At 28.7% G+C, this 144,179-nt stretch overlaps 12 protein-coding genes and 1 long non-coding RNA gene across 22 annotated transcripts in view; 6 read left to right on the top strand and 7 right to left on the bottom strand.

Moving 5' to 3' along the window:
* Positions 1–23,089: 23,089 nt before the first annotated feature.
* Positions 23,090–24,874, bottom strand: LOC119602908 (opsin Rh2). The gene is made up of 4 exons (XM_037954707.1): positions 24,561–24,874; positions 24,008–24,498; positions 23,454–23,879; positions 23,090–23,391 (listed from the first exon to the last, which is right to left on the bottom strand). The coding sequence occupies exons 1-4, from the start codon at positions 24,624–24,626 to the stop codon at positions 23,268–23,270; spliced, it is 1,107 nt and encodes a 368-aa protein (XP_037810635.1). The 5' UTR covers positions 24,627–24,874; the 3' UTR covers positions 23,090–23,267.
* Positions 24,875–44,698: 19,824 nt separating this feature from the next.
* LOC119602927 lies at positions 44,699–45,334 on the bottom strand. Its single transcript, XM_037954735.1, has 2 exons — positions 45,207–45,334; positions 44,699–45,146 (listed from the first exon to the last, which is right to left on the bottom strand). The coding sequence occupies exons 1-2, from the start codon at positions 45,243–45,245 to the stop codon at positions 44,790–44,792; spliced, it is 396 nt and encodes a 131-aa protein (XP_037810663.1). The 5' UTR covers positions 45,246–45,334; the 3' UTR covers positions 44,699–44,789.
* Positions 45,335–55,732: 10,398 nt separating this feature from the next.
* On the bottom strand, positions 55,733–56,649 carry LOC119602924. The gene is made up of 2 exons (XM_037954731.1): positions 56,520–56,649; positions 55,733–56,218 (listed from the first exon to the last, which is right to left on the bottom strand). Exons 1-2 carry the CDS (start codon positions 56,565–56,567, stop codon positions 55,868–55,870), a joined length of 399 nt encoding a protein of 132 aa, XP_037810659.1. The 5' UTR covers positions 56,568–56,649; the 3' UTR covers positions 55,733–55,867.
* A 3,895-nt stretch (positions 56,650–60,544) lies between these two features.
* LOC119602909 (endophilin-A) lies at positions 60,545–65,579 on the top strand. 5 transcript variants are annotated; one of them, XM_037954712.1, is made up of 3 exons: positions 60,545–60,794; positions 60,904–62,251; positions 64,625–65,579. In XM_037954712.1, exon 2 carries the CDS (start codon positions 60,939–60,941, stop codon positions 62,052–62,054), a length of 1,116 nt encoding a protein of 371 aa, XP_037810640.1. In that variant the 5' UTR covers positions 60,545–60,794; positions 60,904–60,938; the 3' UTR covers positions 62,055–62,251; positions 64,625–65,579. The 5 variants fall into 5 exon arrangements, with proteins under 5 accessions (XP_037810640.1, XP_037810637.1, XP_037810636.1 ...); XM_037954709.1 differs by having other exon boundaries at positions 60,545–60,825; positions 60,904–62,266; XM_037954708.1 differs by having other exon boundaries at positions 60,545–60,825; positions 64,625–65,221.
* A 4,752-nt stretch (positions 65,580–70,331) lies between these two features.
* On the top strand, positions 70,332–90,543 carry LOC119602910 (EH domain-containing protein 3). Its single transcript, XM_037954713.1, has 3 exons — positions 70,332–72,019; positions 89,327–89,500; positions 89,583–90,543. Exons 1-3 carry the CDS (start codon positions 70,795–70,797, stop codon positions 89,783–89,785), a joined length of 1,602 nt encoding a protein of 533 aa, XP_037810641.1. The 5' UTR covers positions 70,332–70,794; the 3' UTR covers positions 89,786–90,543.
* A 1,717-nt stretch (positions 90,544–92,260) lies between these two features.
* LOC119602929 (rhodanese domain-containing protein CG4456) lies at positions 92,261–93,029 on the top strand. The gene is made up of 3 exons (XM_037954737.1): positions 92,261–92,545; positions 92,610–92,769; positions 92,831–93,029. The coding sequence occupies exons 1-3, from the start codon at positions 92,425–92,427 to the stop codon at positions 92,883–92,885; spliced, it is 336 nt and encodes a 111-aa protein (XP_037810665.1). The 5' UTR covers positions 92,261–92,424; the 3' UTR covers positions 92,886–93,029.
* A 2,209-nt stretch (positions 93,030–95,238) lies between these two features.
* Positions 95,239–107,426, bottom strand: LOC119602913 (DNA polymerase theta). 3 transcript variants are annotated; one of them, XM_037954716.1, is made up of 15 exons: positions 106,192–107,425; positions 104,153–105,023; positions 103,953–104,099; positions 103,786–103,898; positions 103,614–103,727; positions 103,268–103,541; positions 102,915–103,203; positions 100,174–102,859; positions 100,004–100,113; positions 99,837–99,934; positions 99,597–99,778; positions 99,382–99,545; positions 98,869–99,324; positions 98,685–98,797; positions 95,239–96,073 (listed from the first exon to the last, which is right to left on the bottom strand). In XM_037954716.1, exons 1-15 carry the CDS (start codon positions 107,263–107,265, stop codon positions 95,763–95,765), a joined length of 7,002 nt encoding a protein of 2,333 aa, XP_037810644.1. In that variant the 5' UTR covers positions 107,266–107,425; the 3' UTR covers positions 95,239–95,762. The 3 variants fall into 3 exon arrangements, 2 of the variants coding, with proteins under 2 accessions (XP_037810644.1, XP_037810645.1); XM_037954717.1 differs by lacking the exon at positions 95,239–96,073 and adding an exon at positions 98,480–98,627; XR_005231381.1 differs by lacking the exons at positions 95,239–96,073; positions 98,685–98,797 and having other exon boundaries at positions 99,221–99,324; positions 100,009–100,113; positions 106,192–107,426.
* Positions 107,427–107,485: 59 nt separating this feature from the next.
* Positions 107,486–110,200, top strand: LOC119602916 (kanadaptin). The gene is made up of 3 exons (XM_037954720.1): positions 107,486–108,796; positions 108,943–109,128; positions 109,189–110,200. The coding sequence occupies exons 1-3, from the start codon at positions 107,594–107,596 to the stop codon at positions 109,942–109,944; spliced, it is 2,145 nt and encodes a 714-aa protein (XP_037810648.1). The 5' UTR covers positions 107,486–107,593; the 3' UTR covers positions 109,945–110,200.
* Positions 110,165–111,272, bottom strand: LOC119602919 (probable U3 small nucleolar RNA-associated protein 11). The gene is made up of 2 exons (XM_037954726.1): positions 110,525–111,272; positions 110,165–110,469 (listed from the first exon to the last, which is right to left on the bottom strand). The coding sequence occupies exons 1-2, from the start codon at positions 111,119–111,121 to the stop codon at positions 110,260–110,262; spliced, it is 807 nt and encodes a 268-aa protein (XP_037810654.1). The 5' UTR covers positions 111,122–111,272; the 3' UTR covers positions 110,165–110,259.
* Positions 111,273–112,016: 744 nt separating this feature from the next.
* On the top strand, positions 112,017–115,769 carry LOC119602914 (RNA cytidine acetyltransferase). Its single transcript, XM_037954718.1, has 7 exons — positions 112,017–112,359; positions 112,415–112,862; positions 112,982–113,145; positions 113,255–113,744; positions 113,812–114,336; positions 114,402–115,474; positions 115,546–115,769. Exons 1-7 carry the CDS (start codon positions 112,157–112,159, stop codon positions 115,655–115,657), a joined length of 3,015 nt encoding a protein of 1,004 aa, XP_037810646.1. The 5' UTR covers positions 112,017–112,156; the 3' UTR covers positions 115,658–115,769.
* A 15-nt stretch (positions 115,770–115,784) lies between these two features.
* LOC119602920 lies at positions 115,785–129,786 on the bottom strand. The gene is made up of 3 exons (XR_005231382.1): positions 129,650–129,786; positions 116,441–116,462; positions 115,785–116,380 (listed from the first exon to the last, which is right to left on the bottom strand). It is a non-coding gene; the product is annotated as an uncharacterized LOC119602920 (long non-coding RNA).
* Positions 116,373–131,195, top strand: LOC119602918 (high-affinity choline transporter 1). Of its 4 annotated transcripts, none has more exons than XM_037954724.1 (10): positions 116,373–116,657; positions 117,431–117,539; positions 124,410–125,319; positions 128,004–128,111; positions 128,219–128,673; positions 128,735–128,864; positions 128,943–129,264; positions 129,327–129,599; positions 129,664–129,775; positions 130,236–130,559. In XM_037954724.1, the coding sequence occupies exons 3-10, from the start codon at positions 125,154–125,156 to the stop codon at positions 130,557–130,559; spliced, it is 1,890 nt and encodes a 629-aa protein (XP_037810652.1). In that variant the 5' UTR covers positions 116,373–116,657; positions 117,431–117,539; positions 124,410–125,153. The 4 variants fall into 4 exon arrangements, with proteins under 4 accessions (XP_037810652.1, XP_037810650.1, XP_037810649.1 ...); XM_037954722.1 differs by having other exon boundaries at positions 117,316–117,539; XM_037954721.1 differs by having other exon boundaries at positions 116,885–117,539.
* A 12,194-nt stretch (positions 131,196–143,389) lies between these two features.
* The window catches only part of LOC119602915 (pro-resilin), a 10,922-nt gene continuing 10,132 nt past the window's right edge, over positions 143,390–144,179 (bottom strand). The window contains exon 3 of the mRNA XM_037954719.1: positions 143,390–144,179. This exon is cut by the window's right edge and continues 2,090 nt beyond it. Within this exon, the coding sequence (XP_037810647.1) occupies positions 143,738–144,179 (442 nt within the window). The 3' untranslated portion in view covers positions 143,390–143,737.

The following is a 144,179-nucleotide window of genomic DNA, read 5'->3' as shown; positions in this document are numbered from 1 at the left end:
AGTGGAATTTTTTATAAAAATTATCTTTTCTCAGAAGTCCTTTTTAGAATTTCAGATAATCTAGATATATCAGTTTGGAAAAGTTTCAGTATAGAGATGCAATTTTACACAAATGACCCAAATTGCCACAAGAGGTCCTCTTCCCAAAATCCGTCTGAAGCTCATTTTAATATCGATTCGGCATTGCGGACTATAACACTCTTACTTGTTATTAATTGACTGGCAAAAACATTTTAAATGCACATCTATATATATATTTTCTAGCTTATTTTTAATTTTACAAGTTTAAAATTCTATTATTTTATATACTTGTATGTGGGTGTAAAGAATATTTATGTCATAAATCTATAATTCATTTAAGTATAACACATTTTGACATTTATACTTTTTTTTACTGGTTTGTTTAAACTCTTCATAGAAACTATAAAAATAAAGAAGACTATAGTAGGTATGTACATTAGGGTGGTCCCGTTTTTATGGAGGAAAATAAGGTGTCAATGTTCCCAACTAAAATTAAAGTTTAATTGATTCTAGTATACCATCTCAAAATTTGGTCCTGGCGTCAATATTTATGAGCTGGATCAAAGGATAAAAAGGTCATTTTTTAAGGTTTTTATGATTTTTTCATATTTCTTCCAAAGGAAAGATATAAAATATTAGTATCATTAGAAAGGTCCTTGAGAGAGCTTCATAACAGAAAGAACCATTTCGGTGAAATTATATGAGGTTTAGAATGAAATAATTTTAATTAATTACATTAAATAATGTTATGTAAAAATTTGAAAAACTTAAACATTTTCTAAAAAAATACAACATTTGTATTTATTTTGGAGTTGTATGTCATTGAAATCGCCTCCCAAAGACCTTTCATATGATACTAAATTTGCATATGGTTTATTTGCAAGAAATATAATAAAAAATCCTTTGATCCAGCTCACCAAATATTGATGTCAGGACAACATTTTTGAGAAATGGTATCTTAGAATGAACTAAATTTTCATTTTCGGTGGGAACATCAGCAAGTTCCATTTTGGGGCCACCCTAATGTACATATGTACATACATTTGTATGTATTATGTTCATGTACACACATCACCTTAATTGTCACCTGTGGGTTGTAGTTATTCAAGTTGTTTGAATCAATTGATTTCTGAGTTGGCACTGTGATCCAGATGAAAAATTTTTATGGTTTTATTATTTATTATTGTGTCAATATGTATTTTTTTAAAATTTACCATAGAAATAATTCATCACAAAGAGTTTGTTTTTACAAATCATACGATCAGGAAGGCAACCTAAGGCTACTGTTAAAGTCATAATTCCTAAAAATGCATTACTATACACAACCATACATATATTGATATAATATCAGTCATGTTTATGTGTGTAAAGAGAATAATATATTTAATTTTTTTTATCATCATTCTCATCTACCATTGATTATAAAATGTAAAAATTCATACTACCGGTATGAAAAATATCCTGCTGTGTAACAGAGATGTAAATCTCAGTGCATAGAAATAATGTCTGCAGATCTACGAAAATATTCCTATTAATTTTGCCAGTTAAACTAATTTTCCTGCTGAAACCGTATTGAAAACTAGTTTTTCAAAAATTTATTTCTTTTAAACTATTTGAAAAGCGTTTTCTCTTTAGTATAAATTGGTTACATATAGTATAAATCATTGATTTCTTTCCTTTGCATTTTCCATACCTGATGTAAGCTAGCAACGGTGATAATATTCCATAAAAGGTATTTATTTGACTTTTATTTTAATCTTTTAATTGATTTTCATAAATGAAAATAAGGATTTATGAATGTTACGTTTAAAAAAAAGGAATAACAAAGTAATACAATAGGATTTTAGTTTATTATTCTGATAAGAAAAAAATAAAAATAAAATGTGGACTGTATTTGCTATTTGTCAATTTGTTAAACGAGTGTTTATCTGCATAATATTTTATTCGATATTATGACACAAAAAAATTAAATAAAAATTAATTTTAAAGTTTCTTTAATTTTAAAATATTCATAGAATTGAATATGAATTTCATTCATTCAACAAAAATTACTCATTAATTTTTACTCCACCAGCACTATAAAGCTGGTGGAGTAATCCATTCAGGTAATCCCAAAACTACTCCTCTGTAAATATCATTGGGGTACATGATCCATTTACTAATATAGGAATGGATCATGTTTATTTTTTAATAACAGCATGGTCCATAGCCTGCATTTCATAAGACCATGTTGCGGATCATTTATTCTTTACTAATTTTAGCAAGGGAGTAGTTTGGGATTACTTTCATGTAATGAATGGGTGGATTACGTGGTCCTCAACTAGGACACTTCAATATTAAATGGAATATGTATTTTCCACATATTTGGATTAGTTTTGGACCAGTCCTAGTCCTTTGAGAAGTACTCTTTACACGCTTATGAGGATCAGTCGCAATTTTTTTCCACTATCAAAAATAAGTATATTGATTTTGTCATTCTGTTTGTAACACATTGAAATGTAGATCGTAGAAACGCGAAATTGTTATTAGATCCCAGTTACACTTACAAAAAATCAATGTATTGTGAATAAATCTTTCATTATTTTGTTATTAAAACTTAACTCACTCGAATTCTAAAGAGATCGGCCTATAGTCGACCCAAGCCTACATAAGATTCCCTCTTTATTGTTTTTAAATATATTCAAAATTATCTGGGATATTAAAATTTTCTCTTTTTATAGAAAATTTTAGAAAAATTATAATTTTTATATACAATTTTCGATAAATTCTCTGTTTTATAGAAACTGTTAGAAAAATTTACTTTTTCATAAAAAATATTCGAAAAATTCTTTTTTTAAAGAAAATATTCGTAAAATTCTATTTTTTTTTTATTATTTTAGAAATTTTATAAAAAATTTTCCATAAATTCTCCACTTTATAGGAACAGTTCGAAAAATGTCCCTTATCATAAAAAGTTTTCGAAAAATTCTCCATTAAAAAGAATCCATCTTATAGTAAATTTTTAAAAAATTCTCGAAAAATTCTCCTTTTAATAGAAATTTTTCGAAAAATTCTCCTTTTTATAGAAAATGTTCGAACAATTTTACTTTTCGTAGAGAATTTTCGAAAAATTCTACTTTTCGTAGAGAAGTTTTCGAAAAATTGTACTTTTTGTAGAAGAAAATTTTTTTGAAAAATGCTCCTTTTTGTAGAAGAAAATTTTCGAAAAATTCTCCTTTTTTATAGATAATATTCGAAAAATTCTACTTTCTAAATAAAATTCTCCTTTTTATAGCAAGTTTTCGAAAAATTATTTTTTATAAAAAATGTTCGAAAATTCTTTTTGAATAAAAAAAATATTTAAAAAATCCTTTTTTTCAAATTTTATCGTTTTTGCTCAATGATTTCATGAAGATCAGTTCTTATTTACTGTCAATAAGTCGTTGAAAATTGTAGTATTAAGATGAACAATAACATTCTACTCTTCCCATTGCTATATCTTTGTATACAATTCATACGGATATATACAAACGAGTAATAAAAAAATTAAATCCAAAAACCTATAAAAAAATCAAACATATGAAATTGCGTAAAATCAATGAACCATCCGAACATCAATTAGTTGTTGAAGCGTAAAAACAGGATGTGTTTTAAGTGTTTTTCCTTGTATGCAGCTAATTTTATTTTTCATTTATTTTCTTTACTTTATTTTCCTCACAAATTCAGTGGAATTCATTAACAATTCAGGACGATGAATAATATTTACCAACAATTGTTTGTTATTTGTCTTGTCGATTATTATGGAAGTATTGTCGATATTAAGTGTATCTGTAGTAAACGTTTGAATGGAGAAAAGAAATAAATCACATACAGTGAAATTAATGTTACATTAAGTTTAATACAACGAAACCCACAAAGCGACTTACATCGCCAATAAATATAAATATGGTATTTATATTAGCAAAAATTATAAATTTCTTTATAAAATGGTAATAAATTGATACTATCCAACAAAAATCAACACATATTCTTTAGAGAATTATGTAAAACACTCAATTTCAATTTCTTAGACTTATTTTAAGATCCTTAATCAATTCTCAGACGCTTTAGTTATTTCCGTCCATCTGTCCGTTTATTGAAAACACAATACATCACATCGAAAAATATACATATATTAGAAATTACTACTGGTTTAATTACAAGACGGACAAACATACACCGTTCAATTTACTCCGAAAGTGACTGTGGTTAAACTTTATAGTGAGTGTATAATTAATACTTTTGTAGTTTACAACGGCAGTGTGTTTTCTTTTCGTTTCTCTTGCTTTTGTATAACAATCAGTATTAACAAGTGAGAAAGTATAGTCGGGCGTGACCGACCATATGATACTCTACACCTTATTTAATCAAAAAATTTATGTTTCTGTGTTCAATATTATAGACAATTCAAAAAATATAATTTGATGAATGAAAAAGTACCAAAAGTCCCATTCAGTTCCGGTTAACCATTATAGAGAAACCAAAAGGTACCATTTGAAGAATGGAAAAGTACCAAACAATACCCACTTACAGAATATTATTCAGTCAAGACCATGTATGTTAAAATTTATGCTTCTAGGTTGAATATTTTAGAAAATTCAAAAAGTAACATTTATGAGATGAAAAGTAGTAAAAAGTTCTCTCTTAAAGAATCTTATTCAATCTTATGTTTAATAATCATGTGTTTTGAATTCATATTATAAAACATACAGAGTATCATTTGAAGAAAGAAAAAGTACCAAAAGTGGAATAAATTCTACATTTGTGGAAAGTAATAATAAAAATTATACAATTTTTCCCCTTTTTGCTTAGAAGTATACTTTTTTTGAGAATTAAGTTTACAAAATGTTCCGTATTTAAATCTATATATCACAGATAAAACTCAAACGATTCAAATTTGCATTCATTTGTTGTGCTTTCAAAAAGGTACCAAACAATTTATTCGAATTTGCTCCTATATAGGGCTTAGTAGTACTAAGTTAGTACTCGAATTCCAAAATAATATACCAATAGCTTATTTTATGTGAGTAAATAAACTACTTTTTAAAAATTTAAAAAAATTGGCTCAATGAGTTTGAATAAAATTAAATTTTCCGTTTTTCCCCTTTTTGGTACTTTTTTCCCCAGTGAAATAGCAAACATTTTGTTTCAATAAATATTACAGAGTTAGTCCGTAATTTAATGGGAATACTTCAATAAAACAAAAATGTTTTCTTAATGTGTTAAAAAAAGTACCAAAAATACAGTTTTCTCCCTTTTACACCCAAAAAGCGCTGAATTTAAAAAAAGTACGAAACAGGAGTCTCCTAATTTTTGGAGATATATTCAAAATATTTACAAAAATGTTATTTTATTTATTAGTTAAAAAGTTATAAAGGGCCAAAAAAGGTTACATATTTTCACACCTTAAAAGTACGAATTTCAAAAAAGTACCAGACACCCATCTGCTTATTTTAATAGTAGATACATGTGCATTTAAAATGTTTCTTGTATCACTAATATTAGGTATGATAATTAAGAAAACCTGTTTTACCCGTTTTTCCCCCTTTATACCCCTAAATATACAAATTTCCAAAAATCTCTCCTTAGTGGATGTATATAACCAAAAACACATCTACTGTCAAAATTTCATGATTCAGACGGACGGATAAAGCTTAAACGACTCAGAAAACGATACTAAGACACCCACGTGGTGTAGGGTATAAAAATACTTTTATTTATTATCCCAGCAAAAACTTGTACTTACACAACAACTTTTCAACAACTACTAAAGTAATTAAGCAATTTTGAACAAGATCTCCATGTTCTTATCATGTGTGACCAATTTTTTATTTTTGCGTAAACAAAAAAATTTTAACTCTCTATTTGTAAGTACAACTTATTTAAGTAGTTATGTGTAAGCGAGTAACGGGTTACAATTTTGACATAAAATACTAATGAATAAGTAGTTTAAGGCGATTGTTTTATCCTTTTAACGCATTAGTTTTCAATGTAAGTTTTTGCTGGGATTGTTTATATTTCTGTTGTAGTTGAACAATTTGGAAAACAATTTTTATATAAAAAAACTTTTTCTCTCGTTTCCAATTCTATTTTTATTTCGCTGAATTGTTTATTTTTAAGTGTATATATTTTTGTGTGTGATACCTACCAAAATTTCATTATTTATTTCATTTTTCGATTGTTTTCATTCATTTGTTTCATTTCCTGTTTTTTTAATAGTGCGTTTAACAGTACCCTACACCACATGGCAGGGCATTTTGAATTTGTACTGATGATTACAACCAGAGTAAGTAATTTTTGCACTCGTGAATATTATCTTATTTATTTCTCTCGTTATACAGCTCATTTTCACGAGAATTATTTTTAAACTCGCGAGAAGTATTTTTATTTCAATTCTTAATATTTTATGTTTACTTCATGAGCAATATCTATGTATTTTGATTTTTTAATGCATCTCATGAGAGATATCAAATTGAATAGAATTTGAGTAAAACTCACATACAAAAAATGTGTGCGGCAAAACTGGTTTTATGGCGATGTAAAAAACAAACAATTTATGAAAAAAATGTGGATGTGTGTGAGGTCGTAAAAAACAAAAAAGATGAGCGTAAAACTCCCGATAAATTCTTTTCTACTCGTTTCATAAGAGTAATGTATTTTCCGCTCTATAAATTAGAGAGAAATCAATTTGAACGCTCTCCTTACTCTGATTACAACGCACGAAAATAATGATTTTATTTTCGATTCAGAACCTTTTCTGAGACATTACTTAAATTACTGGACACAATTTTAAAATAATTTTAAAGATTTTTAATTGAGTTCGATCCATAAATTCATCTTGAACTTATACAAATGTCCAGCTGGAATATCAAGCAATCATGATCAAATTTAGCAAAAATCATCATGGAAATAAAAATTAAATCATTTCGATATTAATATAAGACTCAGGGCGATTTTCGATACTTCGGATAATTGAGAACCGAACTCTTTAGCATCCAAGAGAGTCACTAATTTCTTGATTTTTACTAAGAGGAGTTTTATAGGATTGGGTCAATTATTGACCGATCTTTAGGAAATTTGGTATAGAGATTTTTGTTGCTTTGTATTTTAACCCCTTATTAACCTTAAAGTCATATTCCGAAATGGACCTTAGCAGCCCTTTATTCTGTTTACAACGTACAGATGAACATGGATATAGAATCTAATAATAATAGTTAATATCGATGGTGGGTATAAAAATTTATAAATCGTGACAGTTGATCCGTTTTTTCTTACAAATCCTTTTTAGATTACAATAATATTTAGATTACAAATAATAATAAAATAATAACTAAGTATGTACTTAAGTAGGGAGTCACTAAATGAACCAATTATTTTATTTTGTTATCAAAAAAAAGGAAAGTATTGCAATGATGGCTGGCAATAGACAAATAAACAACAAAAGCAATATAACGTATAAAATAATCAAACAGAAAGCATTAGAAATCAGCAAAAAATACCATAACAATGCCAAAAACAATAAAAAGTTTAAACAAATATGCATACACGAGTACAGTAATAAAACAACACAAACAATATAGAACAAACAAATACAATGAAAAAACAAAACTTAACAATTATTTCGAGAGGCCAACACTTTTTTGTATTTTATTTGCACAGCAGTAACAAAAAAATATGTAAACAAATTTGTTAAGACAGAGGTTCTTAATGTTTTTTTTAGATCATAGTTAGGTCTAAGAACGTTAATCTGAAATTTCATTTGTTAAAGGAAGAACACAAAATCATAGACACCATACATACAGGTTTAAACAAGTTTTCACTTAAACCTCAAAAACATATTGAATAAATTTCCCAATTTGTGAAACTCTGCTACCCACCCACTTTTCTTACTAACTTAATACTTACTTCTTAGATACAAATATTGTTTCATTTGCTACTTAATCTTCAAACCATTTCATTTAAATTCACAGTTTTCCTCTTTTTCTCAAGAATTCATTAAACAAAAAAAAAAAGAAGAAAAAAAAACATTAAAAAAGAAACTTTTTAATTTAACTGACATTAAAAATTCTTTAAATGACTTTTCACTTGTTACGCCTATTTAAATATAACGCTCACAATTACTGGAACAGAAGGAGGAAACCAGTACAAAAATCTTTTTTTTTTTAACATTTTCAAAACTTTTTTTATATACTTTTCTTTTGCAAAAAGTGAAAAGTTTCCACACATTTTCAGTTGAATAAAATGCGAAAAAAAAAACTTACAGGATTTTAATAATAAAATATTATTATGCCCCCAACTTTATTTCATTGCAGCTAAAACCGATGATTTGAAAACAAAGAAAAAGATAAAAACAGGGTTAAGTCAAAAATGTCTTATTATGAAATTCTTTGTTAAATATTGTAGCATAAATTAATAAATTCATTTAGTTTTGCAGCAATAAAAAAAGGGCGAAAATTACATTATTCAACTACAAAAATCAAGGAATTTCATTTCAAATTTCTGTTGATTCGAAAAAAAATAAAGAAAAATAAAGAAAAAACCTAATAATTTGCAATTTATGAATCAGCAATCAGTGTAAATTTTTGCTTACATTCTCTTTGCATACTACGCTAGTGCCAGAATTGTGTCTTCTCATTTCACTCAATACTTTATTGTCAGTGCTAGAAATCTAATATTTTGTTAATTTATTAGTCAAAAGACAAGTGTGTATCATGTCATCACTTTGTAGTTTTTCCTTCCTTTCTTTCCTTTTGTCATTTCTGCATGCATGATGAGCTTGTGCGTGTTTTTCCATTTTGTAGTTTCCTTTTGAATCTCCATTCAAATCCTAAATACATCAATTGTACTTGTGCAAAAAGTACATTAATTTTCCCAACAAAACACTTGGCAAGTGTCAATTGTTAAACGAACAAAAACCCACAAAAATTGCAGTGTTTTTTTTTTCAGCTTATATTAAAAGTACAGTGTGTTCGAAAGTTGTTACATTGGTTTACAAATTTGTGAATTATAAAACATAGAAATTTTTGAAAAAGTTTATATTTGAATCCCTTAATGCCCGCCATCAGAGCATCTGCAATAAATTTTTAACCATATCTATGGACTAAGGTCTTTATGAATCGATTCTTTTGTTATTTAGTACCGTGATTGTTCTGAGATTTGAGATATCGTGTCCTGAAGTTTGAAAAATGCCATTTTTTACCCCCTTTGAAATAACAGTGCAACTTTATTTGAACTTCTATCATGTCAACTTTAAAGTAATAAGTATTCTCTGGCGTTGTAACCCACTTTTTGTAATAAAATTTGATGTGGGCGTTAATAGCACGCCCATACAAAGTAAAATTAAAAATTTTGTAAGAAAAACTTTAACATTCGTAAAAAAATTTGCAAAAAGAAGGCTAACCAACAATAATGGGCGTGGGACCCCTTCGATGGAATAACTTTACGTCAATACAAATTTTTAGAAAAGACTGTCTGTCTGTCTGTCTGTCTGTCTATCTATCTATCTATCTATCTATCTATCTATCTATCTATCTATCTATCTATCTATCTATCTATCTATCTATCTATCTATCTATCTATCTATCTATCTATCTATCTATCTATCTATCTATCTATCTATCTATCTATCTATCTATCTATCTATCTCTCTATCTATCTATTATATCTATCTATCTATCTATCTATCTATCTATCTATCTATCTATCTATCTATCTATCTATCTATCTATCTATCTATCTATCTATCTATCTATCTATCTATCTATCTATCTATCTATCTATCTATCTATCTATCTATCTATCTATCTATCTATCTATCTATCTATCTATCTATCTATCTATCTATCTATCTATCTATCTATCTATCGTAAGTCTTCTTAAAATCAATTTTCTTACCTGAGACATCTTCTGGATATCAATAATTCTATAAGATATACTTTCGAGAAGTTTCCTATTTAAAATGAGCTGGTCCATAAATAACACTGATATGTAAAAAAGCAGAAATGCCCATATCAATATTAATAATATCATCCTAAGGTATCGGGCTATATACTAACAGAACACTGCAGAATTTGACTAATAGTGAGTAATTTCTTAAAAAAATTTACAATGTCCTTTAAAGACATCATTTAAACCAATGTATCACGAAACCATAACAATTCGACTGATTGTTATTGAAACTTTGTTGGTTTTGAAGCTGATACAAATGACAATGACGGCGACAGTGACAGTGACAGTGGCATTGACATCGTCATCACTGTTTGAAGATTTGAATATGTAAAAATCAGACTATGAATATTATGGACTTGATTTTAAGTTATTCCTTTTCTTATTTATAGTTCGAAAATACTTTTTATGCGGCAGCTGCACACAGAAGGTAAATGGATTAAATGCATGTGTTTGTGTGTGTGTAACTACATAGATTTCGACTGATTGGCAACATTCGTTGGATTCCTATTTGAATATGGATGCGAATACAAAATACAATTCGCATGAGAACACAAAACTACTGCTGCATATGCATATATTTCATTAGGTTAGTCTCAAATTAAATTTTTTTTAAATTCCGAAATAAAATAAAAGCTTAATAGAATCTTAGGTTTTTTTAAAATGTTTGTTAATGAGTTCAATAAGAGAGCATTTCAAATTACTTTTATGTGATATAATATTTGAAAAAGTCATAAACTTTAAACACGGATCTTTTTATTCTTAGCTCATCAAATATTCTTTTTAATTGAGAATTTCTTTTGGGATCACCCTAATTCATATGCATACAAATACCCATGAGTTATTCTTGAGCTTTAGTTATTTCTTATGATTTTGTTTCTTTTGTTCTACATAGATTTCTCTGTTATTCTATGCACTTTCTTTCTTCGTTAGAAGTAAGTATGTACGATTTAGATGCACAACCTTGTACAAATTTTGTTTAAATTTTTTGTTGTATTGTATGGTTGTGGGAAAAATTTTGCAAATCCTATAACATCTCTACAAAGAATAGTATTTTTTCCCCCCATAAAAAAGGATACAAATAACAACTTGGTATATGATTCTGTGTTGATGAGGTTGCCTATACTGCTGCTGTTGTAAGTTTATTTTATTTCATATTTCCTTTTTTTTAGAAAATTACATTTACATATTTTTGCGGAAATTTTTCGTGTTTCTGTATCTTTTACTTTTACCACTGATGTTCTCTCTATATGGCTACTACATATTACTGCTGCACAAGTAATACACCTGCAGTCTTAAAAGTAGTCTATTGACAAATCCATATACTTACTTTTTGACTATGGACTAGTCTGTAGTCTATGGACAAATCTGTTACTAGTCTATTGAGTTTGTTAGTTTATGCATAAAATCTATGGTTCTTAATTCGGTCGTTATTAAGGTAAATAGAAAATTTTTGTTTTTTTTTTATTTCTAATTATATTTTTTATTAATCAAACTGTATTTTAATGCCCAAAACATCAAGAGTTTCCGATTCCTTAATATTTACACCACTCACAAATATAGATGGATCACCATTATCTATGTGTTAAGAAACAACATTGAGTCTTGCGGTCGTTAAAATAAACTCTGTTAACTCAACCCCATTCAGAGATTTTTAACAAGTCACGATTAAGCGATTCATTCGATTCTATAATTTAATGAATAAGGGTATTGCTGTTATCGACAAAAGAGTAGATATAGTTAGAAGTTTGACATAGAAGGTCATATATGAAGATAAGAAATAGGGTAGGTGAGAGAACGGAGCCTTGCGGTATCCCAGAATTAAGCTTGAACTCGTTTAATGAGATCCCATCTTCCTCCGAAAGGAAGGCCAGAAGGTCTCCCGTAGAGCGACCTCTATAAAAGTCATTATGATATTCGTTAAGTGAATTGTTGGACTCTAAATATTTGACAAGATGGAAGTTTACCATACTTTCCATAAATTTAGAAAGTGGAAAATAAATTGCTATTGGGCGATAGTTTCCAGGATTACTAGCCTTTTTAGGAATTTTCGTTACATTAGCAACTTTCCAGCATGCAGGAAATTTGCCGGCATTGTATAGAATGCTGAAAAGATTAGCTAATGGACGAGCTAGCATCGAAGAGCACTGCTTCAAGATCAGTGCCGATATGCCATCTGGTCCAGGAGACTTATTTTTAACCGCATGCGCTCGGAAGAATATACTTAGCATAGTTACTAATACCCTCTCGAGCCTCTAGAAGCAGCCATAATCTTCGCACGAAGGCGCTGCTTGTGTAAAGCTTTTTCGCTTCTAAGTACTCTGGCACACGAAGACCTCGCTTTTTTGCGCAGCGTCTCAGTTTTTGACGTTTTTATTATTACGCCAAGTTCTAAAAGCTTCCTCTCTTGATCTCAACCTTTTTAATGTAATCAAAGTTGAATTATGGTCTTTATCATAAACTATGTATAAACTTGTAAACTACCATGGTCACCAATAGACACTTTTCTAAGCCATAGTAATGCCGATTGATACCTGTTGCCTTTTTACTTTTGTTTTCTTTCAACATAAATACGGACAGAGATAGGCAGAGAGGCGGTCAAACAGACAAACGGACGGACAGAGGAGGCTAAATCGACTCCGCTATCTATAAGGACTCTTGATATACATATAGCAAACTTATATATAAAAATATCGTTCCCAAATAGTTCACCATTACCATCCTACTCGTTCAAAAATTTCCTAGAAAAGCAAAAGAAATTGAGTGATATTTTTCATTATCATCGCTTTTTTCGGGCAACTTGCATGTAATATAGCTCTTAATAGGTTAATAAAGCAAAAATCCTTTGGATTTTTGTTTGCTTGTATTACACTCAGTGTAAATTTGTTTGTAAAATTCTGTTTAAATATTTTTCATTCAATTGCCTGGCAGCCTATATGCATTTATCTGTGTTTCTTTTTTAAGGATTTCGTTTTTTTATTTTTCAGCTGCATTTTCATTGGATTTTTTGGGAAAATGTTAATTTTTTTTATTTGATACAAGATTTTTTTTTTACAAAGTACTTGCACGCAAAAAAAAGGGAAATGTAATTATGTTCATAAGACTGCTCACAAGTATGATTAGTGAATTTTTACAATTTCCATATAATTCGGAAATGTTATATACGTATGATGAACAAAAATTTATAATAAAATCATTCATACGCCACATACTATTTAACATATCGTTAGCTTAGTACGCAAACGTAACAAGTCCACTTTTTATAGAAATTGAGATTTTGATGCAGAATGGTAGTATAACTTGAAATACACATGATATAATCAAAAAATTACCTTTTTATACTTTAAACATGTACTTTTGATTCGGTATGCAAACGTGCTAAGTCCTCAAAACAATAAAAATATACAAAGAAAAAGTGCTAAGTCCTTACAATTTGTCATCAATAATTTTGTACATCAACGTCTAGGAAATAGTGTGTAGTTTGTAAAATCTTCAATTGAGTAAGAAATCATGGAATACTTTTTTAAAATAAAGTAAAACAAGAAAATATTGACAATAAACTGATTTTCTTTAAGAGGGATGATATAGAGAACAGCGTAAGTTATGAACCGAATGTCATAGTAGTTAGTAAAGAAATTTTAATTCCTATAAAACTTGTTAACGTTGAATTGCATCGCTATACTGCTATTTTAAGCCAGTTGTGTGCTTTAAAGTCAATCAATTAAAATTCCCATAAAATGTTCTAAATAGTGTTTGGGTGCCATAAAACTTGTTTGTGTGGGATTTCATCACTATTCTAACAGTTATAAGCGTTAGAGTAATTTTTTCAAGGGTACTTTATATGGGAGCTATGGTCAAATATGGACCGATACTCATTAAAATTAGTGTAGCAATTTAAGTTCATTAAAGTTTTCTCTATATAGAATTTCAAAAAAAGAGCTTTCTGAAGGGGATCTTATATGGGGGCAAGGATCGAATAAAGTCCGATGTCCGCCATTCTTTACTATATAATTTTTCAGTACAAAAAAATAACTTGCTCCAAATTTGATCACGATTACTAGCTTCTCAACATGTTTATTTCTGTTTAATCTCTTTTTCGAGCAGCCGCTTGTATGAGGGCTATAAGAAATAGTGGACCTACACTAACAAAATTTTATACACTTCGTCCGAAGGACACAGCAAAATATTTGTATCAAATTATATCAAATTATCTTCAAAATAGAACATGTACGTAAGGAAAAAGTTGTAAGTAAATGTGCTAAGTCCAGCAAAAAATAAAAATTCAGAAAAAGAAAACGTGCTAAGTCCTAAAAAAACCGCCATAAATATTCAACAGCATTATTTTTAAATTGTTTTACTACCGGTATTTAAAAAGGTATTTAAAAAGGAGAAATCTAAGAAAAAAAACTAATTTATGAAGTTTTTTGCTTCTCCTGTAAAATTTTCAGAAGAGGACTTGTTACGTTTGCGTACTAAGCTAACGATATGAGGGATTTCAAGTAAAACGACACAATTTATAATACCAATGTCTTCCGACCGTTATGAAATTTGCACCAATCCTTTTGGAAAGTAGTTTAGACACAATTTTTCAATAAGATCGGACAAGAACTCTCTGATTTACAGTGGGTCAAAGTTTAACATTTTGCCAAACAAATTCTTAGCAAAAATTGTTCCATCATTTAGGACAAATATTAAAAAATATTTGTTTTTTAATTTTTCCCCTTTTTATTTTCTTGTGCTTGGACCATTTCCTTTAAGAGCTTTGTGGTTACTTAGTGGGATGCGATTGGGATATCTACAAAAAAATATTTTAACCCACAGTTTTTTTTAATCAAATTTTTGAGTTCAATTTTTTTTTTCACAAATACCCCTTGCATTCCACTAATTGACAAAGCTCATAAAGGAAATGTTGTAAGCTTGTTTAAAAATACTACAACAAACACGACCATTAAGAAAATTAAGTGTCAAATATTGAAAAAAAAATAGTATTCTTGAATTAAAAAATTATTTTGTTGATAGAAATTGTATAAGTAAGCTTTATTTTGAGCAAAAAAAGGGCCCTTTAAAAAAAATCCTGTTTGTTTCTGTAAACATTTTTTTTTTTTTTTTGGAAACTATGAAGAAATTGCTATCTGAACTCCTTAAGACAAATTTTGCTAGGACCAATAGGAGAAAAGTTACATTCATTTGAATAAAACTCTGTATGTCCAAAATGTGCAACTCTCTAAGTCCGACAGTTCTGGACCGATAGCGCTGAAAATTTGTGTCTGACCTAGTATCTAATAGTAGTAACCTTGGTGCTAATTTCCTCAAAATCGATTTTTTGAGTTGGGTCACTTGATATGAAATTGCCCATATACATACATACATGATTTTATATGTATGATGAATCTCAATTTATAACAAAATTACTCATACGCCTAGTTGTCCCTATATACTATTTAAAAAAAAACTCCCAAAGAAGCGAAAAAGACGTAGATTTTACTCTATGGAAGTACTGAAAAATACCTGCAGAAGTGATGATTTTAACACAGGCCTGTCATAGGATTGATGTTCTTTTTATATGCAGCGAGTTGTCCAACTTTGGTGGTGTAAATATAGCTTAATAGAATGATTTTGTTTATGGTTTTTCGACTAAAAAGTGCTATTTTAAACAAGTTATCGTGTAAATAGGAATTAGTAAGGTTATTAAAAATATATATTATGAAAGGAATATTCTCTTCTTGTGCAATATTTTAAAAATTGAACAGTTTTTTGCTCTTCTAAAAACTGAACTTTATTGTTTACCTTAGTTTTGTTTTTAAATAACATTTATTGTATAGTTTATGCTCCATGTATTCTTCTATATACATATCTTTATTGTTATTATTATTTTTATGGAATAAATTTAAATTTAAAATAAATTTAGAATATTTTCAGACTATTCATTTCGTTCATTAAATAGAAAAAGAAAAACAATAGTTTTTAAACTGCAATTATTATTTATCAATTAATTTCTAAATGCAACACATATAGACAATAAAATAATAGCAGTAACCCAACAAATCTAAAGGTCTAACTTACAATTAAATGTTAAACATTTAAATATAAAGTTAAAATATTTTAAATAATTTTAATTTATTATAATACTCTATTTTAAATATTTCATTAGAATTTTCAAATTTCATTTGATGTTAAATTTAGTCTAAGAATGATTAGATATCAGATGAAATTTTAGAATGTAGTGTTTGCTTAGATGTTTCTACATTCATTTAAACCAATAACATCAAATGCTCAACAGACCGTTTATTTTAACGTAATTTTGTGTTGTGTTTTTTTCTATCAAATAGTATTTGTATGGTTTTATATCACTCGTTTTACCAATAATATATGAACGAGTATATTTTACAAAATGAAGAAAAAAGAAAACAGATACAACAACGAAAACATAAAAACCTCTTTTGTTAAAATTAAATTGAAAAATAAATTTTTTTCTCAACATTTTAACAAAACACATGCATAAATAAATGAAGGTGAATGTATTCTACAGATACAGACAAATTCTCACAGATATAAAGTTACAATGATATATAAATTATATATGAATATTAGGGTCATACAAATTGTGTATAAGTTATATTAATTAATTTTTTCATTTCACTTTCAACATCAATTTGTGGAATTAAAATTAAAATTTTTTTTTTTTACTAGATTTTCTTTAAAATGTCAACCAATATTTTTCCTTCCTATATTAGTGGTTTATTTCAGCATTGTCCTAATATTTTCAAATCATGATACTGACGAAACAACTCAAGATTCAATTAAAATTGCAAGTCGAAATACATATACTTAGTATGTATGTATGTAAATGCTGGCAACAGAATAACAGTAACAATACAAATGAAAAAGAAATAATATAATTTCAATACAATACTATTGTTTATTTAATTAAAAGTAAACATTTCCAAATGTATCCGTAAAAAAGAGCACAACAAAAGTACAATAAATATACCACACGATTAAGCTCATACACATAGACTTTCACCGCCAACTCTTATTCATATTTTCATATGAAAAATTTCCAAGAATTGCAATAAAAATCAGAAATATCTATTGCTTAGTGTTCTCATATTCAGATTCCTGTAAAATAACAAACATTGTTTTGAAATTTATAAAGTTAGCACCAGTTTTTATCGAATAGTATAAAATGTACAGGCAAGAGTTACAAATACAAAAAGTTCGTTCAAATAAACATTGTACCGTGGTCAAAATATACAATCGGGCGTCATTAAATTGCAACTAAATTATTATTTTCAAATATCAAAGAAGTAAGGAAATGCAAATTTATTTGTATATAATCCAATGGAATAATAAAATGTTATATATCAGTGAAAAGCTAACCGAACAAAAACCCTGTAATGACTTGTACTTACACAACTACTTACTTTTGAACTACTACATACCGCATTACTTTTAAGTACTCTTATAAAGACTTTCATATAATCAGATATGTTAAGCACTTAATTTTGAGTTTTGCCGTGTTATTTGCACATTTATTCACACACAAAAATAATATTGTTTTTCTGTGGTAGTGGTGTTGTAATACTGCGAACTAATGAACAATAGCACCAGGTTCGTATTCTGTGTGAGCATTTTATTGTGAGTAAAATAAAACATCCCAGCGGTAAATGAAACAAAGTACTTAGATAATATTCGATGACATCAGTATGACGTTCTAAGCGAGCAATCTAAGTACTTAGAGTGCAATATATGCGTAATCCAACATATCATGCACTTTAATTATAACATAGATTACGATTTAAGCAGAGAGTTAGCTGCCTTTTTCATGTTGTTTTTTGTTTTTATTTCTTTAAAAAAAACTTAACTAAAGTACCGTTTTATTTTTCTTTTGTATACTACATACATGAAAAGAAGAATATTTTTGTTTCAGTTTAAAGTTGATCTTTTGTAAGTGACGTTGTGTTTTGTTAAAAAAGTTATTTTATTGTAAAAATTTAAAATAATTGTAGTGATCTAAATGGCAGAAACGGACTTAAAATTGGAGTAAATTTACTTCATATATTCTAGTTTTAATACTGACAATTTCCTCTTGATTATTTACAGGATCTCTAAAGGAAGATTACCGAAAGTTTCAAAAGAAAATTAAGATTCATTTCATTTATCTTCGTTAAAATTGTTTAATTATATTTTTATTGAATTAACTATAATACATGTTTATTATTTGATGATCATTTTTAAATAAACTTGCATAATTTTAAAATAAATATAAAAAATATATATTTTTTTATAACATAATCGGAAGACATGGTACTTTAACTTACAAATGCAAATAGGATTGTAATCTACATACATTACATTCTTATTTGCAAGCGTTTATAGGCGTCTCATTAACTTCGCTAAGAACTCCACACATAATGTAAGTGAAATTTTAATTTGTCTTAATGATATTGTGGCTTACATTATAAGCGAGAGCACATCGATGAGGCAGCCTAGGACACTTTTATGTTAAATCTAAGTGGAAGAATAAGTTAAAGCATCACCACTGACTGCCACGAAATATCACTTAGATAAGCGAGTACATAATGTGTATTTTTACCGCTGGGATCCTTTTAACTTGCTATTTGAATTGTTAATATTAATCCACGATTTCGACTATTCCCTATACAATTGAAACTAGGAACGTGATGAAATATTCTCAATGACTTATATATCAGAGGTTAAATTTTGAAGGCAACAGTCAGGACATTAAGATGACATAATAAATATGATGTAGCACAGTTATAACGTCGCGACTATAGAGATAAAGGGAATTGTTTTAAAACTTTAGAATGAAATATTTTAAAAGTCTGATGTGATGGAGAAATTCAGATTCCTATTAAGTGCTGTAATAAAATATTTCTGCTCTTTATAAATAATAAAGTTCCTAGTTATTATACCCTTCACCTTCGTAAGAATAGTATATATAAGTTTTTTATTATATATATTATGTCTGTCCGTATGTCTGTCTGTTAAAATCAATTTTCTGAAGACCCCAGATATCTTCGGGATCCAAATCTTCAAAATCCGTTAATAATTAACGGAGATATGAGCAAAACTCCAAAATAACCTCTGAAAATTTCATCAAAAAAGAATATTCTTTGCATGCTTTGACTAAAAAGCAACAACAACAACATTGCCTATTGGAAAAAAACGTATGTTGAAATGTATGTTGGTTTTATTGCTTTGGGTTTTTTTTTTGAGGTTTGGTTTCATTTGGAGTTGTTATTGCTGTTTTTTGTTTTGTTATTGCTTAAGTAATGATAGAGTCGGGAAAAATTAAATAAATTGAAATTTTATATAACTATACATATATTAATCATTTTTTAAACACACTACGGTGAAGGGTACATTAGATTCGGCAAAGGCAAATATAGACTTCTTACTTGTTTTTAATTAAAATATATAATATCATTATTATGTCACCCTGTTACAATTTTGAAAAAAGCTTTCACACATAGAAAAGTTATTATGCAATTCTGCATAGTACGTTTTTTATAATCTGCTCTTGTGTCCTTATAAAAGGACTTCAAATTTCAAAGAACTGACAATTTCAAACAAATATTTTAAATACTTATTTGTATGTGTTGTATTATGCTAATATTGGTATCAAATGAAAGCTGGGAATCTGTACATTCTATCTATATTATTTATTTGACTCAAAATCTAAAAAGAAATTAAATTTAAAAATGGTCTCATTTTCGAAACAAAAATTTGAAATCGTATGTCCTTTAAACATTTAGGTCCTTTTACAGGGACATAACAGCTGATTATGAAAAACTGAGTTAATACAAATGGCCCAGAGTTTTCTATACACATAGATTTTTTCATGTGTGAAAATAACTGTTGCATGGTGTATTAAAACCCAAAATTAGTTTAAAATTATTTACCATATTTATTAATTTTATAGCAAAATTAATTTAAAATAATTTACCATATTTACAAATTTGAATAAGTTGTAAAAGAATAACATCCTCGACTAATATAAAATGTAATTTGTATTGAAATAATAAAAAAATATAAAATTAATTATTTTTTTATTACATTTGTTTTTGTAAAACCAAACGCAAGAGTTAATGCATTGTAAATTAAATTAAAAATTTTGTTAATACTTACAATATCTTACTATTTAATACATAAATACGAACAATGATTTAAAGATGAACACGAATAAATGAACATTATTCATTAACAAAACTAATATTATGCATGTGAACATGGAATGTTTCCCTTAAAGCATTTTGCTATGCATTGTAAAATTGTTGGATACATAAATACAAGCAGAAACTACAATCTGCACTTTTATTCCTTTTGAAATAATTAATAAATACGTATAATTCTAAGATATATTACATATAGCAAATTTACACATATTTAGATGAAGATGTAAAGAAGATTTAAACCAAATCTCATAGAGGTCTGCTGGCATTATTAGAGTTTAGTTTGTAAAAAATGGATATATCTATAGTTGCCCCTCTAACCGTCATATGGTTTGTCTTCCGTTTACCTACATACATATTTATGTATTTATACAAACTACTATGTAATTTGCCACAGGTGTATTGATAGCATGACAACATGGAGTTTACGACAAATATGCATATACATACATATGTATGTATGTACCTATATGAAGTAAGCATATTAATGTGTAGAATAAATTATCAGTACTAGAAATATAACTAACATATTTTGGAATGGGTTCTAAAGATACAGAAAGGAGGACATGTTATTGCTTAAATTAAAATTATTTACTAGGTCAGGTCAATACATTCAAAAAAAAAAAACTTATAATTTCTGAGCAGATTATGTTCAGGTTAAGGAAATCTAATCATACCTATTTAAGTAGTTCATATTCTTGAAATAAAGAGACAAATTTGATCAGACTTGTAGTTTAAAGTTTTATCTCCATAAATTCAAACCTTTACATATCTTGGATTTTAATTCATCTGTAAATGACACACTTTAAGCTAAAACGTTGTTTTGGTTTTCTTGTTTTTCATTTGAAATTCATCTTGTTCATTACAGTTAAGGATAGTTAAAGTTGTTCCATCATACATGTGTTCGTATATATAAACATAAAGTAATACACGTTTCTGACAAGATAATTTATTGGTTTTGTAAAATTACATAAGTGACATATACATATATATGTATGTATAATGTACTTAATACATATCATAGGGTAAATGCAAGTTCTGCAATATAGGGAATATTTTTAAACAATGATCTCCTCCCTTTATGCACCTTAATGGGGGGAGATAAGAAGTCCAACCCCTAATACCTTAGGGGGCAAACCTTACAGTCAATGTACCAGCATTTTGCTTAAGTATTACCCATGTCTAATCTCTTGCCATAGAGGTACTGTTGTGTCGTTAACAGAATCGATAATTATGGAAAGTATTAGTTAGCTACATAGCAGCTTTTATCATTATCTCGTTATAAGCTAAAGTGAAAACAATCAACGCTTACACACACACTACTGCCTTCTAAACTTAGTCCAAAATGTTATTACTTGTTATTCATGACATCAACTCTGAGTACATTTTTCAATCAAAGTTGGACAGCTACAGAAATAAAAGAAGAGACTTAGTAACTCCTTAGAAAAAGTGTTTGAGAGTTTGTTTGTAGATTCATTATTTAAGACGTTATAAAAGCGCGAATACACCTTTATTTTTTTATCATCTGAAAGTCCGAAAACGACTTAAAAAAGGAAATAACATCCGTTATATCTACATCCTTCCTCGAGCTATATTCACCTTAATTTTGAAACAACTCTAAATACTTAAAGAATAATATTGATGTAGATGTAGCTTAAAAGATAACACAGGCCAACAAAATTTGAAAAGTCGAACCCTGAAACCAAGAACATAAAACTTTCCTAAAGGATTGAGCCGAATTTGAGCCAGATTTTGAGCCGAATTTGAGCCAGATTTTCTCTATCACATCTGAGATTTGAGATATCGTGTCCTGAAGTTTAAAAAACAAAACATTTTTGTGTATTTTTTAGACGTCATATCAGCGCCAAGACAATAACAGATATTTCAAATAAAAACGAAGATATGTCAGATATTAAGCCTTTATTTTAAAGTTGACAGAATGAACTTTCATATGGCATACAATACTTTATAAATAAAGTTATCTTGGCGCTGTTATAACGTCTCAAAAAGGGCCAAAAATTACGTTTTTTTCAAACCTTGATATCTTAAATCCCAGATGCGATGAAAAAATTCTGAAGCCAAGTTTAGAGCACAGCTCAACATATGTAAATCAAAAAAGCTAAAAGCTGGAGAAAACAAACCCTCTGAAGTTATTCTAGAAGGAGTAAACTCCCACTAAGTCGTGGCTTAGAACATAATTGAACAGAATCTTAAAGGAGCTTAGAAAGTGACACGGAATAGTTGGCAATGCATGGACATCGAACCAATACATTAATCGACTTTGACATTTGGTAAGAAAATTAAATTGATGAATGTGAAAAGAATATTTCCCGAAGGTAATGCGATAGGAGAACAAATTCCTCACTACAGTCTCTAATCGGCAAATCGAAGAATTTCTCTAATAAAACCCATTTTCCTAGTTCCTCGTAGAATATTTCTTAGCCATTTTTGCCTGGGACGTTGATATGTATGGTGTGCTCTATGTCCCACGCCCCTGTCAGAGTCCTTTGGTTATATATATTCAGCCCAATAAGTATCTTGTTGGCTTTTGTATCATATCTTTGCCTTATAACCAATCCATTTTACTGTTACAGAACAGGTTATAATGTATCAGCATTTTTCAAAGATTATAACATAATAGTGATTTTACTCTCCTATCCACATGATTTAAGTCAAAGTTCGAATCATATCTGTCCACTACCTTATTTTCCTATACATTGTAGTATCTTGGTAACCATAACAGACTTATAGCAAAATATCTCATAATATCGACTAAACAATAATACACTGATCGCAATCTTACTATTGTCATAAATTGTCACAACTGTGAAAATTCCCTCTTCCATAGTCCTAGGATCTCCGCTAGAAATATTCAAGCAATAAAAAGACAAACAAAAAATAATCATTGCTCGCACTTCTTCTTCGTTTTTATACTAATTTAAATATTTTTTTTACATTTTTGTATCTTTTAAAAGATAATTGCTTTAAACATTTTTTTTTTTGTACTTTTTGGCCATTTATGTTGACATTGCTAAATTATTACAAATCTTCCTTAACGGAAATTTATTTGCAATTAATTAAAAATTTTTAAGCTGAGGATTCAGCTTGTGATGTCGTATTGCTATCGGAATTATCGGGTTTAGGTTCCTCGGTCGAGCCAAAAACACACAAGGGACATTTTTCCTTTAAAACAATGCGATACTTGGGATGGCTGTTAAGAATATTTTCATTATTATTTTAAAATTGTAAGTTTAATTTAAAATAAAACTTTACCTTATGCCATAAACAATCGGATTATAGACGGCACTGGTTTTTGCAAATGTTGCTCCCCATATGGTGGCGGTCGGAGTTAAACCATCAATTTTAAATAGACCAAAATAGCAAATAATCAAATATGGTGTCCAGGCAATAAACCACAATGAAATTGTGGTCAATGCTACTTTAGCTAATTTAGCTTCAGCACTTTTATCACAATCTTCGGAAGATCTTAAGGATTTAACATTCATTTTTTTGGCCTGTTCACGCATTGCCTTTTCATGGGCTGCCACTGCAGCTATTATAAACCAATAAGAGTAACAAATCAAAAACAGAGGAGTATAGTAAACCAGTAGAGAGTAACAAATCAAATATGAGCGTGGATTCCATTCTCTCGTCATGGTATCAATGCTACAACCAGTTAGATTGCCTTCGGGGACGTATCTGAAAAGATAAAGCAATTTTTTTGTGAAAATGTACATAAAATTTTAGAAGTAATTAAGTTTGGTAAAGTGGATTAAAATTATTTTTTGTAAAATTTTGATATTCCCAAATTAAATTCATTTACTTACCTATTCCAACCCAACAATGGCATTATGGTCCAAAACGTAGCAAACATCCAAATAGCAGTAATTTTCATAATGGCCAACTTAACAGTCATGGGCCGGCCGGAGACTCCCTTAACAATTACATTATAACGATCCAAAGCAATCATACACATGGACCATATAGATACACAACCAAACATTGAACCACATATAGCATAAATATCACACCAAAATGGTCCCAAAATCCAGGTCTCATAGTAGAAATTTATAATCATGGCCGGACACTGGGAAGCCATCATACAAAAATCGGAAAAGGCTAAATTTAAAACCAACAAATTGGCCGGAGTTCTAAGAGATTTGGTGCCACCAAATATATAGACTACCACACCATTGCCACAAACTGAAATAATAAAAATTACAAAAGTAAAAACACCTAAAATTTGATTCATTTTAGTGTCCATGGGTGGAAAACGGCCCCAAAAGGGATTGACCAAATGCATCATATCGGGGGTGACCTTTAAGTAAAGTAAATTTCATCATTTACTAGACTTTCTTTAACTTAAATACAACAACTTACTCTATCCAATAACGAACCATTAGCCATTTGAGCTTCAAATCGGGGAGATTTGAAAAACTCATCCATTGTCCCATCCAGCACCCACTTCGTCCCTTTTGTAACTTTTATTCTCTGGTATTATTAAAGTTTACAACTTAATGTTTTGTTTTCTCTTATTTAAACTTAACATTTAAAATGTGTCCTCCATTTAGTTTCTATTTATTGCCAGCCACATCCGTATGTACATTTGTATGTAGTATAACTTTTCAACTGTGAAATTGATGGCAAAATTTCTGCTCGTTTCAAACTTATCAAAGTAGTCTATTCATTTGGCTCAACCGTCTTTTTATAGCAAAAAACAATATTGCATTTTCAATCATTTTGATTGTGGCTCTTTTAATTCGATTAGTGTTTCGTGTTGTGTGGCAGAAAAAATAGTCAAATAATGAAAAACTAAAGAAACCAAAATGTTTAAAATCTCTGTTAATAATGAATTTAAAAAGGCATAAATTGCACGCAATCATTTTAATGGCACCCTGCCACACATTTCCAACGTTCATTGAATAGGTTCTTTTAATTAATGCGACTAGACATGAGCTGCTGCTTTATTATCACGTTTCTATTTTGTATGTATGTATATTTGTATATACATACATACATATGTATAATAGAAAGTATTTATCTATAGGTTAGTCTATTTGTAACATCTTAGCTCAAGAATTTAACAGCCTCCAAAGAAGTAATTAAAAGCATAATAACATTGAATTCGTTCAAAATTAACTATTCATCCTACCGACTTGGTATTATAATTATTTCGTAAATAGGGTATTTTTGATTCAATATTACCGAATACAGTATTCTTTCTACTTCCTAAGCATTTTTTCATTAAAAAACAAGTAAAAAAGTATAGTCGGTCGTGACCAACCATATCATACCCTACACCACTTATGAATATTAAATGTGATTTATTTTTCATAATAAAACATTTATCTTCTATATTACCTTGTTGCGATACATTTAAGCAATTTATGGATGAAAAACTAATATTCTGAAAGAGGCTTTATATGGGGACTAGGGGCAAATATGGACCAAGCCCGATAACATTTTGTAAACATATTTATATTTATATAATATTTATTTGTGCTGAATTGCGATATTTGTGTTTATACGTAAATTTTGGACATTCAAGTAATTTTCTGAAGGGGACTTTGTATGGGAGCTAGGGTCAAATGAGGCCCGATCTTTATGAAATTTGGCAAGGTCATCAAGGGTTGTATAAACACTTTTTATCGATATATAGGTATATTTAACATAATTATGAGCACAAAAGGGGTATTGTTGTATGGGTGCTATGACCGATTTTAACCATTTTCAATAGGGTTCGTCTTTGGGCAAAAAAAACGTGGGGACTAGGAGCAAATATGGACCAAGCCCGATAACATTTTGTGAACATATTTATATAATATTTATTTGTGCTGAATTGCGATATTTGTGTTTATAAGTAAATTTTGGACATTCAAGTCATTTTCTGAAGGGGACTTTGTATGGAAGCTAGGGTCAAATGAGGCCCGATCTTTATGAAATTTGGCAAGGTCATCAAGGGTTGTATAAACACTTTTTATCGATATAAGGTATATTTAACATAATTATGAGCACAAAAGGGGTACTGTTGTATGGGTGCTAGGACCGATTTTAACCATTTTCAATAGGCTTCGTCTTTGGGCAAAAAAAACGTGTTGTCAAATTTCATTCAATTATCTTAAAAATTGTACTTTGTGCACAAGGTTTACATGGACATCCAGCCAGACGGACATAGCTTAATCGACTCAGAAAACGATTCTAAGCCGATTGGTATATGACGAATATTTGTGTATGTTACAAACATCAGCACAAACCCAATATACCCTCCCCACTAAAGTGGTGTAGGGTATAATTAAATGACAAGTCTTTACCTGAGGTTTGATTATAAAATCAATAAAGGTGTCAGCTCACTGTCAGTAGTTTATAAATGAAGACAATTCATTGTTGAATATGAAAAACAAATTTTGGAATACATATGTATGTATGTACATATATGAACATTGGTGATTAGATTAATTTGAACGCCAGAGTGTTTTCGAATGAGAGATTTGTTCAATTATGGACCAAGTTCCCCTGAATTTATAGAAGTAATATTTATTGAATTCTAACAAAATTCTATTATAATGCTACACTTTTGAAATAATTTATTAGTTTTAAACTGATTTTTTGTAAGAGGGTTTATATGGGGGACCCATTCTCATACAAATAGGTTTCCTAACTATAAGTTTCCGTTCCTAAAAACTTGTTTGTATCGAACCGTTGTTTGTATTGCACCGACATTTTAAAGCCAGTTATGAGCGTTAAAGTTATTTTCTGAAGAACACATCATATGGGTTTATAGTGAATTATTCTCCTCATAGAATATGGTAGACAGATTTTCGTTTTTACAAATCCTGTTTATTAAGTCAGTAAAGAGCGTTTTCTGAAGGAGAACTTTTTTATGATCGGACCAAATATCCGCTCTGCAAAATCATTTTGGATACATAAAACTAACTTTTGTCCGGACATGGTTAAATCGTCTTAGAATTTCATAAGGAGCCAGAATATACATATATACTTTTATGGGTATACAATCAATATTTCGATGTGGGTATAAAAAGTAAAAATAAGGGTCGGTAAAGCGGAAAGTCTTTTGAACTGGGTTACAAACCCATAGGGACTTAGAAAACTCCACAATGAATTGCTAGTTATCAATATTATAAATTAAAAAATATCTTTCTATTTCATTAAAATAACAAATTGGCTTAATAGTACCAAGAAATGCTAACTTATGGTATAATTAATTATTTAAATTTTAAATGTATTCATAATAACATCATTAAAGGTTTATTAAACTAAACCTAAACTTCTTTAAAATAAACTTATTTAAATTGTATATCTATTTAAAATATCATAATTGTCGTTTAATTATAAATTCTTAAATTCATTGCTTAACAACAGTATCAATTGTTATAATTATAATATTTAATTACAAGAATTAAAAGAAAAGGTATTTTAAACATTTACAACAGATTTAAATTACCAAAATTTAACGTAAATAAATTAAGTATCATTTTCATAATAATTATTAGAATATTTCTTGGAATTTTTATTTCTTTATCTATTCATCAGAAGTTGTTGTTCTCACAATCAAAAATAATAGATAAAAATAAACTTCTTTTCTTTTTATAAGAAATTCCAACAAAATTTTTGATTTTTGTATACTTACAAACTAGATATTTGAAATAAGTATTAAAACAGATTCCTCATACCTTAGAGGTGAACAATTATACAGGTCTGCAAAGAATAATTCGAATAAAAACATATAATAAAAACATACATACATACAGAAAAAGTACACTAAAAGACTCATAAATATATCGATTAAGCTGCAATCGTGGTTAAATGTTAAACAAGTTCAACACAAAACAAGTATGAAGGTATAGTCGGACATGGCCGACCATATGAATTTTGACCTTTAAGTCATTTTCTGTAGGGTAATTCAATTAGACTTTTATAAAACTAAGTTTTGCCGAATTTTTTGGAAATACTAGAACATTTAACATAATTATGTTTTGAATAGCCCTATTCGGGGGGTACGGTTATATGTGTACACAGAAAAAATTATCGGTAGTTTATTTTCAATTAACATGTTTTCTTCTTTCTTTAACTTTTATTTAAACAATTTTTAATTGTCATAATTATCTCATTGTTTTGATCCTAAGTATACAAATTTGATTAAACTTTTAATTGAATCAATTCATTTTTTAATTGGCTGAAAAAGTTTTTCCAGCCTACTTTTTTTATTTTGGTTTTTTGTTTTGATATTTTATTTAAATAATTTAATTATTTATAACGGAAAATAATTCTCAAATAGTCAATAATATTTTAGGCATAAGAAGATGAAGTTTCATAAATATTTTAAAATTTATAAACACTTTATTTGTTCAAATGTGACAATAAAGAGATATTTTTGAGAGTGCTTAACGCATTGTTAAAGGTAAAGGAATCCTTTAATGTTGAAAGCATTCAATTAATGCTTTGATTGTTTCAATCATCGACTTTATTGATTTTTAATACATTTTTAACCAAACTGTTCAATTTATTTGATTAATAAACTAATTAAAATGTAAGTTTTATTTTATTAAATATTTAATTTATCCAATTAATGAATTAACTAATTTTAAATTTTGAATTTAATTACTGATGTTAATTGTTTTGATTATTTCTTTAATTGGAAAAAAATATTTTTTTACAAATTTCATAATTGATATCATCATTTTGTTGATAGGTTCAAAACTTGCTTGATACAATCAATTTGGTAATTAAAACACATTTTCAGTTTTTTCTGTGTACGGTTGTCCTTGGGCGAGTTTTTCAAATTATCTTGAAAATTGCGTCCTATAGCGAGCGCACAAGCTTTACATGGACACACTGATAGATAGGCAGACAGAAAGACAAACGGACAGACGGACATACTTAAATCGTCCGCGAAAGTTATTCTGTGCCGATTGGTATACTTTAAGGTTGATGTAGAACCAATACTTTTAGGTGTTACAAACATCAGCATAAACGCATATTACCCTCCCCACTATAGTGGTGTAGGGTATAATTATACTTTAAAGCATGTCGAAAGTCTCGTCATATGTTATTCTAAGTAATCTACTAAATATGACTTAAACTTTCATAACCGATTAAAAAAACCATGGATTTCTAAATCTATAAGTTTTCAAATAATCAAATATGAAAGTATTTATGCCCATTTCTTTATCAATATTTATGTCAGTAAATTATTCTATTTGCACCAATGTGCAATATTGTTAAATATTTAAAAGACTAAAGATGTTTTAGCTGATGTAGTAGATAAAAATTATAATAACAATGATGATGAAATCATGATGATAGATTGTAATGGTGATGAACAACAAATAAACAAACAACTTCCTTCGTCAATCAAATGCTCGACACAAATTAACACACTAACACGCTGTGATACTCATACCAAGCCAAATGGGTGGTATTTCAGTATTGTAGAAATACCGGCAAAAAAAAACTAAAACTTTTCAAAACATTAAAAATAAGTGAATTTCTATTGTTATACTTAGTTGTTGTTTTTGAAAAGTTCATCAGCGATGGGAGAAAAACAAAAACTACTACATTTATGCATACTTGTTAAGGAAAGCAGGAGAATGTCAGGATTTTTGAAAGTATTTACTGTTTCTAAATGTTGGAAAGTGAAAGCTAGGGTTCTATAGTTGAAACGAAAAGTCGACTTTTCGACTTTTTTTCATTTAGTTAAAAGTCGACTTTTCGACGTTTCGACTTTTTGCATTTTATAAAAAGTCGATTTTTCGACATTTTTCATTTAATTAAAAGTCGACTTTTAGACTTTTCGACTATAAGTATTTTATAAATAGTCGACTTTTCGAGTTTTTTCGACTTTTTCCGACTTTTCGATTTTTTTTTTTTTTTTGACTTTTTGACTATTTTCGACTTCTTTCGAATTTTTTTCGACTATTTTTTACTTTTTTCGAGTTTTTCCGACTATTTTAGAGTTTTTGACTTTTTTTCCACTTTATTAAAAATTCCGAATATTTTTGACTTTTTTCTACAATTTTCGACTTTTTTCGACTTTTTCCGACTTTGCGACTTTTTTCGAATTTTTACGACTTTTCGACTTTTTTCAACTTTATTCGACTTTTCGACTTATCGACTTTTTTCGACTTTCAGACTTTTCGACTTTTATTAACAAAGTCGACTTTTCGACTTTTTGCACAGACGATAGTCGAGTTATTGACTTTTTTGGAACAAAATAGTCGACTTCGACTTTTCGACTTTTTTCGATTATTCGAAAGTCGATTTATAGAACCCTAGTGAAAGCTTTCTTTAGTGTACTTGTGTTAATATTGTAAAAAAATACCCATTGCTGCTATACATATTGTTTCTTTTATTGCTATAAATGTACTGTAGTAGTAATTCTAGGTACTGCAACTATTTTACTAGTCGTTAGTGTTGTTGCTATTTTATGTTGCAAGTTAGTTGTTTAGAGTAATAAGTGAGTGAAGGAGAGTGAGAGAGTTTATTGTTATTCTACATATTTATTCTTCAATACACTTGATTGCATCGTTTTCTTTATTTCAATCAACTCTTGTTGTTATTATTACAATTTTTCGTTGTTATTTCTGCTTTGTGTGTGTATATGTGTTTACATAATTTTATTTAATGCTTTTGTTGTTGATTGTGTTGTAGTTTTTGTTTCTTTTCTTCATTTAATGGGGTCAGAGTAGTGTGTAACAACAGTTGCTTTTATTCTGCAACTATTATTGTTGATGATGATTTTGATTTTGTTATTGTTGCTTTTGCTTTATGTAGTGCATTTTTTGAACTCTATTATAAATTAGCTGTGCTTGAATGAACACACCTTCTTTGTTATTGTTGCTTTGATATATACACGCCCGTATGTACAGCAGTAGTGCATTTTGTTGCTTCCTACTTAATAATAAAAATACCAACAATAAAAAGTAATTTTTTAAGTAACCTCAGCTGTATGTTGTAAACAATATATATTGGCAGTGCCAGTGTGTGCTAACAATAATCGACATTAGACACTTGACCCCGGTATGAAAACTTGAACTAGATTTTTTCAAAAAAATACCAGCCTGAGTTATTTTCAATATCAAATATTATCCATCATTCATCCCTCCCTTTATTTCCTATTACACCTGCAACAAACAGCTAGATATATGTACATAAATATATAGGATAACAAGGGATATTTCAATGTACTTCACATGCTTTTGATGATGTGCTTAAAAATGCAAACATTGCCCGACAATCTAGACACAAGTGTTTAAAATAAATAATTTCAAAATACATAATAAATAAATTTTAATAAAAGAAAATATTTGTTGTACTCTTTCATGTTTTACTACCATATATTTTCAGCGTCTTTGTAATATTTCTAAACAAAAACATAACAAGCAAATTTTGACTTGATTATTTTTCTTTAAACTACAGTTTTGTAAACAACAAAATATTAATTGAAGCACTTTCAAAAATTCTTATTTATGATTTCCTTTAAACAACTTGAATAATAAAAAAAACAGAAATTTTTAACGAAATTCACAAAATTCCAGCAAATAAGTAAAATAATAATTTCTGCAAGAAAATAACTTTTTTTTTTGATTAAGTAAAAAAGCAAACAGAATTTCTTGAATTTCAACAAATAATAATAAATATTTTAATGCTTTTATATACATATTTTTTTAATAAAAAACCTCTGGCGTATGAGTGTTGATGCAGTCATGCATTCTCGCACATTCATATTAAGTATACGCTCTCATACATACAACAAACTGTGAGGTGATGATGCATGTTGTGTGAGTAAATTAAAAGAAATACAAAGAGCTAAAGAGAGAGAGTGAGATTTCTTAAACATAATTAAAGTCATTTGGTTAACAACATTGGTTTTTTTAATACCAACAAACTGTAAAATAAATATTTAAATACAATTTTATTTCCATCATTCTTTTTCCCCATTGAAAATTGCCAACAACAACAAGAAAATATGTATTCGGTATACATTTATAAATGCAGTAGTAAACGTTTAAGTGCAAAAAAATCATCAGAAGTGTATGTAGTTCGAAAATCTTAACATACATTTTAAACACAGGGAGGCACAGTGGGACAAAGTGCAAACAAATATATATACACAAACATAAGTATATCTTCAAAAATACTAATATTAGAAGAATTTGGAATTTGTAAAAATTCTGCATTAAAAGATATCCATAAGAAATTGTGTGTATTTATATTTTATCAAACTTTATTTAGTTTCACTGTATTTTATTTACTAAAATCTTACTGCTGCTGCTGTATGCTTCCTTCATACATTTATTTTATTTCATATGTGTATATTTTTATTCGTGCAAATATATAATTTGTTTAAATATATACACATTAACAGAAGCAAAAACCAAAGAATTCAATTATTATTTTGCTTTTTATAATGAATTCATTTGTGTATGTTTTTCGTTTTTTTTTTTTTTTTAATACAACTTGCAACTTGATTTAATTTTCTCTACATTCAGTTAAAGTTTTCTTCATTTCATTTTCTCTTTTTTCAGTTTGTTTTTAATCTTTATTATTATGTTAATTTAAGGGGTTTCTTAAAGCTTTATTCTTATTTATAACTTTATTTTAATATAAAAAAATTGAAATGTTTGTAGTTGAAAATTGTATTAAAACAGTTGCAAGTTTGTTTACATTAGACTGATTCACAAAAAGAAGTATCATATAAGTTTAGTAAAGTGTATTCTATTGTTAACCATGTATACGTTAAAAATTACATACATATATATTAGGGTGATCGACTCGATTTTTCAACCGGTTTTAAAACCGGTTTTTTCTGCTTTACCAGTGTCGGTTTTTTCTTAATGTTGATTTTTCGAATATCGAATAACCCGGTTTTTTCACTTTTTAAAACCCGGTTTCGAATACTTTTATTTACTTTGTATTCAAAGATTATTTAAATGAAATTTTTAAGTAAATAATAATACAGCCCGTCTAAATTTTAAAAATATTCGAGTCGAGGAACTAGAGTATATTTTTCTACAGCTCTTTTGTTTAAACTTTTTTGATTTTCCTAATTAATTAAAAAAAATTATTTGTAAAATGGATAACTGTTTGATAAAATTTAGCAATCTTAAGATTATATTCCAATTACAATAATTAATTTACGGCTGAAATTTTATGGAAGTGTTGAAATGCCTATGCAAATTTCCTAAACAGGGCTTTTAAAATAAGCTAGGATTACATAGTACCTTATGTTTAACAGAAGTGTCCTACTTTTTTCCTAATTTTTTTATATTAAAGAAATAATGTAAATCAGACGACTAGATCTAAAGTTATAATCTTTTAAACTGTTAAAAATCATTTCGGGCCATGTTTTATTAATCAAATTTAAACATAAACATTAAGTTTTTCAAATTAAAATATATTTTTTTAATTGTAATGAAAAACCGGTTAACCGGTTTTGTCTGAATTTGAAAAATATCAACCGGTTTTTTTAAATGTCAACTATTCGAACTATTCGAAAACCGGTTTTTGGAAAATGTCGAATAATCGATCACCCTAATATATATACAATTTTCTATTTTCATTCATATATTTTTTCCATCCCAGATTTCAGTCCTTAACAGTGTCAAATTTTTGTTTAATAAAAACAACAAAAACATACACTACATGTTGTTGTTGTTTTCAGGCATTAACTTCTAGTGTATAAAGAAATAAATATCTATATGGACAATTTCGTGTCAAGTGACCCATTTCAAAAAATCGATTCGGATGAAATTTGCACCATGGTTATTAGTACTATTAGATAGTAGGTCATACACAAATTTTCATCGTTCAAGAACTGCAGGACTTAGAGCGGGTCAAGGTTCGTCTTTTTGGTCATACAGGGTTTTAGTCAAATGAATGTAACTTTTCACCTATTGGTCCTAGCAAAAATTGTTCGTAGGAGAAAAAATAGCTATCTGAACTACTTTAGAAAATTTTTGCGAGGACCAATAGTTGAAAAGTTACACTCATTTGATTAAAACCCTGTATGACCAAAATGTCCAACTTTGACCCCCTCTAGGTCCTGCAGTTCTTAATCAATAGAGCTGAAATTTTGTGTCTGGCCTACTATCCAATAGTACTCACCTTGGAGCAAATTTCATCCAAATCGGAAGACATCGATTTTAAAAGTTAGGTCACTTGACACGATATTTTCATGGTTTGTTTCCGAAATTTGCTCATATCTCTGTTATTTATGGTCCGACTTTGCTGATTTTAAATAGTAAACTTCTTGAAAGCATGTCTGGTAAAATTGTTGAAGATTTCTGGGATATTAAGAAAATTTCAGTGATCAAAGATTATATTATTATATTAGTGACCAAAGATTATATTATATCTATTATATATCTGGAATTGTTTAAATTGTCACAATAAATTTAATGAATAAAATTTATCGCCTAAGTATTTGATAGTGTAACGAGCAGTAGAAAAATTTAATTATCCAAAAATACTTTATTGACAAATAACTCAATATGTCTTCAGCAAATAAATGCTTAAAGATGCAAGCATATAACCCACTTACAGGAAAAAGGTCATAAGTCCAAAATTTTCCATATCTTCTTGCTCAGGTAATTATTTTCTTTTAACAACAATAGCAGATCTTTCTTTGGTGTGTGAGAAAATCTTTTTATAAAAAATACATTATTTCTTAAATCACGTTTTCTGCATTATTACCCTTTGAACACAAATGTGCATTTTTTTTTAAATTACATAAAAAATAAAAATAACTCGAAGTGTTTATTTAAATTAAATTGAAATTTTATCAAATCAACTTTGAAATCCATATATAAACATATATACATTTTTGCACATAAATTTTATCGTAGACATACTTCAATTTGTAAAAAATAATTAGAAAAAAATAAGAAATTAATAAAAAATGTCTATAAATAATAAAATTAAAAAATAATTTGTAAAGATTATAAATTATATACATACACACAAGCATGCATAAGTGAATTTTTTTCAAATGTATTGTCCTGGATAGAAATGATCAAGAGCAAAAAAGTGCCGACCATATTATACCCTACAACTGTGGGTATGTTAATAATAAAGCATTTAAGTTGTTTTTATCTTAATTTATATATTTTAAATATTTGTTGAGAGTGGTTTGCTTAAAAAGGGGGCAAGGGTAAATATGGTGTTATCCTTATAAATTTTGGTGGAGGAATTAACGTTTGCATTAAAACTATTAATGCAGAATTTTATCGTGGTACTAGTTTTAGTAAGTGAATTACTGACCATCAAGTAATCTTTGCATGCGAACTAGGTTCAAATAAGGCCCGATTTTTGTAGACATATTAGAACATTTAACATAATTATAAGCTTTAAACATAATTATGAGTCCTATTCGTCGTGTATGATTGTATGGATCAAGAGAGGAACATGTGCCAAATTTCATAAAATTATCTTGAAAATTGCGAAATTTAGTATACCCACAAGTTTTACATGGACACACAGACGATTCTGAGCCGATTGGTATACTTAAAGTTGGGCGTAGGACCAATACTTTTGGTCGTTACATACAACAGCACAAATGCATAATACCCTTCCCTATATAGTGGTGTAGGGTATAAAAACATTATTTACTACAGTGGACGTCCAATAGTACGTACACTCTTTATTACGAATATCCAATAATACGAATGGCAAAATTGTTGCATTGTCTACTCTATAGTACGAATAAAGTCACAATTTTTCTGTTCGATAGTACGAATAACGCATTTTTTATGGGAATTTTGGTTTTATTTACGTATGAATGAAGTTTTTATTATGTTTTTATTTTATTATTTCTGTATCATTCACCTTAAGCTCAGTAATTTTGAAGTTTTTTTTGTATTTATTACAAGTGTTTTGTATTTTTAAAAATCCTATACACACAATTTACTGCATGTATATTTACAAATCAACAATTATTTAGTGTTATTAATTTATTTTATTGGAATTTTGATGACCCAAGAGAAGAAATTAAATTGGATGATAACGCCAATGAGGAAAGTATTTTATTAGTTCCCGACAATAACTCTGCTGAGAACAATATTGAAGCCTCAAAAGCGCTGTTATTGAAAAAGCCGTAAGAATCATTTTACAATGTAATAAACATCGATGTTAAATGATGGATTTTTTAATAAGTAAAATGATATTTATATACATATGTATGTATGTATGAACTGTTAATTTTGAAAGTAGTGTGACTCCACATTCCAAACAATGGGTTTAAGGATAACTATTCTAATTTTTAAGAGAAAATTATAAATTAGAGAATTGTGGTATATTCCATTCAAGTTTCTAATAAATGTTTTATGTAATCTGAACATTTTAATACATTTTAGAACACATATGTAAATTGCAAATTGTCTTTGGCACACATCTTTTTAAAAACATTAAAATTTAATACCTTCTACATATATCTCATTTCAACCATTGGACTCACGATACTTTCAAAATTAACAATTCATATACGTAAATATGTCCCTTTTATGCCTGTTTATGTACAAGAAATTTATTTAAAATAATACACATTTATTATATTTTGTTCCGTTATGTAATTTTTCATGAAAAATAAAACAAAAATAAATAAAATCCAATATTTTATGTGTATTATTTGAATTTAAACATACAAAATGTGTTGTTCAATAATACGAATTTTTCGGTATTACGAAAGGGCCTGACACTATATAATTCGTACTAGTGGACGTCCACTGTATTTTACTTTGGGTTACTTGTCTGTAATGGAAGCAAAACAATAAATTCTTTACATGTCTTACAAATGCAGATTGTATATATGTACATACATATGTATATACCAGCAAACACATACATATACATATGTTCAATTATCCTGCAATGCTGGAACCACCAATTATCTTAACTTTTGGATCATTTATTTTACTCCGTGAGTCAATTTAAAAGCTCAACATAAACGATGTAAATCGACACCTTTTAGGAATTTCTAAACAAACCAAAACGAACATGTTCCTATTTTTATAATATTAAACAAGTAAGAAATTATAGTCGGGCGAGGCCGACCATATAATACCCTACACCTGTTACAAAATTGAAATGTGATTTAGTTAAGCCATTTATTGTTGAATAAAATTGTGGATATTTAGGTCAAATTTTGAAGGGGGCTTTGTATAGGGCCTATGGTCAAATGAGACCCTATAACTATAAAATTTTTGAGGGTCATCAAGGCTAGTATAGAACTTGGTTTTGCAGTTTTTTGTCGAGATACGAGTATATTAATCATAATTATGAACTTAAGGGCCCTATTCGGAGGATTCAGTTGTATGGGGGCTAGGTGAAATAATGGACTGATGTTAACCATTTTCAATAGGCTTCGTCCCTATGACAATAGAAGATCATGTACCAAATTTCATTGAATTATCTTCAAAATTGCGACCTGTAGTTTGATTACAAGGTTTACATGGACGGACGGACAGACGGACGGACATAGTTAAATCGACTCAGAAAATGCCGATTCTATGCCGATTGGTATACTTTAAGGTGGGTATAGGACCAATATTATTGTGCGTTACAAACATCAGCAAAAACCCAATATACCCTACCCACAAAAGTGGTGTAGGTTATAAAAACTAGTCAAAAATCAGTTTTAATTCATATTTTTTTAAACTTTTATGTTTGGATGTATGTATTAAGTGAATTGATATCGTTCATTGACTAGGAAACTTTTCCAACTATTGATTTCTAACTAAAATAGCTTTACTTTAGTGACATTAGATATGACTTTTAAAACTGCACTATATGTTAATATACTTACACATGTACATTAGGGTGGCCCCAAAATATATACATATGTAGTTCAATTTATATATTTTCGGGCCACCCTATATATACATTCAAAAGAGGACCTTTTTATCCTTCGATCCAGCTCACCAAATATTGTGAGCCCAAGACAAACATTTTAAGAAATGTTATCTTAGAATAAACCTAATTTTTCCTCCATACAAATGGGCCACTCTAATATTAAACTGGTAAATGTGCGTAAACTTTCTTGTCCTTAGCAAAATATGTATATACTAATACATAGGCAAATCTTTAATACACATTACAATCTTAACCAGCAAACATTGACAATTATCAAATTTGAAATCGAATATTTGATAAGGTTTTAAATTGGAAAATTTTATAATTCTCAAGTATTACTCAAATTTTAAAATATACCTTTCATAAATCTATTAAATGGAAAAAAACGTGTTGGAACTTTTAACTTTATGTTTGTTGGGTTGCCTGTACTATGACAATAACAATTACAGTTTCATAGTTAAATGCACTGAGGCAGATTTCAAGTGTTTGTATTACAGGAAGTTGTAGCAAAAATATTTAGAATACATAAAGTAATCTATTAAGTATACATATAAGCATACATTAGACCCATTAAATTTGTATGGATACAAATTTATTGGATCCTTAAAGATTTGAAGTAAATATCCGTCCATCTGTTTGTTGAAATCTATAAACTAAAGACAAGACCTCTGATATGTATATTCACTATATAAATCTTGGAAATAAATGTGGTATTTTTAAATAGCTGAGCCGATCGGAATAAGTTTAAATTTAAAAACAAATAAGAAATTATAGTCGGGCTAGGCCGACCATATAATACCCTACACCTTTGAAAAAAATATAATGTGATTTATTTGCCATAATAAAGCATATAAATTGAATTGTACCTTGCCTCAGATATACATACTTAAACCGTTTATTGTTGAATAAAATTGTGGACATTTAAGTGAAATTTTGATGGGGGCTTTTCATAGGGGTCATATGAGGACCTATTATTATGGAATTCGTGAGGGTCATCAAATCTTGTATAGAACTTGATTTCTGCAGCTTTTTGTCGAGATATGAGTATATTAAACATAATTATGAACTTAAAAGGCCTATTCGGCGGGTTCAGTTGTATGGGGGCTAGGTGAAATATTGGACCGATGTAAACCATTTTCAATAGGCCTCGTCTACGGTACCATAAAAGATCATGTGCCAAATTTCATTGAATTATCTCCAAAATTGCGACTTGTAATTTGATTACAAGGTTTACAAGCCCTATTGGGGGGTTCAGTTGTATGGGGGCTAGGTAAAATAATGGATCGATGTTAATCATTTTCAATAGGCTTCGTCTACGGTACCATAAAAGATCATGTGCCAAATTTCATTGAATTATCTCCAAAATTGCGACTTGTAATTTGATTACAAGGTGATTACAAGGGGGCTAGGTGAAATAATGGAACGATCTTAACCATTTTCAATAAGCTTCGTCCCTGGGACAATAGGAGATCAGGTACCAAATTTCATTGCATTATCTTCAAAATTGCGACCTGTAGTTTGATTACAAGGTTTACATGGACGGACGGACATAGCTAAATCGACTCAGAAAATGATTCTGAGCCGATTGGTAAAGGACCAACATTATTGTGCGTTACAAACATCAGCACAAACACAATATACCCTCCCCACTGAAGTGGTGTAGGGTATAATTAACCCCACAAAAACGGAGTTTGAATTGTCTCAGATACCATACAAAAATCAACTAAGTAATTGTATCATCTGTGGCAGCAATCTTAATTCCAATAACACTGGAATTCTATAAAATTTCAATAGCAAAAATAATTGCTTCATAATTTTTAAAACATGGATTACTTTCTTGCATTTTTGCAAAAAAGAAAAATTATATGAATCATGATGTAAAATGTGCCAATAAAATATCTTAACAAAATTATTTTAAACATGGAATGTATTGTAAAAAAAAAAATCCACATAAAAAATATATGCAACTTTTTTTTAGCTTGGTTGGTAAATTATCCTTGAACTCAAGAGTTTCTTTATTTTTGCACATTTTTTGTCGATAATGTTTGGTTGTTGCAAGTACGTTTTCTATGTGACTTTTTTGAATAAGAAGAAAAACATGAAATAAAATCAGTAGTTGGCAGCTGAACCACTAAAATGCCATCAACTATTTAATGTAGTTTCCGTTTCATGGTAAATTTTAACTCAGTAACAAACAGACAACTGAAAGAGTGAGTGAATGTATGAAAAATCAAGTCACAACAACATTGACTGAGGTGGTTGGTGTAATGTGAAAGCTAATCTAGTTGTTTCTGTACTGCTACTGCTTGCTACTCTTATAGTTAAACTATTCGGGGTTTATGCATCTTTATAGTGGAAGTGCCTTTGGTTTTGAGTCAAGTATGATGATGGCATTTTTTGCTTTATATTATACATACGTATATTTTTTTGTTATTTTTACATTCATTTTTTTCCCTTTATTGATGCGAGTGACTTTTACTGTTGCTGCCTGCAATTGACTCGTTGTTGAACTAGAATTTTTATTTTTCTATTATAGATTTTACAAATGCTTTTATCACAAACCTTTTAAATCCAACTAACAACAACAATGTTTCGTTTTTTTTATTTTAGTCAATTTTTCAAACAATTTTCCTCGATATACTAATATACAAACTAAATTGGTATTTTAGTACTAAACAGTGGGACATTAGACAAATTATAGAAACGAACTTGTTATTGAAAATTTCTAGCAAATGTTTTCTTAAGTACTCATCACAATTAAGCTTTCGATTTACGATTAGTTATTTTTGTTAATTTTTTAAAACATAAGTGATCGCAAACTTTTGCAAATTTCAATTTAGTCCCTCTTGTACTTTTTCCCTTACATAGGACGTGTATATTTAATTGTTTGTTTTTTTGAACAATTCTAAAATTCTTTAATAATATTTTATGAAAATGTATACAGAGGGAAAAAAATATACACGCCTGGTACCAAATTGACACCAAACTGTTTATAATTTTTCAATACCATCCGTTGTCAAAGTATATACATGCGTACGACAACAATCCGTTGCCAATAGTGAGCTTACCACGTTTGTTAACATTTAGACAACGGATGTGTATAAAATTTAGATTTCGACAACGAAGTGTTGCAATGTTGCGTTGTGTTGTCGTACGTATGTATATACTTTGACAACGGATGTTATTGAAAAATTATAAACTCTTTGGTGTCAATTTGGTACCAGGCGTGTATGTATATTTCCTTTTCCCTCTGTGTACCAAAAAGTTTCCACCAAAGTACCAAAATGTTCTCTTTTATAGATTCTGAATCAGTAAGGACAATATATGTTTAATTTCATATGTTTTGGTTCCAAATTAGAGACAATTCAATTTGTGTCATTTGTAGAACAGAAAAGTTCTAAACCAAATATTTATATGTACATATTTCTAAATATATTCATATTGTTAAAATTAAAAAAAGATTTTTCTTCTATTAACCCACTGTGCCTATAGAATTTGGTATTTTCTAATACTGTTGGCTCTTTTGCTACTAACGATGTACTATATTGACGAGAGAAATGCACCATATCAATTTTTCATAGTTTATTTCTAAGTAATCTAAAATATACAAAGTCAGTTTACGTAGGAATTTACGTCTCTAGCAAGGTACTTGTTTCTCCCCCTGCTATACTAACTTATATTAGAATCTTTCAAATATAAAAAAAAAATAATTCTATTATTGCCAAATCTGTTGAACTCTCTTTAGTATTTTTATTGTAATATTGCTTATTGTTCGTTTAAAATTTCCCTTCCTCAAATTGAACGCTTTTTGGCTATTAGCATAAATTTAGTATCATTATCATTAAATTTATTCGCTTGGTCTGTTGGTCATTTTTGTGATGCCCGCATTTCCATGAATTCGTTACAATAATTTTCATGATTCAGTTGAGATTACCAACCATAAATCGCATAGAAAAAGTTCGAATGATTGATTTGTATTTTGTTGGCTTTTTTGTTGATTTTATCCATGATTTTTATTGCATTTTACCATTATTGGCCATTTCATTTGCATAAATAAATCGTCGACAAAAGGGGAGGCACGTGCGGCTTTGGTGGCACTTTGTGTAAATAGTATTATTGATTTTTTAGAGGCGGTTTAATATAATTGTAATATTGACTTATGTATTTGTTTCTATTTTTATGAGGTTTTGCGTAATAATGTTTTATTTTGCCAAATTCTTTGTTTTTTAGATGTGCAACATAGACAAAATCTAATGTAAATTCAATTATAGATTTTAAATTAGTCGAAATTAGTTTCAATGCTTAATCATAAAATTGTTTTCATTACACTTTTCAGGAACTGGGTAGGCTTAGTCTAACTTATGTCAAAATGATAGATATTAACCTGTTCCTCGTAGAATCCTACTTTTATATGGAGACTAGCTTTTTAAGAAGTGCTACGGGCCATTTTCAAAAGTCTTTGAATGTACTAGTCCATAGGCTGGAATAGTCAGTAGACTAATAAGAAGTTAGTTAGTTAGATAGTTAGTTAGTTAGTTAGTTAGTTAGGTAGGTAGTAAGTTAGTTAGTTAGTTAGTTCGGTAGGTAGTAGTTAGTAGTTAGTTAGTTAGTTAGTTAGTTAGTTAGTTAGTTAGTTAGTTAGTTAGTTAGTTAGTTAGTTAGTTAGTTAGTAGTTAGAAGTGTAGTTAGTAGTTAGTTAGTTAGTTTAGTTAGTTAGTTAGTTAGTTAGTTAGTTAGTTAGTTAGTTAGTAGTAGTTAGTTAGTTAGTAGTTAGTTAGTTAGTAGTTAGTTAGTTAGTTAGTTAGTTAGGTAGTTAGTTAGTTAGGTTAGTTAGTTAGTTAGTTAGTTAGTTAGTTAGTTAGTTAGTAGTTAGTTAGTTAGTTAGTTAGTTAGTTAGTTAGTTAGTAGTTAGTTAGTTAGTTAGTTAGTTAGTTAGTTAGTTAGTTAGTTAGGTAGTTAGTAGTTAGTTAGTTAGTTAGTTAGTTAGTTAGTTAGTAGTTAGTTAGTTAGTTAGTTAGTAGTTAGTTAGTTAGTTAGTTAGTTAGTAGTTAGTAGTTAGTTAGTTAGTAGTAGTTAGTTAGTTAGTTAGTTAGTTAGTTAGTAGTTAGTTAGTTAGTTAGTTAGTTAGTTAGTAGTTAGTTAGTTAGTTAGTAGTTAGTTTAGTTAGTTAGTTAGTAGTAGTTAGTTAGTTAGTAGTTAGTTAGTTAGTTAGTTAGTTAGTTAGTTAGTAGTTAGTAGTTAGTTAGTTAGTTAGTTAGTAGTTAGTAGTTAGTTAGTTAGTTAGTAGTTAGTTAGTTAGTTAGTAGTTAGTTAGTTAGTTAGTTAGTTAGTTAGTTAGTAGTAGTTAGTTAGTTAGTTAGTTAGTTAGTTAGTTAGTTAGTTAGTTAGTAGTAGTTAGTTAGTTAGTTAGTTAGTTAGTTAGTTAGTTAGTTAGTTAGTTAGTTAGTTAGTTAGTTAGTTAGTTAGTTAGTTAGTTAGTTAGTTAGTTAGTTAGTTAGTTAGTTAGTTAGTTAGTTAGTTAGTTAGTTAGTTAGTTAGTTAGTAGTTAGTTAGTTAGTTAGTTAGTTAGTTAGTTAGTTAGTTAGTTAGTTAGTTAGTTAGTTAGTTAGTTAGTTAGTTAGTTAGTTAGTTAGTTAGTTAGTTAGTTAGTTAGTTAGTAGTTAGTTAGTTAGTTAGTTAGTTAGTTAGTTAGTTAGTTAGTTAGTTAGTTAGTTAGTTAGTTAGTTAGTTAGTAGTTAGTTAGTTAGTTAGTTAGTTAGTTAGTTAGTTAGTTAGTTAGTTAGTTAGTTAGTTAGTTAGTTAGTTAGTTAGTTAGTTAGTTAGTTAGTTAGTTAGTTAGTTAGTTAGTTAGTTAGTTAGTTAGTTAGTTAGTTAGTTAGTTAGTTAGTTAGTTAGTTAGTAGTTAGTTAGTTAGTTAGTTAGTTAGTTAGTTAGTTAGTTAGTTAGTTAGTTTAGTTAGTTAGTTAGTTAGTTAGTTAGTTAGTTAGTTAGTTAGTTAGTTAGTTAGTTAGTTAGTTAGTAGTTAGTTAGTTAGTTAGTTAGTAGTTAGTTAGTTAGTTAGTAGTTAGTTAGTTAGTTAGTTAGTTAGTTAGTTAGTTAGTTAGTTAGTTATTAGTAGTTAGTTAGTTAGTTAGTTAGTAACACCTATACATCCATCAGGCCTGTTAAAGCCACCTTCACTGGTGGGAAACGAACCCTCGTCCTCCGGTCTAACAGACTAGAAAACTAAATCACCGGAGGCATACAAATACTGTTCAAAACGTACGAGTGTACATTATGGATTATTTCTAATACACACTCGACTGCGTACTATATAAATTTAATAGGCTTTTCATAGACTGATCTATGTACTAGTTCTTAGATTAGTCAAGAATCTGGTCCATACACTATTCAATAGACGATTTCATAGATTTCAATCCGTCAGCATTAGACTTGTCAGTACTACATATACTAATCCATAGATAAGCCCAAATAACTAGTTCATATATGGGACAATGGGCCGGTCCATACACTTTACCCTAGACTAATCGATATACTAGTTCACATTCTAGTCTACTGTGCCCTATCATACTTTAAACAGACAGACGGACACATAGCTTGTATACCATCGAGTTATATAAAAAGTTTTTTTTTAATAAAAAAAAATAAGCACTTTTATACAAATTTTTTAACTTAAAAAGAACGAATTTTTAATAGACACTATTTCATCACGTTTTAGACAGTATTTATTATGACATATCTTAACTACCAAAATAATCCCATTCTTGATGCACCAGATGTAAATGGTCTATATTTGGCCTGCAATGCACCTAAAGCGGCCATACCATCACGCAACAGCGATGAGCTACACACTTTATATTGCCATATATCGAGAGGTGTTTGTACGAATGACTCACAATTGACGAGACCCTCTTTGACATCTTGTAAAATTTTCTCGCCTTCTAATTTAGCCTCGGACGGTAAAGCTTCACGTATATATTCTTCTATAGATGAACTAACAACATTTGAAAATTTAAAAGCTTCTTGAATTTCCGCATCGATTACGGTTGTTACATCAGTTGCAACATTAATATTTTGACTAAGAACAGAAGGCTCTAATAACTAAAAGAAAAATTACTTTTAGTTTACTTTTTAAACTTTTTTAATTTTAATTAAATTTACCGCATTTATAATTAAACAAAAAGTAATAAATTTGAACATGTTTTTATTGTAAATTATTTCACTTCCTAATTACAAGTCACTTTCTAGTTTGCAGGTTTTAAAGAAACTGATTGTTTTTTTAGTTGGCCTGATTTTTTTGTTTTGTAAAATTTATCTTTTCTTTTTTTATTTAAGATTTAATTTATTTAAGATTAGATATCTAGTGATTGTGGGCTGTTTTGTGATAAATAAAAAGTTGTCTCATTTAACACAATTTATTTTAGATTTATTTGTATTTAAATAAGAAACTATTAAAGATATACTTATGTGTCGGTCACCAGTGTATGGAGGCCTATTTATTTAAAAATTAGTGGAAACATATATGCATAATTCCACAGAAAGTGTATTAACTTCTGGCAAATAACTAAATTCTAATATATTGTTTTTATATTAAAGTTGAAATTTAAACTCTTTTCAAATAAAGTCTAATAAATCAGAAAATATAAAAAATTATTATAAGGTAGTTTTAAGTCGTTCTAAGCCAACTTGAGATATTTGATAAAATAAGCGTCACCAAAATTTTCTACCAAAAACTATATAGATATTTATTTGATCTTGCGTGACTTTTGTAAGAGTAAACAACGTCAAAAATAATGCTAGTTTAACTAAATAAATATGTTCTGCTGAAACGAAAGTGAAAAATTGTTTACTTTTTTTTTTTCGCACTATTTCGTCAAATATTTAAATTCGTCATGGAAAATAAATTCACATAATTCTAATAGATTACCCGATATTCTCTGTGAATGTAAAGTTTGTATGAATTTAATTTAAATTGTATAGATAATAAATTATATCTGGTGCACATTGTAACTAGACTTGTAATAGTTTTCTATATTTGAATAGCAAGAATATCCAACAAACAAATATCATGATGTTGCATTATTTTCAGTTTATTACTTTTACAATTGAGTGGTATAAAACCAAAAGCAGCAATCTCATTTTGATAAATGTTCTTATTTTGTAAATATTTTTTTATTTTTTAATGATGTGTATTAGAGACGTCCGAGGAACAGCATTTTTAAAAATCTCATGTGGGAATATTTCTGAATAGAAGCATATTACTGTACTGAACTCGAGAAAAATAAACAAATAATATGCTAGACTATAGACTATACTATAGACTATACTATAGACTAGACTATAGACTAGACTATAGACTAGACTATAGACTAGACTATAGACTAGACTATAGACTAGACTATAGACTAGACTATAGACTAGACTATAGACTAGACTATAGACTAGACTATACACTAGACTATCGACTTGACTATAGACTTGACTATAGACTAGACTATAGACTAGACTATATACTAGACTATAGGTTAGACCATACACTAGACTATAGACTTGACTATAGACTTGACTATAGACTAGACTATAGACTAGACTATAGACTAGACTAGACTAGACTATAGACTAGACTATAGACTAGACTATAGACTAGACTATAGACTAGACTATAGACTAGACTATAGACTTGACTATAGACTAGACTATAGACTAGACTATAGACTAGACTATAGACTAGACTATAGACTAGACTATAGACTAGACTATAGACTAGACCAACGGTTCCCAAAAGGGGGTCCGCGGACCCCTAGTGGTCCGTAGCAAAATCCTAGGGGGTCCGCGAAGACGAACGAAAAAAATCATGAATAAAAAATATTCTCTATATGTTACAAAATATTAAAAATATCTCCAAATTTTTCATAAATACTAAAATACACAATTTTTATTCAATAATCCCAGATTTGTTGGTGACTCTTTGAATTTTATTGTTTCGGTCGTTTATCAGGATGAAGCTAGGCGCTACAAATTTATTGTTTCACTTTTATAAAGTAAAGTATTACTTGATTTGTAATTTTTATAAATATATGTATATGTATCGAAATAAATGTTTTTATAGCAGACGGATAATGATTTGCCTTAGAATTAAATACTGATACTGGTATCCCGGAATATGAAGTTAGGTCACATTTCATAATATTTTTTTAAATTGTAAGCAAAAGTGTTAATCTAGTTAATTTTAAATATAAATATTCCATTCCAACGTGATACACAGATTTTAACTTCATTTTGTTGTCCAATATTATTAAATCAACATCAGAAAATTCATAGCGTTTTGCGTAAATAGTCAAAACCACGCAGTAAAATAATTCGTAGGTATTTTAAAATTCAAATTTAAGATCCAAATTCACAGTACATTCGCAAAGAGTTCAGGTCATATTTTATGTGGGTAACGCATTCCGCAACAACATCGAAGAAGTCTAACTTTCACATATTTTCCCGAAAACTTAGCTTACATACTCAGCTCACTCCTATTCAATCGCAAAAAAAATTAGAAACATGACTCTTTAAGCACATGTCGACAATACTTGTTAAAGAAACCTTTTCTCTACCTTGACGAGAAATGAACATGAAAGCTCTCACGATCATAAAATTAAACATCATGTTAGAAGTCATTCTATATTTAAAACCATGAAATTGAAAACATCTCCGAAATACTAAATGTTCTCAATGTACCGGAATATTTTATAGGGTTTATGGACCAGGACTAAGACAATTTTCGGACGAACAATTACACAGTGATACAGCAAAAAAATGCAGGGGTTCTCATATACCAATTCCATTTCGTTATAGTCCATAGAGTAGGAATTTATTTTTAATTTTTCCCGATCACTTCGTTTAGTTCCTTTTTAAGAGCAAAAGTTGTGAAAAAGAGCTATTTTTGAAGTTTTAACTTTAAAAAAAATATATGTTTGGTAGTTTGCAACCGATTTTCAAATTGGATATTTTGTTTTAAAGATACAAGTGTTGTCTTTCAACCCAAAAAAATAAATCCAAAATTTATGATTAATGTCTTGGTTACGGCCATTTAAGTAAAAAAACTCACACTTTTTTCACAATTTTTAATTTTCATACTGCTCTACGTTGGCCATGAAGCAGTAACTTTAGCTTTTATTTCATTTGAAAAAAGGCACATTAAGTTGGGTTTCCAATGATGGTCAATTTATGATAATCGATGAAAAAGGTTATGAGTTGTGCTAAGTTTTATAAAAATATAGCATATTTCTTCCATACAAAAACGTTCATGTTTCTGGTTTTCTTTGTAACAAGTTTAAAAAATGTTTATAAACAATTTAAACAAAAATTAATTTGTATGAAGAAAACCAAAAATTCGAGAAACATGCTATTAGAAAAATTGGCATAAATCATCCAGTTTTTATGAAATAACAAGTTTTAGAAACCTTCCTTTATGTGATTCTTCAGGAAAGTAATAAAAGATGAACTCACTGCCTCATGGTCAAAGTAGAGCATGATGAAAATGAAAATTTTTTTAAAAAAGTGTGAGTTTTTTTAATTAAACGACCGTAACTCAGACATTTGACCATAAATTTTGGATTTCTTTTTTTGGATTAAAAGACACTTGTATCATTAAAAAAAATATCGGATTTGAAAATCGGATGAAAACTACTAAACTTATGATTTTTCAAATTTAAAACTTCAAAAATGGCTCTTTTTCGCATCTTTTGCTCTTAAAAAGTAAGTTAACGAAGTGATAGGGGAAAACTAAAAATATATTCGTACTCTATGGACTATAACGAAATAGAATTGGTATATGAGAACGCCTGCATTTTATTTTTCTTCACTTTTGTATCACAGTGTTATTTATAACAATAAGATATCAAAATATGTATGGGGGTCCGTGAAATTAAATAAATTCCTCAAGGGGTCTGCGAAGTAAAAACGGTGGGAACCGCTGTATAAGATACTTCCGAGGAACAGCATTTTTAAGAATCTCATGTGGGAATATTTCTGAATAGAAGCATATTACTGTACTGAACTCGAGAGAAATAAAAAAATAATAGGCTAGACTATAGACTAGACTATAGACTAGACTATAGACTAGACTATAGACTAGACTATAGACTAGACTATAGACTAGACTATAGACTAGACTATAGACTAGACTATAGACTAGACTATAGACTAGACTATAGACTAGACTATAGACTAGACTATAGACTAGACTATAGACTATAGACTACTATAGACTAGACTATAGACTAGACTATAGACTAGACTATAGACTAGACTATAGACTAGACTATAGACTAGACTATAGACTAGACTATAGACTAGACTATAGACTAGACTATAGACTAGACTATAGACTAGACTATAGACTAGACTATAGACTAGACTATAGACTAGACTATAGACTAGACTATAGACTAGACTATAGACTAGACTATAGACTAGACTATAGACTAGACTATAGACTAGACTATAGACTAGACTATAGACTAGACTATAGACTAGACTATAGACTAGACTATAGACTAGACTATAGACTAGACTATAGACTAGACTATAGACTAGACTATAGACTAGACTATAGACTAGACTATAGACTAGACTATAGACTAGACTATAGACTAGACTATAGACTAGACTATAGACTAGACTATAGACTAGACTATAGACTAGACTATAGACTAGACTATAGACTAGACTATAGACTAGACTATAGACTAGACTATAGACTAGACTATAGACTAGACTATAACTAGACTATAGACTAGACTATAGACATACTATAGACTAACTATAGACTAGACTATAGCTAGACTATAGACTAGACTATAGACTAGACTATAGCAGATATAGACTAGACTATAGACTAGACTATAGACCTAGACTATGAACCTAGACTATAGACTAGACTATAGACTGACTATTACTAGACTATAGACTATACTTAACGAGACATAGACTAGACTATAGACTAACTATAGACTAGACTATAGACTAGACTATAGACTAGACATAGCTAGACTAACTAACTATAGACTAGACTATAGACTAGACTAATAGACTAGACTATAACTAACTAAGACTATAGCTATAGTCACTATTAACTTTAACATTTTATGTACTTAATTGTTTAATTTTAATTTTTGTACCAGAAATAAATAGTAAAATAGAAAAATTCTTTTTTTATAAATGTCAGTTCTGAAATTACTGAAATTTTAAATGTGAGGGTGTCAAATAACTTTAGTGAATGCCAATATATATAAATTAGCTTTAGCAAACATATATGGGAAGTATCCCAAATATAAAACTTCAATTATTATTTTTTCAAACTGCAGAGTTTTTTAAATTGATTTACTGGTTTATTTTTTTTTTTTTTTTCAAATAAGTTAAGGTGCATTTACTCCTATCAAAAAGTTTAAGAAAATTGATTTAATCCAACATATTATATCTTTGAAGTTATCACCTTAGAATGTTTTTATTATTAGTTTCGACATATTTGCAATTAAAATAATTACGCAAAATCGAAAAAACATCTAAAAAATAGTGGTTAGCATTTTTTCCTTAAATATTTGATAGGTGTGAACTTAATCTGAGTTTTGAAACGCAAATTTTAAATAAACTGTTATGTATTGATGGTGGTTAAGCTAGTTTCTATGCGTATCTCGCCGCTTGCCTGTTCATTAGGAAACCTCTCTAAAAAATTGTCTAAAAACTACAAATATCTTATGAAGGAAAATACATTGGCTACTAGTACTATACATATTGAATACATTTTGTCACTAGATATTTTACATCATAACTATTCATTTTCTATCCTTCCCCTGTAATTATATGCACTAGTATCTTACTGCCGAGAAAAAAAAAGAAGTTTAAAAGAGGATTTATTCCAGCAACCTACTTATGCATTCATACTACATACATACATTGTAATAAATGCTTTTCATATTTTATGAACAATTTCAAAAATGCAATTATAATTTTTCATAAGTTCACAGAATAATTCATTAGTTTTTTTTGTACATATCAGAAACTAAAAAAGTCACAGAAAACTTTGATAATTTTTTTTTACGTTTAGTAATTTTATTGCAATACTTATTATGACATGTTATAACTTTTCTTTTTTGATTTTTTTAAATGTGGGTGCATCAGGGTGAATCTATTCAAGGTGACAGCATAGATGAATTCAGGAAAGTTTAAGTGGATTATTTGTATGTATGAAATATGATAATCTGTTGACAAAACAGCGGAAAATCTGCTGGAGCCTTGTTCTTTTAGGTTGTCCCAAAAATTCTTGTAAATTTCTTTCAGTATTATACTCATATAAAATATGGATAGTATGTTGATTTAGTCAAGGATAGACATATGTATGTATATTGAGGGTCTTTATTCGATTCTAAGGCGATCTAGCTATAACCATCCGTTCGTCTATCAAAATCAAGTTAGTTTCCAAACTGGTCGAGTTAGAAGGTTAAAATTTTCTATAAATATTGGTTCAATGATTGCGTGGTATTAAAAATTGGCAATATTGGTACACAATTTCACCTAGCCCCCATAGAAGCTATATTTTAAAATGTCATAAATCAGTTGGTTATGCAACTAACACTAAATAAAGTGTCATACATATGTATGTTAGTCTTATGTACGCAGAACCGTAATTTATCAGATTATATTTGACACCAAATACCATATAAAGTCATATAAAATCCACCTCCAACTTTTAAATCATAACTGGCTTAAAAATACAGTCAATTCTTAACTGGCCCATTCGACCTCTTTTAAAATAATCCCCTTAAAAATATCAGTAAAAGCCGTTTTTACTGATGTTTGTAACGCCTAGAAATATAGCTTCAACATTCTACTTAAAGTATACCAACCGTCCCAGAATCAATTTCTGTGTCGATTTTTCCATGTCCGTCGTGTCCTTCCGAAGAAGAGTTTAAAGCTCATAGAACACTTAAAAAAGCAAGCATCGATAAGTTTACATAAACAAATTTTATACTAACCGAGATCTATACCAAATATTTTGACGTTCAGTACTAAATTGATCCTAATAAGCACTGTTACAGAAAACCGGTTTAAAGTAAATAAATAATTTTAAAAGTTTAGCTTATGATAGAATTCAAAAAAATAATAACTTTTATTCTGGAGAGCTTGTTCCCTAATTGATACAATCCCTTATTGAAGGAACTATTCCGAAAATTTCATCATCTAAGGCTTTTGCTTGTGTTTTCTCGCATCAAGCTTCGCTTTCTCTCTGACATGACACATAGAAAAACACAAGGAAAGGTTTGTAGCGCAAAGCTTCGCATCGCTTGTAGCGCCCACTCTGACATCAGCCTAAGTCCACCTTCCGGAAATAAACTTTATTTTTACGACATTTGATTTGATGGCGGGTATGTATATAAGATTCGGCATAGATTAGATCTTGATATATTTTTAAAAGCTTAAAAGCAGAGTAAGGAGAACGTTCTAATTGATTTCTCTCTAGAGAGATATTAATTCGAGCGAAATAAATTATTTACTTTATTGTGAATATATATTTTTTTCTCCTGAGTTTAAAAAATAAATAAATAATAAGCGGAAAATACTTTTCTCTTATGAAACGAGTACAAATGAATTTATCGGGAGTTTTATAATATTGTATATAAAGTCAAAAACATATTTCTTCGCACAAGCATGCACACACACACGCTCATCTTTTTTCTTTTTTTACAACCTCACACACATGCACTTTTTTTCATCAATTTTTTGTTTTTTACACCGCCGTAAATCCGGTTTTGCCGCACACATCTTTTGTATGTGAGTTTTGCTCAAATTCTATTCCTTTTGATATCTCTCGTGAGATGAATTAAAAAATCAAAATACATTGATATCGCTCATGAAGTAAACATAAAAAATTAAGAGTTGAAATAAAAATACTTCTCGCGAGTTTAAAAATAATTCTCGTGAAATGAGCTGTATAACGAGAGAAATAAATAAGATAATATTCACGAGTGCAAAAATTACTTACTCTGCTTAAAAGTTTGTTCTTTTATAACTCAATCTAATGATGTTTTTACTAGGAACTCATAATACTCAATTTTTTATCTTGGCATTACATTTTTAAAGCTCAAAAACGATTTAACTTAAATTAAGGTTGCTAACCTAACCTTAAACATTTAAACTTATATTTATTTATTTTATTTTTCTGTTATTTTTAATAAAAGCTCAGAGGCGTCAAGCCATTTTACCACACTTGACACTTTGCGAAAGGAAACGGAAAGAAAAAGAAATATATAATTATAAAATTTTCTTATTTCTACACACAAATAACACAAAAGAACAAAAAGTATATGTAAAGGAGTGGAAATGCACTTTTCTACTTATTTTTCCAATTTACACGTGTGCGTTATATTTTTTCAGTTCAAAAGAAATGAGCGTGAATATGTAAGTACATTTAAGTTATTATGTTTATTATATTAACTAACATTTTTGCAGTTCAAATGCATTTGTACATAGTTTTATGGACATTTTAATGTTGTCGTTGTCCTAAATAAACTTTAACGCGTGTGTTGCAATTTTTTTTTTTTTTTGGGTTTACTCTACAACATCATATTGGAGAGGATATTTTGGTTCGATGTGATGTTTGTAGCATAAAAAATTTCGTCTTTTCGTAGTATCTGAAAAGACTAATATTAATAACATTGTTGAAAAATTCGAAAAAATAAGTTTTAGCTCATCACAGGATCGTACCCCCCGAAAGCGCTTTTGAGCTCATAATTACATAATAACTTAGTTTTATGTAAGATACTGCCGATTTTCGTAATGATCCGATCTCATTTCACCCTATGTAACTTAAATGGCCTCCGTTAGGTTGATGGTTAGTGTTCTAGTCTGGTAGAACGGTGGTGTTGGGTTCGATTCTCACCTGAGAAGCGTAAATGAGCGCACAATATGAACGATAGAGGCCTAGGTGTATTTCTTCGGATTTGATGCATGTGTATGCATCCTCCTTTCAAACTAACTAAACAGAAATCATTGTACACAAATGTATAACAATAGGCCCATATTTACCCTTGTCCATATAACCAAACAAACTTAACCCCATTTCATAAAATCACTTTATTTGTCAAAAAATTCTTCAAATATTTCGGAATTAAAGTAAACAACAACTTAAATGCTTTGTTATTAAAAAATAATCCACATTTTTGACTTACTCATTGGTGTAGGGTATGATATGGTCGTCCTTGCCCGACATTTTTATACCCACCATCAAAAAAGATGTGGGGTATATTGATTTTGTCATTCCGTTTTTAACACATCGAAATATTGGTCATAGACCCACAAAAGTATATATATTCTGGGTCTTCATTAAATTCTAAGACGATCTAGCCATGTCTGTCCGTCGTCCGTCCGTCTGTCTGTCTGTCTGTTGAAAACACGATAGAGTACGAATGGAAAGAGCTAGAGGAGATTTGAAATTTCGTATAAATATTTCTTATAGGTAAGGTTTGTTTGGTATTGAAAATGGGCAATATCGGTCCACGTTTTCGGATAGCCCCCATACAAGTGGCCCCTCGAAAAGCAGCTTTAAGAGCTATAACTTGTTTAAAAATACGAATATAGCGATGAAATTCGACATAAGTAAGTTTCTTATGATCCAAAATCACTATACAAGATTTTATGAGGATCGGTCCATAATTGACCGTACCCCCCATATAAGGTCCCCTTCAGAAAATGGCTTTAACACTCATTACTGGCTTAAAAATACTAGTATATAGATGAAATTCGACATAAGTTAGTTTCATACGAGTCAAAATCTATCTAAAAAATTGTATGAGGATCGGTCCATGATTGACCCCCCATATAAGGTCCCCTTCAGAAAATGACTGCAACGCTCATTAATGGTTTAAAAATACGAGTGTAGCTATGAAATTCGATACAAATAAATTTAATACGAACCAAATTCTATCTACAAAATTTATGAGGATCGACCCATAATTGACCCTACCCCCCTATAGAAGGTCCCCTTCATAAAATTTCTTTAACGCTTATAACTGGCCTAAATATACGAGTATATAGATGAAATTCGACATAAGTAAGTTTCATGCGAGTCAAACGAGGTTTGATGGTGGGTATATAAGATTCGGCATAGCCGAATATAACACTCTTACTTGTTATTTGTTCTTTTATTATTTTATCAAATGTATTTATTAAGAGTCCAGTGTGAATTGAAAATTTCTTACTCATTATGTTAACAGTTTTCTAGTTCCTTGATTGTGGTTCTATTATTGGTGTTACAACCCCTTTTTTGAAAAAATTGCTTTAATTACTATTTCGCATGTTATTACTGCAAATGCCAGTCATTTTAAGTTCATATACATATTTTTAAATAAATAGTTGATATTTAAAGAAACATATTTTAAAGAACCTTTAGGGGATTTTTAAATTTTTAATAAAAATCTAATTGAGTTTTCCAAAAAATTTTAATTTGTTATTGTCAAAAATATGTGCAATTCCTATTAAGTTTAGATTTAGATAGACAGACAATTAAAAATGTAAGTATTCAAAGAAAAAATCTTTTTAGATTTTTTATAGACCCTATTTGCTGGGACCCAAATATGGTTATGATTGTTGAAGTATTTTCCTAATCCGTAAGAATTCTCGACTAAAAAATACTACTTCACTTTAATTTTGAAAATGTTTATTAATAAAAATTTCTTAAGTTAAAAAAATAAAATCGTTTAAAGTTTGGCGTGTTCAAAGTTCAATATAGTATATTGCGTATTTTTAAAGTGCGGAGAAAAAAAAATATTAAATTATCAAATTATTGCAGTGCCTGTCTCTACAGGAGCTGCATTTGCTGCAGCCTGAGCTCTAGCAGTTGCCTCATTTTCAATAGCTTTTAATTCATTTTTTGAACGTTGTAATTGTAAAGCGGAACAGCGTATTTGCATCCAGGGTAATGTAACGGCAGTCGAGCAATTATTAAAACCTTGTTCAGCATTGGCCATTGAATCTAAAACACGTTGTCTCAAATCATCGGGTAAATCGGGATTAACTAAAAGCTTCTCAGCTTCAGATTGTAATACAATATTTTGAAAGAATTGTCCGGGTGATAAACCAGCAAAACCAGCTTTTGGACCTAAATTTAAACCCAAATTAAGTTGAGCCTGAAATAATAATAAAAATGTTTAAAATTATTAAAGTTCAACAGAAAAATAACTGAAAATATGATTTAGGGCCGTATTCAAGAATACGTACATAATATTATTCCTAACTCCCATATTCAGTATCTAGGACTGACATTTTTTTTGAAAATTAAAAATTTTTGTGCATATTTCATAAAAATGTGAAATAAATTTTCTGTCCGAGATACTAAATATAGACCTTAATAACTCGCAAGAAAATTTATTTTTAAAATTCTTTATTAAAATTTCATTTTGATATACTGAACCAAAAAATACTCTTTACCTGAGTGAAACCCAGAGCACAAATAACTAGAAATATTGTTAATTTCATTTTTTTTTTTTAATTTGCAATAACAATTTTAAACCGATTACTGTAATTTGTCGTTTAATGTTCGTAAAATAACTAATAATTACAGTTTTAATATACATTGTTTTTATAGTTATTGCCAGATCTAGTATGTACTGTATTTTTCCATGGATCTTATCTTGTTTTGTTCAATAGTGTCTACGCACCGGTAAATAAAAAATATAAATATTTGCCCTGGTATGCATTTTTTACGATGTTGTTTCCTTTTTAGCTTAATTTGTGATATTTTATCTTGTTTTTCTATAAAACTGTTAAAGGTATTTACAGATCTAATGTAAAGTTTACGCATATATTTATTCAGATGACTAATATCATGAATCTGACGTTAAAGAATATTTGAAGTAGAAATGCCTTAAATAATTACCTAAAAATCGATGTCTTCCGATTTGGATGAAATTTGCACCAAGTTTAGTACTGTGGGATAGTAGGCCAATCGGTCAAGAACAGCCGGTGTCAGAGGGGGTCAAAGTTGGACATTTTGTTCATACAGGTTTTTATTCAAATCAGTGTAACTTTTTACCTATTGGTTCTAGCAAAAATTGTCCAAAGGAGTTCAGATAGCTATTTCTTCATTCTTTCCAATTTTTTTTAATTTTTTAAAATTTTTGTTAATTTTTTTTTTTTCAAAATGGGCGCTTTTTTCCTTTTTTTGTTTAGGTTAAAAGAAAGCTTATACAACCTCTTTGAAGGTTCAAGAATAATTTTTTTTCAATATTTTGCCCTGAATTTTCCCCTATTCTTTCATAATGGACGTTTTTGTTGTATTTTTTTTACTCAAGCTTAGAACATTTCCTTCAAGAGCTTTGTGATCTCTTAGTGGAATGCAAGGGGCATATGTGAAAAAATAATATTTTTACTCAACAACTTTGCTTTTGGAGTTAACATATTTTTTATAAATGTATGTATATATTCCACTCACATCCCACAAAGTAAAGCTTTCTTTTGAGCAAAAAAATACAACAAAAAAGTCCATTTTGAAAAAAAATAGGGGAAAATTAAGTGCCAAATATTGAAAAAAAATTATTCTTGCGTTAAATTTTTTTTTTGGAAAGAATAAAGAAATAGCTATCTGAACTCCTTTGGACAATTTTTACTAGGACCAATAGGTGAAAAGTTACACTCATTGGAATAAAACCCTGTATGACCAAAATGTCCAACTTTGACCCCCTCTAAGTCCGGCAGTTCTTGACCGATGGAGCTGAAAATTTGTGTCTGACCTACTATCTAATAGTATTAACCTTAGTGTAAATTTCCAGTGAGAAATTCAAAAAAGTGGAATAAATTATAAATTTAAAATTGGATTATAAAGCTTTAGATGTTGAGCTGCATATCCTTTAAAGTTGTAACGCAAGACGCCATAGAATGTTCTTGAAGCTGTTATTTCTTCTAAATGACGTTGCAAGTTGCAAATGAATTACGAAAACAACTTCTCTACTCTAGAAATATGAAAAGCAAAATTAGCCATAACTACTAATAAACTCGTCACATCAATTTCATCAATTATCGGAGGGAACTATACATAGGTTGCATAAGATCTGCGATTACTTTAATTTTCCATTGTAAAGAGATTTATAAGTATTTCAAAACCCTAAAATAAGCTGAAGTTTTTAAGAGCCGAATTTAGATAATAATAGAAAACTTTGATAACCCTGCAAAAACTAAGTATATCCCGTAAAATGAAAAGTATTTCGGAAGGTTCCCCTATATACATATTTTACATTCCATTGCTATACTCATATTTTAAACCCAGTAATGAGCGCTTAAGTCAATTTCGGAAAGAAACTTTATATAGGGGGTAGGTTCGTATTTTTAAGTCATTACTGGCTTAATATATTTCGGAAGGTTCCCCTATACACACACATATTTTACATTTCATCGCTATATTTTACATTTACATTTCATATTTTAAACCCAGTAATTATCGTTAAAGTCAACTTCGGAAAGAAGGGTTATATGGGGGCAGGGGGTTGATGTGGGCCTATCCTTATAAATTTTGGTTTAGGGGTTTACGTCTACATTAAAGTTATTTATGTAGAATTTTATCGTGATATTAGCGTTTATAAGTGAATTTCGACCTTCAAGTGATTTTCTGAAGGGGACTTTGTATGGGGTCAAATAAATCCCGATCATTACGAAAATTGGTAGTACCATTTGGACATAAAATTAAGTTTTGGCTATTTTAGGAGAGATATAATAACATTTAACATATTTATGAGCTCAAAAACCCTATTCGGGGGGTACGGTTGTATGGGGACTAGGCGAAATAATGGAATAATGGACAAGGTTTACGTAGACATGCAGACAGATTCTGAGAAAGTGATTCTGAGCCGATTGGTATACTTTAAGGTGTAGGACTAATATTTTTGGGTGTTACAACCATCAACACAACGCATAATGTAAAAGAAATTTAAGATACAAAATTTTTAAGTCCGAAAATAATTCAAAATTCCTTTATTGGGAAAAACTACTGATTTTAAGGGTATATATAAAATTTTAAATATGGTGTTATGAACTACACTACTAGACCAACCAACGTTTACTTTTAGGAATTTTGTCACACCGTATTATTGATACAAAAACAATAATAAGTATAAAACTAAAATTCCCTTTAATGTCCCTAATACCTTAGAAATTGTATAAACAAAATATCTAAATTCATCTGGCAATTCGTGAAACCGTTATATTACCACCCCAAAAATAAAGTGTAATGATGCCAGTACGATGTAAAAAAACCGTTAAATTTAAAAATATTTCAATATGTATTTATTATTATTATTAACTATTACTCTTCGTTTCGTGTTATAATATAGAAAAAAAATTTAGGATATGTTCAAAAATAACTTAACTAATTTTTAGAAATAAAAAGAGAACCAAATAAATACCCATAATAGACTTTTTACCGCCTAATTTAATGTTATTGATTTTTCGCAAATCACAAAAAAATTACTTAAGTGATGCCACACATTAGTTTATATATATTGTTTTGTCGATTTATTTAACTATATAAAATACTATAGCTTATTATATGTTTCTTAATTGAAGTATATCACTTTAAGCATTTTAATTAATTTGTATAAAAATATTCTATATATAATATCCCCCACTCCCATTCTCTTATGTAGTTATACACAGTATAAGCAAATGGACCAAAAGATGAAAAAGAAAACACCCCCACACAGACAGTAGTAGCCTTCAACTTGACATTTATAACGTCAAAAATCTGGCAACGTATTGTTTGCGTTTGTGCAGAAAATGTAAAAATTTAAAGAGAATACAAAGAAGAATGAAAAAATGATTGTAGAAAATTGTATAGTAAGAAGAAGCTCTATAGTAACCAGAGGCCTGTGCCGATTCGTCAAAAGACCAAAGTAACGTAGCCGCCGATAAAATTTAAGATCCGCTAATGACAGTGGTCGAAATTTTCAACTTTTTGCAATTTATTAATTTACATTTTATTTTTAACATAAACATAGAAAAAGAAGTTAAAAAGTTGATATAAAAAATATTTTAAATTAAAAATATAATATATAAAAAATATGTTATATTTCAAATATAGAAACCTAGTCGAAATACCCAAAATGACGTCATTGAATTCAAAAGTGTATGATAACAATTGGAAATGCGTAAAATTTATGACCACTTTTCTTAAATTTTCATAAAATGTTTCATAAGTAGTAATCAAGGTTGGCTGCAGTTATCACTTTTCAGCATTGAAATACCAAAGCCTACATACCGTTAACGAAATAATCCTAATTTCCGTTAACGTTACATTTTTAAAATGTGTAACTAGATAAAAAATAAATAAATAAATAAATCGTAACTTTTAATTTTACCGTTAAAATAAAGTTTATTTTTTTCAAATATAACAAGCGATTTAATGCCGCCTTCAATATTATTAGTCACAACCGCCGTTATTAATTTTGGTCGACGCAGGTCTCTAGGCACTGACTTTAGTAGAAGAAAAATATCGATTTGCCATACACGACGATAAAACGAAAAAAAGTGTTCAGGAGCTGAAAAGTTGTGCAAAAATTTGAAAACGTTAGAAAAATCAAAAGAAAAAATTTAATTATTTACCGAAAAGACTTAACAGGAAACAGTCGTAATTTGCACAATAAGAAAAATTTATAGAAAAAATTAATTGCAAAAAAATAGTCAATTTTCAAAAAAAAAAAATCTCAAGAGGAGGAGGTGATTGATTTTTTTATATTGTAATTTTCGTGTGAGTGTTTGTATTCTTTGGGTTTGTGTATTAGAGAAAGTTCACAAAGTCCAGTTTGGCTTTTACCAAAATTTTCAGAAACATCTAGAGTCATAAAGAGTTGAGAGGACAAAATGGCCTTTGCTGGATTAAAGAAACAAATTAACAAAGCCAATCAGTATGTAACAGAGAAAATGGGTGGTGCCGAGGGCACCCGGTTGGATGTCGATTTCATGGAGATGGAACGCAAGACAGATGTAACCGTCGAACTGGTGGAGGAGTTGCAGGTGAAGACGAAAGAATTTCTTCAGCCAAATCCCACGGCCAGAGCGAAGATGGCAGCCGTCAAGGGTATTTCGAAATTGTCTGGCCAAGCAAAATCGAATACGTATCCTCAGCCCGAAGGTCTTTTGGCTGATTGTATGTTGACTTACGGCAAAAAGTTGGGTGAAGACAATAGTGTTTTTGCGCAAGCGCTAGTTGAGTTTGGCGAAGCGCTGCGTCAAATGGCTGATGTTAAGTACTCGTTGGATGACAATATTAAGCAAAACTTTTTGGAGCCACTTCACCATCTGCAAATGAAAGACCTCAAGGAGGTCATGCACCATCGCAAGAAGTTGCAAGGACGACGACTCGACTTCGATTGCAAACGTCGCCAGAAGGCAAAAGATGATGAAATACGTGGGGCCGAGGAAAAGTTCGAGGAATCGTTGCATCTTGCCCAAATGGGCATGTTCAACTTGCTCGAGAATGATACCGAGCAAGTTTCGCAACTCTGCACTTTCGCCGAGGCTCTCTACGAATTCCACTCGCAATGCGCAGATGTTCTGCGTGGCCTTCAGGAGACGTTAGCTGAGAAGCGTGAAGAAGCCGAGTCGCGTCCCAAGCCGGAGTTTGTGCCCAAATCCCTACTCGATTTGAATTTGGATGGTATGGGCAATGACACGGAGAGCTCGGGCACACCAGCCCATCACAGGGTGACTGGTGCGTCTCCGCTGCCATCGCCCATGCGTTCGCCTGCTAAATCGATGGCCACTACACCGTCACGCCAGCAGATGCAGCCCTATTGCCAGGCTTTGTACGATTTCGAGCCGCAAAACCCCGGCGAGTTGGGCTTTAAAGAAAATGAAATTATCACTCTGCTGAATCGCGTCGACGACAATTGGTTTGAGGGCTCACTCAACGGTCGCACTGGCTATTTCCCACAATCGTATGTGCAGGTGGTGGTTCCACTACCCAATGGCAATTAAATTGTCAACTTTTCTTCTCTCAAAACGACATAGCTGCAACAACTACAAAAAATAACCAGGAGGCTGATTATTTTAAAGATTAAAAAATTAAACACAGATTGTTCAATCGACAGTTAGATGGTTGGATGGACAGAAGTATGATGCACGAAAGATGTAGACGATTTTTTTAAGCTAAAAGTTAACCGTTGAAAGAAAAAGTGAGTTTATTAAACGTATGTATGTAATTTTATTTTCGATGTCTATGAAACAAACATAAAACAAAATTGGCAAACAATAACTAATTTACTAATTTTAATATAAATTAAAATTAAATTTTACAATTTAAATGTTAATTACAATTTATCTACAAAACCAACAAGAAAAAAAAAACACAAATTAAATGAAAAATTAAAAACTAATAAAATTTTAAAGGAAAAGAAAACTAAACCAACAAAATTTAGTAAAAGGAAATAATTAAAAATAAAAATTTAAACTATCCAAATGAAAAATAATGCTTCAATTACAAAGGAAATTAAAAAAAGCAAAATAATGCATATATTGATATAAAATAATATAATTCTTTTACTTTATTTTTTTATAGAAATTTTCTATTTATAATAAACAAAAATGTATTATTACTTTTTTGTTAATACAAATAAAATTTTCCTAGTATTTTTTAAACATACTCTCCCTTGTCATATTTACTCTTTTTTTTATTTATTATAATTATAATTAACAGGTGTTTTTTTTTTTTTGTCTACATTTAACACTAGATTTTACTACGTATAAGTTGTCATATTGACAAATCTTTGACATTGATGCTAATTACCATAGAGTAAAAGTCCTTGATAATAAAACATTTGATGTGTGATTTTATTATCCCTGCAAAAATGCGTCACACATTTAGTTATGGTATATATATGTATTTGAAGAATTTGCTTTTCAAAGAGTTTCTTGTTTGATCAGTTGTCTAGTATATTTATAGAAAAAAGTGAATATATATATGTTTATACTTTTCAATACAAAAATTATGTATGTTTTATTAAAAGAATCTTTTATTCTCTGAAATGTTGTTATTAATTTTGGATATAAACTTGTAAATTTACAAGATTTTACATTGTTTCTTTATTCCATCTTTGATGCTTATTGTAAATGCAAAGTTTGTATGTTAATATGCAATTGCAAAATATATTTTAGCACATGCCACATAACTAAAGGTCAGCTTCAATGAAATAACAATTATAAAAATACCTCTAACCCTCCATTTAAATCTTAATTAAATGTATGACAACTTTATCCTATGTAAAAGAAAAACAAATAAAACCATTAAGAAAACGATTATTTTTTCCACTTCTTAAGAACTTTTGAAAGAACTTAAAAGATTTATGATTACATTATATAACTATTTAAATGTCCTTGATCTTTATATATAAAAAAATCAAAGAAAATCTTTTTAATGTTAATTATTATCTGTATTTTTGTGCTCGTTATTTATTTTTTACTTTAAAAACAAGCAGTTTTATACGCTAAATTTATAAATATTTTAAAAAGAAAAAAAAATCAAATAAAAATCCTTTAAAATTGTTGGTGTGTTTCTGTAAACACAAAAGGTACACATGCTTATAAATTTGAAAAGTTGCCAACAGCAAATTGATTTATTAAAATATATTCTCTAAGGATAACTAACATCACACGGAAAGTTAGTGACAAATTGACAAGACTAAGTGGGTCAATTTCTTTAGTTCTATGTAGTTTTCTTTTTATATTTATTTTTTACATAATATTTTATGTCTTAATAATACCCTAGGGATTTAATGTGTTATTTAGATCCTTTTGACAATAAACATTTTTAAAATTAGAGTTATTAATATTATTATCATCATGATTATTATTACATAAAGCTTTTGTTGGTTTTATTGAAGTTAATTTAAAGTTTTTTAAAGTTTTTATCAGCAAGTACTTGCTGAAACAGTATTTTAAAAAATATTATTTATCACATATAATGCTGGGGCAAAACACCTCTAATAAAATTATGAATCATTTTTATATTATTTTAACTTGGCCACAAAATATTTTGTTTTATTTTTAGAGAAATATTATAAATATATTAGAGACTGATTTACTGTACAAATTTATTATTTAAACTTCTTCTATCGACATTCACATGAGAAAAATACAAATTTTAAAAATATGTGTTTATAATTCGGTAGCAGGAACTAAAGCATATAATTGGCTTTAATTGAAGTGTTTAATTTAGTACAATTGTACAGTTTTAAGATATTAAAATGCTAGGGATTTTTTCAATCTGAGACGTAAACTTGTACCTACATTACGTCAATTTCATTCAATGTCTGGACTTTTCAGTACTATTTTGCCAAAAAAAAGGTTATAAACTGTTTTTTAATAAGTTTTTTTAAATATAAATTATCTCCAAAAATTTTGCCAGTAAACCAGTATTATTATGAATTTTCCTTATTAAAATGTATATAATTTTTATGTTTGTTTTATAATTAAATAACTCTTGATTTGTGTTTCTTTAATTTTGTAATATTATTTATTTTTTTTTTTTTTTTCTTATCTTTTTATTTTAGCAATCGTTTTGCCTTTAATTGCCATAAACATGTCATCAAATTTTTCTTTTATTTATCAAACATTTTATTTTTATTAGTATCTAAAATCAAAATTTATTTATTAGATAGATACAAAATAAACTGCTAGATATATAAATAAATATTTTAGAACTGCTTGTTTAAAAAGTAAAATATAGATAATTATTTTTTTAATAACAAATTAAAACATAAAACGTAAAAGAAATTCTATACTCTCCTCCCTCTAACTTTATTATAAATGTGTGTTGTTTAATTTTGTTATTTATTATTATATTTAAATTATACAATATACTTATATTATAATTAATAAGGCTAAAAATAAATTAATACAAAAGAAAAAATAATAAGAAACTAAATTATATACATGTATATTTATTAAACTATATTTATTATTATGATTATAACAAATAAAAAATTAACTGAAATAAAAAAAACTCTTTAAATGAGTTTTTTGTTAAATAAAAAAATACCACGGTATGAATTCAATATATAGTTAATGGAAAAGGGATCCTAAAATAAATGGGAAAAAAGCTAGTAAAAAAAAAAACAATTAAAAAAGACATCCATATAATGGTTATAGAAATTACAATTAACCATTATTTTGTAACAACAACAATTAACAATAATTAAAGAAATTAATAACAACCGATTTATCTATAAAAATTAAAATAACAAAAAAATGCTGTCTCATGTTGGAATATATTAATTATATTATACACCCCCTACTAATTATAAATATATATATTATATATACTTACTTACATACATACTTACCTACCTATTTAAACAAGTAAAACAAAAACAATAATATTTATAAAATAAAACAAAACAATGAAAAAAACATAATTAACAAAAAAATGAAAAAAAAAAAAAATATTTAAAACCAAGGAAAGATATTAAACAGAGTTTCGGCAAGGATTATCCTTAACTATTAAGCCTCTATATACATACTCGTATATTAATTAACTACTATTAAAAAACAAAAATTGTATTATTAACATTTGAAAGAAAATGATTTTTTTGTCCTTTTATTTTTTGAAATTTAAAAATAAAATGAACTCAAAACAATAATAATTGTAATTTGCAAAAAAAAAAATACCACAGTTATATTTATTAATAATACAAAAACAAATAAATTATATTATTATAAAAACAAAATTACATAAAATATAATTACTTAAAACTACATAAAAACACAATACTCAGAAATAACAGCTTCGAAGCTTCTTTAAGGGAAATTTGAAACGATTTCCCTGCCTAACTTTTAATTTTAATTCGTAATTAAAAAATAATCAAATTTCATTTCATAAAACTGTATTAGCAAAAACGTAAGATTTATTCCAAGTTTCTTATTGGTAACTGTTTTCGGTTTTACGAAATATGTATGTATGCTTCAGTATAGAGTACAAATTTGCCATTGTTTCATTCCACAGAAAGAGAGATCTTCGTTTGTTTGGATTACAAAAGGTTTATCAGATTTATTTTCTCTGATGTAACCGTTCGACGGCTAACACTGAGAAACTACATTTTTTTTGGAATCTGAATTGGGAACACTTTTTATATAATTTTTAACAAATAAAAAATTTTCAAGATTTTTCAAATATTTTGTATCTTACAGAGACTAGACTAGAGAAACTAGTTCGACACGTTCGTGATAGAATGAATTTCTTTCACTACTACAACAATAAGTCATCTGGTTATCAATAAAACATTCTTGCTATTAACCAAAGAATTTTAAAGATTTCTAAATTCCCCTAAACAAGTGCTAATAATCGTTTATATCATTTATAAACAATTTTATATTATATTAATACATATTTATTTAACAAACTAACACCAACAAAAAAAATATTAACAAGTTTTCGTTTTTAAATTAATTAAACTAAACTTGGATGTTGGTTATTTATTTTATCTTATTTAAGATATTTTATTATAATTTCCAAACATGTTTCATAATAAATGTTCATTTTGTTAATTTCAATGTTTTTTTTTACATCAAATATTGCGTCAGCATCCTTCTTTAATAGTAAGGGTTAAAAAAAACATCAGATAAATAGTTGTGACCTCTTTAGCATCCTTTTAAGATTTTTATTTTTTTTTTTTTTTTGGTCCTTTCTTCATAAACCATTTCCTACTTATTTTTGCTTATACTTTTATCTATAAAAGTTTTTTATGGTTTCTTTAATATGAAGTATTTTATTCCTTATTCATGCTCTCTCTCTTTCATCCTTTACAACCACCCTCTATAATTTTTAAAAATCTCCTCTTCCCTTCTCTTAAACTAACAAACGTTACAATTATGCGTAGTATAAAACAAATAGAAAAAAGCACGTTGTTATATTGTGGGCGTATATTTTTCATTCATTCATTCATTGTTACACTAGATTTGTTCAATATTTTCCTTCAGTCGTCAATTTTTCGACTCATTTTTCTTTCGTTAGGAAATGGTTTTTTATCCTATTTTGACATTGACACTGGTTTAAAAAAAATGTGACTGAGAGAGTACCATGCGGATTTATTTACATACATACATACTTTACATTATATGTATGTATTCATACATCATTGTTTATAATAATTTATGTATTTGTATGCTGGATTTTACTATTTTTACACCCTACACCACTATATAGAGGAATTTCTTATGTATTTGTTCTGATGTTTGTAACACACTAAAATAATTAGTTGCTGCACGTAAATTCCTCTACCAAAATTTATAAGGATAGGGCCATATTTACCCTTACCCGCTATATAAACTCTTTTATAGAAAATATTTTTTTTGTCAAAAAATTTTAAAAATATTTCCGAATTAAGGTAAAAACAAACCAAATGCTTTATTAATAAAAAAAGAATCCACATTTTTAACATACTCACTTGTGTAGGGCATTATATGGTCGGCCATGCCCGTGTATACATTCGTACATATTCTTATTATTTTTTTTATGAATATTTTGCTATAGTTATAGTTATATATGTTGGTGAATATTTTGTATTTATTTTATTACAATTAAGCTACAATTTTATATTTTTAAGACATATATATTTTTTATCTTAATGATTTTTGGAAAAAGGGATGTAAAAGCGATCATGATATTAATATCAAAGAAAATATAAAATGATTAAATTAATCTTCCCATAATCTTGCGTTATTCTGTGAGACAAATTTTAGTTATTATTTTTTTCATTGTAAAGGAGAAACGTCCGTATTATAGATTCATGATTCGATGTATTAATATAATTAGATAAACAATGCGGGATTGTCGTGATATGTGACACCGACAAGGGTATGGTGTCATAGTTTTTGGAGCGACTTTGGAAGGTTAATGTTATTAATTTTTCTTTATTTAACATGCTTTCTAAAGAATTTTGAACTTAGTTCAAAATTCAGTTTGTAACAGAATTTTGAACTAAGTAGATTGAAATTTGGCAAACATGAAAATGAAGATTTTTATAGATATTTAAAAATTTGACAAAGTGTTCTAATAAATTTTATAACTTTTAAAATAATATCTATATTATAATTAATAAAATAATTTTTGTTTTATTTAAGGCCAAATTATTACACCCTGTAACAAATTTGAAAAAAATGTTCACACATAGAAAAGTTGATATGCATGTAAAACTAGAGTCCATTTTTAGCAATTCTGCATACTCCGTTTTTGATAATCAGCTCTTATGTCCTTATAAAAGGACTTCAAAGCACCAAGGACTTACAATTTCAAACAAATATTTTAAATATTTTTATATGTTGTAATATGCTAATATTGGTATCAAATGAAAGCTTGGAATCTGTACATTCTATCTATATTATTTACTTGACTCACTTGAACAAAAAATCTAAAAAGATATTAAAATTAAAAAAAGGTCTCATTTTCGAAATCAAAATTTTTAAAAATGTTTTTCTGACAAATTTTCTTTCAGTTTCCATTTCTTTTTTAAACTTGATGAATTGAAATAAATAATATTATTTTGTAGCAGAGATTCTCATTTGATATTAATAATTATACCAAATTTTTTATATAAATTTGGAATTTCTTTTGAAATCGTATGTCCTTTAAACTTTAAGGTCCTTTTACAGGGGCGTAAGTGCTGATTATGAGAAACTGAGTACACAGAGTTAATACAAATGGTCCACAGTTTCCTGTACACATAGTTTTTTTCATATGTGAAAATGACTGTTGCCCGGTGTTATACATATTACGAAAGTTGAGAAATTTTTAAAAACTTAAAAAAAAACTTATCGCAAAATTCTTTTAATAAAATTTTTCAAGGTTTATTAAAATCATATTATATAATTTTGTTAACATTTTTTACATATAATAAACAAAATTATTTACCGAGCAGCAAACGATGACCATAAGACCGGTGAAACAGCGTCCGGACCAAAGTCTTTAGCGGAAATAGGACTCACGAGCATTCCAGAACCCATCTATTAAAATAAATTATGTAATATTAAATACACATATCGAATGACTATATTCAGAAGTCTCTAACTTATACATCACAAGTTTTAATGGGAACAGTTGGTAAATTTGTTGTTCTACAATATTATTTTAGAATCACATCTGTAGCCCTCATATAATTTATTTTTAAAATTTTTCCCACGAAATTGCCAAAAACATTTTTTTTATAAAATTATATCACAGATTTTTTTCAAATATTTTAACAAAAAAATCTCATTTTCATAAACATCAAAGATTGAATGCCTATAGTCCCTCGATATGTACATACATATATTTATTTATTTATTTTTTTTTTTTTCAATCAAAAATATTTATTGATTAATCATTGATTATAACCTTAAAACTTTACATTTACAACAAACCGTAATTTCCTTTTTGTGTATAAAAATGAAACATCAATGTAACACAACTAATATTTTTAAAAATCTTGTGAGTGATTTTCATTATTGATTTTATATTAAAATATTCAAGGAAATAGCAACAATTAGGATTCTTACAACTCTAAAGCTTAGCCGAGATGAATAATGATGACTAAGAAGACAATTTTCATTAAAAACCCATCGAAAGGTCAAAGACAAATTATACAGCAAAAACGCCGCCTAAATGGAAACGCTTTAAATACAATTACTATATATTTGTAATAATTGTTTAATAAAAGAAATAATGTAAAATTTATTTTATTAGATTATTTTGATAAGACGTATTTGGGTATCATAAAGCTAAAGTTTTGGAATTGAAATACATAATAATTACGGAAACTAAATCCAAACAAAAAAGATTACAAATAATTTGTGTAACGGTAACGAATTTGGAAAATTGCAACAAAAAATAGAGATAACACAGTTTTCTAACAATTCACAATAATGTTGTCAAAAACTTCAATAGATAGTATTTATACATATAAAATGTCGATAATACTGTTTCTAAAAAAGAAGTCAAGTTAGTCAATCACATGAGTGAAATTCGAAAAGGATAACATTTTTTTAAAATTTAAAGAACATAATATTTATTATAAGACTGGACAATTTGTTTATATATATTCATTTGTCTTTAACTTGTCGAAAAATAACTGTTTAAACAAATATTTTTTTGAATGATAAAAATTATGCATACATAAAACAAGCCAAAAAGTCGCGTGGTCGACTTTCTAAAATTAGCTGCCTTTTAAAACTTCACATTAGCTGTCATTTTATTGTGACGTTTCTGCCATTCACTCACTTTTACGTTTTTATCATCAGAGTTGCATCAGTAAATACCGTACGTGGACAGTAAGCGGACGGATATATTTTCTTATTATTTTTTAGTGAACCAATTAGAAAATTACAAAAAGAAAGAAATTTTTTAATTTCCTTGAAAAATTTAACAATAACTCAACTATCGCTTAAGTAAATTACAAACCACCAATTGAAAAAAGCACAAATTTTTCGTAAATTTTTAGTAAAGTTAAATAAGTGTGTGTGTTAGAACCCAAGAAAAGCATAAAAAGTGACGGAATTTTTCCAAAAATAAATTTTCATAGTTTGCCTGCGTGAATCATTAAAAAAAAAAGAAAGAAAAAACATTACTACAACATCAAAATTTCTTTTTGATTTGTGTATTTGTGGGGCGGTGGAATCTACAATCAAAAAAGTGATAAATATTCGGAAATTACAAAATTAAACTAGAAATAAATAAACAATTAAAAGCAAAATGTTTAGTTTTCTGAAGCGTGAAAAGACCAACCAAGAAGTGGTTGAAAATGTTATTGGAGAGTTGAAGAAAATCTACAAAAGCAAACTGTTGCCTTTGGAAGAACACTATCAATTCCATGACTTTCATTCGCCCAAATTGGAAGATCCCGATTTTGATGCTAAACCCATGATTTTGTTGGTCGGTCAATACTCAACCGGTAAGACAACATTTATTCGTTATCTATTGGAACGTGATTTCCCTGGTATTCGTATTGGTCCTGAACCTACTACTGATCGTTTTATTGCTGTTATGCACGACGACAAAGAAGGCGTAATTCCTGGTAATGCTTTGGTCGTTGATCCCAAGAAACAATTCCGTCCCTTGAGCAAATACGGCAATGCTTTCCTTAATCGTTTCCAATGTTCCTCTGTTAACTCTCCCGTGCTACAGGCTATATCTATTGTGGACACTCCTGGTATTTTGTCTGGAGAAAAGCAACGCATCGATCGTGGTTATGACTTCACAGGTGTTTTAGAATGGTTTGCTGAACGTGTTGATCGTATCATTCTCTTGTTCGATGCCCATAAATTGGACATTTCTGATGAATTCCGTCGCTCAATTGAAGCTCTTAAAGGTCATGATGACAAGATTCGCATTATTTTGAATAAGGCTGATATGATTGATCACCAACAATTGATGCGTGTATATGGTGCTCTTATGTGGTCATTGGGCAAGGTTTTGCAGACTCCTGAAGTAGCTCGCGTATATATTGGTTCGTTCTGGGATCAACCTTTGCGTTTCGATGCCAATCGTCGTCTATTTGAAGATGAAGAGCAGGATCTCTTCCGCGATTTACAATCACTGCCACGTAATGCCGCTCTCCGCAAGCTTAACGATCTTATCAAACGTGCTCGCCTCGCCAAGGTACACGCTTTCATAATTTCCGAGCTACGTAAGGATATGCCTTCAGTATTCGGCAAAGACAGTAAGAAGAAAGATTTAATTAAGAATTTGGGACAAATTTACGATCGCATTCAACGTGAGCATTCAATTTCTCCCGGTGATTTCCCCGACATCAAGAAAATGCAAGATGTTCTACAACATCAAGACTTTACAAAATTCCATTCGTTGAAGCCACACTTATTGGATATTGTTGACAATATGTTGGCCAAGGATATCGCCAGATTAATGGAAATGATTCCTCAAGAGGAGATGACTTTGGTATCAGAACCTATGGTTAAGGGTAAGTTAAAGCTAAAGTTTTTACATTTTAAATTTGTACTCTGTGTAATATTTATTTCCCCTCCCTCCTCTTTACCAGAACTATCAGGTATCGATTTACATTCTCTATTTTATAAACCAATTGTTTATTGCAATGCACAGATTTGGCACAAATAAGCACAGTTACATATTTTGATCTTTATTTACTTACCTTCTCTGAGTTTCGTTCACTTTAATTTATTGCTAGACAATTGTATATGTTGAAATGACGCTAAACTTTGCATTTAAAGTAAATGGTGTTAAATTATTATGCAAATTTAACCACCCTAATAAAAAATACGACATCGAAACATTTAACAGTAGAGAAAAAATAGTTTATTTCTAATATTTTTGGACCTTTCTTTATTAGCCTCTTTAAAATCGTGATTTTTTGTGTTTTTTTAGCATGCTTTGCGCAACATTTGTGCATTTCACATAAAAAACACCTTAAAGTAAAATAAGTTCAGCTTTTACTTTTTTATTTTAGAAATAAAGTAGTATACATACTTTTACCCACTTATATTTAAACATTTTATTGGATAGTATACGATTAGTTTTAATCGTTAACTATGAAAATATTAGTAAGACAAAAATATTAGTAAGACATAAAATCAATAGTAATAACACCTTTGAATCATTCTAGTTTCTTATATTTACTAGGCACTTGAAATACTGTGACTATCAAAGTTGTTTTCTACGAAAAAGCTAGTAAAACACCATTTCCAATGAATTTTGAGTGTGTCATTTGTTAACATAACGTAACAGATTTTTTAATATATGATACTAATGCAAACAAATTTTAAATCGAGAAATTTAATATTTCTGATAGAAATGTGTTATGAACCCTATGTCGATTTTAATCAATTTCAAAATGTTGGTCCAAAATAAAGTTTGAAAAATAATCAAGTTATCTTCAAAATTGACAGTAAGGCTTATTATGTTCTAAAACGTACGGTTCATGTCCGTCTGTCAATCTTGTCCTTTTATAAACTCGTTAGTACTGAAAATAGGTTAAATCGGTCCGTATTTTGTTCTAGCTACAAAGTACTCTTCAGAAAAAGATTCCAATGTTTACAATTTTAGGCAATACCCGGTGGTCACTTTGTAACTCTACTCGACAAAACAAAATTGGAAAAAGTATGCTAAATAAAACATATAAAGGTAAAAATCCACAAAAATCATTTTTATTACAGATTGTACACTTTTAGAAATTCTGTAGAGATCTGTTCATAATGGACCAATTTCCTTTTCCGAAAACCATCCAGATGCTAATATTAATATACATATGGGCAATTTCATGTCAAGTGACCCAACTCAAAAAATCGATTTTGATTAAATGTTCACCAAGGTTAGTACTATGGGATAGTAAACAAAACACAGCTCTATCCTTAAGAACTGACGGATTTAGAGGGGATCAAAGATGGACATTTTGGTCATATAGGGTTTTATTCAAATGAGTGTAACTTTTCACCTAATGGTCCTAGCAAAAATTTTCCAAAGGAGTTCAGATAGCTATTTCTTCATTGTTTCCAAAAAAAAATATATATATATTTTTTTTTAAATGGCCTTCTTTTTGCTGAAAAGAAAGCTTATACAATTTTCTACTATCCAATAGTACAACTTTCACGAAATTGCCCACAGTTTTTGCCCCATTTTAGTATGATAAGCTAATTTGAACACTTTGGTGGATATGGTGTAGTCATTCAATCACGTCAATTATAAACGTAAAAATAAAACAAGTTCATCATTACCTTTTAACAAGAAATGTAAGGTCAAATTGATAAAATATGCATAGACAGAATATTCAATTTAATTTAACGCTCATTTCATATTTTCAATTTCTTTTACTTTTTTCTAATTTCAAAAAACATGCACTTTACTCTATAAACATTTTAAGAGCAGTAATTAAAGAATATTTTAACTGACAAGTCGAATTATGTAAGAAAAACTTTAAAGACTATGATTTATTAGCTACGAAAAAAATTAACACTAAAACATCCGCTTAAATATAGTGTATACCTATTTAAATTTTTATCTCACACAATTTTATTAACCTACTCACAGATAACATTTATGTTTTTGGTGGTTTATTTGTTACAAATTCATGGTTAATATTTTATAGAAAATATGTGAGACATTTTTTCACTTTCCCATCTTACATATGATGAATATAAAAACAATACAAAACCATTAAAAAGTTTTCCCATTAGATGTGCATATTGAAGGTTTGATGAATAAAATTCAGCAAAAGCAACAATAGTGCAATAGGTACAAAGCATTAATCGATGTTTAAAATACCTAAGCTTTCATTTGTCGAATAATCGTTCACATGTACACAATAACAGTAGTTGAAGTATTTAATAATAAAATAAAATTAAGTCATGGTTTGTAACTTTTTAAAAATGTTTAACTCTTTTTGGTTTTTCTGTGTTTGTGTGTGAGTTTTTTGTTTAGTGCAATGAAAGGCTTTCAAGTGTAAATTGTTTTTGTTAGTTATATTTATAATTTTGTGGTTTTTAAACGAACAGTGCAGATGATTCAGTTTAAAATTATTTGAAGTTAGTTTTTCGCTAACACTTTAAGGTGTCAAGGAATTAATAAGTACTTATATTTTTTTTATCAAATCTCTAGTACATGTAGTAGAGATAGATAAAAGAAAATAATTAACACTTAGAAAATTACATCATACATACAATATCTTATCACCTTAAAAAGCTCCGAATGACGAGTGTGATTCTACCAAGTTCGTCATCAAAATACTTTAATGAATTATTTATATATATCAACAACCTTTATATGAATACATTTACTGAATTAAATGATATAAATGTATTATAATATTAGATTATTAACAATTGGAATTCATTTTTAATTTACCTTAAATTATTTTGCAGTAATTAATATTCTATCCAAAACAAGCCTTTGAAGTCTATTAAGCCATTTAAGTCCTTCCAAAACATAAAGAAGATAATAAAAATGAAATTATAGTTTTCTAAGTGGATTAAACTAATGATAAAAAATTTATTAGAATTTTATGTTAATAATGTAGTAAAGGTTGATCTCACCAAAATCGAACAATTTTTAATCGTTGATATCTACAAAACTAATTGAGCTATTAAAATAAAATTTGGGATTTGAGTAGCTTATAATCTCTTTATTTTATTCCAATAATAGATTTTTGACATTTCGTGTAGTTTTGTAGGAAATGGCTTTATAGCGTAATCGAAAAAATCATTTTGCCCGAAACTTTTGTGGCTGTTTAGAGTTTAGATCTTCTAAAGTTGACATTGTCATTCTTATTTTCTTTAAACATCTTCTCATTATTAACCAATATTTTTGTATTGGACGTAATAATTGTCAATTTGAGGAAATTTTACCTTTTAATACAAAGTCAATTCTTTTGTTCATTTCAATTCATTTCTCCGACTAAGCTCTGAAGCCATTTTTTAAAAACTAAACTTACAATAAAAATTAAATTTGTTGGAATAAAATTAAGAGACTATATGTGTAGGATACATAAGATTTAGCATAGTCGATTAAATTTACATTAAACTACGACCATATTTTAACCCTCTATTTTACCAAATATAGGGTAAACAAATTTCAGATACTGATACCAAAAAATTACTTAGTATGCTATTTATTAGTTTGTTAAAATCACTATATTATTTTAACTATTCTCTCCCCTCTTATTTTCACATTTACAATTATTCTCATGACTACACTCAAACCTCGATTTATGCGGTTAATTCGTTTCGCAGAAAAACGCATAATTCGAACTCGCACAAAACGATACACTAGCTCCATGCAAAATATAGTAATTGGGCTTTTAATAAAAAAGCGCACTATTTCAAATTATTCCCTTAAAAGTCAAACAAAATCGCATAAAAAAATCAAGAAAAATTTAATTCTCTACTGAAACTATTAAAAAATTATGAAAAATAAAGGTAACAAATAATAACACAATACAAATTCCAAATAATGAAGTATATGTACAAAATTTCTTAAAAATAAAAAATAATATTTCTTCGTGTACAAAGGATTTGAACAATACTTTATATATCCGAACCGGAATTGGTAAAAAATCAGTAGTAGTACTTTGTTGAGAAATTTTTTTCGATGTATATGGACCAAAATTTTTCTCAAAATTATTTTTGCAAAGAAAAATTTTAGAATTTTGAAACCGCACTAATTCAAATTCGCATAAAATAAATACGCATAAAACGAGGTTTGAGTGTATTTGTTTAACATTTTTTATAGCTTTTTTTTTTGTAAGATCATTTTGTTTCTTTTAACTGGGTCAATTGCTTAAGTTATCAAACAAAAAGCAAACAGTATTAACGAAATAATAATTCAGTAACATTATGAGGCAAACGGTGATTTAAAAAAAATATTTATTACAAAGTTTAGTTCATAACTTATAGAAATAGACAAATAAAGAAGAAAACGAAATGTACAGTAATTGAAATTGAATTATAAAAGATAGAAAATGAATATAAAAAATGTAGATCTAATTTTTAATATATACAGGAATTCACTTACTTTGGTAAATTCTCCTCTTTACGTTGCTTTTTTAAATCGAAATTTCTTCTTCTTTTGGGGTTAAAAAACTTCTTGAATATAGCTACTAATAACCTCTTCTTCTTGACACATACAAATTAAAAATTAACAAATAATTTAGGAATTTTTTATTAATTGTAAAATATTAATTAGTTAAAAATAGCAGTTGAAAAAAAAAATAACATCAAAATAATATTACCCACCCTAGCTAGCCAGCAACAGTTGGTTTTATTACTCAAGTTATGATGTCACTGCAAAATTAATTTGCTGTAGAAATACGCAAGAGAAACAATTGATTTGTCGTTAAATTGATGTTTTCTATTCAATATAAATGTACTTGATGTAGTCCTACTATTTAAATAATAGTTTTGTCAATAAACTGTATTTTATTGTTTAAAAATATATACACGAGACTATTAATTAAACGGATTATTTGAGATAAAAATAAAATATTCTATAAATGATGTATTATAAACTATAACAAGGTGCATATTTATTTTAAACTATTATATGTTCTACTTTTACAAGAACATACTCTAATGATTAAACAAAAAATTGTTTATTTTTATAATATTTCATTTTAATTTGTTCAACTATTTCTAAATACTAAAGCATCGCTCATTTAGCAGTAACTGAGAACTTACTTACTTACTTATCATTTAAAATAGCAAATACTTTATACTTATCAGTATACTTTATCAGTTTTTGTATTAAAAACCAACTTGTACTAAAATATTAAATAGAAAACCATACATGAAATAATATTTAAACAATTTTAAATGTGTGGAATGGAATGTACATAAATATATAAAATTACGTAACCTTAAAATAAAGAAGCTTTATTTTATTGTTAAAATAATAGATAGAGTTTGTGAAAATTTTAATTTCATATTTTCGACGTCTATTCCTTATCACTTAAAAATCTTTGTGTAAATATATGTTTATAAATTTATTTTTACTTAAACATAGACTTTGTTTAGTGATTAAGGATATAATTCGAAAAAAAATCTTTAGATTTCGCTTTATCAAAAGCTATCAGTTAATAAATTAAATATAAATTATTTTTCTTGAAAAAGAAGACCAATCAGCATCATTTTCGAAATTATTAAAGAAAAATTAATTTTCATTGGTATAACAACAAAAAGAAACATTTTTAACCAGTCTGCTTGTTCCAAAATATTAATATAGAAAAACGCCACTTGAAAATTTATTATACATTTGTATAAAATTCTTAAAAGAAAATCTCAATTCTTAATGATATTACTCTCTAATATGTTTTAATCGTACTATATTGCAATAATACTTTAATTTTTCATCCAACATGAAGAAGAATTAATTACTTAAAAAAGTATATGGGCATTTCCCATATTTCAATGAGACAAATTTCAATGAGACAAATTTAAAAATGTTGTTAACTGTTGTCTCTTAAAAATAATTATAATTTTAACCAAAAATTATTTAATTATACCCTACATCACTTTAGTGGTATACCTTAAAGTATATCAATCGGCTTAGAATCATTTTTTGAGTCGATTTAGCTATATCCGTCCGTCCATGTAAACCTTGTAATCAAACTACAGGATCTTCTATTGCCCTAGGGACGAAGCCTATTAAAAGTGGTTAAGATCGCTCTATTATTTCACCTAGCCCCCATACAACTGAACCCCCCAATAGGGCTTGTAAACCTTGTAATTAAACTACAGGCCGCAATTTTGAAGATAATTCAATGAAATTTCTTTCTGATCTTCTATTGTACCAGAGACGAAACCTATTGAAAATGGTTAACATCGGTCCATTATTTCACCTAGCCCCCATACAACTGAATCCGTCGAATAGGGCTTTTAAGTTCATAATTATTGTTTAATACTCATATCTCGACAAAAAGCTGCAAAAATTCATGACCCTCATAAATTTTATAATTATAGGGCCTCATTTGACCCTAGCCACGAATTCATTCAACAACAAATGGCTTAAGTATATCTGAGGCAGGAAACAATTCCACTTAAATGCTTTATTATAAAAACTAAATCACATTTTATTTATATAACTGGTGTAGTGTTATATATGGTCGGCCTCGCCCGACTATAATTTCTTACTTCTTTATTCTTTCAATATATTTATGTTGCTCCTTTGGAACGCTTAAACAAATACAAAAGAAGGAAGAAAGTACAGACGGGCATGGTCGACCGATTAACATACTTAAGCAATTTATTGATAAAAAATAAAAAAGTGTTTTTATATGGGAACTACAATTAAGTATGAACTGATCTTTATGCAACTTTGTGGCGGGATTTAAGTTTATATAAAATTTACCTATGGCCACTTTTAATACAGTACTAGTTTTATAAGTGAGTTATAGGTCTGTCGATCTTTGTAGAAATGCTAGTATATTTAACAAAAATATGAGCTTAAAGCATTATTTAAGGGGTCCGATTTAAAATATTTTCAATACACTTCGTTAATATAACAGAAATTTATAAAATATATCTTCAAAGATGCGAATTTTAAGTCTTAGTGAACTTTTTCATGGTAATGTCCCCATATGTATTTGGAAAAGCTATATTTTTTAATATAAAATCAAAATACATCAATTAAACTTTAAAATATGTTTAAAAATATTTTGTATTATTTTTACTAATTTCCGCTTAAACTAAATTAAATCTGATTTCCGTTTTTCATTGGCACTATTATCTTGAATAATTAACCTAAAAATACATTAAACAATAGATAACAAACACATCTCAATGTTAAAGAAATTATCTAACAGCAAAATTATTTGCAAATTGTTTACCAGTTTCGCGTATCACAAAAAATATTTAAAATAATAAAAAAATGTGTTGCTACTTTAGTTTAGCACTCTCCTCTACTATTTGTTCTAATAAAGTCTGTCTTGAATTGCAAAAAAAAAAAAAAATACAAAAGGAAAAAGTATTCAACAAAATTAAAACTGTCATCGCATAAATTACTAATCTTTCTCTAAATATGTATATATGTATGTATGTATATCTACACTTATTTATTTTGTTTTTACCTTTAGCAGACTGTTTTATTTCTACTTATTGTTGTGTACGTATGTATGTCTACGAGTATATAGCTAGTATTTGTTTAAATATTGAACAAACAATATTCCATCCATTAAATTCAGCAAGTAGTATGTTCTTTTTGCCAGTACTTCTATATACATTTGCATGTTTATGTCTTCGCTATAGTTGAGTTTAATAAAAATTGGCGCGAAACTTGTGCCTAAGTGCAAGTGAAATTCTAATGATAATACGAATCGGTATTAGAGAATTTTAGAGCAAATGTAGACAAAATCTACAGTCAGACTGGCCTAAGTAAGAAAAGTCGTTGCCGTGTATCTTTTTTAATTCTAGATCTTCTATAGGTACTTGCATGTTTGTTTGTAGATATTTATTTTGTATATTATCATGTAGATTTGAATAGATTGTTTAGATCTCAAATTCATTCAGTTCAGTTTAGTTTCACAAACATCTACAATTAATTTAACACAGGAAGAAAATGCTTATGATATTCGCACTCACTAATTCGCATACATATGTTTATATTCGTATTCGTAACTTTTTTTTGTGTTATTTCAATTTAAAAATATATGTTTTTTACTTAAAGAGGAATCTATTCATTTTCAAGTAGAGGAAATTAATTTTAATATAATTGATGTATTCAAGTGCAATAATTATTCTTGTCAAGAAAGAAAGAAAGCTTAATAAAAAATACTTTTCTTAAAATTTTCTAAGTAGTTTCAAAGGAATTTATTAACTAAAGCTAAATTTAAATTTCTTTTAATGAACTATAGCAAAATAATAATAATAATCTCTGTAAAACCTAGCTTATTCGTATAACATTTCTCTAATATTGAGTGTGAGAAACAAATACTTAAATGTCAAATGTTAACCACATAATGAAACTGACAGTTATATTATTGAAAAATTTACTTTCTAAGGTTAGATGATGATGCCTACTGAATGTTGTGATTACTCTAATGGGAATTATAAAATATTAATTTATTATTGATTTGTTTCTAATAGTATTCGCGAAATACAATCTCGATATAATTTAGCAGCAGTTGTTAAAAAAAATCACATACTTGATAAGAAGTGACTTTAATACTCTAATATATGGGGTATATAATTCCGACAAGGGTTTTGGTGGGAGTTTAAGTATAACCAATCCGCTCTTGGCTATATTTTACCTGATATCTTATTATAATAGATAGACAAATGTAAAACAAACTTCAATAGCCAGTTCCAACTTTTACAGATTTTTAGATTTAGGTTACAATTTTTATAACCTAAAATTTATTTGTCAATTTTCAATAGAATCGGTTCGTATGGTAATTTGATTAAATTAAAATATCAGCCCTCTAGCTCCTCCGTTTGGGCCTTACGGTTTTCTCAACGGACAAAAAAAAAAGAACATGACTAATTTTTTAAAACGACGATGCCATTGGAAGCAAGTACTCACCATGCTCGCTTATACATTAGTACTTAATTCATTACAAATAGGGAGTTAAAAAGTGGTTCTGTTTTACGCACGCTGTTGTGCTCAATACATCAATAATGAAGATTTTCACACAGAAGTACTATTTTCATTCTGTGTGTGGAATGATGTACAAATATTATTTTTTAACACCAAGCTGTTTTTATTACAATTTATTTTCTTAATATCAACTATTTATTACTTGACGAAACGGAAAATTTAACTTCGATTTTCAATAATAAACTATATGTATAAGTTTAAACAAAAAAATGTCTAAATAAAAGAATAACAATAAATATTCTATATTTGAATATTTTAACCTGTCTACTATAAATGTATGTCAATTTAAACAACTGTTATGGATTGGCTAACCCACTGTAAATTATTCACACAATAAATATATAGAAAATTACAAAAAAACTTCAGCTGACGTTTGTTAAATACATTTTTGAAACTGTATGTACGTACGTACATATTTAAACAATACCAAACAAAAATATCGGTCATTATTCCAACAATATTTGTAATTAAAAATAATTTATTTTTAATTACAAATATATTTTCAATTAAAAATGTCTCCTTTTGTTAATAACTTTTTAAATATTTTTAAAATACTTACATATATATAAAAATGGGATTATAGAGTAAGGTTTACTGTTTTATTTCATATTTCAAGTTTAGTTTATATTTTCAATGAACTTCAATAATTAACATATACTTTGCACATGCACATATTATAAATGTAGCTATTTTTGTACTTGCATTTTATTTGCAAAACCTCATTTTCTTATATAAGTTCTCTTTGGTTTTTGTGCTAAATATAATTAACACTTTTTAACCAATAATGAGGTCATCAAATTTTTAAGAAATTTGACATGATTCATTCGCCGTTGATTAAAGGCACACAAGCCAACTCAATTCTTAAACTATATGTTTAACCCTTGAAAGCCCCAGGTATTCTCCTAAATTTTTTATTTGTCGTGTAAGAAAAGCACCCTTGGAAAATTTTCGATTAAAACTATCATGTCATTATTTAAACGAACAAATTATTTATTTGTTTATGTTGTTGTTAATGTTATCAGTATTTACATAAACTTAAATGTTGTATAACATTAAATACTACTTGTATGTTTTTTTATACCCAACACCACTTCAGTGGGAAGGGTATATTGGGTTTGTGCTGATGTTTGTAACGCACAATAATGTTGGTCCTTAAAGTATACCAATCTGCTCAGAATCATTCTCTGAGTCGATTTAGCTATGTCCGTCCGTCCATGTAAATCTTGTAATCAAACTACGGGTCGCAATTTTGAAGATAATTCAATGAAATTTGGTACATGATTTTCTAGTGTCTCAGGGACGAAGCCTATTGAAAATGGTTAACATCGGTCCATTATTTCACCTAGCCCCCATACAACGAACCCCCGAATAGGGATTTTAAACTTTGTAATCAAACTACAGGTCGCAATTTTGGAGATAATTCAATGAAATTTGGCACATGATCTTTTATGGTACCGTAAACGAAGTCTGTTGAAAATGGTTTACATCGGCCCATTATTTCACCTAGCCCCCATACAACTGAACCAGCCGAATAGAGCTTTTATGTTCATAATTATGTTTAATATACTCATATCTCGACAAAAAGCTGCAAAAACCAAGTTCTATACAAGATTTGATGACCCTCACGAATTCCATAATAATAGGTCCTCATAGACCCTAGCCCCTATGAAAATCCCCCATCAAAATTTCACTTAAATGCCCACAATTTTATTCAACAATAAACGGCTTAAGTATGTATATCTGAGGCAAGGTACAATTCAATTTAAATGCTTTATTATGGCAACTAAATCCTTTTGTCAAAGGTGTAGGGTATTATATGGTCGACCTCGCCCGACTTTAATTTCTTACTTGTTTTCTTTTTATAAAAAATAGAACAAATTTAAAGTATTCTGTTAAAATTTTATAAATTGATTGTGTTTGTTAATGTTTATTTAAAAATTTACTGTTAAAGAGAACTAAAACATAATACATATTGTATTTTATAAAAAATTTGTTTAATAATATTTGTTGCAATAATTATTATTTTGAGACTTCATTGAAAAGAAATCTATAAGTTTGACCTAATATAGGAAATTATGTACTTAAAAAAGGTATATTTTTAGAAAACAAAGATTCTTACTTTTAGTAACATTTGTATGAAAGAAAGAACTTTCATTAATAACTTTTGTCTATAGCATAGAACGTCAATCTATTGTAAATACATGTTCTACTTTTGATTGATAATAAATAAATACATATGTATAAATAATGAATGATAACATTTCCTTTGCTTTCAATATGTACATATTTATTTAAGAAAACTAATCACTTTTAAACTAAAATATTTCCTAACATTTACATTATTAATAATAATTCGAAACCCGCATTTCAACATAAAAATATTCGTACAATGAAAGTGAATGAACTTTGAAAATGAATATTTATTTTCATGATAAAATTGTATGTTTAAATGCCTCTAATTTCTTTTACTTTTATTTTTATAATTTTCTTTTCTTTTTGTTTTTTTGTTCAAATTAAAAGTTCAGTGACGACATTTAAGAAAACAAAAATAAATACAGATTTGTTTCAGCTGTGTTATTTTGCATTGACAATGATATTGAAAAATACACAAATTAGTATATATATATATATATATTTATTTTTTATCTTCTTTAACAAAAATTTCGTATTATTTAATTAATTTTTTTTTTTTTGAAACTTTTTGTTGGTTTTTTTCACTTGGGCACATGATATCACAGGTATACATTTATATATTTATTATATGTAGTTATAGGCATGTTATTATAAAAATAAATACAATTTAAATGTTTTCTTTTATTTAGCACTTTTTAAATAAATATAAAAGTATTAGTAACATAAGGGGATTCTTTTCAAGATCATAAATGGATAATTTACATAAGTTTTTATGAGAAAAATTTATAAAAGTCTTTCTGTAATTTCCGTAATAGATATAAGATATTAAAAAAAAAAAAACAATTTATAAACTTCATACCTATGTTGTATTTTCCAATTCTACACCGTAATATTGTTCAAAAATATCCAAAAAATCTTTTTTCTTCTTAATCATTTACATATTAATATAAACGGCACTATAATCACCCCTATTCTGCATTTCGATTACGTTTCCGCATTCAGTTACGCTACGATCGAAAATTGGTATTCCAACAAAAAACGGAATCGTAAGAAAAAGAAGAAGCAATACCATTTTATTTCAACGCTTTACGATTGTATGTATTCTGCATTACGACCGTGACTACGTTTTTCTAAGTTCTTATTTTAGTGACGGATCTTCGAATCGAAATGCAGAATACCAAAGTTAACAAACGGAGAAAATTTGGATTCGAATTGAAATGCAGAATAGGGGTGAATGATTCGCTTTACTCCAGGGCTTTACTTAAGGGTGTGTAAATTGATTAAAATAACATAAATGAAATGTGTAATTTTCTATTTTATTCCTTAATAAATAATAGTTTAGTTTAAATAATAATTTAAACTTTATTATAACAATGTTAGTGAAATATGAATCATTCTTCGATAAAAGCATGTTTGTTTACAACAGAGACATTTCTTCACTCTTCATTAAGCAAAACAGTTCTGTATCCCTTCCATATTTATACCATTACACATTTGAGTATGATGTAACTTAATGGTATTTTCCGATTTCCGTAGTACATATAGTGCGACATCGATAAAGGCAACTCTAGATTGCAATTGTGTTTGACTATTGATGGTAATTTGGACCATAATTTTTGAAATTGTGAACACAGTTTTATTGACAAAAATAATATACATTTGCAAAGCATCTTCAAATGGAAATGAAAGATTCCTTGTGAAAAAGTTGAATGTTTATGGGCAAGCCAAGCAGAGCTGTAAATGAATCATTAATTAGCAAATTTCGAATTAATTCTTGAATGAATTCAAATGAATTTAGTAAATAGTTAGTTAATAGTTTGGTAGTATAGTTAGTTAGTTAGTTAGTTAGTTTAGTTAGATAGTTATTTAGTTAGTTAGTTAGTTAGTTAGTTAGTTAGTTAGTTAGTTAGTTAGGTTAGTTAGTTAGTTAGTTAGTTAGTTAGTAGTTAGTTAGTTATTTGGTTAGTTAGTTCGTTAGTTAGTTAGTTAGTTAGTTAGTTAATAGTAGTTAGTTAGTAGTTAGTTAGTTAGTTAGTTAGTTAGTTAGTTAGTTTAGTTAGTTTAGTTTAGTTAGTTAGTTAGTTAGTTAGTTAGTTAGTAGTTAGTTAGTTAGTTAGTAGTTAGTTAGTTAGTTAGTAGTAGTTAGTTAGTTAGTTAGTTAGTTAGTTAGTTAGTTAGTTAGTTAGTTAGTTAGTTAGTTAGTTAGTTAGTAGTTAGTTAGTTAGTAGTTAGTTAGTTAGTTAGTTAGTTAGTTAGTTAGTTAGTTAGTTAGTTAGTTAGTTAGTTAGTTAGTAGTTAGTTAGTTAGTTAGTAGTTAGTTAGTTAGTTAGTAGTTAGTTAGTTAGTTAGTTAGTTAGTTAGTTAGTTAGTTAGTTAGTTAGTTAGTTAGTTAGTTAGTTAGTTAGTTAGTTAGTTAGTTAGTTAGTTAGTTAGTATTAGTTAGTAGTTAGTAGTTAGTTAGTTAGTTAGTTAGTTAGTTAGTAGTAGTTAGTTAGTTAGTTAGTTAGTTAGTAGTTAGTTAGTAGTTAGTTAGTAGTTAGTTAGTTAGTTAGTTAGTTAGTTCGTTAGTTAGTTAGTTAGTTCGTTAGTTAGTTAGTTAGTTAGTTAGTTAGTTAGTTAGTTAGTTAGTTCGTTAGTTAGTTAGTTAGTTAGTTAGTTAGTTAGTTAGTTAGTTAGTTAGTTAGTTAGTTAATTAATTAGTTAGTTAGTTAGTTAGTGAGCCACTTATGATTGATTGAGTGGCTAAACCTATACCTAGTTAGTAAGTTAATTAATTAGTTATTTAGTTAGTTCGAAAGAATGATGCTTATTACTTTCAAATTATTTCTTTAGTCTAAAAGAACATTGAAAAAAATATTTATTTTTAATATGACCAACAATTCTATTAACTCTAAAGTGATGGTAATTCATAGTGTTAAAAGTAGTACACGATATTCCTTTCTATTCAATTAATTTAGTTTCTGTGCTTTGTGGTTCTTTATTTATTTTTCTTAAATTGGTTTTTGTATAGATATTAATTAATTTTGTTGCCTTTTCTCTTACAATAATCTCGTAAAACTTTTTATTTTAATTAAGTTTTTTTTTTTAATTTGTCATTTTGTGCCTATATATATTGTATATACACGTAGATCTTATATTCTTGAATTCTTTAGTAAATGTAGATTTATGTTTGTCCATTAACCTCAAGTGTTAGTGAACTTGTTGGCTTCGACATCTTTTCAATGTATGACAGTCTTTCGACCTCTATAACGGTAGATTTTGTAATTTGTTTTGAAAGTTTATTAGTGGGTCATAATAACATATGAAGAAATTATAATTTAAAATTTCCTACATTAATATGAATCTTTTAAATTCTATGCTAAGTTATATAATGTAATATATATTTAAAAATAAGAGTAATAAATATTTATATTATCCATATCTTTTGTTACTATGCTTATCTTATAAAATAATTTAACCTTAAGTTGTGGTGTTTTTTTTTTTCTTCAAACTTTAAGTTAGTAATCATATTTACTTAAAAATTTTTCCCCTCTTTTTTTTCTCTTAACTACAATTTAAATGTATACGAATGTTTATTGTTTATTTTCTTTGCCATTCATTTTAATGTAGTTTTAGTTAATTTATATCACATGTTTAGCATTAAATTGCTAAATAATTTTGAAGGTGTGTGGTTTTTATAATAATAATTTTGTTTTTGGCCTCTTCTTTTTTTTTTCTTTTTGTTAATTTTGACATGTTCTAAATTTTTTTATGTTTTTTACTTAACACGATTTAAGTGCTTTAAAACTATTTCGAAATGTGTACTTTTATTTCACTTTATATCATTTACTTAGTGTGAATTGTTTCTTTTTTCTTTATTTACACTCTTTTAGAAGATACTGTTTCCTCCTCTTTCTCTCATGCCTCACACTGTATAGAGATTGTTGAGCCAGTACAGTTAAATGTACGACAGCGTTTTAATGATTTATTAGTAAAATTGATGAATAATAGTCGCAATAACTTTAAAAAATGTAAAAAGTAAGATATATTGTATATTTTTCAAATATTCTTGCACTGTAGCTCAAATGTCACCTCGTTAATTTAGCACTATTTATTTTTATGGGATAATTAACTCTTTTAAAAGTTGGAACGAAAAAGTCTAAACTTGATTAGGTTGTTAGATACATGTAGGTCTTACATTCATGATCGATCTCCTTGTGATGCCTGAAAATTAGGTTAAATTTCATTGACATTTCAATTTATTTCACGAAAAGATCTGTCAGATAGAAGTTAACATTAATATATAACCTGTTCTTCCTTCTTATTCAGTCCTGGTGTTCAGTCCTACATTCATGAGAAATTATTCCTTATTTTAGTAGTTCAGATTTGTTATAGTTTAACAAGTTAGTAAAATAAATAGTTATTTTTTTTATAATATTTCAAATTTCATAAAGGTATTTTCAGACTACAATACTGAGTATTAATACTTGTCAAGAATATTTGTATCATAATACAATTTACTAGTCTAAATATAATTTGTAATTTGATTTTCAAAAATATTACTGATTTTTTTGGCATACGGTCGGTATTCATAAATTTTTTAAAACAATTCAAAAACTTTTTATTTTCAAACGTATTCGGTATGTATTTTATAAATACAATAAAAAACAAACAAAAAGTGTAAAATACATTAAAAATAAGAACGAAAAGTGCATAAATAATTGAAAATTGGATAAAAAATATTACAAATGTTATAGTGTAAACATAAAATGTATTTTTCGGATTGATTTTTTGAAAATGCGAATTATTTTCATAATATTTTTAATTTGAAGTGTGTTAATACTCAGTATTGTAGTCTGAAAATACCTTAATTGATATCAATATCAAATATGTATGTCTTTAAATATTATTAGAGTCAAAGGTTTTTTTCTGTATACGCACTGACTTAAAATTGTCTATTAAACAAAGCAAATCAATTGTAATCCATAAACAGAAAATGCTAAATTATAAAATTCAGAGACTAAACTCCAATTGCCGCCAATAATAAAATAGTCTGTCTATCTTTATAGAAAATTTATAAATTGCTAAAGTAAAATAATACAAAAAATAAACTGAATTATAAAAAACACAAATAGTAAATGCAACAAATATACATATACAAAGTATACGTATGTATGTATGTACATATGAATCTTAACTGTGCGGCGGGTTGGATGGATGCACTCACCCAACTAGTAAACAGATGAAAATGCGCGCACACTCAAGTAGATTTTAAGAATTAAAATTGATATATTAAAGTACTAAGAGCTTTGGCGCATAGTACGGCATGAAATATATAATAAATGTAAAAAATAAAACCTCTATTTAATAATTGTTACTAATTGAATGGTTGAAAAAATATATACAATAATAAAACTAAAGTAGACTTCATATTTATTACTTGTGTATTTGTGTAAACTTTAAAAACCTTTAATATAATTTTAGAAAATTTTACAAAAAACATCAATCGTTAATTTTCGAATAAAATTTTTCACTCTACAGAAAGAAACTCACTAACAGTTTAACCTACAAAATGAAATGTCTTTAAATTTTTAAATTATTTTGCAGAACTTTTTCATTTAACATATACATTCATACGTATGTATGCAGATTAGTTGGCACAAAATGTAAACTACAAAATATAAGCGTTTAGCAACGTATTATTGATAAAAAAAAACACCTTCTATTGAATAACTCTTTATCATCATGAAAAATGTATTGTTAAAATTTTCAACTAATTTTAAATACTTAAAAAAAAACAAGTTATTCTGTACTTTACAAAATAATTAAATTCAAAGTTGAAATTCATATTATTCATTGAGAAACAGAGAGATTAAGGTTCATTTTTGATAAATAATAACACCATTTCCAAAATATATAGAATGAAGGAAATGTTACATATTAAAATCTTTTAACAATAACTAGCAGATCTTAATTTTCATAGATTATTATTATTTTTTATCCTTAATTAGTTTTATTAACAACTCATTAATTTATTTATTATTTTTATGTTTATTTATAGGTGGTGCTTTCGAAGGTGTCATTGATGACAACGTTTCACCATTCGGTTATATGAAAGGTGAGGGCATTGATGCTGGTTTCGGAGAACATGATTGGATCTGCAGCAGGGATAAAGAACGCACAGATGTTATATTTAACAAACTTTCCCCCGTTGATGGCAAAATTTCGGGCCAAGGTAAGTCGCTATAAAATCAATTTTATATTTTTTATCTATATAAAACACAAAACATATGTATTTCTATTATTTTTACACGCAGCCGCCAAACAAGAACTTATCAAATCAAAATTACCCAACTCCGTGCTTAGTAAAATTTGGAAACTTTCTGATGTTGATGGCGATGGTTTCTTAGATTCAGATGAGTTTGCTTTAGCTCTACATTTAATCAATGTTAAATTGGAAGGTAACGAATTGCCCAATGTTTTGCCCGATCATTTAGTGCCACCATCGAAACGTTGCTAATGCTTAAACTTAACAAAAGCAAAAAGTGAATAAAAATAATCTGGTGTTTAGAGTTAAAAACCACGCTATGTTTTCACATTACTTCGTTTATTTAATTTAATATTTTAGTTTCTTTCTTCCTTTCTTGAGTTTGAGAAAAACGATAGATTCTATAATATCTTCTTCATTGCTAAATCAATGCCTATATTTGTTGTTATAATATTGAAAAAGTTTTATTTCTTATTTTATTTTGAAATTTTTTTTTATGTAATTGTGTACATAAATTTAGTTACAGGCTGAGTTTAAGAATTTTGCAAAGAATAATTTACATTTTATTTTTCTAAAAGTTTATAACATTTTGAAATAGAAAGCTGTCATACAAAGAATGTTTAAAAAACGAAATTTACACTAAATTAAATAATATAAACTTTTTGTGTAATAACAAAAAAAATATACAAATAAAAGAATGTAACCTACTATTATCGTGCGAGTCTGTAAAAACGTATTTATTTCTTATTAAAATTTTGCATATTATTAATAAATATACACACAAATCCTAATTAATATTATGAATGATATAAATAATAATAAATTAATTTACAATTTATTTAAGTAATATTTAAAAACATATTTAAACAATTTATATATGTATTTAAAGAAATCGGTGTTTATTTAAAGCCTTTTTAATGCAATAGCTTATTTATTATCGTTATTATATCATCACATTAAGTAAAAAGATATTTGTGCAATTTTTTTTAATTAAATTTTTCTCTTCAAAACATATTATCGTTCATATCACGTTCTTTTTGTATTATCCTTATTTTAACTATCTGTTTTAAACATCTGATTTATAAAAGTCTTAAAAAGTTTCTATTTTGTTTGATAATCTTAGAGAAATTAAATATTATGAATGAAAAAAAGAAAAAAATTGAATAGTGAACAATAAAGTTTTTTTGTCGAAAGTATATATTTTTTGTAAAGAAGAAAATAAATTAATAAAAAGAAAAATAAGTAATTTTTTAAATTAAAAAAATAGTTTTCATTACGTATATCTCTTCAAAATTAATTAAAATTGTCGAAAAAATTATTAAATTTAGCGCCTAAAAGTATACATTGGAAAATTTTATTAGTGTAAATTTAGCGCCATCTATTGTTTCGGCTTGTGTCGTTTCGTTTTGCAAAAAATCGAGTTTCTCAGGGTGGCAGCACAGCCGCAAATTTTCGACTCCACTATGGAAAACGATCTGGCAACTCTACAAAAAGTTAAGAAAATGTCAGTGTTGCCAGATCGTTTTCCATAGTGAAGTCGAAAATTTGCGGCTGTGCTGCCACCCTGAGAAACTCGATTTTTTGCAAAACGAAACGACATAAGTCGAAACAATAGATGGCGCTAAATTTACACTAATAACTTTTTTCAAAGCATACTCTTAGGCGCTAAATTTAATCGTTTGTTCAACAATTTTTTATTGTATTTATTTATTTTAAAGAGATGCATGTAATGAAAACTCAAATTTTTAATTAAAAAAATTACTTATTTATTGGAAAGTTGTTGAACTCTTCGTGGTATACACGTTAAAAATACATTATTTCTATTTTTTTCTGAGAAGTCTATTCGAAAAATGTTAAGAATTTAAATTTAGTACATACTAATTAATAAAACTGCATTATCCATTCCTGATATCCATCATTAATGTGCAATGTTGATTACTTTTTATTGTTTTATTAATTAATATTCTCTATAAATCGTTATTATTAGCAAATTAATAATATAAATACAACTATTAAATATGTAACACCAATTGTTTAATACTTATAATGTAAAAACTTACATTTATTGCTTTGAAGGTTTGAATTTCATAAATACCTTTATGACTTCCATTTAAATCGCTAGAATTCACTTAAAACCTCTGAGTTGCCATTACTGTTTATATAACTGTGGTCACAAGCAAAAACTGCCTAACTTTAGAATGTCTATATATCTTGTAAAATAAAATATATAGGTATATATAAACATGTTTTTTCTATAATTATAACATAATATTAATTTAAAAAGTACTAAATATAAGTACTTTTTAAATTAATGTTATGTATTAAACAATTTTGAAAAAATAAACTTGTTTTTTTTTTTAATATTTTACTTCGAAATGTTATAATATGTCTGTTCCCGTACTCGTCAGTTTTGCAGGTTTTAGTCAGAAATAGTCAGAAAAACAACAAAATACATTGAAATTTTTGTACGGGAACGACTTATTGTAAAAACTTGCAACCCAAACGAGTACGGGAACAGACATAATAAATCATCTTGTTTGAACTATAACTATTGTAACAAATAAAATGAATTGTCTATAATGAAATCGAAGTAAAAGCGTTGAATAGAGGAATTGGAAATTGATTATTAACTTTTCAAATGATCCACTGGCATTACACGTTATTAAAACGACTTAGGTTGTTATCGCTTATAACTACAGATATATAAACAAAATAAGCGAGCCGGTTTACAAGTTTATCTTATCGTCTCACAAACACGTCAGGTAAATAAATGAGTAATTTTTAACTTTACCAGTTAATAGTTAATGTCCAGCATTAGTCGTTATTAGACTTTGGTGGCTATCAGAACATAATCGATAAAAAAGAAATTGTAAAAAACTTTCCACTACAAAATGGCAACCTATGAAGAAGTTAAAGATGTGCCTAATCATCCCGAAGTATATTTGATAGATGTAAGAAATAAAGACGAATTAGCTTCAACTGGTGCCATACCCGGCAGTATTAATATTCCACGTAATATAATTTGTTTATTTATATTTCCATAACGTAAATACAATATAATTTTGTTTTGCAATAGTACCCGATTTAGGTCAGGCCTTTGAAATGTCCGATAATGATTTCAAGACTCAATTCAATCGCGCCAAACCATCGTTAGATGCACCATTGATCTTCAGTTGTTTAAAAGGTGGCAGAGCTCAGAAAGCTACTGATATGGCTGTAGCTCAAGGCTTTAAAAAGTAAGTGACATGTTAATCTTGTACTTGAGCAAATTATATATTAATTTTTCATAATTTTCAGTGCTAAACCTTATGCTGGTTCATGGACCGAATGGGCTCAAAAGGAAGGCTTGTAAATTTGCGCATTGCTCACTTAATACTCGAAAAAATTGCTTTTAATTTATTTAAAAATAGTAAATTATTTAAAATAAACTACTGTACTCGTCGTTATACACACATTTCATGAATAAAATGCTTTGAAGATAAAATTAAAAAAAAAACTTTTAAATCTGTGTGCTTAATTAGAGAATAAAGAATCTAAAAGTATACTTCTTTGTAGTTAATGACTATTCTTATTTAAATGTTTCAAAAAAAAATAGCTAACAAAAAAAGTAACTGCACATTAAATATTCTGCTGCGTCATCTTTGTTTAGTAGATGTATACATATTTGTTAAAAAAAGAATTTGTTAAACAAATATGTATGTATGTAGTTATATACATACATAATATATGTATAAACTTTTGGTAACACAATATACAATTTAATTGGAAATCTTAGCTTTACAGCCTGTTTTATAACATTAATGAGATCTTTGATTAATTAGAACCGAAAAAAATTATATTATTTTGAGAAATATAATATTTAAAGAGACATACAGACTACAGACATATTTTTATATTATTTCTATTTTTTCTTTATATCAACCTCTTCAAGATTAAGTTTGTATGTTTTCGTTTCTGGCAATATCTGATTAACTATCTCCATATAAATATTGCGTGTTGTTATTTCATTTTAATCATATTGTCTTCAAAATTTAATAATAAGTTGTATACTTCAAAACAGTCGTAAAAATGTTGATGAATTAAGTTCATGAGCTTTAAAATAATATATTCTTTTTTTTTTTGTAACCATTGGTAATAGTAATATTACTAATGAAAGAAACACTCGGCTTTTGAAGTCGAAATACATAATTCAAATTCCCAGAAGGAATAATGGCCCTTTTACGCCCACTTTTTTGATTGTGTGTTACCAAACATGACAACAAATTATATGATTTACATGATATTTGGGATACCAATAGGTTTAACCTCGGAAAGAGCAATATCAGACATTGATTGGATTCCACGCACCTTTTCACGTACAAAGGATAAAACCAATTTTCTACACAAATAGAAATATAGAACCTGAATTTCCTTAGTTCCGGCATATTATTATATAAGGATCTAAATATCGGTTGTAGACAAATGATTAAAATAATTTTATATAAAAAAATAATATATTCTCTAATTCAAAAATCTGTTAGTCCTTAAGAAAATATTGACTATTTGATCAATCATATTTTCAAGAAAATAGGGAAAAACACATGGTTCATAATATTGTATGAAGAATTTTTTATACGTTATCGATTTTAGAATTTGTATTCTTACTGCGGTAGTGGAATGAGTTTTTTTATATTTTTAATATACACACAGTGACAGACAAACTTTAAATGTAATTTCTAAACTATACTTGTAAGTTAGGACATTTGTCAACTCAACAGAGGAAAATTGTATAAGGAGACAGGTAGTTTTTAGTGGTTACCAAAAACTGAAATCTACTAACGTTTCTGAGACACTTTCTGAAATATGAATGTTTCTGAGACGTACACAATTTCTGGAAAAGTAAGACTGTATGCTAATGATAAAAGCTACCTAATAATTAAAGCAAAAGTTTTGAGCAAGTCAATTGGAATACAGTGCCTCAGACATAAAAAGCAGCTCCTACATGAGCAATCTCTTCTTCCTTATTTTAAATAGTAGAAAGTATAAAAGAAAATTTTATATCTTTCCTCTTGCAGATTTTTTATTTTTTCCATTATCACATTCTAAAAATCTAGTATTTTTCTTTGCTTTACTCCTAAACATAAAAGTCGAAGAATATTATAGGTCATATGGACTTTTGTTTTGACATTAACGTAAATCATATAATAACGATAGAATTTACTAATTGATTCTATTTTATTTTTCGTTTTCTATAGCATTAGAAATAGTAATTTAATTCCCTATTAAATGTTTATTACGTAATATATTTTTATTAGAGACGTCTATAGTAGACAAAAGGGGAGGTAGTGCATAGTAACAACATGTTTAAATGGTGGAGCTATTTGTCAAAACACAATGTTATATTGGATACATATTGTATTGGAATAAGGACAAATATATATACTAATTACAGTACAAATAAAAAACTAAAAAAGTATGAGGAAAGTTTTTGTAAGTGTTAAACACTCGATTGCCTGAATTATATCATTAATATTTTATTAGGTTATAGATTTTTGAAACTATGTATTTTCAAATTCTGGCAACACAGGAAAATATTCCCAAATTAATTATTTAACTATTATCACTGTATATGGTTGATTATTTTAATATCGACGTGTCCTAAGAACTAGTAAATTCTTACAAACTACAAATCGGATGATACAAATTGACAATAGAAAGTAGATTACTTTTACATTACAAAAAATTTAACTAAATTTATTTTCTATTAATAAACATTACATTAACCCAAAGAGTAATCAATGTTTCCGTTTATTAATTTATTTTAATACAATATTTTAAAATCATAAACAAAGATCTCTTAGAAATGGTAACAGATGTAACATATAAATAAAACTGTTAATATGTATAAATACAAATATAATTACTTAAAATGTAAAATAATCTAAAAATAAGATCGATTCGGACCGATAATTGAAATATGTTGTTATAATGCGTGAAAATACCTTTTCCAGAGATAAATAACATTTTGAAAATTCTTATAAACCCAATACAAACGAAGAAAAAAAATCAAAAATTTCCCTAGAAAAAAATTCCCATAACAAACCTTTTTAAACTAATAATTTAAATATTTTATAACACGGAGCTCTAATGGAATAATTTTAAACAGCAAATAATGTTAGTACATTATTAGGTATTAAATTGAAAATAATACCTTATATCGTTTGAAATCTGTTAATTGCCCTAAATTTAATTAAAATTTAACCTCTTTAAGTTCACCCCAACTTTTACCAATTTTTAGTTTTACTTTAAGAGGCACATTAAGTTTAACGCAATTTTCCATAGTTATACTTAAGACTTTTGCAATTTTTTTAGCTTTATCTTCGGGAACTTCAAATATAAGTTCATCATGTAAATGTAAAACTAAGCGGACAGACTGTGGTTCTATACCTAATTTTTCTCGATATTTTATTATATTCTTTTCCATTCGTAAAATAGCACTTTTTGCTATATCAGCTGCCGATCCCTGTATAGTCGAATTAACGGCTTGACGTTCAGCTTGATCTAAAAGGAGGAGAGAGGAAGGAAATGGGAAATACGTGGGAAAGAATTGAAATTAAATTGTATGTGAAATATTATATTATAGGGCTTTTCTTAGTCTGAATTACGACAAGTTTTTTATTAGCTTTTTTCCTTTCCTAAGCTTTTAGGTAATATAAAAGAAATGGTCATCTGCAAAAAGTTGTATTTTGTGACACAAAACTCTTTGTTTTGTTTATTTTTGGCCACAAGGATAAAATGTAAATGAAAGTTATAATTATATTTCGTGACTATTTGTGACTGATTTAATAGATTAAAATTTACGTTTAAATAATTTCTTATTTATTTTTAGCACGTGAAATATTTAAGAAATACATAGTATGTTGATTTGATTGCTTGATTAGTTCATACTTATCAATTGTTTCATTTGATAACTTTTAATAACATTATATATAGCATTTTAATGTTATATTATACATACAGTGGTGGAAAAAATAATAGACACGACTTTATTTTGTGTTGAAAACAAAATTTTTTAAAAAACTACCCGTTAGAATTTGATGATATGTATCTTAAATAAAAGGTATTTAAGTCTACTTTGCTACGATATATGGAGTTTTTAAGTTTTTTTGCTCCATCATATTTTATTGGTATTTAAAAAAATTGGCATTGGAAAAAATAATAGAAACGATTCACAGTATTACACTGGGGACACAAGCTGAGATTTCTTAAATTGCGTTTTATATTTATTTTTAAAATATTTTAATTATAAATGAAATTCTTAATATAAAAGTATACTTTTTACTTTAATTTTTGTGTAAATCTTTGTTTTTTCGAAGCGTAATTGATCATATGGATCCTGACAGCTGAATCAGAGGCCCGACTTTCAAGTTTTCTTAAATAAAAAGTTCTGATAGTGAAGGAAATGACTTCTAATGGTTAAATTATGTAAAAAATTAGTTTTTGAGAAGATTTCGAGAAGAAAAAGTTTTGAATCCACTTATATATAACGACAATCCACCGATTTTTGGGCCAAATTTCGAACAATATTTCGCTATTTTGCAATTCGGCCCGTTCTTAGTGGTTAAAAAAGTTTATACCAAAGTTTATTGATGGGCTTGTGAAATAATGCGAAATAATGATCACAAAATCAAAAAAATTTTATAATTCAGTTTGATTTGTAGGTAGTTTACTGTAACGTAAGTTTAGATAAAATGCACCCTATCATATTAAAACGTCAGAAAGAATATTCTTTATAATTTTTTTCATAAAATAAACGTATTAGATCTTAAAAAAGGTAATGAAATAAAAAACATATCTTATTTTCCTAATCTAAGAACATTCTGTTTTATTTGTTGCAGTAGATCGTATTGGATCTATATACAAGTATTAATTCCCAAACAGTACTATACCTAAATTTAAAATTAATTTTCGAAATTTTTACATTTCTTGAAATTTTAGTTTTAAATTCAACTTATTTTACCTGTCCATCAAGATACTTTGATATTTAAGCCCCTTCTTAACCACCAAGAACGAGTTGTGTTGCCAAAATGTGAAATATTGCTCAAAATCGGGGCCAAAAATCGGTGGATTATTGTTATCTGTAAGCGGATTCAAAACTTCTTCGGCTCGAAATCTATTCAGGAACTATTTTTTAAGTAATTTAACAATGTTAAGTACATTCTAACACTGTTTTAACTTTTTATTTAAGAAAATTTGAAAGCCGTGGCTCCAATTCAGCCGTCAGAGCTCATATGGTCAACCAGGCGTTGAAAAAACACACGTTAACATAAAGAATCTAGGAAAAGGTATATTTTGATATTGGGAATATCATTTACAATTAAAATTTTTTAAATAAGTACAAAAACGCCGTTTAAGAAATCTTAGTTCATGTCTCCAGTGTAATACTATGAATCGTTTCTATTATTTTTTCCAATGCTAAATATTTCAAATACCAATAAAATACGATGGAGCTAAAAAACTCTAAACTCTATATATCATTAGAAAGTAGTGTTAAATACCTTTTATTTAAGATATAAAACATAAAATTCTAACAGATAATTTTTGAGAAAAATTATTTTTTACTGCAAAATAAGTTCGTTTCTATTATTTTTTCCACCACTGTATGTATATATTATACAAAATAGTTTAGTTGAAATCTAATAAAAACATTTAACTTCTTTAATTCTTTTATTAATAGGTATTATATCGCAAACATGTAAGTAAAAATTAGTTTAAAAATGAAAATCAGACTTCGGCTTTAAACATCTTGTAGCCATATTATAATTTTCAATAAAATAAAAATGTAAATATTGTAAACAAATTAAAGCCGGTTGACTATGAATATTAGAGATAAAATGAATAACGAAATAGTGTAATTTCAATGAAATATTCCCCTGACTAATTCATATTTCATATAAAATAAATATTTTCAATAATAGATTAATTTTGCAGCAATATAAGTTATCTTCTATAAAGATATAACTTTTTCTCGGTTTTAATTATTTAAATATAAAGTAGATGTTTGTAATTGTATCACTCAGCAAAAACTATTTTATGTTTAGATTTATATTAAGCCCTTTTTAATATACATATGTTTAATTCTGACATAAAAAAAGAAATGAAATGTACTTACTTTTTATTAATGCTTCCCCGCTACTAATATTTTCTAAATAACGCCTTCTGCCAGTTATAGTTTCTATGTAACCGTTATTTCTAGCAAATTTAACAACTTTTTCTGTATACGCTCTAAAAAATAAAAAACATGTTTTTTATAATTAATTCACATATATACTTATTTATTCCTAAAACACACATACCTTATACCCGGATAAGCAGCATGGAATTGTTCGGATACAAGTTTAGCTTCTTGTTCGGTACATTTAAGACCTTCAGCTAATGCACGCATACCCATGCCATAAACAATGCCATAACATATTTGTTTTGTGCCATTTCGCAATTGTTCTGTAACACTACTTTCGGAGATTTTATTCCATCTTGCTGCTATTGCTACAAAAACATCCTTTTCAGATTTCATAACATGCAATAGAGCAGAATCTTGTGATAAATGTGCCAGTATACGCATTTCCAATTGACAAAAATCCGATGATATTAAACAACGTTTTGGATCTGAGGGGAAGAACGCACTACGACATGATATTGTGATTTTTTCTGAACCTAATTCAACATCAAAATCTTTTGCAACATTTTGTAAGTTTGGTTCTGTCATAGAAATACGACCCGTAGATGTAAAAGTAATACTTTGTCCATGGATTCTGTGAGAAAAATATAACATAAAGAATATTAATTCTATTACAGATAGAAAAACTAACCTTTCATCTTTTACACATTTTAGCAGGGGTTGTATGTTCTTTGTTAACGTAACACTTAATTTACGATATGTAATTATCATTTGCGATATAGGTGAGTCGATTTTTTCTAGAATCTGTTTAGAAGTACTTATGCGCCCATTTGATTTACGATGTAAACCTACAACCTATAATAACATTTTTAATAAAATTTTATTTAAAAATTATTTTAGCCTTACTCGTGCTACAGCTGAAGACGAGCCTAAATTGAATCTTGATCCATGCATTTCATATATTTTAGTTTCCAATTTCTTCATAGAATCAACCATTTGCTGAAACAATTTATGCAAAGCTTCTGAACTGGTGGGAAAGCCCACATCTTCCATATTGCATAATGACATCTGTAAGGGCATTTCGAGTTCTAAATGAAAATAAAACTTTTAACAATAATTTTAACTTTGAATGTCACAATATTCTACCTGTAAAAAATTTTTGTAATTGTCCCGTACCGATTCGCTCTAGATTTTCTATTTGTCCTTTTAAAATGTGTATTATAACACAGGATTCTATGGATGATCTAAAGCGAAAAAATCATGAAAATATGATGTGAAAACCCAAACTAAAAGACAGTTAGCTGATGCATTACCTAACCTTAGCTAATATAGCACTATCCGAATCCAAACCATAGCTATTATAACCACGACCACTGCCACATAAATTAACTAAAGATGAACATTCTGGAGCAAATTGTTGAGCCTATAATGGAATAAAATTTAGTTTAGTAGATATTTCAGCAACTATTTACCACTAACATACCAAAGAATGTAAATTATGATTTTTATCAGGTTGCAAAAGCCAATTAGCCACTTTTGGGTCTTCTAAAGCTATTGCAATATTTCCAATATCATTTAAAATTTTACGTAATATCTTCATTTGTTCTTTAGCATCGTAGATAAGTAAAGTAAGTTCCGTAGTTCTTAGCAACATACGTAAATATTTGCACTTAATTTCTCCTGTTAGTCCTTTGCAAGATCCCTCCTGTTGCATGTTCATGTAATACACAACATTTTCTGATATGCAAAATCCTATACCAGCCAAATAATTTGTATCGTCAAGTTGAAATTCATATGATTTTGTGGGCTCATTTTCTTTTTCTGTAGCAGCCACTTGATTTAGTAAAAGATTTGCTCCTATTAGAGGTTTACGTTTGCCACATTGTTGTTGGATGCCTAAACAAAATCCCAAACGTTTACATGCCATGAATTCCTTAAATGCTCCCTTAAAAAGCTGCTGATCTCCGCAAATATCTATAATATCAAGAGATTTGAATGAAGATGATTCGGTATCAACTTTTGAGCACATAAGAATGTGTGAGGCATTAAGTTGTATAGGATTTTTAATAAGAGAATTTTCCATGGAAAGATCGGAAAACTCTATGCTAGTGGATGAGGGAGGTTCTGAAGGCCGCTCGTCTGTTTGCAATTTTTTAAACTTCGAATTTTCTGTAGATGGTTTAGTTTTCGGACTTTGAATTTTTTGTGTGGCACGTAAAGATCTTAGAAATCGTGAAGCATGAGGGGAATTTGTTTTATTGGCTGGCACGTCTTCAATTAGTTGTTGTGAACTTGGAATTTCATCTTCTGGTGAATTATTGCTGTATTCCGGTATAGGTCTTTTAAAATTATCTGCTTCTTTTAGAGCTTCTTTTATACCAGTATTGATGGTAAAAGATTCTTCATTTTCATTTCCAAAAATGTCATTCTCTGGACTTTTTATAGTTGTTTTAGACTTTGTTATAGTTGTCAGTTCCTCACCTATCCTGGTAGAGCTTATTAAATGGTTACGGGGACTTCTTCTAGGTAATTTTGGTGTTTCCTGTTTTTCTTTGTTTATTGCTTTAGGAGTATTTGGTGAATTCTTATTAATATTTTGAAGTTTTCTGTTGTTATTTTGAGTTTGCAGGGCAGTTTTTGGAGTAGAGTTATCTACATTTTTATCAAGAGTATTAGATGTTGTTGATGATTTAGTTTCTGGTGTATTTGCTAATTGATTTTGCTCTAGATCTTTTCTTTTTGCCCATTCTTGTTTCTTCATCTCAGACAGTTGTTTGGCTCTTAACAATCTTTGGGCTTTTTGACTAGTGCTAGGTTTCTCATCAGTCTCAATGGGTTTTTTGTTGTTTGTTTGTACCGAAGTTTTTATAACATTAGGAGGAGTAACAGCTAAATCTTTTAGTTGATCCGATGATTTTCGCGATTCTGTTGAGGTTATAACAGCTGCTTTAATGGAATTTATTTTTGTTTGGACTTCCAATGATTCTATTTTAGCGTCTGCTTCCTTTTTCGCTATTTTGGGTGGTGTAACATCAACATTTTGTTTAGGATTTTCAGAAGATTTGCGTTTTTCAACTGTAACGGTTAGTTTTCCATTTTTTATATTTTCTTTGTGAATTATTTCTTTATTGTTTTTTGCATTATTCTCTACGTTCTCTATCACATTTAGGAACTTGGAATCATCTTCAAATGTAATATTATTTTCTTTCTGATTAATATTTGGAGATTGTTTTATTTTCTTAACACTTTTCTGTTTAAATGGTTTAGCTGTACAAATATCATCTTCGAATAGCATGTGAATATCGTTGGGATGAATATTTTCTTTTTGTTTTCTTTGTTCTATTGAATTTATATTCTTATTGTTATGCACATTCTGTTCTCCATGCTTTGTTTGTAACTTATTGTCTATGTTGTCCTTCTTTTCTAAAGATTCTAATGGATTTTGTATATCTTTAACATATTTAATGTCTTCAGTGATTTTATCATTTTCATGATCCTTGGCTTCATCACTAGTTTGATCCAAATTATATTTAACCATTACATTCTGAAATTTGTTTTCTTCGAAAGACATGTGCAATTCATTTTCTTTAATATTGTCTTCTTTATTATCTTCACAAACACTTTGAGACCACTTAATATTACCCACACCTATTTCATATTGAACGAATTGTCTAGCCTCTTGGACAAGTAATTTTGCAGCTTCAGCTACTGTGAGACCTGCTTTACCAGTTATAAAAAAATGTCTTGCTTTATTGCGTTGAGCAGCCTCAAAATCATTTTCATTGTCATGTTTTTTAGCAGAATCGAAACTAAAAGCATTATAAAGAATTTTCTCAATACTCAATATGTCGGCGCTGGCCAATTCAACCAATGATGTAACTCCAGCATCGAAGAGTGCTCTAGCTCTTTTATGTGTCAGATCTGGTAGGCGCATTAAATCTATTAAATCTCGATGTATACCAAAATACAAACGTTCTTTAAATTGTGAGACGATCAATGAGAGTGTATCCCACTGCAAGGAATTGCAAAACGATGTTACAATACCAGCAAAAGTTGAGGACATTTGTTGCAAACTTTGCAACATTCCTCGTGTACATTTATATTTGATGGCCACTTTATTTATAGGAGTTTCGTTAACCAACTCTTGCAAAGCCAGTGCAGTATAAAATCTATCGTTTTTTTATTGTAATTATTATGAAACATTTATACATTAAAAAAACTAACCTTTTGTGTATTTGCATTAACTTGTAGTCCAGTTTGGTTTGACCCCTCATGGCTCTTACCAAAAACGATTCTTTTACTCCTACCAGCTCTCCGACTTTTTTCATGGCCGGTGTTAATTTCTCCCAGAGATCGAGAAATAGAAGCCAATCCAAATTCTGTAATTGATAGCATACCGAATAAGGAGTAACCAAATAAACAGCATGCAATTCAGATTCTAATACAAAACAACGTCTTGATTTTTGCAATTCTGCAAATAATATTAAACCGTCGGTTGGGGGCATAGATGAAGCTAAAACAAATAATTACATTTTACAGATATATTTTAAAGTATATTTATTTCACTTGTGCTTTACCTAAACAAGCATGACCAAGTCGAGTGGCTACATAATGTTCTTCTTGAGTTTCCTCATTCTTTTGTAAACGAATAAACTCATACTCGATAAGAAAATCTAAAGCTCCCCCAATGTATTCGCTATCACTGCATTCATCTTGACTTTGTTCTTTTTCTTGAGTTGCTAATTGCTTTTGAGCACTCAATAGTGTACAATTTACAAAATTATCAATATCTTCCTTGCTAGTAGCAACACCTGAAGAGATAACTTCTAACAAGGCACGCTTGAGATGTGTCTATATAATTAATAATAAAATCCTTCTTCACAATTAAAATAAAACAAAATAAATATATGTTACTAGGCTTACACTACTGTCGTGGTCTAGACAGGAGGATATGGGCCTTAAATCAGCCGTTATTAACTCTTTGCCCACACGTGCATTACTGTCAGTACAAATTAAAATAGATTCTCCCAATATATCCTATAATGAAACAAATTAATAGTAAGTGTAAAAAATAAAAAAAAAAACAAAGAAATACTTTTCCAGTTCTTCCAGCTCGTCCAATCATTTGGCGATATGTAAGAGAACTCATTTGTTTGCCACCAAACAAGGGGGATCTAATTAAAACACGGCGTGCTGGTAAATTAACACCTTAAAACATTTAAATTAGCATACATTGTTTGCACTTTAATATACAAAACTTACCAGAACTTAAAGTGCTGGTAGCTACAATAACTTTTAAAGCGCCAGATTTAAAACTAGCTTCCACAATATCCCTTTCTTCTGTTGTTAAGCCAGCATGATGAAAGGAGCAACCATAGGTTATGCATTTGTCCAAAACTGCATCCAAACCTAAATATACACCATTATCACTTTGTTTATCACGTATTAAATGCACTGTTTACCAGTTGGTATATCCCTTAATTGTTCCTTAACATTATTAATAGCTTGACGATTTATTTGAGCTCGTAGTTTAGTACCCCATTCTCCACCTTGTTTTCCCAATGAATGTATAGCGCCAGCTAATTGTGTGGCTAAGTTCTCACACCAATCTTTTGAGGGGCAAAATACAATAACTGAACAGCCATCTACTAAAGTTTCTATACACAATTGTGCCACATGATCCGAATCATTTTGTAATTCCGGAAATGGTTCTTTGATATTGACTGTGGGCTCAGTAACAGAACGCAATATTTTCAAATGATTATCAAAGATTTTATTACCAATTTTAATCATTTCTTGCAATGCCACTGGACGAAAGTCGGTTATATATAATTCAGCATCTAACCACGTTTTCAATAGTTCTACATTGGCCAATGTGGCAGACATGGTAATCACTTGAATTTGCAAACCATATTTACGTGACATATACAAAATTTTAGCCAGTAGTAATTCCAAAATATAACCTCTTCCAGGATCTGATATTAAATGTACTTCATCGACTACAACAGTGCCGATTTCATTTAATTTTCCCTGTTCTAATAATTTATTGACAATTGAATTGGCTTTTTCTATCGTACATATGGCCACATTAATGCTATCAAATCCTCCCGGTGGGGTATAACCACCAAAAAATCCTTCTACGCGATAGCCAGCCGCTGTTAATAAATCTTGCAAATAAAACATTTTTTCACGTACAACAGAAATAAATGGTAAAATGAGTAAAACTTTTTTACTGCGTTCCAGAACAGTTTTTAAAAGTAAAATTTCACTAACCAACGTTTTGCCGGCCGAAGTAGGAGCGGAATATACAAGATTACAATGCTCAAAAAGAACCTAAAACAAGTAAGAAAGTATAGTCGGGCGTGGCCGACCATATGATACCCTACACCAGTTATGAATATTAAATGTGATTTATTTTTCATAATAAAGCATTTATCTTCAATATTCCCTTGTTCCGATACATTTAAGCAATTTATGGATGAAAAACTAATTTTCTGAAAGAGGCTTTATATGGGTTCTAGGGGCAAATATGGACCAAGCCCGATAAAATTTTGTGAATATATTTATATTTACATAATATTTTATTGTGCTGAATTTTATTGCGATATTTGTGTTTATAAGTTAATTTGGGACATTCAAGTAATTTTCTGAAGGGGACTTTGTATGGGAGCTAGGGTCAAATGGGGCCCGATCTTTATGAAATTTGGCAGGGTCATCAAGACTTCTATAAAACTTAGTTGTGCCGTATTTTATCGATATATCTGTATATTTGACATAATTATGAGCTCAGAAGCCCTTTTCGGGGGGTTCTGTTCTATGGGGGCTAGGTGAAATAATGGACCGATTTTAACCATTTTCAATAGGCTTCGTCCTTGGGTCAAATAAAACGTGCGTGCCAAATTTCATCCAATTATCTTGAAAATTGCGACCTGTAGCTTGCGCACAAGGTTTACATGGACAGCCAGCCAGCCAGCCAGCCAGCCAGACGGACGGACGGACGGACGGACGGACATAGCTTAATCGACTCAGAAAACGATTCTAAGCCGATTGGTATACTTTAAGGTGGGTCTAGGACGAATATTTTTGTATGTTACAAACATCAGCACAAATCCAATATACCCTCCCCACTAAAGTGGTGTAGGGTATAAAAAGAGAATGTTTCCATGTTGATAATAGTTATAATCAAAATGATTTCAGATTTATTTTTAAATTGAATTAGATTTGTATTTAATAAACTTTAGCAGTTTTATACAAAACTTCTATTGAAAAAATTTTACTGCTCACAGATCTACTTTTTTAATTAGACGCTTATATATGATATAAAAAAACTAGAAAAAATACAATCGTTATTGTCTATGTTGTTTGTATGCATAAGAACTAAATCTTTTGGAAAGATTTGGATTACATATAGGAGATGAATATATGATTATAAGATTATTAACGATTTTAAATGAATTATAATTTCGAATACATAGGTATATTATAGTAATTGTATACTTACTTTTGGATTACTTAGACACTGTATTTGCCAGTCAAACATTTTCTTAACACCTTTTCGTTCATACTCTGTTAAAACGCTCAAAGGTAAGTTCCACGCTTTAATACTTTTTAATGCTTCTAAATTATCGGTGGGAATTTCCATTGCTTTTGTTTTTTCAATAACTTTCGAATTATTTTTTACAATCTCCTTACATTTTTCTGCTGAATTCTTAACAACTCTCTTAGGCTTAGAGGTATTATCTATCACTTCATGTTTTGTTTTTATGTTAGGGTCAGAAGGAGAACACTCCTGAGTAAATTTCAATTGATCTGGAGACATACAGCTTAAGCTTATATTCCGTTCTGATACAATGTCTTGTGGATGTTGGGATTCCTTAAAAATTCGATGACTAATTTCCAATTCTTTACTTACAAGTTGTTCTCTTAACATATCATTATCTTTGGGAGGACAAATAAAACTGCTGATTTCATGCGTCATTTCTGGCGGTTCATCAATGTGTTCATCAGTTTTATTTGTTGCAGACAGTGGTAATGAATCTTGCCATATATTGTTATCTTCTTCGGTTTCTAGCAGATCTTTTAAGTCTTCAGAAAATATGGGTTTTTCAAAGGAGTTTTCAATATCATTATCAGTATCATCTCTTTCAGCATCTATTATATTGTCCATATCATTAAAGACTGCTTCTATTTGGGATACTCTTAATACGGAAGTATTTTTATTCTCTGTATGATGTTTGGGTTTTTCTTCGGTGATATCTTGTTGAAATGAAAAATCACTTCGAAAAAATTCCGAATAATTATCTGCACCATTTGCAGATGCTTTGGGTAATGTAGAGTCAGATTTGCTTCTTCTGAATTTGCGATGTGTGGAATCTCCAGCTTTATGGCTTTGGGTGGCAGTTTGTACGAAACGAGATTTATTTCTACTTAATGATTTATTTGCAGGTTTTGTTGCTGTTGGTGATTCCAAGATGACATCTAAAGCTTTATCTTCGTCCTGTATGGCATGATTCACTTCACTTTCCAGCTTCATAAAAGTACTATTACCAAATTCAAATGACTGGGAAAACGTCATTTTTACGTTTGATTGTTTATTACTTAATAAATAATTTATAGAAAAATCAATAAATAATAAAAATTTTTAACAAAAAGACAACAAATATATCACGGCGTTTTGAAATATAGCGCGAGCCGATATTGCCAGTGTTGTTCACTTTAAAATATAATTGTCAAAATGAGCGTTTTACTGTAACAAATTGACAGCAAAATCGCATTTTGCTGACAATTCGATAATACAGTTTTATTTGTAAACAAAACCAGCTGTCAGTAATATCATTCATTTATTTATTTACTTTTATTTTGAGCAACAATTTAAACGTTTGTTTAATTTAGTTAAAAGTAAAATGGAAGAATTTAAAAAGCCTGGTTTACCTATTGCTCCAATCAAAGTGGAAAATTCTAAAGCGCCTGCAAAGAAACCTAAAGAAATTCCTGAAAAACATATTGAAAGTAGTGCTGGAGAAACAACGAAACCACAAGTCCAAACACAATTATGTCCTTACAAAATACCACAGTGGTCAGACAAACCTAGTATTGAAAATAACTATAGTTTTGAAGTCTTAAAGTCTGGACAAATTATCGATGAAATAAAAGAATTACAAAATAAGGCTTTCTGGACTTTTGGTAGATTACCGGAAAATGATATAGAAATGGCGCATCCCACTATATCTAGATTTCATGCAATTCTACAATATAGACCAAAATCAAAACCAGCTGAAAATTTAAATCATGACGAGGAAGGGTATATGGATAAATCAGAAAACAATGTTGAAGACAAAAGCCCTCCAGAGGGTTGGTATATATACGATTTGGGTAGTACCCATGGTACCTTTTTAAATAAACAAAGAGTGCCAGCCAAAGTTTATATACGTGTAAGGGTTGGCCATATGCTGCGATTGGGAGCCAGCACTAGATCATACATTTTACAAGGTCCTTCTGAAGACGAAGAGCCCGAGTCAGAGTTATCTATCACAGAGATTAAAGCGAAGCGCCAGCAGGAGTTGGAGCAAGCCGCTTTAGAAAAGAAACGTTTAGCTGACGAAGCCATAGAGAGGGCCAATAATGAAGGTTGCAGTTGGGGTATGGGAGAAGATGCTGATGAAGAAACCGATTTAACTCACAATCCTTATGCCAGCTCAAACAATGAAGAACTTTTTCTGGACGATCCCAAGAAAACATTACGAGGTTATTTTGAAAGAGAAGGTCTAGAATTAGTATATAAATGTGATGAAATGTCTGCTGGTTCATTTGTGTGTCGTGTTGAATTGCCCATTGATGATGCCAATGGTCGTCCCATTGTAGCAGAAGTTGTTCACAAGGGCAAAAAGAAAGATTGTGTTGTACAATGTGCTTTAGAAGCTTGTCGTCATTTAGATCGCCATGGTGTTTTAAGGCAAGCAAATCAAGAGCCTTTAAAGAGAAAACAAAAGTCTCAAGACTCCGGTTCGGATGATGATGAATTTTGGGATCGTACTGGTGATGTTGCTAGGAAGAAGCAAAGAAAAGCTAATGCTAATATTAGTGTTACTTTAACCTATGAAGATTTGGTAAGTGTATTTTATATACATAGATGTGTTCAATTGTTTTTAAATTAGAATCTTCTACAAATCTAATAAATGTATTTGATGAAATAAAGTAACAACATAAAGGAATTATTAAAATGTACACTTTTTTGTGATTTTTCTTATTATAGCTCAAACAAGAAAATGAAATCGAAGAGCAAACAAAGCAAATCGAATCGAAAATACAAGAATATCAGGCACAACAACAACGATTAAAGGCAAAGGAATTGGAAGATGGGGAGGATTTAGATGCATTTATGAAAAATTTACAAGGAAATGAAATGCAATTGGACAAAACTGAAATTCGTAAACTGAGAGTAAATAGTAATAAATCCTGATATCTATATTTTTGCTTAAACAATGTTTTTATTTTATAGCTTGAAGAACAACGCTTAAAATCTGAAAAACAAAGAGTACAACGGCTTATTAAAATTGCTAAACCCATTGATTTGCCGTTTGGCAAACCAAGCTCAGATGATAAACAATCTGAAGCAAACGAAAAGTCAACAATTAAGAAACAATTACCAATGATTGGTAAACGTAATCAATTTAGTAAATTCAAAATTGTTAAAGTAGAATCAACATCCATCAAATCTAAACCCTCAAACCCTGCCAAATTTCTTGACTCCGATGAAGAAGAAACAGAAGATGTTGACGAACCAGTTGAAAATATATTTAAGGAAAGTAATTTTATTAATGGCGACGTATTAGACAAAGTCAAAGTCCCAACAAATGAAAGTAACTGTAACACGGCAGAAGATGCAAAAGAAATTACTTCTAAAATAACAAATCATGAAGAGGTAAAAGACATTGCTTTAGCAGTTCCAGTCAATGAAAATGAAGCAGAGAAAACTTTAAAATCAGCTAGTGATTATAAAGGTAATGAAATTAAAGAACAAAATGTTGAGAGTTCACAGCATATGCCGGAAACTGTAGAATGTAATAGCACAGAATCTGGCAATAGTAGTAAAAAACGTCGCCATCGTATACGTCAGCGTGGTAAACGTCAAGAAGTTGATATGATGGAGGATGATGTAGAATATGAATCATCTGATAAATATGCCAAATGGGTGCCACCAGAAAATCAAACCGGTGATGGCTTTACTGAATTAAATAAAAAATTTGGATATTAATAAAATGGACTACAAACATTTAACATAATGACTATATATGTACGTATTTTTAAGTATTTTAAAAAATGTCTCAATAAAAAGAACAGAAAGTTAATTAAAAAAAATTAAATTATATATTAAAATGTGTTACATTGAACGGCATAAACGCATCATATCTTCGCTATTGTCGGGTAGATTATAAATATCATTTCCGTTTTTAATAAAATGTAGATGTCAAAAATAATTTTACTTATCTAAATAAAATTTTATTTCAATCAGCTATAAACGAAATTATTCCATAAAAGGCTAGTAATTGTAAATAACAATAATTGATATTCACTTTTTACGCTCATATTTAAATTCATATACTGGAGCTGCATTTTTGGTGCCACGTTGTTTTCTTTTGGGCTTCAACAAACGAGGCTGTTGAAGGGCACGCTTTATTTCTAATTTTTGTTGGACCACTGCCAGCTCCTTCTCACGTTCAATGCGTTTAGTAAGCTCCTGATAGGCTTGTTGTTTCAACAAGTTTGCCTTTTTGATTTCCTGCAAAAAATGTATGAAAATGAAGTTAGGTACAACAAAAACAAAAAATGCTTACCTCAGGACTTAATTCAGGAATATGTAATTTTTCTAAATCTTTTAATCTTGGTCTATTAGTTTTTCTATCCAACATGCTGGGGTGAGTTTCTAAACGTTCAGCTAATTCCATATCACTCAACTCCTTGCCCTTAAGCACCACATCTTCCTCGTCCTCGGATACAGCGTCTTTAAATTTTTCGTCAAAAAACAAATGTTTATTTGGCACTGTATTAGCAAAGTCTATCATATGGAGCTGTGACTGCAACCGTTTTATTTTCTTTGCCTCCATAGTACGCTTCATTGTTACGTACTTTATATCTTGTGTCTCCATCAAGGCCAATTGCTCCTTGCTGTGTTCATCTTTTTCCTCCTCTTCATGATGCTCTCCATCATGCAACTTGGAACGTATCATATGATGATAGAACTCATCGGGATTCTTGTTGAGGGCTCGTTTATGCAAAATTTGCAAAGTTTTGGCTTTCCGTTCAGCATCGCGAGCTCTTTTGCGATAGTCTTTTTTCTTTTCTAATAAACCCAAATGTTGCCGCGATTCTGGCTGATGTCTTTCCCTGTGTACCTTCTGATTGCTTTTGGAAGCTTTCTTCCAAGACGACATTTTTATGTAATTTTGTGTTTATAACAATTTTTTTAATAAATAAATTATTACACTTTACTATTTTAGAGTAGAATAAACAATAAACAAATAATTTTAAAGCACATGTGTATTAAGGCGAATTAAAATGATGTTCTGTAAATACGCCTTGTGCTGCCAGATCAATAATAAAAAAAGTCCTAAAAAATATTTTTAAATTAAACTGGATTAAAATGAAATACATGTGAGTGTTCGTTATAATGCCAAGGAAACAATATATAATAATGAATAGTTTTTATGCCTAAGGCGTCAAATCCAGCTGATATTTTAATATTTTTCAAGTTTTCATAAATTTTTCCAAATTTTTTACATGAAAAACAGTTTTGATTTCTAATTTTACAATTACAATAGGGTGATGATCTTTTCAAAGTAAATTATAATTGAACCACAAATAATTTGTTTAAATTTTTAATGTCCATTTGTTTTGTGTTCAAACATCCTTAAAACTGTCCAATAATGCCAATTTTGAACATTATTGAATATTGAACAATTTCGCGTTTTCAGCTTACATACTATTTTTACACAAATTTATGTATCATTCAATTCTATTTTATGTATTACTGAAAATTATTATTATTATTGAAAATTTGTCAAAATAATTGTTTGATATGTATGACCTATTAGAAGTAGTGTCTTCTATAGGCCTGAAATCTTGAAAATTCAGTTGTTCCAGATCTTATATTACAAAAGTTATTATGAATTAAATTCAATTTTAAAGAAATTAAACCTTTTTAATAAAATCTCATATACATTAATTTTTTAATCATAAATAAATCTTATTAATTATTACCAACTTGCAGCATAGTTATTTGAGTTTTTTTTGTTCATGTGGCAACTTTTATTTCAAAAGAATAAGAACAAGAAGAAGAAATAAAAACAAATCAAAATACACGTGCATTTCTTACTTGATTAGTGCTTTAATATTTCAAGAAGTATTTTTATAATTTTAAAAGTATTTGATTTTTTTAAATAATAATTAAATAATAAAATAATCACAAAATGGTTAAAAAGAAGATTGATAATCGTATCAGAGTTATGATTGAAAATGGTGTAAAGTTAGGACATCGTACCATGTTTATAATAATTGGTGATAAGGGCAGAGATCAAGTGCCCATACTATATGATATTTTAACGAAATCCACCGTCAAAGCCCGTCCAAGCGTTTTATGGTGTTATAAGAACAAAGATGAAGCTATATCCAAGTAAGTTAATCATATAATTAAAGAGGAAGTAGAAATAATAAACAATTTATTTCAGTCATGGTAAAAAGCGTGCTAAGAAAATAGCTGCCGGAAAGATTGACATCAATGATGCAGATCTATTCGATACTTTCCGTGTCTCTACCACAATACATGGTCGTTACTATTCGGAAACCCATGCCATATTGGGTAGAACTTATGGCGTTTGTGTTTTGCAAGATTTTGAAGCTTTGACACCGAATCTTTTGGCCCGTACTGTGGAAACTGTTGAGGGTGGCGGTCTCATTATATTGCTACTTAAAACTTTAACATCACTTAAACAATTATTTACAATGAGTATGGATGTCCATAAACGTTTTCGTACTGAATCCCATCAAACTGTTACTTGTCGTTTTAATGAACGGCTCATTCTTTCGTTGGCCGATTGTAAGAGATGCCTGGTTGTAAATGATGACTTAACCGTACTTCCCTTAAGTTCGAAAACTATTAACGTGGAACCAGTGAATGTAAGTAAATATTTATGTATATTCCAAACATTAAAGTAAGGATAACTAAAATTTGTTCATAATCTGAATTTCGCCATTAAGTTTTAATTATGCTTATATTTTGTTATTTTGGTTTTTAGCCTGCCGATATTCATAAATCGGAAAATAATGAATTATTGGTTGAAATTAAAGAAAATCTAAGAGATACACCTCCAGCGGGTCCTTTGGTAAATCTTTGCAAAACATATGATCAGGCTAAGGCGGTAGCACAATTTATTGAAGCTCTTGCTGAAAAACAATTGAAGTAAGTATTTTCACAGTACCTTTAACAAATACATCACATTATGGGGGAGTTTGTTTTTGGTTATGTTCACCCTAAATGCAAAAATAAATATTTTTTCTTCATCTTTCAGACCACCTACATCATTGACAGCAGCTCGTGGTCGTGGTAAATCTGCCGCTATGGGACTTTCAATTGCTGCAGCCATTGCTTTTGGTTATGTTAATGTTTATGTAACTTCTCCACATCCCGAGAATTTAATAACATTATTTGAATTTGTATTAAAAGGATTTGATGCTTTAGAATATCAAGAGCATACAGATTATACAATCATACGCTCTACAAATCCAGATTACAAAAAAGCTATTATACGCATTAATATAACACGTTCAAATCGTCAAACTATTCAATATATTGCTCCAAATGACACACACTTATTGAATGCTGCGGATTTGTTATTAATTGATGAAGCTGCTGCTATACCCCTGCCATTGGTAAAGAAAATGATGGGTCCTTATTTGATTTTTATGGCTTCGACTATAAACGGTTATGAGGGTACTGGAAGATCATTAAGTTTAAAACTGATATCACAATTGCAAAAGGAGAATAATGCACCACCACCGGTAAGCATAATTTTAACAGAGACTCTAGTAAAATTGTTTTCTAATAAAATACTTTTTTTTAATTTAGATCAAACTGGATGAGTCTATACGTTATACGGAGGGAGATGACATTGAGAGCTGGTTGATAAATCTCTTATGTTTGGATGCCACCAGTACAGTACCAAACATTAGTTCTGGTTGTCCCACTCCGGATGCTTGTGAACTTTATTATGTAGATCGCGATGCTTTGTTCTCTTATCACAAAGCAGCCGAATCATTTTTGCATCGTTTAGTCTCCATATATGTTTCTTCTCATTATAAAAACAGTCCCAATGATTTGCAAATGATGAGTGATGCTCCAGCCCATCACTTGTTCTGTTTGTTGGGACCCATACAAAGAAAAGATCAATTGCCGGAAATATTGGTGGTAGTGCAAGTGGCGTTAGAAGGTGAAATATCTTCACAAACTATAACAGACTCTTTGGGTAGAGGCAGAAAAGCCAGTGGAGACTTAATACCGTGGAATGTATCAGAACAATATGGCGATAGAGAATTTCCTAAATTGGCTGGTGTGAGAATTGTACGCATTGCTACACATCCTAACTACCAACGAGTAAGTTTTTAAGTTCTATTTAAATACTAAACTGTTAGGCTAATTCATATGTTTATTCCTTCAAGATGGGTTATGGCAAAAGAGCGATTAAACTGCTGAAAGATTATTATGCTGGTAAATGTACAGACTTAAATGAACAGATTAATGAAGAAGAAAATGGCATTGAAGAGGTAGAAGAGGAACAATTAGGCTTGTTGAAGGAACAAATACGTCCAAAACGCAAGATACCCACTCTATTAAAACGTTTAAATGAAAGATTACCTGAACATATAGACTATTTAGGAACTTCATATGGCTTGACCCAGGAATTATTAAAGTTTTGGAAAAATATGGGTTTTGTACCAGTATATCTAAGTCAGAAAGCCAACGATTTGACTGGTGAACATTCCTGCATAATGTTGCACACATTAGACAAATCAGGTTTAAATCAAAAAATAAATGCTGAATGGTTGAGTCTTTACTTCAACGACTTCAGAAGACGTATCTTAAAATTATTAAGTAAATCTTTCAGAGAATTTCCCACAAGTCTAGCACTTTCATTATTAGACAACAAATGCGTAAAAATTGAAGTGGATGAACTGAATAAGCAGATCCTAGACACTTACTTTTTGCCACACGATTTACAACGTCTCGAATCTTATTCACGCAATCAAATCGAATTCCGTTTGATTTTAGATCTAACGCATGATATAAGTTATTTGTATTTCCAAGGTAAACTTAACGATCTACAAATTGATGCTTTACAAAAGGCCATACTTTTGGCTATGGGCGTGCAAGGTAAAACTGTAGATGCCATTGGAGCTGAATTAAATATGCCCGGAAATCAAATATTGGCCAAATTTTATGACATAATTAAAAAAACGTCGAAATATTTCTCCAATGTCATTGAAGGCCACATAGAAAGCACAATGGTCAGTGAAACAAAACTTAAGAGAGGTGAAGACTTTGAACCCATATCTTTGTCACTCAACGAGGAGCTGGAAGAGACCGCCAAACAAATAACGAAAAAGCAAAAAGATGAACTTAAACGACTTAAAATGGAAAGTCTTAAAGAGTTTGCCATTAAGGGCAGCGATGAGGATTGGTCAAAGGCTTTATCGGGGAAAGAGGGCAAATCTAAACTAATATCGGTTAAGAGGTTTGTTATTATTATTTTAATTTAATTTAAAAATTTGTCATTTACAAATTTATGTTTTATTTTATTTCCAGTGGTATTAAACGCTTGGATGAACCATTAGAGTCTCCAAAATCTGACAGTAAAGAACCCAAAAAGAAGAAAATGAAATTTGGTAAAAAATCATTAAATAAATCAGTTATTTAGGTTTATAGATGTGTAATATATACAATATTTTTGTATATAAAAGAAATGTTTATTAATTATAAATTTAATTTTTAAATGTGAACTAAACAATAAAAAAATATATAAATTTTAATTTAAATTATTTTGTGATTTGTGTGAATTATTTAAACAATTTATTTTATAGTTAAAATATTCTTATAGGGAATTTTTTGCATCTACGAAAAAAATTATTTGGAGAGAACACAATGAAGCCAAGAGACTTCCTTCCTCCTTGGTGCTATAGACTGTAACGCATATTTATTGAAATTTGTCTTTGTAATTGCGATCTGTAGCACTAATGTTTTCATACAAACCTCTCAATTGTGGTGTAGGGTATAAAACATGATTTGTTGTTTACTATATAAAATATAAAATTCATAAAAATGGAGAAAAGCTTTTCACCATGGTTTTCTCAAAATGTTTAAACTCTTAAGAACACCTTTTCCAATGGTTTATTATAAGGGGACAATATTATTCCAATGGAAAAATCATTCGCTCCCCTTTTTAAGAACTTATGGAATAATTTGTTAATTCTCCTTTCAAAAGAAATCAATGGAAATAAAATGAACTTTCTCAGTTCCAATGCACGGTTCATTATCGAAGGAAAATACTTCTTTAACATTCATCGAAGTAAATACCTATACACTAGGAATGATTTCCAGAAAACCAATGAAGTTCAATTCAGTTAGCAAATTACCATTGAAACTACAAGAACATTAAAAAAAGTTAAGCGCTTAAAGATATTTTAATTTTTTATATACATACAGACATTTTGTTGTTGTTGTGGCTGTAATGAAAAACGAATAGAAGGCATAGAATATAATTAAATTAAAAAAAGTATATAAAGAAAAGGAAAACGTAAAAAGATAAAATCCTTAAAATATTGTAACCACCTTGAGTGACAACTTAAAACCTGAGAATTGTGAAGAAACTTTTTTAGAAATTAAAATATTGTATATAGAAATATCGGAACATTTTCCATGTGAGTTCATATGATTGATTGATAACAGAAGTGTGACATTTTATTTAACTGTTAGTTTGACATAAAATAAAGTGTGTCTTTAGGCGCGCGCGTTGTTCTTTTTAAAAGAAGTGTGAGAATAGTGACTCTTCTTAAAATAACAATTCTCTTTAATGCAATAATTCTCTTAAAAATATAAATTTTTATTTAAGAGTGTGTAACATAAAAAAATTGTGGCATAATTTTAGGTAAAAGTCAAGACATATTTGTATTCAATATACAGTTTTCCTTAAATGTACTTACTTCTACGATCTTTTTTTAAGCAAAAGTAAGGCTTTTGTGTTAAGTGTTATTTTAAAAATAAAACAAATTCTTACCTAAACTAAAGATACAATAAAACAGTATTAAATAAATGTTATTCCCTATGAAGTGCTTTTTAATTATTAATAGAGCCCATGTGTGGTTTACAGTATAAAACACGAAATAGTCCGTCTCAAAAGACGTCCTTACGTTGGGGCGATAGTTGTGGCAATTAATTTGTTTATATAGCCAAACGAAAAAGTAAATTTTCTAACTACAAACGAGGCGTTTAAAATTATTCCTATTTCTTTGACTACTACTATATATTTACAAAAACAAAATTGTTATTATTATTACTAATAATACCTATTAACTTAAGCATAAGTTACCTGTCAAATGTGCTGTGTTTTTAATTTATTCAACTAAACTAAAAATATATTTTCTTTAACATACTAAAAAAATAATAAAAACAAAAAACGTTGCATAATTTTAAGCTGAAACTTGTTTTCCTCCATCTACCGATGAATAAAATAATTGCTGTTCAAAAATAATTTGTGCGCTTTTGGATTTTGCTATAAAATTTTCAATATCACCTAGTAAGAGGTAAGTAAGCTGGTATGTTTTCCTGGAAAGTATTTTTTCCAGTTCAATTTCCCATATCTTTTTTCCTTTTTATAATATACTGCGCATTTGTCAACAATTACAAAGTTTTGTGAATGAAATTTTTATTAACCAGACTTGTTGTTGTTGTTTTTTTTTTTTTTGAGAAACAACCGACAAATCAATTGGTGGTGAAAAGCAAATGAGAGGTTTTTTTTGTTTATACAGATTTTATTTTAGTCTCTTAGTTTTTGGTTTAGCATTAAGTTTTTAAAAGAGCATACTTCTAGGAACTCCGAAAAAGAAGTAAATTTTGTTGTATACCAAAAAGATAAAAGAAATAATCCTAATTTATGGATTTTTTTGTTATAAATAATTAAACATACATATATTTTGTGTAACAGATTAGATAAAATGTATTGTTTATAAATATTAATAATTGTTTGCCACAAAAAAGCATTAATATACATAAATATAAACAACTAATTTACGTACATACAGTTGTATGTATGTAACATGTCTTTTTTATGAAATATTTATATAACTTCTCATCTAAAGAAAAAATAATTAATATTAATTTAATTTTTAACAAGTAAGAAAGTATAGTCGGGCGTGGCCGACCATATGATACCCTACACCAGTTATGAATATTAAATGTGATTTATTTTTCAATAAAGCATTTATCTTCAATATTCCCTTGTTCCGATACATTTAAGCAATTTATGGATGAAAAACTAATTTTCTGAAAGAGGCTTTATATGGGGGCTAGGGGCAAATATGGACCAAGCCCGATAAAATTTTGTGAATATATTTATATTTACATAATATTTTATTCTGCTAAATTTCATCGCGATATTTGTGTTTATAAGTTAATTTGGGACATTCAAGTAATTTTCTGAAAGGGGCTTTGTATGAGAGCTAGGGTCAAATGGGGCCCGATCTTTATGAAATTCGGCAGGGTCATCAAGACTTCTATAAAACTTAGTTGTGCCGTTATATCTGTATATTTAACATAATTATGAGCTCAAAAGCCCTTTTCGGGGGGTTCTGTTCTATGGGGGCTAGGTGAAATAATGGACTGATTTTAACCATTTTCAATAGGCTTCGTCCTTGGGTCAAATAAAACGTGCATGCCAAATTTCATCCAATTATCTTGAAAATTGCGACCTGTACCTTGCGCACAAGGTTTACATGGACAGCCAGCCAGCCAGACGGACGGACGGACATAGCTTAATCGACTCAGAAAACGATTCTAAGCCGATAAGGTGGGTCTAGGACGAATATTTTTGTATGTTACAAACATCAGCACAAATCCAATATACCCTCCCCACTAAAGTGGTGTAGTGTATAAAAATAAGTATAATGGTATAATTCAAGTTTCCAAAATAAAGTCCACCTTACACATATACATATACACTCCTCGCCACTTGAATAGCACATACATGAATTTTTTTTTCAAAGCTTATATTTTTGGATCAGGAATTTCTGGAAACTTGTTTTCCCCCCCCCCCATTGTAATATTTTTTGTTCTGAATAAATTGTGATATGAATGATTGTCATATCTGTGATATTTGATTTTATATAATTTTTCTTGTAAATTAACCGAAAAAAGCTACTGTTAAAAATTCGCCACTTGAATAGAACATCCCCCCGAAAAAGTAATTTTATAGCAACTTTTGTAATTAAAACTTATTGATTTAGATTATTTACAACGATATAAATTAAACTAAGCTATTTTAGTAATGTGTTGAACCTCCTTGGTTGACTACCACTTCACAAATCCTGTTTGGACGTGATTCATATAGTTTGGTCATGTTGCACTGAGCTCCAGACTTCTTTAATTGCATAGATTAGTTCAGGAATTATTGAATACTGTTTTCCAGACTCATAGACTTTTCGGACAACCCATATCCATAAGTTTTCTATAATGTTTAAGTCTGGTGAATATGGAGGCCATCTCAACAATTCAACATTTTGGAACTCTATATAAGATTTTACGATCCAGGTAGTGTGGATCGGGGCGTAATCTTGTTGCAGGATCCAAGGGCTAGGTCCATATTGGTCATTGAAAACCGAAAAAAGCCTTTTTTATTAACCTAATGTAGTTTTTAGCATTTATTCTTGAGCTTAAAAACTGATGCTCGAAGGTGCCACAATAGGAAATTGCTTCCCATACCGTGACGCCACCAACACTCTTTTCATATATCGAAATCTCAAATTTATTTACGATCGGCCCAATAAAAATAACTATTCTCTGTTTACGAAATCGCATCACAGTTTTTATACCCTACACCACTTTAGTGGGGAGGGTATATTGGATTTGTGCTGATGTTTGTAACATACAAAAATATTCGTCCTAGACCCACCTTAAAGTATACCAATCGGCTTAGAATCGTTTTCTGAGTCGATTAAGCTATGTCCGTCCGTCCGTCCGTCTGGCTGGCTGGCTGGCTGTCCATGCAAACCTTGTGCGCAAGGTACAGGTCGCAATTTTCAAGATAATTGGATGAAATTTGGCACGCACGTTTTATTTGACCTAAGGACGAAGCCTATTGAAAATGGTTAAAATCGGTCCATTATTTCACCTAGCCCCCATACAACAGAACCCCCCGAAAAGGGTTTCTGAGCTCATAATTATGTTAAATATACATATATATCGATAAAATACGGCACAACTAAGTTTTATAGAAGTCTTGATGAACCTGCCAAATTTCATAAAGATCGGGCCACATTTGACCCTAGCTCCCATACAAAGTCCCCTTCAGAAAATTACTTGAATGTCCCAAATTAGCTTATAAACACAAATATCGCGATGAAATTCAGCACTTTAAAATATTATGTCAATATAAATATATTCACAAAATTTTATCGGGCTTGGTCCATATTTGCCCCTAGCCCCCATATAAAGCCTCTTTCAGAAAATTAGTTTTTCATCCATAAATTGCTTAAATGTATCGGAATAAGGGAATATTGAAGATAAATGCTTTATTATGAAAAATAAATCACATTTAATATTCATAACTGGTGTAGGGTATCATATGGTCGGCCACGCCCGACTATAATTTCTTACTTGTTTGTTTTGCCAAAGTTTTTACTTTAAGTAGTCCCACGGTACGTATGTTTATGAAAATTAAGAATATTAATCATACAACATTTAATCCTTTGCACATGGTAAATAAATCAGGCTATTTTTTCGAATTTTGTCCCTTTTAAGAATTTATATTCCTTTTTACGAAAGACAATTTTAAGTTAATTTTCTATAGCCTGACAAATTTTTGTGTAGAAGCGAACAGGTCAAAACCAACACACATTGAGGGAAAATACGGATGAAAAATTTGAAAGTCGTATGGCTCTCACTATTTTATCAGGGATGTATTTTTATGTAAACACACAAAAAAAGAAACTTTTGCTTTCATTCAGTTAAGTAAAAGACATATACGGCTGTATTTATAAAAACTTATTTTAGGTTTATTAAACAATTTTAGGCAAAATTCAGGAAAATCGTATTTATAAACGTGAAATAGCTTAAAACACCTTCAATAAACCATTGACAATTAGAAGAATTTTATTGTAGGCTCGACCCTTTTTTAAGCCAACAATAAGTTGTTTTTTTAACAATTTTTTTCTCAGATAAAGATTTTTCCGGTAATTTTAGGTTGATTGCGAAAACTAATTATGGTTTCTTTTAAAATAAAATCTAAAAATTCTAATTTTAACGTTTACAAATTTGTAAATAAAATCCCAGAAAATTTTTAAACGATTATATTTTGAGGAAAAAACTCAAGTCTAGGCATTATTGGATTAATGCATGAATATTTGACAATATTCCAATTGTCCAGCACTATTTTTAGGCAATTTGGAAATGCCCGTCTGTCAACCAAATGATGGACAAAATCATTTGATTTTGCTTTTTCAAAGTTTGTTGGTTAAATATAATGCCATAAAGTAATTAACCATGTAAATTATATTGATTAGTGTTATACTAATGCAAAATATATTCGCCGGCATTAAAATTAGTCAAATATCAAAGAAATTTATCAATATTTGGAAAAATTTATCAAAAATTACAAGAAAAATAAGTAAAAATAAGAAAATGTGTCATAGTGATGTATATTTTGTCGCAAAATATCCGTTATTCGGATACTTTTAATAATAATTAGAAATTATATGTTATATTTATACATCTGAACTGAATAGACATTTAGTAAAGCCATATATATATATTTATTTTTCTTAAAAATTTGTTTTTATTGTCAAAAATCTATTTTAAACAAAAATATGAAATTAAGAAAACCGAATCAACGAATATTTTATCCTAATTGTACGCAACACTAACACATAAAATGACAGCCATATTGTACAGTGCTGCCAACTTAAACATAAATCAGCACAATAGTTAATATACGTTTATTATTTGTTTATGAATATCACAATTTTATTAATCGTTTTTAAGGCTAAAGTGTGCTTTAACTATTGAGTGCATTAAAAGCAAAATAAGATTTTTTTATAAATACAAGCGATATTATTTAAATAAAAGTTTATTGCTAATTTATCTTTTTTCATAGAATTATAATTATTTTTAAATTTATGTTAAAATCACTCTCAGTTTTCAAACGCATATTTTAAAACTGAATTATTGTCACAGTGAGCTGGTACTTACATACATACATACGTATTTATTTATATAGTGCACTGGCATTTTAACATTTATTATTTATTCCTTTTTAATGGGGATTATTAAAGCTGTAGGCGGTGAACATTGTCCTTTTAGTGTTGCTTACAAATTGTTTTTTTTTATATCATGCTCTTTATTAAGGACATTTGACATTTAATATTATAAAAACAACAAGAACAACTAAAAATATAATATAAAGTACATAAATACAAATAAAATATAATCCAAGTAAGTTTCATTCATGAAACGTATAGGGCTATATAAAAGGGTCTTTAACTAAATTAATAAATTGCATTTTTTGATAGTACATAGTTTATTTGTTTGTTCGTTATTTTTTATTAAAACCACATTAACAAGGACGTCATTAGTACAGCACCTACAGTTGGTGGTCATTGTCTACGACAAGGTAACAAAATAAATAAAATTATAAAAGTTAATTGTACATGTATGTATGTACAAACATATGTAAATGAATTTATGAACAGATTTTGTAAAGGATAATGAGAATAAAAGCTTTTGGGTACTTTAGAGACTTTATATTCGTATTTACTTAGTAATGTTAGCTTAGAGTATAATTTTGTCCTGGAAATTATTGTTAATATTGTTAACAATTATTTTAATTACTTTCTAAGAAACTAAACAGTTGAGATTTACAGTGCAACAAATAATTTATTACGCTTTGGGTAAAATGGTCCTTGTAATATTATATGGCTATATAGTTATACGAAAGTACTTAAGGGATAGAAATGTACAAATTTTAGAACAACTCGATAGTTCTTAAACGAAGTGACATATAAAGTTAAAATAAAGTAAACCTCACAGAATAAGGCAGGGTCCGAACTTTTTTAGTCATTTAAAAATCATTGTAAAATTTATGATGTAATATTTCATTGGATTATTAAAGAAATTTAGTGAAATACTTACATACTAGATTTAACGTAAAAATGTAATATTGTCTCCATTCATTTTCTAAAGGGGACTTTGTATAGGATTTAGGGTCAAATGAGGCCCGATCATTACGAAAATCGGCAGTATTATTTAGACTTAACATAATTATAAGCCCAAATGTCCTATCCTGGAGTACGGTTGTAAGAGGGCTAGGAATAATAATGGACCGATTTTAACTATTTTCGAGTTATCTTGAAAACTGCGACAGCGTGCGCACAAGGTTAATATGGACATACAGATAAATCGACTCAGAAAGTGATTCTGAGCCGATTGCTATACTTGGAGGTAGCTGTAGGATAAATATTTTTGGGTGTTATAAACATCAGCAAAAAAACATAATACGGTTGTAAGGGGGCTAGGAATAATAATGGACCGATTTTAACTATTTTAGAGTTATCTTGAAAACTGCGACCTGTAGCGTGCGCACAAGGTTTATATGGCTACACAGATAAATCAACTCAGAAAATGATTGACCAATTGGTATACTTTAAGGTAGCTGTAGGATAAATATTTTCGATGTTATAAACATCAGCATAATATCCCACTATAGTGGTGTAGGATATAATAAAAATTTTTAAAAATTTTAAATTTTTCCGAAAAAATTTCAATATTTTGATGATATTTAATTGGAACCGCCTCTCAAAGGCCTTTCAAATGATATAAAAATAGCGTGAAACATGAAAAAATTGTAAAAACCTTAAAAAGGATAATTTGTCCTTTGTTACAACACACTAAATATTGATCCTAGTACAAAAATTTGGAGAAACTGTATTTTGAATGAACCAAGCTTTACTTTTCGTGGCAATACGAAATCGTAGGAATTACAATAAGCGAGATAAAAAACTGATTTTTGTAACCTTTGACCCCCAATATATCGCTTAGCTTACATGGGATTAATGGTGACTTTCAGTCCCTTTATTAAGACACTAAGACAAAGTCCTACACCAACGTTTATGAACAAAATTGTTGAAACAAAATTTGGATTCTAAGCTAACCCCATGAATCATATTTATCTAGATCCATTACAAAAATCTTTTGTAAAATTTATAAATATTGTTTTGTCGATTTGAACTGTGATATTTTAAAATTATTTAAAAAAATTAAGACTACAAAGATGTTACCTATTACATTTTGCCTCAGATTTTTAGTGCAGCGTAAATTGTATTCGAATATAATTGATTTTTTATTCAACCATCTTATTTTCTACTTGAAATATACATATTGTATAATTCTTTTTGTTTTCTTTACAGATATTCTTAGTTGATGCTTATAGAAACGACGAAACTACGATAAAAACACTAAATAAATCGAAGTGAAAGAGAAATTTTGTGAAGTATAAAAATATAGTTAAGTAAAATAAACAAATTGCAAACGAACTCTTCACATTACTAAATGTAACAACAAAGTATTAAAAAAAAATAAAACTTAAATAAAAAAACTAACAAACATTCACTAGATTCTAAGAAAAACAAACGAGTAAATAAATTTAAATCAATTATTTATTATTGATTTGGGCGAAACACTAAAAAACACAACCAACTACAAAAGAAAGAATAAAAAGTGGACTTGAGGAAAAAAGTAAACAAAACTAAAAAATATATCAACTAAATAAATACTACTACACTACTTTTACTACTACTACAAACTATAATTATAATAAAAAACAACAACAGTAGCAGAACTAAATAAATAACCGCAGCAAACAAAACAAAAAAAGAAGATTTTTATTGACAGAGAAGGTTAAAAATACCACAATACGTTTGTACAAGGATTGAAACAACAGAACCCTCAACCACCCCCTCTAAACCGCCCATACAACACAATTAAAGTAACGTGTTTCAAGGTTTAAGGAAAAACTAATAAAATAACAAAATCGCAAGACTCTTACTGTGTGAGTGAGAGCGTTTGTGTGTGTGAAACTTATTTGTTTAGAAGGGAAACAACAATAACAACTACAACTACTACTACTAGAACTACCGTTAGACACATACAACATGATTAATATAGCTGGTGTTGTGAGTATTGTGCTCTTTTATTTGCTCATCTTATTTGTGGGTATTTGGGCTGGTCGTAAAAAGGAATCCGGCAATGATTCTGAGGAGGAGGTCATGCTGGCTGGCCGTTCTATTGGTCTTTTTGTTGGTATCTTTACAATGACCGGTAAGTGCTTTTGAATATATCAGATATAATGATAAAAATTGCGCAAAAAAAAAAACAAAATCCTAAACATAAAAGATTCATTTATTACAACACAATATACATACTACTAAAAATATACACCATTCTTAAGAAAGACTTACAATTTGATCTATTATCGAAAATGTTTACTATTTTGGATGTGAGTGTAAAAAAAAAAATTTGCAGCAAAATGATGGGGGCATATTGATTTTGTCAATTCATTTGTAACTTATTTGACAAGAACATATTGGACATAAACAAAATGAACGTTGCCGATTTTCCCTTCGAAAATTAATATTTAGTTTATTCTAAGACACCATTTCTCAAATATTTTGTTCTGACGTCTACAAATACTACAAATGCTCCTTATAGGTAAGGTTTGTTTGGTATTACAAATAAGTAATATCGGTGCACGTTTTCGCAAGGGCTGAAAATATCCACAAATATTTCTTATAAGTAAGGTTTATTTAGTACTAGCTTTACCTGCAATAGTTCTCTAGATTTACAATATGTTACATATTAGAGATGCCAAGCAAATTACTGAAAGTTCGCCAATTTATATCTATCTATGAAAAATTTGAATAATATAATAGTTTCCAAGATATACGAAATTTTGTATTTAATTCATTTATGTGGTGCCAAGCCCCCAATTGAAAGCTCGCCCGTTATTCTCTAAATGTTCACATGAATGTCAGAGTTTTTTATGTAAAATTTTAAGATTCTAGCTCTAATAGTTTCTCAGATATACAATTGTTCTATTTCATTCATGTGGGGGCTTCATGCTCCCCAGATGAAAGTCCCATCTTTTTCCTCCAAAATATTCAGATGATTATTGAAGTAATTTCTGCAAAATTTGAAGAATCTAGTTCTATTAGTTTCCCAGATAAGCGAAATTTTATATTTAAGTCATATGGGAGTTGTCAAGTTCCCCATTGAAAGTCTATTTAATTCATGTGGGGGTTTCAAGCCTCCAAGATAAAAGCCCGCCCTTTTTCCTCCAAAGTGTTTAGATGAATATTAAAGTAATTTGTGCAAAGTTTGAAGAATCTAGTTCTATTAGTTTCCCAGATAAACGAAATTTTGTATTTAATTAATATGGGAGGTACCAAGTCCCCCATTGAAAGTCCGCCCATTATACTCTAATTGTTCAGATGAATGTCAAAGTTCTTCAAGTAAAATTTGAAGATTCTAGCTTAATAGTTTCTCAGATATACGAATTTTTCTATTTAATTCATATGGGGGCTCCAAGCCCCCCCCCCAGATGGAAGTCCGATCTTTTTCATCCAAAATGTTCAGACGAATATTTAAGTTCTTAGTGCAAAAGTTGAAGAATTTAGTTCTATTTGTTTCCCAGATAAACGAATTTTTGCATTTAATTAATATGGGAGGTGCCGCTCCCCTCATGAGTAGTCCGCCAATTTATTTCCCAAAATGTTAACATGGATGTTAAAGTTATTTGTGCAAAATTTTAGGATTCTAACTGTAATTGTTTCTAAGATAAACGAATTTTTGTTTTTAATTTATATGGGAGGTGCCACGCCCCCTATTGCTAGTCCGCCCACTTTTTGTCCTAAATAATCATATTGACACTAAAGTGGCTCCGACAAAATTTGAGGACTCTAACTGTTATATTATCTCAAATATACGGATTTCATATTTTCTAATATGGGCGTGGCACCTCGCCCACTGGAAATTTCAAAATAAAAAGTAGCCTATTACCTATTCCAGACATACAGGAATACGCTGTGAAAATTTCAAGAAAATCGGTTCAGCAGTTTTGTAGTCTATAACGTTCAAACATACAAATATACAAACAAACACACATTCATTTTTATATATATAGATTGCAAATAGGTATATATAGTCCCCGAAATATAGCTTAAATAGTCAAAAAAAATTTAATTAGGTAGTGAATGTACTGAAATTTTGCACAAGTTAGTTTTATGTACACAGAAATTCTGTAAAGTGTGGCGCAATATGATTTATCCTATCCCATATAAAAGGTCTCAGTATAGCGACAAAATTTGACGTAAGCAAGTTTTAATGCAACGTTACTCTACATACCTAATTTTATGAAGATTTGAACTTACCACCCAAAAAGCTACAATTCAGAAAATTACTTTAACGCTTATAAATAGAAGGTAAGTTCTATAAGAACATAAATTTCATAAAAATCTATCCATATTGGATCATATAAGTTTTACTTCAGAAAATGACTTAAACGTTTATAATCTGCTTAAAAGTCATGTACATATTGTAGATAAATTCTATGTTTTATAGGATCGAAAACTCATCTAAAAAATTTTATGTAGATCGGTTCTTAATTATTCCTATCCTCTTACACTTAAGTATTTATTCGGCATAGCCGAATATAACACTCTTAATTGTTCAATACTAATTTTCTACCCGATCTTGTTTTAGCTATTTAATTAATATATATCTTGATTCGATTTTAAGCCAATATAGCCAAGTCCGTTTGTCTGTTGAATGGACAGTAGGGTCCGAAGCTACACAAACAGATTTTGAAGAGTGGAATTTGTAATATCAGAGATTTAATTAAATATATTCCATGGAATTGGCAACTCTTAACCATCCAACACACACACACACATTTGAAATCTTGATAAAAACACACTCTGACATTCATATTTAAATTCTATTTACAGCAACCTGGGTAGGTGGCGGTTACATTAATGGTACAGCAGAAGCTATTTATACCTCCGGCTTGGTTTGGTGTCAGGCTCCCTTTGGCTATGCCTTAAGTTTGGTGTTTGGTAAGTTCGAAAGATATTAGTATAAATGATGGTCAATTCACATGAACATTTAAACATACTCAAGTATAACATACATTCATATTTCGTATAATTAATTTGCTTTACAGGTGGTATATTCTTTGCCAATCCTATGCGTAAACAAGGTTACATTACCATGCTGGATCCTTTGCAAGATTCGTTTGGTGAGCGTATGGGTGGTCTATTGTTTTTACCCGCCCTCTGTGGTGAAGTTTTTTGGGCTGCTGGTATTTTGGCCGCTTTGGGTGCCACACTTTCTGTAATTATTGATATGGATCATCGTACATCGGTAATTTTGTCCTCATGTATTGCCATTTTCTATACACTCTTTGGTGGTCTCTATTCGGTGGCCTATACGGATGTCATACAATTGTTTTGTATTTTTATTGGCTTGTGGATGTGTATACCGTTCGCTTGGGCCAATGAGCATGTAAAAAGTTTGTCATCAATGGATGTTGATTGGATTGGTCATGTGGATCCGGAGCAGAGGTGGTTTTATATAGACTATGGGCTGTTGTTGATATTTGGTGGTATACCGTGGCAGGTGAGTTTGAATTGATTAATTTAAATTTTAAATTTAACATTATTATTAATTTTACCATCAGGTATATTTCCAACGTGTTTTATCCAGTAAGACTGCAAGTCGTGCACAAATTTTATCCTATGTAGCTGCAGCAGGTTGTATTCTAATGGCTATCCCACCGGTACTAATAGGCGCTATTGCCAAAGCTACACGTATGTTCAAAAACTTGCAATCATTTTCCAAAATTTTTTAATTATTTTTTTTTTTCAAACAAAAACTGTAACTTTTAGCTTGGAATGAAACCGATTACACTGGACCTTATCCTTTAACAGTGCAAGAAACTAGCATGATTTTACCCATGGTATTACAGTATTTAACTCCCGATTTCGTATCGTTCTTTGGCCTGGGAGCCGTGTCAGCTGCCGTTATGTCTTCAGCTGATTCGTCTGTTTTGTCGGCCGCTTCAATGTTTGCACGAAATGTTTATAAGTTAATATTTCGTCAAAAGGCTTCCGAAATGGAAATTATATGGGTGATGAGAGGTGGTATTATAGTTGTGGGTATTTTATCGACCATAATGGCCTTGACTATACCCTCGATCTATGGTTTGTGGTAAGTAAAAAGCAAAAGTGTGTGTTATGGATGGAAGTGTATATTTTATCATATATTTCCAGGTCCATGTGTTCCGATTTGGTCTATGTGATATTGTTTCCACAACTCTTGATGGTGGTACATTTCAAAAAACACTGCAATACCTATGGCAGTTTAGCGGCTTATATTATAGCACTTTTCATACGTCTATCGGGTGGTGAGGCTTTATTGGGTTTACCCGCCCTAATACATTTCCCCGGTTATGATGAAGAAAATCAAACGCAACTATTTCCCTTCCGTACAATGGCCATGATTTTAAGTTTGATTACATTAATTTTGGTTTCATGGTGGACTAAGTAAGGATTTTTTTTACAATTTATTTTGTAAATGGGTTATTTATACATACCGTGTTGTTTTTAGAATGATGTTTGAATCCGGTAAATTGCCACCCAGTTATGATGTGTTCCGTTGTGTGGTGAATATACCAGAAGATGTGGTTAGAGTTGGTGAACCAGCCGAATCGGGAGAGCAGGTGAGTGTAATAACTGCAAAGAAGTAAGAAAAGTGTGAGGGGGTTTAAATCAGATTTTCGTTATAACTTTGAGTACCTATAACTATTTATACCCTACACTACTATAGTGGGGAGGCTATTATTAAGTGATACACCCACTTAAAAGCATACCAATCGGCTTAGAATCACTTTATAAGTCGATTAAGCTATGTCTATATTTGCGTCCGTCCGTGTTTCTACGCAAACTTTTTGCGTATGCTTTAAGTCGCAATTTTGAAGATAGTTTGAAGACATTTGGCGCATTTTTTCACCTAGCCCCAATACATACATACATACCTTCGAATAGGACTCTTGAGCTCATAAGTATGTTAAATGTTCTAGTATTTCTATAAAAATCGGCACAACTTAGTTTTGTAAATGTTACTGCCAATTATACATCCTTACTTGCTTATGTACTTAAATTTTTTGTTCTATTCTTTAGCTTTCCGTCATGGCTGGTCCATTGGCACGATCATATGGTGCCGCCACAATGGCGGGCAAAGATGAACGTAACGGACGCATTAATCCAGCATTAGAAACTGACGACGATGATCTTCCCATTAACGAAGCAAAACGATTAAATCAACAAACGGCACAAGAACAAGTACAAAGAATGTTAAGCAGTGCCACCGGACAAAATCGAAGAGACAGTGATGACGAGGGTAGTGGCGGAGGTGGTGGTAATAGTGGTAGTGCTTATCATCAGGCTGGAGGAGGAGGAGGTAAGGCTGTGCCAACTGCTGAGCAAGACAATACTGCCTTTTAAACAAAATAGAAGAGTTAAACTAAAACAAAATCTAACTAACAAGTACACAAGTTAAACCTACACACCTTTTTAAAGAATTCAAAGAAAAAATTATAAAAAAAAGGAAAGGTGCTTAAACGAACAAAATAAACGATTTGAAACGCTCACTATAAAATAAAATCTAAAAATTAAATAAAAATTAAAAGAAACTAACTGTAGATTCTACACTAAAAAAGTCATACCTATAATAAAAAAAAATTATTGTAAAATTAATGAAATGAAACAAACAACAAATTTAGTAAGGATTTTAGAATTACATGCCCCTTAAGAAAACACTCTAGAGAATATTTACCACAAACCAAATTAAGTAGTAATTCTAAATTGAAATTCTGAAAAATGTGTGTAAATAAATATTTAAATACTCATTATCCAAAAAAAAAAAAAAAAAACAAATTAACAAAAAAAGCAATGTATTAATTGTATTATTGGAGTGTTAGAAAACAAATCCTTAGTTATCTTCCCTAAAGCTTATTCATTTAAAATTCAGCTTAGTTTTTTTTATACATAAAAAAGAAACACATTTTTATTAAGTTTAAAAAAGGCTTATATTTTAAATAAAATAGTTAATTGTTAAATATATGTATATGCTCAGGTATTCCCAAGAAAATGTTTGTTAAATATTGTATTTTTTTTATTTAAAAAATTATTTTTATTATTTTTATGTTATAATTAAGTTGCTAAATACAATTTTTTAATTAAATATTAGTTAAGATTTATTATATTTACACTTAGAGAATTTATATTTAAAAAAAAGTTCTATTTATTAAATGTTTTAATGTTGATAATTATTAATATATGTAAAGAAAAAAAGAAAGAAAGAAAAATTATTTAATATAGAAAAATTTGAAAACCAAACTATATTCACTAAGAACTTAAATATTTGCGATAAAAATTGAACCCTATACATATCAAATAATGCATTTGTGTATTCACAAGTAAAACAAAAATATAATAAAATAATTAAGAAATATTAAACAAAAACTATTAAAATGATTAAAAATATATACCATTAATATTTTATGAATAATTTTTAATAAAAAAAAAACTATTTATAAAATTAGTTTATTTTAATGATTTTATGAATTTGATTTAAAAAAATTTAAATTTTATAAAAAGTTGTTAAATGTGTATTAGGCAAAATATGAGCATTAACAGTTCAGTTGATACAAATGAACTTTGTACCAGAAGAAATGCCAGAAATTAACATTTTTTTAAACTAATTTAATTAATTTAACTAATATTTTTCTGAAAAAGCGATCATTGCTGATTTTGTAAAATTTTTTAGAAAAATTTAATAAAAATAATTTTTTTAAATTATTTTTGATTTTTTTTGTGTTTACTACTCACTAGTTGCAGAAACAAGTTTTTTCCCAGTTTTCTTTTACTTTCTTTTATTATTTAATTTGTTTCCTTTGAAATAAAGAAACTTCAATCAAATTCTCCAAACATCGATTCATAATTTTTTAAAATTTGTAAATTACATAAAATCCTTCCAAAAAAATTAACTAAATAGAAATCTAATTCAAACAAATTTTAACCAAAAGTAGGTTATAAAAACCTTAAATATAATCTACAGTTACCAAATACATATCATTAATTGAAAAGAAACTGATAAATTTAATTAAATATAAAAGAAAAAGCAAAAAAAAAAAAAACAAACCAAAACATATCATTTTAAAGTAAAACTGAAAGTAATCTATTATATATTAGAGATTTAAGTGTATTATATTACATACATATATCAGAAATACCCTAAATTATACCAGAATATTGAGGCCATTAACCTATAAGTGGCACTTATATACACATACATACATAATTGTGGATATATTTTAAAAAGTTATTAACATTTATAAAAATAATATATTGTGTTACAGAATTTATAAATAAATTAATGAACTCTTAAAGAGTTCAATAATTAAAGGATAAATTTATAGAAAATCTATATATATCAAAATTTAACTAAATAATGGTAAAAAGAGTCAATTTATTAATAAAATAATTAACATTGATTTTGAAAGTTTTTTTTAATATTTTTTTTAATTAATATTGCAGAAATAGTTATTCCTAATAACTGATCTGAATTTCTGCAATTTAATTTTGTGAATCTATAAAGTTGTAATCGTAAAAACCTCAATGAATGTACCTTTTTATCCTCTGGTACAGATCACTAAATATTGAAGTCCGGACAAAAGAATATCTTATAATGAACTAAATTTTGATTTACAGAATTACTTTTTAATATATCGTCGCCCGGGGATTTAAGTGCTCTATATGCCAAAATATTATAACAGAAGAATATATTGAAAAATATTAGTATTAAACAATTTTAACTCCATATTGAGCAAAATTTTCAGCACAAATCAATTTCAAGATTTTGTATTGAAATTTTGCTATATATGCCATTAATTGGCGTATAGAGCAAAATGACACAAAAAGGTTCGAAAACCTATAGATGCGTCCTTAACTCAAAATTGTCAAAATGGCGAATAGAGCACTTAAACACCCGTGCGACGATATGGGAAATTTCGTGTCAAGTGACCCAACTTTTAAAATCGATGTCTTCCGATTTGGATGAAATTTTACGATTTCCTTTAAGGGATATATAGTCGCATAATGAGATGCGATTGGAATGTCTATCAATTTTTTTTTTTAACTCAAGAATACATTTTTTTCATTATTTTCCCCTTTTTGTTGTATTTTTTTTAATTTGATCACCTGAGGGTTTGTAAAAACTTTTGAAACTTATCTGATATCTCTTTTTTTCTCTATCATCCACAATTTTCTCGCAAAATGGCACTGAATATTTTGTTCATATATTACGGACATTTTATATAATTATTAAATTATATTTACGTTTAAGGGTTAATTTCAATTTTTTCAACGTCATCATAAGAACGGGTCTTCATTATAAATTTTTCCTTATTTTCATTTAAATCGATTGAAAACAATATTTCACTATGATTTCAAGAAAATATTCCAACATTGCATAGCTTGAGTTTGACCTTCACAGTTTATGGGTTAATATTATACGATTTTACTAATACTTTAGATGTATGTTTCCTATTATCTTGAATTTTATATTCTGAAAACATTTTATATAAAATGCATAACAGTAAGGAATTAAGGCTAATGTTCAAAACTATTACCCAAAAATAGTTTTCCCCGAAATCCTTAAAATTTAAATCACAGATACCGCTAATATGTTGGAGATATTGACCTAATTTCTTTATTATTTTATTCTTTTCTTCATTGTTCATAAGTCACATGGAGATTTTCTTAAAATTTTAAAATTAGCTTAACAAAATTCTTATATGTTTAAAATTGGAATTTTGAAACTGCCGTGTGAGAGGTTTCCCATTTATGACTATACCTCAAATACGGTTTACACTGTCTAATGAAAATTAAAACTCACATTTAAGTTAATACGCATATATTTAATGTAAAATGACATGGTTTTATTGGAATATTTTCCAAAATTTGTTAATTTTTTTTTTAAAATATTTCTCATTTAAGTGTTTTGTGACATTAAATGATCGGAGGAATTTGTAATAACTTTTACAATTTTTAACCGATTTTTGTGTTATAACTTAAAGGAACGATAGTTGTATATACATATATTCCAATTATTTGCTGTTAAGATTCAAAAACATACATTTAGTGCTAACATTTTTGTAAAAATCGTTTTCGACTTCAGAACCGTGGTGCCACCAGTTAACGTGATCCTATCGTGTTAATTTTTTTCCAGAATGCTTTTCAATAACCCATAGTATAAGTCTAGAGGCAGAGACGGTGCCACCAGTTAACGTGACCCTATCGCGCTAAATTTTTCCAGAATGCTTTTCTATAACCCAAAGTATAAGTCTAGAGGCAGAGACGGCCAATTGCAGAATTTTATATTTGACACACAAGTATACAGTAAGAAGAGCTAAAAGATAAAAATGTGGAAAATTTGTGGGTGATACGACTTTTTTTATTTCCATATTTGGAAGCAATTTAAAAACTTTTTTCATTGTTGACCTGTGTAATTTGATATATACATTTCCTGGAGCATTTTTGCAATTAAACATTTTAAAAATGTTTTGAAATCAATGTTAATAAAATCAATTTAAATCAATAGTAAATTTGAAATTTAATACAAAATTGTAATATTAACAGAAACTACAAAAAAAATATAAAAAAATGACATCATACTGTATGACAATGATTGAACCTAATATGAACAAACCGAAATAGCTTGTTGTAATTTATAAACGTATAATAAATGTTATTCATAAATAAAAAGAGTCTAAATAATCCCAATAATTGTCTAAAATAAACTCCTTATAGAGCTGCCTCAAACAAAACTTTAAAAAAAAATTAAAAATACAAAGCATTAAATATAAAAAAATCTAACTAACAAATTGATTCCATATACATATCAAATGAGATCTTAAAGATACTAAACTATAAAAAAGATATATTAAGTATTGATAATATAAACTATAAAGTTCCGTTCCAAAAGTTCTATGTTTTTTGAAAGTTTATTACGTTTTTTTTTTAATTTTCTTTGTTGGATATATTTATATATATAAATGTATGTGTGTTGAAATATTTTTTCTTGAAATTGTTATTATTCAAAATGAAATCTAACGTAATGAAATGTTTATTATTAAAGTTTAAAAATTTTATTCAAAACTAATAGATTTTTTTACATAAAATGTTAAAAACAAAAGATATTTATATTAAACAAGATTGACAGCCAGTTTTTATAAATATATATCAAATATTTAACCGATTTATAAGAATTATTTTTTTTTTTAAAGAAATCTTAAGGTGTTTTAATGCTTTTTTTCTTTCAAACTTAAAGACTTTTCATAAAGATTTACATTTAATGAAAAATATAACATAAATAAAAAAATTTTTATTTAAAATTTAAATTCATTTAATAAACTGTTCCTTGAGTTACTAATAAAATGAAAAATATATAAATTTATCTGTAAATAAATACCAAAATAAACCAAATATATAACAAATAAGTAGTAAAATAAAAAAAGGGAATAAAATAAGGATTTTATAGTGAAATGTAAGATGGGAAATATTGAAATGGAAATTTTTTTATTTCTATCTCTCATTTCAATATGAATCTATTTTTCATTAATTATACAGGATTTGACTAACAAATTCCCTATGGCTGAACTATAATAGACTTAAATAAATTTTAGTTACAAAAATTTTGTTCAAAAATCTAACTGTCACATATCATAGATATTTTTAGCGAGAAACTTAATAATAAAAAATATCACACAAAATTTGACTTTTCTTAAAAATGTACCAACCAAAATTGTAATTGTATTATACAAAAAGTCAATTAACAACTAACCATTCTACTTTGAGTTATAAACAAATGTATATACATAAACACAAACACACACAGACACAAAAACTCCCACTTAAGTCAATTATAGTTTTGCCTATTTTTAAAACTCAAAATTTAATATTTGTTGATCTTGTTGCATCAATATTGTTGATAAAATATTAGTTGAGTTTCACCTCCCCCCCCCAAAAAAAAAAAAAAATATTAAATAAAAATAATAAATAAAATTAACCACCTATTATATTATACATAAATGTTATTGTTGAAATTTTTTTTCTTTAGTTTTTGATATAATTTTTTGCTTTTATTACAGAGAAAAAAAAAACTATTTTTCAATTTTGTTGCTATAATAATGTTTTACTATTATAACTTATGTAACAACCTATGTAAATTATACATACAATACATATCAATGTTTTAAACTATAGACATTAATAGAAAAAGAAAAAAAAATTATATATATAATTATAAATAAATATAAACAAAAAAAAGTATTTAATAAAAAATATATATTAATATGGTTTCTTTGTTGATGAAATCAAAATATGTTTTAAATTGGTTTTATTTATTTTAGAGCAAGTAATATTTGGTTCCTATAAAACTTGTTTATGTCGAATTTCCTTCCTCAATTTTTAATTTTAAGGTAGTAATTGGCTTTAAAGACAATTTCTGAAGGGACTCTCATATATGGAGGGTAGGGACAACTCATATTTTTAAGCCACTAATGAGCGTTAAAGTCATATTCGGAAGGGGCCTTATAGGGGAGTTGGAAAATTCCGTGGTAAGATTTCAGATGCTATACAATTTGTATATGTCGAATTTTATTACTATTATTGTATTTTTAAGCCAGTAATGAGTTTTAAAGTAATTTTCTAAAGGAGACCTTATATGGGGGTTAGGGTCACTTATGAAAAGATTCTTATGAAATTTTGTAGATAACTTTTTGTTCATATCGAAATTGTTTATATCGAATTTCGTCGCCATATTCGTATTTTTAAGTGACTAATAAAAGTTAAAGTCATTTTCTGCAGGGGACCTTGAAATTTAGTATGATGATCTCAGTTCCTATAAAACTTGTTGTTACTTTTAAGGCAGTACTGTAATTTTCTGAAGAAGACCTTATTTGGAAGGTAGGGTCAATTATGGACTGAATCTCATAAAATTTGTTAGAGAGATTATTTGTGTGAAAGTCGGTTTATATGAAGGTGACTTTATATGGAAGGTACGCACAATTATCGACCGATCCTCTTAAAATTTGGTAGAGAGATTATGGTTCATATATAACTTGTATTTATCGCATGTTCTCTTATTTCTAAGTCAATAATGAGCGTTATAGTTAATATCCGAAGCCGATCTTATATGAGGGGTAGGGTCAATTATTGACCGAGCCTTATAAAATTTGGTAAGAAGATTTTGATTCGTATAAAACTGGTTGATGTCGGTATTTTTAAAACACTTAGAAGTGTTTAACCCTTTTCACGCACAAAACTAAACCGCTGGAGTTTTTATGAAAATAAGTTCACTACATACTTTATTTTGACGTATGTATATTGATAATTTTTGATGAAAAGTGGAAAAAGTGTTTTCGAAGGATATCGGAGGATATTATTTTGTCCTGAAGTGACATCAATTCTAAAATAGAAATTAGTTTTATTTAGAAATAACCATTTATTGTAGTGTGAACACAAAATTACGCTCTATATCGAGAAAAATTAAAAAAAAATCTTGGGACACTGGTTTCCCGTATACGTAAAAGAGTTAAACTGTATTCCGGGTGGCCAATTGTAGGGGTGAAAGAATCGACCGATATTTCCAATTTTGTTAAATTTAGTGTATTTATTTGAAATTATTAATTTATAAACCTCCATACAAACGGAGAGATTATTAAGAATCAATAATTTCAAAATCAGTTATCACTACCTTGAGTCTACTACAGACCGAACTCTAGAAAATAGTGAATCAATTCTTAGAATAACGGTTTTAATGTTACACTCAATCTTTGAGGTTCTAATATCAAACAGGGATCAGAGGACTGTTGAAACAATCATAAATTTGCGTTTGGAAACTATCATTCTTTCAACAGTCGCACAGACGGACATGGCTAGATCGTCTTAGAACAATTAGGGTTCTATAAATCGACTTTCGAATAATCGAACAATCGACTTTTTGTCGAAAAAAGTCGAAATCGACTATTTTGTTCCAAAAAAGTCGATAACTCGACTATCGTCTATGAAAAAAGTCGAAAAGTCGACTTTGTAAATAAAAGCCGAAAAAAGTCAAAAAATCGGAAAGTCGAAAAAAGTCGAAAAGTCGAAAAAAGTTGAAAAGTCGAAAAAGTCAATAAGTCGAAAAAAGTCGAAAAGTCGGAAAAAGTCGAAAAAAGTCGAAAAGAGTCGATAATTTTAAAAAAGTGGAAAAGAGGTCAAAAACTCTAAAATAGTCGGAAAAACTCGAAAAAAGTAAAAAAATAGTCGAAAAAAGTCGAAATAAATCGAAAATAGTCAAAAAGTCGTAAAAAATCAAAAAGTCGAAAAATCGGAAAAAGTCGAAAAAAGTCGAAAAGTCGAAAAAAGTCGAAAAGTCGAAAAAAGTCGGAAAAAGTCGGAAAAAGTCGAAAAAGGTCGAAAAGTCGGAAAAAGTCGAAAAGTCGACCATTTATAAAATACTAAAAGTCGAAAAGTCTAAAAGTCGACTTTTAAATAAATGAAAAAGGTCGAAAAGTCGAAAAATCGACTCATTCATAAAATGGAAAAAGTCGAAAGGTCGAAAAGTCGACTTTTAACTAAATGCAAAAAGTCGAGAAGTCGACTTTTCGTTTCAACTATAGAACCCTAAGATTCTAAGATTCTAAGATTCTAAGACTTAGAATCATTTAATGTCCCACACATATTTCAATGAGTTGCAAACGAAATCATTGTATTGTACATACTCCCATCTTTTAGATGAGTTTATGAAAATGTATTAAACAAATTCGATTAATAACTTAAGTTAAAATTAATTTAAAATAAATATTTTTTTTCCAACATTTAACAATTTTTCATTATTTATCTCCACCAGCAAGTTAATAGATTAATAAAAGTTAATCATCATTATCATTATAGATGTTTGATGGTTTAAATTAAACTATTATAGTCTATTAAACATCTGTTAAAATTTACTAATTGTCTATTAATTATAAAATAAAATCAATAAAAAAATAGAAAATGTCCACATACAGTCAAACTCGCTTATAACGAATTCTCGATTATTACGAACAAGTTTTCAAGTCCTGCTATTTTGGTAACTATTTTCATACAAAAAACTTCTCTTATAAAGAACTCGGTTATTACAATTTGATACAATTTTCCTTTTTTATAACGAACTTCAAAATTATGTGTTGAAATCATAAGGACATATTTTGCTTTGTTGAAAAAAAACTTAAATTTGCTAAGAAAAATATAAACAAATAAAATCAATGGTGTGTTTTTGTAAATAATATTAAAAAATTTATAAATCATATTCTTAAAATTTCGTAAAATGCCACTTTATTTTTGGAACTACAAAAACTTCACCTGTCTTATTACGAACTTGGCTTATAACGAACAAATTTGACTAGTCCCGCGGAGTTCGTTACAAACGAGTTTGACTGTAATTAATTAATAATAATATTATGTAAAAACACCAAACACTCTATTTCAACTCTTCAACATAATTATGAACAATTAAAATTGTCATTAAAATATGCAAATCTTACAAGTAATTAGTAACCATATTTGTATCGTAGCTCTTATTAGAAATAATATGGTCTTTAACTCTTTAATAAAGTAATTAATTGATGTTTATGGTAAGATGCAACAGAAATGAAATGTCGCAAGTTTTACATACAGCCACAAAATCATTACCCCAAGCAATTAATAAAAGATAGAAAATCATTATTGCCTTTGGGAAAAAGAAAATATTTGTTTGATAATGACCTAAATACTTTAATGCTAGTATTACGAATAGTCAAGTCATTTAATAATTGTTGTATAACTAATAATGATGAGTAAATAGTTTTGTATTTGTTAAAATTTTATTTTATAGAAATCTCTTTGGAAAAAAGTGATCAATTCAAATTTGAAAAAAAAGAAGAAATAATTGTACAAAATGAAAAAATAAGAAGTTGAAAAGTATAGTCGAGAAGGGTCTACGATGAATAAATTTTAAATATAATTTATTTTTTACACAAAACGTTTATGTTGAATTTTCTCTTAATTCCGATGTATTTAATTCTATATGGGAATTCGGGTCAAATATGGGCCAATCCCCATGCTGGATTTTATAGCGATACTAATGGTTATAAGTCAATTTTGGTCGTTTTATTTAAGCAATTTATTGATGAAAAACAATTTGTTTAAAAGAGGATCTATATGGGAATTAGGTACAATTATGGGCCGATCCTCATAAAATTTTGAGGATCATCATAAAATTTTGACTGGATTTCATCGTAATACGAATTGTTATAAGTCAATTGTTGACATTTTTAAAGGGTGAGGGTGTGTTTTGTATGGGGTCTAGGGTAAAATAGGGACCGATTATCTCAAAAGTCGGCAGTCTTTATATAAAACATGAACACAAGGCCAGCCGCACAGACGAACGGACATGTTTTAATGGACTTAGAAAGTGAGTCGATCTGTATACTTTAAGGTGGGTGTTTGTGCGTTACAAACATCAGCAACAACGCATTATATAGTGATGTAGGGTATAATAATAAAAAAGCCCATACAAAATATTTAGAAACATTTCGCTCTTGTCAAAAAAGTTTCCTGAACAAGCGAGTTGAAAATTTGTCTATATTTTTTTTTTTTTTGGAATTTTGATTATATTTCGGATATATAGGGAATAATCATTAAATAAAATGAATAATCATTAAATAAAGCAAGATAAATATTGAGAGGGGTGACTTTACTTTTCATACAGAGTGAGTCGGTCTAATATATGTACATATGTATAAATGTATGTACTATAGTTTGAAACATGTGACACAAATAAAAACATTTCCTTTACATTTATATCGTTACAATTAAATAAAACATAAAGAAACTTGTGTAATATTACACCATAAAATAATGGAAGTATGTATGAATGTACGTCCTATAACAAATTTTGTGCAGATTCAAATGCCCAGATAGAGCGACAATCAGTCAAACAGATAAACAGACAGAAAATCAGGCAGTTAGGGAGGCTATATAATGACTGTTGGTTGTAGTAGTATTCTTGTTTACACATCATTGTTAAACCAATAAGAAATCGCACAAGTACGTACGACTATGTAAGACTACATCGGTACATTATCAAAATTAAACAATAGACTTAAAAAGATGTACTTACATACCCAGTCGTCAGTCAGTCATTCAGTCGGACATACACACTTACGACAAGTGACAACAATTTGGAATCCAACCAAATTATTATTGTAGTTATAAATAACAATTGTATCTAACTTAGATTGACTTTTCTTCCATCAGAAAATGAATTAAGAAAAAAAACAAAAGCGGAAATATTCCCACAAATATATTTGACTTTAATTTGTTTCTTCTGCTTAAAATGTTATTTATTTTGAGCTGTTACTAAGGTAGTAGGTTAATTTGAAACATCTTCTTGTATATTGTACATTGTAAACTCAAGACAGATGAAGTATTAACAAAAATGAGAGTGTTATGTATTATCGACCATGTCGAATCTTATATATAACCTACCATTAACATATGTGAAGTAAATTTATGAAATTTAAAAGATCCTTTCTGAATTTATTGCCCCGATTTAAAACTGATTAGTAGATTTATTCTGTTTTGTATTATTAGTTACACTGTGTGACATATTTTGAAGAGTATCATGTATTCCATCGGCTGACAGAATTGCTAGATCGTTTTATAATGTAATTAGAAGAGATATCAAAAATATGCTTTAAACAAGTAAGGGTGATATATTCGGCAATGGCGATTCTTATATACCCACCATCAAACCGTATGCAGTAAAAGGAATGTTCCCTTATATCATCAGGATGATATTTGGAATAGGGCTTAAAACAAAAATGGAACGAGCTCTTTCGAATAAACAAAATATAAATTTTTAAAAACAAAATATTTTGTCAAATTTTTAAAACATGATCATATATGGGCGGTAGGGTCAATTATGGATCAATTGTTGTAAAATTTAGTATTTTTTACGAATTGCATCTCTGTATTCGTATTTTTAAGCTAGCAATGGTCGTTATAGTAATTTTCTGAAGGACACCTTATTTGGGGGAAGGGTCAATTATCGACCGATCCTCACTAAATTTGGTAGAGAGTTTTTGGCTTGTAAGGAACTTACATATGTCGAATTTCATCGCTATACTGGTATTTCTAAGAAAGTAATGAGAGTTAAAGTCATTTCCTAAAGGATAACTTATATGGAAGTATGATCGATTATGAACCGATCCTCATAAAATTTGGTAGAGAGATTTTGGCTTATAAGAAACTAAATTTAAGCCAGTAATTAGCGTTAAAGACATTTTCTGAAGGGGACCTTATAAGGGGCTAGGGTCAGTTATGGACCGATTCTCATAAAATTTGGATAAGGATTTTGTAAGAGAATTACTTATGTCGAATTTCATCGGTATACTCTTATCTGTAAGTAAGTAATGAGCGTTGGAGTCATTTTCTGAAGTAGAACTTATATTGAGGATTTAATAGAGATATTTTGACTTGTAATATACCTACTTATGTTGAATTTCATTGCTATAATCGTATTTCTAAGCCAGTAATGAGCGTTAAAGTATTTTTCTGAAGGGGACCTTATATGGGGGATAGGGTCAATTGTGGATCGATCTTCATAAAAATTTGTGGAGAGATTTTAACTCATATACTCATAACTTATCTATTATCATCGCTATAATAGTACATTTACAACAGTTATGACTGTTAGAACTGTTTTTCGGGGGGCCACTTGTATGGGGGCTATGCGAAAACGTAGATATAGATATATTGCCCATTTTTAAGTCAAATAAACCTTACCTATTAAAATATTTGTTGAAATTTTTTCTAGCTCTTTCTGTTCGGACTCTATCATGCTTTCAACAGACAGACGGATGGATATGGCTAGATCGTGTTAGAGTTTAATAAGGTCTATGAACCATGTTTCGGTGTGTTAGAAACGGAATGTCAAAATCCATATACAAAATCCATATAAATATTTAAAGAAAATGTCTAATTTTTAAATGTTTTTTTTTTGATCTTTTTGTAATTGCAAATAAAGTCAAATGAAAGTGTATTTTGCTGTTGTTAACTTCTACTTCAACAGTAAAAAAAGTTATGTCATTCCTTATGTATCAAAATTTCTAAAAAAATTGAGTTAAGTGTCTTATATATTGGATATTATAGTAATTGAGAACAAAACCCTAAAATACGTAAACAATTAAAACATTGGTATTGTTGTTTTATAAATTCATTTTTATTTTTTTATATAAAAATTATTAGTTTTTTTTTGTGTAATTTTTTATATAATACTTAAATTTAATTAATCGAATTAAAAAAGAATAAAATAATTTACATTCAGTTTAAAGTGGAATAAACATTAAGTAGATCTAAGAGATTGCTTCATCTTTTGCAATTGTGCAAATTTCAAAACAATCCCTTATATTTTTTAAGTGAATGATTTTCGAAATTCATGTTCATGTAAGTGAAATATGTCGCTATAGAATAATGAGCAGAATGATATTAAGGCACGTTGCTAAATCAGGTACAAACATTGGATATGTAGTCCTGATTTACTGTTACTATTTCTAATAAGAGTAACCACCTTCGGTGGAATATCCTTGGGGTAAGGTGTCAGGTACTTTACTAGGGCCAGAGTATGAATAACCATCGCTGCCGCCATTTCCATTACCGTTACCATTTGATGGGGCACCGTAGGATGATGAAGGCACTGATGGAGCACTGTATGATGAAGATGGAGCAGCATAACTGGAAGATGATGCGCTGTACCCATTAGATGAACTGCTTTGTTGTGAAGGCGCTCCATAGGATGAGCTAGGTGCTGATGGTGCATTGTAACTGGATATAGGTCCGGCTGGGGCACCATAACTTGATGAGGGCTGTTCAGCTGAGACTTCGTAACTAGACGAAGCACCTGATGAGTAGCCGTTGGAAGAGCCAGATTGTTGGGATGGAACACCGTAGCTGGAGGATGGAGCTCCGTAGCTCGAAGACGGTGCTGGAGCATCG

The sequence above is a fragment of the Lucilia sericata genome, unplaced genomic scaffold, assembly GCF_015586225.1.
Source record: "Lucilia sericata isolate MDLA Ls3-8-SP2 unplaced genomic scaffold, ASM1558622v1 Contig000264F_arrow, whole genome shotgun sequence".
NCBI lineage: Eukaryota > Metazoa > Arthropoda > Insecta > Diptera > Calliphoridae > Lucilia > Lucilia sericata.
Note: the sequence above shows the minus strand (reverse complement) of the source record. Positions and strands in the feature narration are given on the sequence as shown.

What these genes read in the sequence shown, in the direction of transcription:
- LOC119602919 (XM_037954726.1), bottom strand. Translation starts at nt 111,121, where the DNA reads ATGTCGTCTTGGAAGAAAGCTTCCAAAAGCAATCAGAAGGTACACAGG. An exon ending in TTCCTGAATTAAGTCCTGAG is followed by an intron (nt 110,470 to 110,524) that starts GTAAGCATTTTT and finishes CATTTTTTGCAG; the next exon opens with GAAATCAAAAAGGCAAACTT.
- LOC119602929 (XM_037954737.1), top strand. Translation starts at nt 92,425, where the DNA reads ATGGCAACCTATGAAGAAGTTAAAGATGTGCCTAATCATCCCGAAGTA. An exon ending in CGGCAGTATTAATATTCCAC is followed by an intron (nt 92,546 to 92,609) that starts GTAATATAATTT and finishes GTTTTGCAATAG; the next exon opens with TACCCGATTTAGGTCAGGCC. An exon ending in GTAGCTCAAGGCTTTAAAAA is followed by an intron (nt 92,770 to 92,830) that starts GTAAGTGACATG and finishes CATAATTTTCAG; the next exon opens with TGCTAAACCTTATGCTGGTT.
- LOC119602908 (XM_037954707.1), bottom strand. Translation starts at nt 24,626, where the DNA reads ATGGATGAGTTTTTCAAATCTCCCCGATTTGAAGCTCAAATGGCTAAT. An exon ending in ATGGTTCGTTATTGGATAGA is followed by an intron (nt 24,499 to 24,560) that starts GTAAGTTGTTGT and finishes CTTTACTTAAAG; the next exon opens with GTCACCCCCGATATGATGCA. An exon ending in CCATTGTTGGGTTGGAATAG is followed by an intron (nt 23,880 to 24,007) that starts GTAAGTAAATGA and finishes TTATCTTTTCAG; the next exon opens with ATACGTCCCCGAAGGCAATC.
- LOC119602909 (XM_037954712.1), top strand. Translation starts at nt 60,939, where the DNA reads ATGGCCTTTGCTGGATTAAAGAAACAAATTAACAAAGCCAATCAGTAT.
- LOC119602913 (XM_037954716.1), bottom strand. Translation starts at nt 107,265, where the DNA reads ATGACGTTTTCCCAGTCATTTGAATTTGGTAATAGTACTTTTATGAAG. An exon ending in ATTAAGGGATATACCAACTG is followed by an intron (nt 104,100 to 104,152) that starts GTAAACAGTGCA and finishes GTGTATATTTAG; the next exon opens with GTTTGGATGCAGTTTTGGAC. An exon ending in ACTTGGTCATGCTTGTTTAG is followed by an intron (nt 103,204 to 103,267) that starts GTAAAGCACAAG and finishes TATTTGTTTTAG; the next exon opens with CTTCATCTATGCCCCCAACC.
- LOC119602914 (XM_037954718.1), top strand. Translation starts at nt 112,157, where the DNA reads ATGGTTAAAAAGAAGATTGATAATCGTATCAGAGTTATGATTGAAAAT. An exon ending in TTAACGTGGAACCAGTGAAT is followed by an intron (nt 112,863 to 112,981) that starts GTAAGTAAATAT and finishes TTTGGTTTTTAG; the next exon opens with CCTGCCGATATTCATAAATC. An exon ending in AAACTAATATCGGTTAAGAG is followed by an intron (nt 115,475 to 115,545) that starts GTTTGTTATTAT and finishes TTTTATTTCCAG; the next exon opens with TGGTATTAAACGCTTGGATG.
- LOC119602924 (XM_037954731.1), bottom strand. Translation starts at nt 56,567, where the DNA reads ATGAAATTAACAATATTTCTAGTTATTTGTGCTCTGGGTTTCACTCAG. An exon ending in GTGCTCTGGGTTTCACTCAG is followed by an intron (nt 56,219 to 56,519) that starts GTAAAGAGTATT and finishes TTATTATTTCAG; the next exon opens with GCTCAACTTAATTTGGGTTT.
- LOC119602916 (XM_037954720.1), top strand. Translation starts at nt 107,594, where the DNA reads ATGGAAGAATTTAAAAAGCCTGGTTTACCTATTGCTCCAATCAAAGTG. An exon ending in CTTTAACCTATGAAGATTTG is followed by an intron (nt 108,797 to 108,942) that starts GTAAGTGTATTT and finishes TTCTTATTATAG; the next exon opens with CTCAAACAAGAAAATGAAAT. An exon ending in CTGAAATTCGTAAACTGAGA is followed by an intron (nt 109,129 to 109,188) that starts GTAAATAGTAAT and finishes TTTATTTTATAG; the next exon opens with CTTGAAGAACAACGCTTAAA.
- LOC119602910 (XM_037954713.1), top strand. Translation starts at nt 70,795, where the DNA reads ATGTTTAGTTTTCTGAAGCGTGAAAAGACCAACCAAGAAGTGGTTGAA. An exon ending in ATCAGAACCTATGGTTAAGG is followed by an intron (nt 72,020 to 89,326) that starts GTAAGTTAAAGC and finishes GTTTATTTATAG; the next exon opens with GTGGTGCTTTCGAAGGTGTC. An exon ending in TGGCAAAATTTCGGGCCAAG is followed by an intron (nt 89,501 to 89,582) that starts GTAAGTCGCTAT and finishes TTTTACACGCAG; the next exon opens with CCGCCAAACAAGAACTTATC.
- LOC119602927 (XM_037954735.1), bottom strand. Translation starts at nt 45,245, where the DNA reads ATGTTCAAATTTATTACTTTTTGTTTAATTATAAATGCG. An exon ending in TTTGTTTAATTATAAATGCG is followed by an intron (nt 45,147 to 45,206) that starts GTAAATTTAATT and finishes TTTTTCTTTTAG; the next exon opens with TTATTAGAGCCTTCTGTTCT.
- LOC119602918 (XM_037954723.1), top strand. Translation starts at nt 125,154, where the DNA reads ATGATTAATATAGCTGGTGTTGTGAGTATTGTGCTCTTTTATTTGCTC. An exon ending in TTGGTGGTATACCGTGGCAG is followed by an intron (nt 128,674 to 128,734) that starts GTGAGTTTGAAT and finishes TTTTACCATCAG; the next exon opens with GTATATTTCCAACGTGTTTT. An exon ending in CCCTCGATCTATGGTTTGTG is followed by an intron (nt 129,265 to 129,326) that starts GTAAGTAAAAAG and finishes ATATATTTCCAG; the next exon opens with GTCCATGTGTTCCGATTTGG.